The sequence below is a fragment of the Anomaloglossus baeobatrachus genome, chromosome 3, assembly GCF_048569485.1.
Source record: "Anomaloglossus baeobatrachus isolate aAnoBae1 chromosome 3, aAnoBae1.hap1, whole genome shotgun sequence".
Lineage (NCBI taxonomy): Eukaryota > Metazoa > Chordata > Amphibia > Anura > Aromobatidae > Anomaloglossus > Anomaloglossus baeobatrachus.
This window is the reverse complement of record NC_134355.1, coordinates 707,224,905-707,354,028: the sequence shown is the minus strand read 5'-3', so window position 1 is coordinate 707,354,028 and position 129,124 is coordinate 707,224,905. Positions and strand designations below refer to the sequence as shown.

Genomic DNA, 129,124 nt, shown 5'->3' with positions numbered 1-129,124 from the left:
GCACGAAATCCTGTTCACAGCGCCAAAATTGACTCGCCCACCCCAGGGCTATGGGACACCCGGTGCCGGGCCGGACTAGTCCGGGGGTCGTCAGTGGTGGCGGGGCCCGACTCCGTGGCCCTGGTGGGTGTCAGGTAACTATGGCTGCAGTGTTGGGGGTGAATAAAGTTTGTGTTCGTGACGCCACCTGTGGTATGCGGCTATTAAGCCGCCGCTGCTGTGTGAGGCCTCTGGGGTGATGATATGGCAGCAATGGTGGTACTGCTCCCCACAAGTGGAGCGGTGCCCCGGAGACACTGTTGGTGCTCGTGAGAGTCTATGGTGTCATGGAAGGCTAAGCAGATGAAATAAAAGAGACAACACCGGAGGGTGCAATTTCAAGATCTTTACTCACACTTCCTGGTAGGTGCACACTGGGGCCTTCAGACGGCTGGAACCCACTGTCAGGGACCTCCGCCGTTTCTGGGTGATTTCTGGATTGAAAGCCGGTACCCTTCTTTCTAAAGTGTCTCGGTCTTCAGCTGTCTCCTTAAGCCTAGCTCTTTTAGGATGAACCTGGCTCGGCCTCCACAACAGCCTCCAGGCTGGGGGGGTCACCTGTCGGTTACTTGCCCCCTTTCTAGAGGTTCTGCTGTGGGCTGTGGCCCGGGGAGTTTGCAACTTTCCCTGGGCCTCGGTTTTCACTGTTGGAGATGATTTTTCACTCCTTCTGTTTCTAGGGACCGTCCCCTGTTGCAGCTTGATCCCTCCACCGATGTTCCTGTGGAACAGGCCACCACAGCTCACCAGCTATCCGTGGCCCTGGAATCCCTTCTCTTCCTCTGCTTGGTGTCACCTGGACCCTCTGAGTCCCAGGTTCTTCACCAGGAAGCGTCTCTTTCTTCTCTTAGCTCCTGTCTGACTAGAGCTTTCTTTCTGCTTCTCCTTCTCGTCTGCCTCCTGCAGACCTCCTCCTCCTTCCCCTCACTCTCCTCAACTCCTACACTTGACCTTCCTTCCTCTGACTGCACTCTGTTGGCTCCTCCCACCTCCCCAGTTGCTAAGCTGTACCCTATAGGAGCAGGGATGGGTCTTACGGCCCCTCCCAGCATGCAGCATGGGAGGGTTGCTGCCACTATCCCTGGTCCCAGTGTGTACCTAACAATGGGTGTTGTGTAGATTTGCCAGGGGACCGGCATTCACTCCTTTCCTCACCCAGAATGGGGCATCACACTGCTGGATGGGGTGCAATGTCCTGTGGCGACGGAAGCCTCAGGGGCGCCACACACACATACACACAAACACACACACGCACGCACACACATACATACATACACACACACATACATATACATACACACACACACACACACATACATACACACACATACATACACACACACACACACAAACACACACACACACATACATACACACACACACACACAAACACACACACACACAAACACACACACACACAAACACACACACACACACACACAAACACACACACACATACATACACACACACACACAAACACACACACACAAACATACACACACACACACACATACACATACATACACACACATACACATACATACACACGCATACATACACACACAAACACACACACACATACATACACACACACACAGACACATACATACACACACACAAACATACACACACACACACACACATACACATACATATACACACACACACACACATACACATTTATAAAATGTCATAAAAGCATTATAAAATATATAAATGTTTAAAAAACTATATATAAAAAATACATAAAAAATATACACGTATGAACTCACAATTATATGATGTAAATACATGAAAGAGAAAGAATTAGTGTAGCTATTGGATATACTACTGTACCCCGATGGTGGGCACATTCTACAGCGGCATGACCCATGATGAAGTGCAAAAATGCTTGTTTGCTGATTTTTTTTTTTTTGCCCATTTCTGTGATTAATAGCCGGTCCATATTAAATTATTTATTTATTTAATGTCTTCTATGCTGATGTTAAGACCTTCCGGAGCAAGGGTGGTCAGTCTAAAAATCCAATAACTTTCCCTCCGAATGCGATTTCTGGACTGTTCAGGTGTGGAGTCTGGGACCTGCTCCAGAATAGTAACTTTAAGACCTGCGGGAGCAGATACTAGTCTTAAGGGGGCTTTACACGGTACGATATCGTTAATGTGTTATCGTCGGGGTCATGTTGTTTGTGTCGCACATCCGGCGTCATTAACGATATCGCAGTGTGTGACACTTATGTGCGACCTAAAACGATCGCAAAAGCGTCCAAAATCGTTTGCAGCGGAGAGGTCGTCCTAAAACAAAAAAATCGTTTACCTCTCATTAGTGATGTTGTTCCTCGCTCCTGCGGCAGCGCACATCGCTGTGTGTGACACCGGAGGAGCGGGGAACATCTCCTTACCTGCCTCCACCGCCAAAGCGGAAGGAAGGAGGTGGGCGGAATGTTACGTCCCACTCATCTCCGCCCCTCCGCTTCTATTGGACGCCTGCCGTGTGACGTCACTGTGATGCTGCACGAACCGCCCCCTTAGAAAGGAGGCAGATCGCCGGCCACAGCGACGTCACAGGGCAGGTAAGCCGTGTGACGGTGGAGCACGATTTTGTGCGTGACGGGCAGCAATATGCCCGTGTCGCACAAACGATGAAGGTGGGTACGCACGCTAGCAATATCGGTACTGATATCGCTAGCGTGTAAAGCCCCCTTTAGGCCCAGTGCCCACGCTGTGTACTTTTGATGCATATTTTCAGAAATCTGCAGCAAAATCTGCATGTCCATTGTGAAGCCAGCAAAGTCTATGAGAATTAAGAAGTGCTGTGTCCACGTCGCTTATTTTTCCCTTGCGTATTTCGTGCAGTTGTAGCACCCAGGGATATGGGGTACTCGGTTCCGGGCTGTGTACGCCTTGCGGATTTCATGGTGGTGGCCATTACCCGGATCCATGCCCTGGACCCCTATTGTAATGGGGATATTTACAGGGGATTGGTGAATAAAGTTATTTGTGACACCACTTGTGGTGGTGCAGCTAAGTGTAGAGCACTGCCGCAGCAGTGTCTCTACTGGGGCTGATGGTACTGCAGCTAGTATGATAGTCCCTCCGCAAGTAGGGTATTGCCCCAGAGGGTATATGGTGCAGTAGGCTTCAGAAGAAGGAGTCCAGACAGGTATTCAGTGCAACTGGTTACTCACTTGAGATGGTAACTGGTTGCTCGAGGCCGGCTGGTTTCGCCTCCAAGTTCCCTTCGTCCCAGTGCCAGTCTGGTTTCTCTGGTACCTTTTCCCCTGCACCTGTCTCTGGTAAGTGGTGGTATAGAACACTGGTGGTCCTCGGTCTGTGGTTTGTCCACTTCTGTCCGCCTGACGGTAGTGTGAACCCTGTGGGGGTGGAGTCTCTGGTCCTGTTGCCGGTTCTCTCTTTGCTACTGAGTCTTCGGATTCTTTAGGGTCAGCAAGGTCCTTGATGGTCCCCTTTGCTGTGCAGCTGTTAACAGGTTGTCTTGAAACTCTTTCCTGTCCTAGGGTCCTGTATCCCGTCGGTGCGTAGTTCCGGGAGTCCTCCACCATACTCCACTGGCAACTACCTCTCCTGGGTTCTAGGTCACCATTAACCCGAGTCAGGGTGTCACTTAGCTTCCACCTTCACACTCCTACTGTCAACTCTAGACTGACCACTCTCCACAGTCTGCCCCTCCCACCTGGTCAACTAGTGGACTGGATTGGCTCCACCTCTAGGCGGCCATCCATTGGTCCTACCCTAGCTGGGTACCATTGTATGGGGGATTTGTTGGGGAAAACTGGCATTACCTGGGTTATTAGTGCTACCGGCACTGGGGTTCTGGGTCCCTAAGAGGGTAGGCCCTGCATCCTGGTAGGGATGCAAAACCTTGTAGCACCCTGATGGCTTCAGGGGCGCTACACAGATTTGGTGCAGAAAACAAGAAATCTGTACCAAATATGCAAGGGAAAAATAATCAATGTGGGCACAGCACTTCTGAATTCTCATAGACTTTGCTGGCTTCACAATGGACATGCAGATTTAGCTGCAGAGTTCTGAAAATCTGCGTCAAAATCCGCGTCAAACTATGCAGCTTGGGCACAGGGCCTTAAAGTTACTATTCTGGAGCAGATTCCAGACTCCACACCTGAACATTTCAAAAATCTCATTCGGAGGGAAAGTTATTGGATTTTTTTACTGGCTACCCTAAGGCTATGTGCCCACGGGACTATGTACCCATAGATATATCCGCAAGTACGTCCGCGGGTTTCCCGAAGCTGATCCTCGGAATCCGCAGCTATACATAGCTGTGGGATTCTAGCGAAATATCTGCGGTAAACCTGTGGACATTCATGCGATTTACCTGCGGAAGTCCCGGCCTCTATCTCAATAATGGAGGGCCGGGAAATCCGCAGGTATTTCCGCATGAATAACACTGGTCAACGCAATTTTTCTGTCTAAAGGTTTTAAAACATATTTTAAGTCAATTTTGCCTGCTGATAACGAATATGAACTCCGTTTTTGTCTATCACATCAGGATGTTTGATTTTCCATTTTTGACGAAAATTACTCTGTGTTTTATGATAAAAACCCATGATTTTAGGTATTCTCTTCTCTAAGACCAGGAAAAGTTGAACAAATGTAGTTAAAAGTTGAACATATGTAGTTAAAAAGTTGAACATATGTAGTTAAAAAGTTGAACATATATAGTTAAAGCATTCTCCACTGTGATTGAGAGCTGTGAATAACTGCTTCATCAATTGAAGTTTTATGTGCAAGGGAGGAAAGACAATGTTCTTCCTATCCACTAGAGGATCATGAAGACATTCTTATCACCAGATGCCAAACTCTGTCGCTGAGGCCATTCAGTTTTCACCCAATGCTCTGCTGTAGCTATACTGTCCCAGTAGCACAGAAAACAAGGGTGTTTTGTGCACCCTCCTTGCAGACCCAAAAGAAAGTTAACCATTTTCAAATCAACACAAATTAACCACTTATGAACATTATATTGTAACCTCTCTAGAACAATCTTGATATTTTTATATTCTTCTTTAAGGTTTACAGAATGACCTATTGGTCCAGAGCCATACTTCTTTCCATTGTGTTACAGAACACATTTTAAACTTCTTTTGGAACTATCAATAAGAAGCCTCCAATCCCTTGAATCATATGCTGGAAGTCCCATAAAGAGAAGTAGCCCTTCAACATCAGTACAATAGACAAGCTGGCCATCTGAATGGAAGCACTTACGCAGTTCTGCTTCCCTGTTACGATAAAATGAGACACTTGTTCCGGGTTTCAACATTCGATTCTCTTGTAGTCTTGAAGCCAATAGTTCAGCAGACTCTTTTGGTAGATAAAGATCTCTAACCAGATCATTCAAAGCAGACTGAGTAAACAGAATTAATTTGTCACAATCTTCATCACATGGCTGAAAAATATCTGGACTGTCTTCTTCATCAGTATAACAATGTGAGGCGAGATCTGTGTCAACGTTTTCTGGAAGTGCAGTAAATTTTGGAACAGGTATGTCTTCACTATGGCCAACTGGTCGAATAGCTGAAGGGATACTCGGGTATTGCAAATATTGCTTGTTTTCCTTATTGAAACCTTTTACATCGACAAGGCAGAAATAGCAGTCTTCTAAATGATTGCTTGGTTCTCTCCAAACCATAGGAACTCCAAACTGAAGTTTAGCATTCTTTCCTTGAGACCGTGATCTCAAGCTCTCAATACAAATTTTGCACTTTGTGAGGAGTCCAATGCTTGTCTTGGTCTCCGAGTTTTACTTTGAAGTACGCAAAATACAACCTCTTAAAGTCAGTAATGTTGCGCCTCTGAGTCTTCATAGTAAAGTTTCCACAGATGTAACAAAAATATTTGGATCATTTGAGCACTGTCTTCTGCGAGATGTAGAGGCCATTGTTAGATCAGCAAAACATCCTGCAGAGAAATACAAGATAAGAGTTGTTAGCTACCTGAGTTGTTCATTGAATTTTTGCCCCCCCCCCACACCTTAGGTACTGATTCACAAACAAAAAAACAGAAAAAAGCAGGATAAAAACAATACATATCAAAATTAATTGAAAATTTCAATAAATAAAAAACAGTACCTGCACACGTCTGTTGTGTACGTTGAAAACTGTTTGTTTACTTTCTTATCATAACAAATGGGAATTACGCATGTTCAGAGAAAACAAAGAGATTCTCACATTTATTGGGAGACTAAATGAAAACTAAATTTACCTTAGTGAACCGTATAAACTGGCACTTTTGATACACTACTTATATTTTTCATGGAATTCATGAAAATGGGATATATACCTATAGCGCAAAAACGTGATGTGATAGAGAAATTATATCAGATTTGAATTCAGCACCCTCAAATTAGTCTAAAACTGTTCTTAAAGTCCATGCCAGAATTTTTTTTTTGTAGACCAGTGTAATTGACATGCAGTTACATGCGGCTGCAGGACATCCACAGTATATTCCGCAGCCGCACATACCGCAGCAAGGACACAGCACTCCCCATGTCCCATAGGATAACATGTGGAGTGCCTGTACTTGCTAAAACCTGCGGATTTATCTACAAAATCCAGAGAAACACACAGGTATTCTGCGGCAAAATCTGCAGGTAGAGTCCTGTGGGCACATGGCCTTACTCCGGAAGGTCTTAACATCAGCATAGAAGACATTAAATAAATAATTTAATATGGACCGGCTATCAATCACAGAAATTAAAAAGGGGAAAAAAAAAAAAGCAAACAAGCATTTTTGCACTTCATCATGGGTCATGCCGATGTAGAATGTGCCCATCTGGGGTACAGTAGTATATCCAATTTAATAGCAACCCGACAACCCGAGGACGAGCTGTGTTTTAGCAAGGGGGAGTGTGACGCCCTGGCAAAACCAGGTTGTCACAAGAGACTGCACAAATCTTCCTGGTGCAGGACTCCATCCTCCTTGGCATATCAACACAACCCCACACACAGGTACTAACACCAGCCACAAAGCCTAGTCACCCCCAGGACAATAGGGACACACCAGTGGACGGAGCCAGGCAGATGGTGACGCCCACCTAGGGGTCCTGAGGTGTCAGGGGAGGGAACAAGACAGTTACAGTCTAGACAGTGGAAGTGAGAGGAGTGAAGTGGTAGTCGGGGGTTGTAGCTCCCGGACTACCGGACTACCTGAGCTGACTAGGTGGCAGACGGCAGAACAGGGCCACAGGCGACGGAGATCTGGTCACGGGAGACCTTAAGTGGACCGCGGCAGGGTTGTAGCCTGCTGGTGCCGACAGTAGGAATCCAGTCCGGAGGCCGTGCACAGTCGGGGTGCCTGGATCCTAGGGCGAGAACAGCTTCAAAACACTTGTCAATTAGCCAGCAGGGGACAAGATTCCACGTCTTGTCCCACCAGTGAGCCCAGATAGAGCGAGACGGAAGCCCAATGCGGGGGATAGGGTGTCTGCAAGTGCCTGCAAAAATGTCAAGGGTCAGATCTCGCGGGCAACAGCTCCCACAGCAAAGACACCAGGAGCGGACTTTTCCTGTTTCATGCGGACTAGTCAACACACAAGACAAAACACTGAAGTGCAGGAGGAAGGGCCCCTTTCCTATCAACCATTGTACGGGACCCGAGCACACCCCTCCGGAGGCTACCGGTATCCGGTACTTGGTTTACTACTTGGACTTTGTGTGGTTTATTCAACAACAGTGAGTACACCGGTGTCATCCGGTCCAGCCTGCAGACGGCACCCCAGCACTGCACTCCACCTACACCTGGGCCCCGGGACAATACCTCCCCTACCTGTGGAGGTGATACTATCCTCCTGCTGCCCCACTCCATCAGCCCCGGGTGCCCCATACCAAGGTAGCGGCGGTACCACCAACCATCACCGCAACCCACGGGTGGCGTCACTGACAAACTCTCCCCTGTAAATAACCCCTTTATTAAGTTGTGGGCAATGGGCTGCTGCACGAGCCACAGCCACGAATCCGGATCCAAGCGTCTCGAGTAGCCCCCCTGACGTGGTCTGCGCCCTCGGCCACGACGTGTGTGTGTGTGTGTGTGTGTGTGTCTTTTAAAAAACCAAGTTCTTAATCTAAGTAGCCCCCCTTTTCTTAACATGTTAGTGCATCCATGAAATTGTTAATTGTTTAACTCCCCCACATCCATTTTTGTGTATACATGGAGGGGCTTTTCATTCATTGTACAGGCACCTGAGGAAGGGATCAGTTCGTCCCCGTAACGCGTAGTGTCCTTTATTCCCATTATTATTACTAAATGACTAATACAATATTTTCGGCAGCCTCATTGTCACTGCCTATCTTTTTTGATCAGCAGCGCACCACACACCACAAATGTGTATCCATTTCTGCCAACTACCTGCACCCACTACACTGTGGGTGAGCGGTGGTGCTGCAGCCATCAGATTGGCATACATGTGGCAACTTTGAACCCCTGGTACGCAGTGGGGTTCATACATCCAGCGTCTCGCAGCATCTGGTAACCCGTAGGTTAAGTGAAGCGGGGTCACATAGCCCTGACCACTGGACGATCTACAAGCAGCGCCTCATACCCCTCGGGTGACGGCAGCAACCTCCTTCCACGGAAAGGATCCATCATCCGCTAATACAAGCTTTAAACAGTGTTGTGCCTGCTGCGCAAAACATCCAGGTGAGTGCAGCGCATCCCTATACCCTTCTCAGATCTCTCAGGGGTTTACACAGCAGCGCTCCTCTGTTTTCTTTTTCTTTCTTAGGAATCACAATATATCTGTGAAACCCCACAGGTGTTGTGTCGGTGCATTACCTTCAGGGACTCCACTCAGCTGGATCTGGTCACAGGTAGGAGATCTTCTTCTTGTCGTGACGCCACTCTCAGTATTGCGGCCAGTAGGGACCGCCACTGCAGGTTGAGGGTCGCCTGGGGCTGATGGTATGTGCAGTTAGTCGGAATAGCCTCCTGAGAGTGAGGCAAGCCCCAGGGCCCGATGTAGGTGCGTAGTACCACAAGGCGCAGAATAACTCCACACAGGCAGAATGTCTTTCAGGGTTTTTACTCACTTCAGGTGGCAGGGTGAGTAACCCGGGCGTAGCTGGGATGAACCAGGCGGGAACCAGGTGTCCTTCAGGCTGACTTGTGAGGGTGACTACTAACTCGCCTTCCTTAGCCCTTGGTGGTTTGGGGTGACCCCGACTTTGAGTCCCTATGGGGGTCACCCAGGGAAGTTGCTGAAGCCTCACTCCCCTTCATTTGCCGTGTGCTTGTTGCCTGGGCCAGATCACTCCAGCTTCTTGCCTCCTGTGAGCTATGGGCCCTAACTGTGGCTACGTGGCTGCGGCTTTTTGTGGTGTTGTGGCGTGGGCTTTGAGAGCCCCACACCGGCAGGTTTAGCAAAAGAAAGCTGGATCTATCTCCGCTTCGGGATCTGCCGCCCGTTTGGGCCTGGTACTCTCTAGCAGTCTCCTTACTTCCCACTCCGTGCTCTCTCTTTAGCTGAAGATGGATTTCGGGTAGCACTCCTAGTTGACCGTTCTCCCCCGTCAGTAGCCACTGCGCGGGCGCTGTTAGACAGCAACAGCCCCACAGGTCTGCTCCTCACTGAGCCCTATGGAGTTCTGCTCTAACTGACTCACTGCCCCTCCTCTCCTGTTCTTGCCTACGCCACCTAGCAACCAGACTCTCTTACCACACCCCTTGAGAGGAGATGGAGGCTTTTGGCCCCCTCCACTATTCCAGTGAAGGTCAAGGCTTTTCCCCCTCCTGGGATCCCCAGGGGTCCTCTCATGGGTACATGTGTGAGAGCTGATTACTATGCGCCTGTGTACCACACCCCTGTCAGCCTTCTGGATTACCTGTATTGTACTGTCCCCAGCATGGGTGCAGTACTCAGTGGTGCCTGACCAGGTCAGGGGCGCCACATTCCCCCTTAGTTATCACCAGCACGTCCTCGGGCTGCAAGACAACATTTTAAAATGCATAAAACATTAAAACATGTAAAACATTTTTAAAAGCACCAGGTACCATACATCACCACCCTCCACCCACAAGTCCGTTAACCCACCCAAAACCCTTTCACGTTGGCCGCGACTTCAGCCACTTCTGGCAGGATGTAGAGGCGGCTTTCATGGGCTGGTGGTTTCAGGGTATACCTGGCTTGGTGGATCCGCGCCTTCAGCCTCTTCTGGCAGGATGCAGAGGCGGCCTCCACAGTTGGTGCTGACCAGGTACCCTCTTTGTGGTGGAGAGCCAGGCCCCATAAACAGGCATGCTCTCTGGTTGCAGGTGAGCCAAGGCCCTATATACGGACGGGCTCCTCCTGGTTGCAGACGAGCCAAGCCCCTAAACAGGCTGACTCTGGTGGCGGTGGTGCCCTCTGGTGTAACTATTTACACTGCGAGAGTTTGTGGCTATAGCCTGTTCATAGCCTTAAGGTTTATTTCTCACAATAGTTTTTGTGGGCACATGCTTAAACGTAAACGTTGCAAAACAAACTTTTCAAAACTTTAACTTTCTAACTGCTGACTTCTTACTTTCCTTTACTCCTCCATACCAGGGCTTTGGCCTGTTGGGCTGCGGCACCTGCTGCTTTCTTGCTCTTTGTCGTCGTCTGAGGTAGTCTCATCTGTAGGTTCCTTGTCTCTGCTTTCTTGATCTTCATCTGTTTCCTGTAGCATGGGGTGGCTGTAAGGTTTGCTGGTACATAGTGCTACGTCAAGCGCGTACAGTCCTCTTTCGCCTTGATGCATGGTAAACTGTACTGAATCCCCCATCTTTAGGTTTCTGCCAGGGTGTCCTCTAGGCAGATGAGCGCTCACACCTCTTCGGTTGACAAATATCCCTTCCTTCACACCAGGTGCTACAATGAATCCATATCCACTTCTCAAATTGAAATCCTCCACTACTCCTCTGCAAAGGGGTCCTCTGACCTGGGCTTTGGCTCTTCTCAGGAACCTTTTCTCCTGTAGGTCTCTGGCTGTGACTTCTCTCTGCTCTGGAGACTGTGGTGCAGGGGACAGCGTTGTTCTGTTGCGACGCCTTGTCTTGCGGCCTGGGTTCTGCTGGGCTGTTACCTCAATGCCTGCAGGGCCCCAGGTGAGGTTTCTGGGCTGGTCTTCATCAGCAGACGGTGTCAAGTCCTCCTCATCCCAACGGGAATAGGGTAACATCTCCGGCTCTGAGTATTGCTCCACTGCCGGTGGCTCCGGAGTCAGCTCCTCAGCTTCCTGGCCTCCTCTCCCCCTTAGTTCTTCTTGGCACTCCTTTGGTGGCAGTGCTGGGGATGGGCTTTCTTCAGCAGGCCCAGGCGGGGGACTCTTTGGCGTGGTTGCTGCAGGGGTTGCCGGAACCCTCTTGGGGGTGTGCGGAGGGAGCAGATACCGATCCACCATCTCTTGTGGGAACTGGGCCTCTAGGTCAGCCTTCAGCTTCCAGTATTCGGGGTCCTCTCCTATCAGGGACTTCCTAGCAGGGACCTCTTTGGACTGGGGAGCGGTGTCTGCTCTGGCCTTGCAGGCCGGGGTAAATGGTGATGCAATCTCTTTGCGGGCCGCGCCCTGTATGGCGGCGGCCTGGTCTTGGCGGGCCGCGCCCGGCATGGCGGCGGCCTGGTCTTGGCGGGCCGCGCCCGGCATGGCGGCGGCCTGGTCTTGGCGGGCCGCGCCCTGTTTGGCGGCGGCCTGGTCTTGGCGGGCCGCGCCCTGTATGGCGGCGGCCTGGATCGGCGTCGCAGCTGTGATGGGATCTGTGCAGGCTGGGCTGGGCGTCGCTGCAGGGACCGGGTCTTGGTGGGCCGAGCAGGGCATCGCTGCGGCGGCCGGGGCTTGGCGGGCCGCGCCTGGCGTGGCTGCGGCCTGGTTCAGCACCTCACTTGCGGCGCGGACGAGCGTTGCTGCGGCGGTGGGGTCTTGGCGGGCCGGGCCTAGCAGGGCGGCGGCCTGGGTCAGCGTTACGCCTGCGGCGCGGATGAGGGTCGCGGTGGCAGCCGGTTCTTTGCGGGCCGGGCAGGGCATCGCTGCGGCGGCCTGGGCTTGGCGGGCCGCACCTGGCGTGGCTGCGGCCTGGCTCAGCGTCGCCGCGCCGGGCGCCTCTTCAGGGACCGCGGGCGTGGCAGCAGGGGTCAGGGCATCCGGGCCGGCAGGGGTAATACTGGACTCACCCATCGGTGGCAGCATCGGGGTCTGAGTCGTCGCCGTCCGGTCTGGCACTCGTCGTGCGGTTCCCCTCTCATAGGCCTGAACCGCGGCAGCCATCTCCAGAAGTTCCATGCGTTCTTCTCGGATCTGCTCCACGACCCGGGTCTCCAGTCGGTCGCAGAACTGGGCCAGCTCCCGATACCACCAGGCAGCGGAGCCCGGTTCTGGGTTTCTGCGGTCAGACGCCATTTCTTCTGCGCCCTCTTCTGCACGATTTCCCAGCAGTGGACTCGCCGTTGCCTCTAGTAGCAAGCTGTTCAGTTTCCGCTCTGCCTCTTTCAGCAGCTCCTCTCCCAGCAGCAGGCTTCTGGCTCCCTTTCTGTCCCGACGTCTCTGAACGCTTCCGCTCTCTTCACAAGCGAGGTCAGAACTCTGCAGGGGATCTCTGGGTAGCCACACCTCTTCGTGGGCGGTAACTTCTTCCAGCGCGGGCTGCTGTTGTTTTTCAGCGCGCTTTTCATGGTGGCAATATGGCGGCGCTTCCAATTTTTCAAGCGGACCGCCTAGGCACATGGTCACCTGTCTGAACAGGTCTAGTCCTTATCCTGTTCGTGACGCCAGATGTGAAGCCCCACAGGTGTTGTGTCGGTGCATTACCTTCAGGGACTCCACTCGGCTGGATCTGGTCACAGGTAGGAGATCTTCTTCTTGTCGTGACGCCACTCTCAGTATTGCGGCCAGTAGGGACCGCCACTGCAGGTTGAGGGTCGCCTGGGGCTGATGGTATGTGCAGTTAGTTGGAATAGCCTCCTGAGAGTGAGGCAAGCCCCAGGGCCCGATGTAGGTGCGTAGTACCACAAGGCGCAGAATAACTCCACACAGGCAGAATGTCTTTCAGGGTTTTTACTCACTTCAGGTGGCAGGGTGAGTAACCCGGGCGTAGCTGGGATGAACCAGGCGGGAACCAGGTGTCCTTCAGGCTGACTTGTGAGGGTGACTACTAACTCGCCTTCCTTAGCCCTTGGTGGTTTGGGGTGACCCCGACTTTGAGTCCCTATGGGGGTCACCCAGGGAAGTTGCTGAAGCCTCACTCCCCTTCGTTTGCCGTGTGCTTGTTGCCTGGGCCAGATCACTCCAGCTTCTTGCCTCCTGTGAGCTATGGGCCCTAACTGTGGCTACGTGGCTGCGGCTTTTTGTGGTGTTGTGGCGTGGGCTTTGAGAGCCCCACACCGGCAGGTTTAGCAAAAGAAAGCTGGATCTATCTCCGCTTCGGGATCTGCCGCCCGTTTGGGCCTGGTACTCTCTAGCAGTCTCCTTACTTCCCACTCCGTGCTCTCTCTTTAGCTGAAGATGGATTTCGGGTAGCACTCCTAGTTGACCGTTCTCCCCCGTCAGTAGCCACTGCGCGGGCGCTGTTAGACAGCAACAGCCCCACAGGTCTGCTCCTCACTGAGCCCTATGGAGTTCTGCTCTAACTGACTCACTGCCCCTCCTCTCCTGTTCTTGCCTACGCCACCTAGCAACCAGACTCTCTTACCACACCCCTTGAGAGGAGATGGAGGCTTTTGGCCCCCTCCACTATTCCAGTGAAGGTCAAGGCTTTTCCCCCTCCTGGGATCCCCAGGGGTCCTCTCATGGGTACATGTGTGAGAGCTGATTACTATGCGCCTGTGTACCACACCCCTGTCAGCCTTCTGGATTACCTGTATTGTACTGTCCCCAGCATGGGTGCAGTACTCAGTGGTGCCTGACCAGGTCAGGGGCGCCACATATCATCGTGTAGATATAATGCATGATGAGGCAGTATTACCTAACAATGGAGATGCAGAGCAGATTTCATATGAAGGAAACTACAACAAAAGGTAGGCCTGTGTGATAGAAATCATTAGTGGTCACAAGGTGAACTGGTGACGGCGGCAAGTAACAGGCCGCCATAGTGTGACCATTATTATGGAGGTGTTTGACCATATAGTGTAATGGGATGCCCCAGACTTTCTGTAAACAGCGGAAATGAGAGGAAAGAAGAAATTAGCATGTTCCACATTGTCTCTGTGTGCGGTCAGAAAGCCATGGAACCCATAGGGTGTAGGGGCGACATGACAGCCCGGAGGGTAGGGAGTTGATGGGGTTAAACAGTGTTGGTTCGTTTAGGAATGAGGAAAAGAAGGTGATTGGTTAGGGGGTGGAGTGTGGTGGTAGGAAAGGAGGGAGCTTCATGGTGTATATAATAGGAGGTGGGAGTCAATTACCTCCTCTTGCACTTCCTGGATTACAGCTTGGACGGGCTGGGGAACCTCCATCATGACATCCAGCCTGATGGATCCGGACATCGCAGATCTGCAGCTTGGACGGGCTGGGGAACCTCCATCATGATGTCCTGAGGAATCCTCGGATCTGGTCAGCATGGCGGTGCAGGACGCCCAGGCAGTGCAGTCCCACACCCAGGCTGCCTGGGTGTCTCCTCCGCACCTTCCCCTCCCCCCACCCCCCCCTCTTTGCTGTAGTGCTGGCAGTTTCAGGACTCGCCGGGGTCTTTTGGGGAAGGTGGGGGTGAGGAGGACAACATGAGAGCCCCCACTCCTGTGGGGACCCTCCGCAGCTGGGCGGGCGGCGGTAGCTTGCTGCGCCCGCTCTGGCTGTCGGGAGGAATCTCCTGCAGGGCCGCGATGGCCGAAAAGGGGGCGTGTCCAGCCCGGGGGCCTACTTCCGGTGTGAGGCCTCGGGCTAGATTTTGGAGCGATGCGGCTGCTCCCAGCCGGGAGCGCGCCCAGCGGCGGTGGATGGACACCACCCCCCCCCTCCCTCCGTGGGGGGGCCGGAGGACGGCTGCCTGCAGGGTCACCTCACCTGTGTGGCTGGATTATCGGGACCGGAGGACTGGGCGCAGCAGGCGGCGGCGAGGAGGAGACAGGAGGCGCCTGCAGGGTCACCTCACCTGTGTGGCTGGATTATCGGGACCGGAGGACTGGGCGCAGTAGGCGGCGGCGAGGAGGAGACAGGAGGCGCCTGCAGGGTCACCTCACCTGTGTGGCTGGATCATCGGGACTGGAGGACTGGGTGCAGCAGGTGGCGACGAGGAGGAGACATGAGGCCTGCTGTCTATCCTGGAGCAGGCATTGGGACAAGGGTGCAGCTCTCATCAGTAGCGGCTTCCCCCAGGAGGGGAGTGCCCAGCATTGTGGAGGCAACAATCGGCCCAAACAGGGCATGTGGACACGGTGCTCCTGGCGTCAGGGGGGCGAACCCGGCGGGCATTCGGTGGCTGCAGCTTGAGGGACTGTCCCGGGATCAGCGACGGACGACTGGCGAAAAGGACGGTGACGGCTGATCTGAGGGCGTCCTCTGGAGGCAGCCTGGCGCGGTAATCAATTTAAGTTTCAGCCTTTTTGTAGTGGTGGGGGGACAGTCGCTATAGTGGAGTAGTGTCTGGAGATATGGGTAGCAGCTGGGGGGGTTTGGAGCATGTGGTTAGTTCATAGGTTGGTTGGTGCCGTGGTCCCTGGGAGGTGGGGGTTCATGTTCTGGAGGCCAGGGGCAGAGTTACGGACGGGGTGGTCTCATGGCAGAGGGGCCGTGAGGGTGCAGGTGGCGTCAGGTCCGGTGGTTACAGTTTCAGGTGGGGGATGGCGAGGTTTGGCGTTTGCCGCAGTTTAGGTCTTGTGAGACTTGGTTAAGGGGGCTGATGATTGCGGCACATGTGAGCTGGTGAGACGGCGCAGTTATTGAAGGTTTGCTGGGGTGTTTCATTATTAATCTTCTGATGCATGGTGGTTCTTATTGGATGAATTATGGTGGGTAAGGTAAAGGGGCGAGGGGTCCCGCGGTACGGTGTGTGCGGGGAGTTTTCAGGGGTTTTTTGTGAGTGATGTGTAGGTGCGGGGCCCCGGTATGGTGCGAGGGTTGCTGTGGATAAGGGAATAAAGGAGAGCGGAAATGTAGGAGAAGGTGAGGCGTTGGTTGCTGTAATGGGTTTGTAGGTTTGCAACCGCATCAATGGTAACATGGGGTTAATTTGTGGCTAGTCAGCATGTTATCCCATTGTGGAAGTTGGTGCTGGGAGGAATGTTGAGTCCAGTGTGACTGAATTGGTGTTAATGTAGGTGCTGGGCAGCTTTGGGCTGCTGTGGGTGAACTCGGTTAATCAGCAATGGTGGGCTGCGGACGGAAAAATGGAGTTCTTCGGACAGCCGTGATTACGGGTGGGGACTATGCGAGTTTTGGTTTGGACTAGAGGATTGGGTACTTGTGGTGCATAGAGTGTAAGTCGGATAGCTTAGGGCCATCTGGTATTATTGGGTGTTTTGCATGGGTGGACTCCTGGCATCTGTGGGCTGGTGGAGTCTATTTTATATTCATATACAATTTAAAAACAAAAAAAAAGGGAATGCTTGGCCCGGTGGTAGGTATGGGCATCTGGGTAAGGGTTTGCTTAGGGAGTCGTGGTGCTCTGGTCTCACGGCACGAAGGTATTTGGTTTGAAGGTGCAGTTGTGCGTTACGGGAAAATAGTGGTACGCCCCTCGGTGGTCGGCTTTGAGCGGATACTATGGTGTGGCCAAGGTTTTAATTTATCTTGGGGTGTAATATGAGAGCTCAAAGGGGGTTGTGTGTCACAAGCTTTTTTCCTTGAGATCGAAAGGCCCGGACATGGTGTTTGGTAAAGTTGTGTCTCCTGATGCCCATAGTTGCATATGGAGTCAATCGGGCCAGTGGTGTGGGTGCAATTGTGACCCAGTAGCATAAGCAGTGTGAGTGTCATCTTGTTGTTGTATCTCAACCCCAGTGGTGGTTGAATTCAGCTGGAGACAGGAGGAGGAGCAGGGTGACTGTACAGTGGTTGTTTGGTCGATACTGGGGACGACGATGGTACAGTCGGTACTGCATTTAATTCGTTATAATAAGGCCAGTGGGGCATGGTGTGGATTCCGGTATAATTTGGGAGCTTGTGGCATGGTGTGCCGTGGGCCTGAGTGGCCGTCAGAGGGACCCGGTGGCTCCTGCCACCAAGGATCAGGGGAGTGCGGTGCAGTAAGGTGGACTGGGTACGCTGGCTGGTGCATATATTGGATGCTCAGAGTTTAAGTGATGGATGAAAAGGTTTTAATGGTTGGTTTGGCTTGCAAGTTGGGGGAGCAAGTGTTGGGTGTGTGGGGGTCCAGGCCACGCAAGGTGTCACGTGGCCTGTTCTGTGGCGGGGGTAGGTCTGGTCCAGAGGCGGTTTAACGGATAATGTTATTTGATTGGAGAGTCACTTGTAGGATATAGTGGCTCCGGTTACAAGGATCTTGCAGGCATGGGTCCTGCAAGGTGGGGGGTATTGATCCGTAGGTGATTCATACCTCATCTCCGGCCCGGTGTGTGTTGAGGCCAGGGATCATGTTTTGGTGGTGGAAGTTGGTTTCTGGACCGGGCCTACCCAGGGTTACGTATTGTATTACGTACTGTATTATTATTATTATGGTATTACCTATTGTTAAATGTTGGGGACGCCCGTTGGACGGCGCCCCCTTGTGTCAGTGTGTAAACAATAGGCAATAAAGGGCTGCTGTGGCCATTTTTTACCAAGTCGCAAGCAGTGTCCGTGATATTATTGATACCGGGTAAGGGTAATTGGGAATAATATAGGAATCAAGGACCGGAAAATCCCTCCTGGAAATGTCAAGAAAGCCATGGAACCCATAGGGTGTAGGGGCGACATGACAGCCCGGAGGGTAGGGAGTTGATGGGGTTAAACAGTGTTGGTTCGTTTAGGAATGAGGAAAAGAAGGTGATTGGTTAGGGGGTGGAGTGTGGTGGTAGGAAAGGAGAGAGCTTCATGGTGTATATAATAGGAGGTGGGAGTCAATTGCCTCCTCTTGCACTTCCTGGATGACAGCTTCCCACCCACCCTCCCTTCTATTGTGTATTGTTATTATTGGTGTTTATATGGATGTATAATTATTCAATTTTAAGAGCCGTTACAAAAAAAAAAAAAAAATGAGAAAAGAAAGGATTGGAGAAAGTGTCGTGTATAAAATAAAACGAAAAAAAAATAAAAATATTTCTTTGTGGATTGTGATGTATATTGTCATTTGGGATTCTTGTAAGTGGGTGAATAAGATGGGGTTAATGTGGGAATATATGTATATGTATATGATGTGTATGATGTATATGTGTATGGTCAGCATAAGTAATGGGGATTATGTCCTTTATCACAGCAGCAGGTGTAGGTCTGGTCCAGAGGAGCTCTAATTGTTACTGGTGTTTGGATGGAGAGCCACTGGGGAAGGTACAGTGGCTCCGGTTACTGGTGACCTGCAGGTACAAGGTTGTCTGCAGGGAGGAGGTATTGCTCCGTTGGTGATCAATGCCTTATATATGGGTCAGGGTTGTTGCCAAGGATTATATATTAAGGAGTTGATGGTTGCCAGGGAGTCACAGGTGGCTATAGTGCCCCAGGTGATAGGTAATTGAAAGTACGGGAGTTTTTGGTTTGGGTAAGGGTATTACTCCTTTGGTGACTTTTACCTCATTTAAATATGGGACCATTGTTATGGTCAGTGATCCATTTTGGTGAAATGGTAATTGCAGGAGGAGTCACTGGTTGCGGTCATGGTTCTGGATCCAAGTGCAGTGCCAGCACGTGGTTCTGCAAGGCATAGGGGTTTTGATCCGTAGGTGATTAATACCTCTTATCTCTGGGCTGGTTGCAGCCGGGGATGTTGTTGGATTAAAGTCGCTAACGGGCTTTAAGGTTTTTGAGGTCACAGTTACTGTTATGCACATGGGGGATTGATCCGTAGGTGATTGATGCCTCATATCTCTGGGCTGGAGGTTGCAGCCGGGGATAATATTGAGTTGGAGGTAAAGAGGAATGTAAGGTTTTGAGACACGGTTGATACTTGATGCTTCTTGGGGGGGTTTAATCCGTTGGTGATTAATGCCCCCATCACTGGGTCGGTGTGTTGCGGCCAGGGATCGTGTTTCTGACGGTTTGTGTGATTGAAGGGTCACTTGTAGGATATAGTGGCTTTGGTTACAGGGATCTTGCAGGCATGGGGTCCTGCAAGGTTGGGGTATTGATCCGTAGGTGATTAATGCCTCGTATCTCTGGGTCGGTGTGTTGCGGCCAGGGATCGTGTTTTCTGACGGTTTGTGTGATTGAAGAGTCACTTGCGGAATACAGTGGCTTTGGTTACAGGGATCTTGCAGGCATGGGGTCCTGCAAGGTTGGGGTATTGATCCGTAGGTGATTAATGCCTCGTATCTCTGGGTCGGTGTGTTGCGGCCAGGGATTGTGTTCTGGTGGTGGAGTATGGCTTCTGGACCGGACTTATGGCGGGGGTAGGTCTGGTCCAGAGGCGGTTTAACGGATAATGTTATTTGATTGGAGAGTCACTTGTAGGATATAGTGGCTCCGGTTACAAGGATCTTGCAGGCATGGGTCCTGCAAGGTGGGGGGTATTGATCCGTAGGTGATTCATACCTCATCTCCAGCCCGGTGTGTGTTGCGGCCAGGGATCATGTTTTGGTGGTGGAAGGTGGTTTCTGGACCGGGCCTACCCAGGGTTACGTATTGTATTACGTACTGTATTATTATTATTATGGTATTACCTATTGTTAAATGTTGGGGACGCCCGTTGGACGGCGCCCCCTTGTGTTAGTGTGTAAACAATAGGCAATAAAGGGCTGCTGTGGCCATTTTTTACCAAGTCGCAAGCAGTGTCCGTGATATTATTGATACCGGGTAAGGGTAATTGGGAATAATATAGGAATCAACGACCGGAAAATCCCTCCTGGAAATGTCAAGTTTATGCTGTGGGAAAAACAAGCACAGTGGGCAGGAGATTTCTAGAAATCCCATCCACTGTGCTTGTTCTGCACAATGCAATGTTTTGGATGCAGAGAAAATACTCTGTGTACAAAATGCTGTGAACCCTGATCGTGGGCACGCAGCCTTAGTTGACTTGCATAAAACCGTGACCCCGACGATCTATCGCACGATCGATTGTCTGGTGTAAAGCAGCTTTTAGGGGGGATCTAATCACAATGTATAAACATATGAGGGGACAGTACAGAGACCTTTCCAAAGATCTCTTTACACCTAGGCCTGCGACTGGAACACGGGGGCATCCGCTACGTCTTGAGGAAAGGAGGTTTAATCATAATCACAGACGAGGATTCTTTACTGTACGAGCAGTGAGACTATGGAACTCTCTGCCGCATGATGTTGTAATGAGTGATTCACTACTAACATTAAGCAGAGCCTGGATGCCTTTCTTGAAAAATGTAATATTACCAGTTATGTATATTAGATTTTATGACAGGGTATTGATCCAGGAAACTAGTCTGATTGCCGGATGTGGAGTCAGGAAGGAATTTTTTTCTCTATTGGAGCTTGTTTGCCACATTGGGGTTTTTTTTGCCTCCTCTGGATCAACATGTTAGGCTATGGGTTGAACTAGATGGACTTAGAGTCTCCCTTCAACCTTAAAAACTATGAAACTATGAAACAATGAAACCTTGCTGCCATACCACCGCCACCGGGCTCCCCCCAACAGCAGCGGTGGTACTCCATCTTACCACGCACTGTGGGTGGCATCACGAACTTCTAACTCCCCTGTACATACTCCCCTTTTCAAATTCGAGTGTCCGCACGAACTCCCGAGTCCGGAGACCTCTCGAGCAACCGCGGTTCCGTGTCCGAGTGGCTCGGCTGCTGACATGGGGGCGGTACAGCAAAGCCTAGTCATACAAAGGGAAGGCCACCTAGAGGGCGGAGCCTGACCAGGGAACTAGACAGCCTGGTGGGAGGGGACTGCAGTCAGTCAGTCAAGAGAACAGTGGTGCACAGGGAAGTGCACGGACGTGCTTGAGAACTGGGTCGTGTAACGGTGACCCGGGGTCACAGGAGTCAGGTTGCCAGAATAGGGGCTAACGAGTACCTCTGGAACAGAGTGAAGTCACTGAGGACAGTATGAGGGAGCACCAATGGAACCTAGCACGCACGGGGCACAGGGTCCTATGTCAGGTAACAGTTTTAGACGGCCTGGCAACTACCTGCATGGTGAGGATCCTTCATGGGCCTCACTGACCTACAAATCCGGGGGCATCAGCAGTAAAGCAAGGATCGGGGTTCGGACACATACCTCCCCACAGGGTCCACACTGACAGCCGAATGGACAGACCGCTGTATCACAACTGGGGGACCCCCATAGTTCCAGGCTTCGGGGTCCCAATCACACTGAGAGTGCCGGGGACAGAGCAACTGAGTCATCAACTGGTACTGGAAGCACAGGGACCTGAACCAGCTGTCCAAGGGTCCGGAGTGAGTAGAGTCTGTTGTTTACAATCTACTGTGTGGTCTACCTTATTACAATCATCTTTCACCTCCCAGGCTCAGCCCTACCTGCGGAGGGCCTACCACCACAGCTGCCATTGTGGCGCCCTGGACTAGCCAGGTCGTCACAGACAATACACAAACACCCCCACCCCCATTAGACAGTAACATTAGCCAAACACAAAGCCCTTGTGGCCTCCCTCCAGGGTCTGATGTCCACACCAGGTGGGGCGGAGCCAAGCGGTTGGCCCCACCCACCGAGGAGTTCACAGGACTGGAGGCGGGAAAAGTTTAGTTTAGTCCAGGAGGTGGAAGTGTGAGGAGTAAACACTTGGGTGTCTGGGTTTGTGGCCCAGGCACTGACAGCAGGGTTGGCAGACGGTGGTGGCCGTCTGCAGGAGTGGTGAAGCAACGCAGAACCGTAGGACCGGGGTTGGGCGTTGGCCCGCCGGTACCGACCGGGGAGCGAAGTGAAGCCAGCACACACAGGCAGGGCCATCGGACCCCGACCAGGCTTGGAGCCGCCGATAATAGTCAAATCCGAGTGTGACCGGAACCCCAGGGGTTTCCTAACAGCCAAAGACCCGATAGAAGGCAACCGCCCACACTGTGAGGGTATACAGCTACCGCCTATGGCTAGAGACCCAAGGGCCAGCGCCTGCGGGCAAACGGGCTCCTCCGGCATCCATACAAAGGAGAGCGGACTACCGTTGGGGATCCATCGTAGTCAATCAAGTACATCAAGGTGCAGGGAAAGACAGCCGCCATCACCTGTCTGGGGAGAGACACTGCAGCCGGCTGCGGGACCCGTCCATCCAGCCGTTTGGTTTACCGAGGACTTTGTGCATCTCTTGCTGAGTGAGTACACTCGTGCCATCCGGCACCGCACAGCGCTGTCCCTGCGACCCTGCACCTCACCAACCCTGCCTCCCCTTCACACCACCGGGCCCCGGGACCACCAACCCCTACCCACGGAGGGGGAAAACAACATCCCAGCTGCTCCCTACCATCGCTCCCGGAATCCCCGTCACCAGCAGCAGTGGTGCCCATCTTCACCACAACCCGTGGGTGACGTCACGGACTAAATCCCCCAAACCAACCACCCCTTTCACTCACGGGTGAGGAGCACTGCTCGAGTCCCCGGATCCGGCCCACCGCTCGAGCCACCAAGCAGCCGCAGCAGCGCCGGACCCGAGCGTTAGCGAGCGACCAGCAGCGGTGGCGTCCTCCTCGCCGCGACACTATTACCACCAGCCCTGGGAGTGCCCACTTCAGCAGTGGCGGTTCCACAACATTAACCGCAACCCGCAGATGGCGTCAGACAAATTACTTTATTCTCCCCTGTAAATACTTCCCAGGAGTCCCATAATGACCGGAGTAAAGCCATGCATCCCTGGACATCCAACAGGACACTGCTCGGTTTGTTGACTATGTCACACTAGTAAAGGTTTACTCAGTGCAATGACAGTTAAGTGGCTTGACAACTAGAGTCCCGCAGCAGTGGAAGTCACCCAGTACCTTAATGATTAAGGTGGGTTCCCGCTGCATTTTCTATTGCTAAAGCGGGCTTTACACGCTGCGACATCGCTAATGCGGAGTCGTTGGGGTCACGGAATTCGTGACGCACATCCGGCCGCATTAGCGATGCCGTTGCGTGTGACACCGATAAGCGATTTTGCATCGTTGCAAAAACGTGCAAAATCGCTAATCGGCGACACGGGGGTCCATTCTCAAATCTCGTTACTGCAGCAGTAACGAGGTTGTTCCTCGTTCCTGCGGCAGCACACATCGCTGCGTGTGACGCCGCAGGAACGAGGAAGCTCTCCTTACCTGCCTCCCGGCCGCTATGAGGAAGGAAGGAGGTGGGCGGGATGTTACGTCCCGCTCAGCTCCGCCCCTCCGCTGCTATTGGGCGGCGGTTCAGTGACGTCGCTGTGACGCCGCACAGACCGCCCCCTTAGAAAGGAGGCGGTTCGCCCGTCACAGCGACGTCGCCGGACAGGTATGTATGTGTGACGGCTGTTGTGCGACACGGGCAGCGATTTGCCCGTGTCGCGCAACAGATGGGGGCGGGTACCCACACTAGCGATATCGGGACCGATATCGCAGTGTGTAAAGTAGCCTTTAGAGTAACCCAAGTAGCTACTGCTGGCTAACCCTCACTACTTGGTGTTACCTTATCTGGCAATAGAACATCCAGGTAAACCCTTTTTTAAGTTTTTTTTCAAAAAACTAAAAAAAAAAAAAAAAATGACGTGGGCTTCGCCATATTTTTGTATGCTAGCCAGGTACAGCAGGCAGGTACGGGCTGCCCCCAACCCCCAGCTGCCTATTTGTACCCAGCTGGGAACCAAATGTATAGGGAAGCCCTTTTTTTTAATTATTTCATGAATTTCATGAGCGCAACACTGCTCCCTGCAAACCCATCCTGCAGAATCCTTCCTCCTAACGGGCCCCGGGACCAACAGCCCCTACCCACGGAGGGGTCAACACCTAGCTGCTCCCCGTCATCGCTTCCGGGAACCCCGTCAAAAGCAGCGGTGGTGCCCACCATCACCACAACCCGTGGGTGGCGTCATGAACTCTATCTATCAAAAAAACAAATCCGATTCCCCTTTTTACTCGTGGGCGAGGAGCGCTGCTTGAGCCCCGAGTTCGGCCCGCTCGAGCCACCGAGGAGAAGGCACCAGATCCGAGCGCGATCTCCCCGAGCTGCCCCTGCGACGGGGAACTGGCCCCCCGCCCCCGACAATAAGGGATAGCTGACACTTACCCCAGTGCTCCAGAGCAGGAGATGATGACATCACGTACATGGGTCTCCGACCCTGCCACCAAACAGTGACCTCAGCTGTCAGAGTAGAGATGAGCGAACCGGTCGCGGTTCGGCTCGAGCTTGGTTCATCGAACGGAGGTCGCGTTCGAGTTCGGTTCGGCAAACCGGTTCGGCGAACCACTCGAACCCCATAGGAAAAATGGGAGGCAATCACAAACACATAAAAACACCTAGAAAACACCCTCAAAGGTGTCCAAAAGGTGAGAAACAACTCACAACACAACACAAACATATGGGAAAGTGACAAGAACAAATTCTCATGCAAAAACAAAACAGCTTGACGAGGAAAAAGAGGACGAGACACAGATATAGGCATGGCATGCAGACACCACTTCAGTGGCAGCACTTGTGCCCCAGTTGTACACTTCACAGGTAGATTTGCATCAAGCACATTCCAAATTCACAAGCATTTACTGTCCCCAGGATGACACCGGGGTAGTAAATTCCTTGTGGATCCATGACTTGTTCATTTTGATGAACGTTAGTCTGTCCACATTGTCACTGGACAGACGCGTGCGCTTATCTGTCAGCACACACCCAGCAGCACTGAAGACACGTTCAGAGACAACGCTGGCAGCTGGACACGACAAGATCTCCAAGGCGTAAGTGGAGAGCTCAGGCCATTTTTCAAGATTTGAAGCCCAAAATGAGCACGGCTCCAGTTGCAAAGTCATGACATCGATGTTCATTTGGAGATACTCCTGTATCATCCTCTCCAGCCGTTGATTATGTGTCAGACTTGTTGTCTCTGGTGGCCTTGCAAAGGACGGTCTAAAAAAATTATGAAACGATTCAATAAAATTGCTGTTACCAGCACCAGATACGGTGCTGCTGGTACGCGTAGACTGTTGAAGATGACGAGACCGTCCCATGTTTGTCAAGTTACAACTGGGAGATTCACTCCCTGCACCACGGTTGTTTGGTGGAAAAGCCGAGCTAAGATCGAGTAACAGCTTCTGCTGATACTCCTGCATACGTGCGTCCCTTTCTATGGCTGGAATTATTTCACAAAATTTGGATTTGTACCGGGGATCTAATAGTGTGGCAACTCAGTAGTCATCATCACTTCTAATTTTGACAATACGAGGGTCATTTTGGAGGTAGTGCAACAAGAAGGCGCTCATGTGTCTTGCGCAGCCATGCGGACCAAGTCCACGCTGTGTTTGTGGCATAGAGGTGCTAACCGTTCTTTCTTCCTCTGACATCTCCCCCCAACCTCTTTCAACTGAAATTTCACCAAGGTCTCCATCATCCGCTGAGTCTTCCATGTCCATGGACAGTTCGTCCTCCATTTCTTCATGTTCTCCTGCACCTTCCTCAACATTTTGCCTGCTATCATGCTCCCTTGTTGATCCCTGTCCCCCATGGTCCCATGCCTGCCACCTTGGTGATGATGAACATCTGGACCTTGGTGATGTTGTTGTCCCCTGCGCATATGAATCCTCCTGTACTTCCTCCCCTTCCTGTTGTCCCACCCCCTGACTCCGAATAGTGTTTAGCGTGTGCTCCAGCATGTAAATGACTGGAATTGTCATGCTGATAATGGCATTGTCAGCGCTAAACATATTCGTCGCCATGTCGAAACTGTGCAGAAGGGTGCATAGGTCCTTGATCTGAGACCACTCCATGAGGGTGATCTGCCCCACCTCTGCATCTCGTTGGCCCAGGCTATACGTCATGACATGTCGCTCAGCAGCGGTGGTTGAACGGCAGAAGTGAGCAGACAGTTTTCATGCCCTGTGCAGAAGGCCATCTAGGCTGGAATAGTGTGTTGAAAATTTCTGGACAACAAGGTTCAACACATGAGCCATACAAGGCACATGTGTCACCTTGCCCAGGCGAAGGGCCGCACCCAGGTTTGCAGCATTGTCGCACATGGTCTTACCAGGCTGCAGGTTGAGTGGAGACAACCATTTACCAAACTCAGTCTCCAGAGCTGCCCACAACTCAGCTGCTGTGTGACTCTTATTTCCAACACATTTCAAGATAAAGACCGCCTGATGCCATTGCGCTCTGCTGCCAGCATAATAATGAGGTGTGCGTAATTCCTTGTGTGCAGTTACCACGCTGGTAGCCTGACCAGGCAGGCTTGGGGCGGAGGTGGTGGACCCAGACGAGGTTGAGGAGGCAGAAGCAGTGGAGGAACTTGGACAGACAGAGGATTGACACACAAGTCGTGGGGACGGCAAGACTTGTGCAGCAGACCCTTCACCATCTATCACCATAGTTACCCAGTGCCCAGTCAGCAACAAGTAACGTCCCTATCCATGCTTACTGGTCCAAGTATCTGTGGTGAAATGCACCCGTTCACACACAGAGTTTCTCAAGGAAGCGGTGATGTTGTGTGTGACATGCTGGTGTAACGCAGGCACACCTTTCTTAGAGAAGTAGTGGCGACTGGGCATCTGGTACTGGGGCACAGCGACGGACATAAGGTCTCGAAAATCCTGTGTGTCCACCAGGCGGAAAGGCAGCATTTCGGTAGCCAAGAGCTTACAGAGGGATAAAGTCAACCTCTTAGCTTTGTCATGGGTCGCAGGAAGTGGCCTTTTATTTGTCCACATCTGAGGGACAGAGATCTGGCTGCTGTGTGTAGACGGTGGTGAGTAGGGTGTCCCTGGAAAAATGCAGGTTTGTGAGGAAAGTGCAGGCGTAGACATGATGTTGCCTTCATCCAACGTTGGTGCTATCGATGTCTGAGAGAGCTGTACACACGCACTTGTTTCCCCCTTCCAAACCAACTCACGACCTACCAAGCAAACTGCCTGTTGCGGTTACAGTAGTGGAAGGTGTGTGTGGAAAACCAGGTGTGACAGCTGTCCCCACAGTCCTAGAAGATGAAGAGCGCGCGGATGCACTGGAAGGGGCAGGCGTTGGATGGTCCGTTCCGCTAGGCCGCATTGCAGCACGGTGAGCTTCCCACTGGGACATATGATATTTATTCATGTGACGATTCATGGAAGAAGTTGTCAAACTGCTGAGGTTTTTGCCTCTACTTACAGATTCCCGACAAATTTTACAGATCACATGATTTGGGCGATCCTTTGCAAGGTCAAAAAATCACCAGGCTAGGCAAGGCTTAGAGGACATGCGACCTGCTGAGCCACCCCGACTAGTACTCAGAGGCAGAGTGGTGGCAGAGGATGCAGTTGTAGACGTGCTACCAGTACTCCGACTCTGTCCAGGAAGGCGCAAGGTAACTTCGTCGTCAGTTGCATCCTCCTCCACTGCCTCTGTTGACCTCCTCGAGTGCCTGACTGTGGGTTCACAGTAGGTGGGATCTAGAACTTCCTCATCAAGCGTTGTGTTTGCACTCCCCTCACCCTCAGACCTAGCCTCTTTCTGCCCTCACTGAATATTTAAGTTGTCATCCCAATCTGGTATCTGCGTCTCATCGTCATCAGTATGTTCCTCATTGTCTCTACCAACAGGTGTTACAGTTTGTGAATAAGGGTGAACATTATGCTCAGAAACTTGGTCATCACCGACTGAATCTGAGTCACAAAGGTTCTGGGCATCACTGCAGACCATTTCTTGGTCTGTACTCACTGTAGCTTGGGAGCATACCTCTGATTCCCAGGCTATAGTGTGACTGAACAACTCTGCAGACTCAGCCATCTCTGTTCCACCATACTGTGCAGCGCGGATGGAGACTTGAGAGCTGGGAGAAAGCAAGTGTGATTGGGATGACAACTCAGAGGACTGGTTTTTTTTGATGCGGTAGTTGAGGTGAAGGAGAGGGCACTTGTTGGAGCACTTGAGATCAATTCAAGCATGTGCTTTTTTGTGCATCATCTACCTTTGTTACAGTTGTTCAGGTCCGTAAAAAAGGGAGCACATCGGATTGTCCACGGAAAGTAGTAGACATCTTACTTTTGCTGGAAGATGACCTATCTTCAGCAGATGTTAATGGAGCTTTGCCACCTTCCCCACGGACAAAAACTTTTTTCCTTTTCCAACACGCCTGTTCCCCTTTCCACCAGCATCTGTCATTTTGCCACTCATTTTGATAGCGACAAGATTGTCCACTTAAAATGTGGTAGTAAAAATTGAGAGGTGGTGTAGGTTGCAGAGGTGGTCTAGCTTTATTGACAGCTGAAGAAACAACACTGACTATCCCTGACAATGCAACTATGGCCCTTAAACTGGCAGCAGTGTTTGCTATTATAATAGCGTAGTAAAAATGAGCAGGAGGATGGAATGCTGAGGTGCTGGAAATTGCTTGGCACCAGTGGGACACTAATGGAGTACAACAGCCACTTTTTGGATGCCACTAAGTTTCAGCAGTGTTTGCTATTATAATAGCTTAGTAAAAATGTGCAGGAGGGGAGAATGCAGAGGTGGTGGGGCTTGCTTGGCACAAGTGGCACAATAATGGAGTACAGCATCCACTCTTTGGATGGCACTAACTGGCAGCACTCTTTTCAATTAAAATGGCTTTGCAAAAATGTGCAGGAGGGGAGAATGCAGAGGTGGTGGGACTTGCTTGGAAGGAAGCCTCACTTTCTATCCCTCCTAATGGGGAAATGCAGCAAGGAATTCCCTGAACTTAGGTACACAGACGCTGTTATCTGAAGCTATATACAGCGTTTACACGGACCTGACTGTCACCTATGGCTCTGAGCCTGAGGAAATGAGTCCTGAAAAGGGCTGAAATAAACGTCTGTCCCTAATCTGTAGAGCGCTGTGTCTATAGCGTACACAGCAGGACCGGTGACAGGAGCTGCGTGAGCGGTGACTGTCACCCAGACGCAGAAGGCAGATAATGGCGCCCTGAGGGAAAATGGCCGTATTTATAATGCAAGGATATGTGACATGGACAGCCTATGACACATGTCCTTGATTGTCTGGCAAAAAGTCCACTTAGCCATGTGTGTGTCTGAGATTGGCTGACATGCTGGCCCGCCCCACTACATGCGCGCTTGGAAAAAAAAATGGCGAACGGCATTTTCTCAGCACCACAGATCTAAAACCCGTCCCCCCCCGCACACTATACGCTGAAATTTGATAATAGTGTGAATCACAGAGTGACTCACACTATTACAGTGAAAAACCAGCTAGTAATTAGCTAGGCTTCTTGCTGATAGAACCGTTCTCGAACGTAACTTGAGCTGCCGAAGTTTTAGCAAAAAGCTCGAGTTCTAGTTCTATCTAGAACACCCCCCAAAATCACTCGAACCGCGAACCTTGAACCACGAACCGCGCTCAACTCTAGTCAGGAGTGTACATGACCAACATTACTCCTGTGTTGTTGGAGTACCCGGATCTGCAACGCTGGAGCAGTTTTAAAAACTCTGCCAAAAATGGTGTGTGCAGTATGAGTGTATTGTGAGCAGTGTGTGTGGTATGTGTGTTAGACGCCCTGGCAAAACCAGGTAGTCACAGATAGGCCTCTGCACAACACCTTCCCTCACCTAGGAAACACACAGCCAACCTAAAACCCTAGTCACTCCCCCTTAGGGAAAGATAGACACACTAGTGGGGGGGACCAGGCGGTTAGACACATCCACCCATGGGTCTAGACAGCCTGGGGCGGGAAAACAAGCAAAGAAGTTTGTGGTTCAGTTTGGAGAGGAGTGTGGGCTGGAGCTTGGTGTAGCTCAAGCAGAGGAAGTTCAAGTTGAACGGTGCCAGGGTTGGAGCCCTGGTGCCACTGGCTAGGAGGCAGACGTGGTCTCCGTCAGCAGGAGACGGGAAGACGACTCGGCAGAACCGAGGTGGACCGGGACAGGGTTGTAGCCCGCTGGTACTGACACGGCGAACCGACCCGGAAACCGTAGCACAAAGGGGGGTACTCGGACCCTGAAACCAGGACCGGAAACCAGCGGCCTGGTTAATTCACCGACTGAGGCCAGGATCATAGGTCCTGTCGCACCCAAAGTCCCTCATAATAGACTAGGAAGTCCACCTTACACAAAGTCAGTGCAGAGGAAAAGGATAGAGATCACCAGCCCGGGTTGGGGATCCAAATGCAGCCGGCTGCGGCGGCCGGCCACCAGCACCTTGGTTTACCAAAAGACTCCTGTGGTTTATTGACTGTGAGTAATCAAACATTATCCTACTGTCGCTATACCCTGCGTGAAGACACTGGGTCCCGGGGCAACCATCCCTACCCACGGAGGGGTTAACATCTAGCTGCCACAATATCTCCCCCGGGTGCCCCACAACAGCAGCGGTGGTGTCCCACCTCACCACACACCGTGGGTGGCGTCACGAACTTAATACGGCCTAACCCGTACATCTACGTCCCCCTTTTTATTCAGCGTGTTCGCGATACCCCCGGGTCCGGAGACCCTCAAGCCACCACCCCAGAAGGCCCGGATCCGAGAAGCGCCAGCTGCTGGCACGGGGGCGGCATATGTGAATTGTGTGCAGTGTGTGGTATGTGTGTATTGTGAGCAGTGTGTTGTATGTGTGTACTGTGAGCAGTGTGTGTGGTATGTGTGTATTGTGTGTGGTATGTGTGTATTGTGAGCAGTGTGTGTGGTATGTGTGTATTGTGAGCGGTGTGTGTGGTATGTGTGTATTGTGAGCAGTGTGTGTGGTATGTGTGTATTGTGAGCGGTGTGTGTGGTATGTGTGTATTGTGAGCGGTGTGTGTGGTATGTGTGTATTGTGAGCGGTGTGTGTGGTATGTGTGTATTGTGAGCGGTGTGTGTGGTATGTGTGTATTGTGAGCGGTGTGTGTGGTATGTGTGTATTGTGAGCGGTGTGTGTGGTATGTGTGTATTGTGAGCGGTGTGTGTGGTATGTGTGTATTGTGAGCAGTGTGTGTGGTATGTGTGTATTGTGAGCAGTGTGTGTGGTATGTGTGTATTGTGACCGGTGTGTGTGGTATGTGTGTATTGTGAGCGGTGTGTATGGTATGTGTGTATTGTGAGCGGTGTGTGTGGTATATGTGTATTGTGAGTAGTGTGTGTGGTATGTGTGTATTGTGAGCAGTGTGTGTGGTATGTGTGTATTGTGAGCGTTGTGTGTGTTATGTGTGTATTGTGAGCGGTATTAGAACTGCCTAGTACTACTGGGATCTTCCTGGCATTAATGGTATCTGCCTGGTATTACACCAGGTATCTGGGTCTTGAACTCGATCATGGACTTTTAAATAAGTGGGATGAGCCGTGGCTAATGCAAATTTTCTAAAGACAACCAGTGGAACTGAGGAGAGCACCTCCGACCCTCATTGCTCACACTTTAGCTTCCATGAAAACTTTGAATAGCTTTTGATGATGGTGTGAGAAATTTCTGTATACTATAATAGTTGGAAAGACGAGATATACAAGTAGCCAAAATCATAGAATCATGGAGTGATAGAATGTTAGAGCAGGAAGAGTCCTCCAGGGTCCGTTATGAATCCACCTCACCGTAGTCTTGTCAGTCTCGTACTTGGGTCATTTTTTCCGTAAGGATGTACTTTATCAAATGTTTGCTAAAGTCGAGATATATATATATATATATATATATATATATATATATATATATCTACTACTTTTCCCTGACCCACCTAGTCAGTGATTCCAATAGAAGGAAAATAGATAAGTCTGGCATGGCTTGTTTGCTACAAACCCATGCTGGCTCTGGTTATTACTGTATTCTTATCCAAGTATTTACCGGTACATACGTGCAAGAAATTTCAAAGATGATGATAAACCTGATAATAATTTTTTATGTTCTTATCTCCTCCTCATTGATGTCTTTCAGGTAAACCTGGAAATTGCCCAGAGGAAGATCCAGCACCAATTTGTGATCCAATATATACAATGTATGTCTCCAGGTGCAGCAATGACTATGGGTGCTCTGAAAATCTGAAGTGCTGTCTTGTGCGCTGTAAGATGCAGTGCACCAATCCAGTAAGTAACATCATCTGTCGTATTAGAGGGACTATATATAGCAGATTATCTCCCCCTAAAAGAAAGAAATCTGTATATATAAATTACATAAGAAAAAAGACTAGCTGCAGATAAGATAAGAAATTATCAAGCAGAATTGGCAGAATTTCTCCACGTCCTCAGCTTTTATCAGCATGTGACTGAACTTTCAACAAACTTTGTATAAATCAATAGTAAAAAAGAAGATAAGAAACCCTAGAATGCCGGCGTCACAAGGGACAATCTATCTACCCGCCCCGTCGTTTGTGTGTCACGGGCAATTAGTTGCCCGTGGCGCACAAAGTCGTGAACCCCCGCCACACGTACTTACCTCCCGAACATTCTCTTCCTGAAGGGGGAGGGACGTTCGGCGTCACCGCGACGTCACACAGCCGCCGGCCAATAGAAGCGGAGGGGCGGAGATGAGCGGGACGTAACATCTCGCCCACCTCCTTCCTTCCGCATTGCCGGCGGGACACAGGTAGGCTGTGTTCATGGTTCACGTGGTGTCACATGGAGCGACGTGTGCTGCCATGGGAACGATGAACAACTGGAGCACAATAGGAGGACCGACTTTTTGAAAATGAACAACGTGTCAACAAGCAACGATAAGGTGAGTATTTTTGCTCATTCCTAGGTATCACACGGTACGATATGTCTAACGATGCCGGATGTGCGTCACTAATGCCGTGACCCCGACGACATATCGCCCGATTTATCGTACCACGTGACGCTGGCATAAGTCCTCAACAATGAATGTGCAACACCAATAATGACAGGCCATCAGGAGATGCTAATCATAGAATCAACAGTTATCAATCCATCACCCAAAAATGGAAGCAGTACAGCACAACCGAAACGCCACCAAGACATGACACTCACCAAATGTGACATCCCAAGAAGGAGACCACTGATGAGAGAAGCAAAAAGCCAATATACAGGAACACCTCCAACAATTAACATACAGAAAAAAATCATTCTTATTAAGTATATGTATTTAATAAAATCAAACAAAAGGTTACTGCAGAGAAGAAGATTCCAGTGGTTTCTGATTAATAGATTAATGTGTCCCAAATAAATGAACGTTCCCACCGAAAGAAAGTACATGTTCAGCTTGTTAATAAGATGGGACCAAACCTTTACAATAATAAGATAAATCAAAGCATTATCTCCCCGAGTGGGCTAAATAAATATGATATCTGCATAAATAATGATGTATCTGAGCATATGAGGACATGTTAGAGCCAGAGGTTTTTGAGGAAGCCATTGTGCAAAACGTGCATCAGGAGACAGGTGGTAACCAACATGTGCTTATCCCTTCTCCAGGTGCTTGTTCAGTGTTCTCTCTGCTTGTATTTAATACTTATCCTTCTCGCTTTAACATGTCCTCATTGTCAAGAACAGCCGAGGGAGTCACCCGCAGCTGTTCGCTGGTTTGTCACAAACACGACTACTCTTGTCGGCAGGCCACTTTTGGTACTGCAGGATAATTAACAGAATGAGGCTGCTGAGCTAATAATGAAAAAAAAATGGAGGTCTCACAGCAAGGGTAAATGTATATATCACCGATTCCCGCTAATGGAATATGCATATATATACCTCAGTAACCTTAATGATAGCACTCCAATAATTCTATGCAATAATAATTACGCTGCCACCACCGGACGTTTCACAGGCAGTCCGGGTACCCGTTACAGATAGCATAAGGCCCTTCGGGTTTTTGGATTCATATATAAAGCATGAGGAAAGAAACTATTAAATTTTATATATTTAATCCGAAAATAGGCAGTGTTTAAAAAATATACAAGAATTTACAAAAGGGAACAATACAATTGCAGTATAGACAGTTACATGAAAATAAAAGGTATAAACATGAAACTTACTAAACTCGTGCCATAGAGGTGACGTCTGAATGTAGGGAGGGAGGGGCTCCAAGAGAAGAAAAGAAGATGGTAGAATCGGCCAGCATCACCACTTACTGATGCCCTCCAGTACTGACTGACCCCCCCCTCAAGGAGCTAGTCGTTTTTATGCCCTTAGGTAACCCCCCTCTCTGTGACCTCATTTTACAGTCTTTTGTGGGCTGTGCCGAGATTTTCACAAAGTTCTTTAATTCTAGCTTTTCACATATCTTTGCCCCTGGGCCACACAGGTGAAAGATATTAGCGTCATATTTTATATCTCGATTTTACATTTACATAGACACCAAACACAATGCATCTAGCATGATTTTACTGGCCAATACTCAATTGTTGCGCTACCGGCGAGCTCCCAGTCAAGAAAAACGGTGCGCTGGGTTCAGCACTCCACAGGGATTCTGGAAATATGCTTTTAATTTTTCTAGCATGAACGTAGAGTTTTCCCTCCAACAGAACAAAGAGATGTCTTTCTTTGCATCCTTTGGGTGATGGTAGAACTGCAACCAAAGTCATAAATACCTAAACTTTCAGGCCGATCAGATAATCGTCATGACGATCTGTGGCTGATGGCAAAGAGGGGGTGAGGGGTTTTACATGACACTGATATACTCAGATGTTTCATTATTTTTCCTGCAGTAACCATTTTGTATTTGATTTTATTCTGTACATGTATTTAATAACAATGATTGATTTTTTTTTTATCCGTATTACTTATTGGAGAAATTAGTTTGCACTGGTTTACTTTTACGACTCCCATTAATATGTTTGACCCTTTAGGAAATTAAATTAGGAAAGAGCAGAGAAGCCACTGGAGGAGCCACAGAATCACAACTCAAAAGAAGAATCTGGCCACAGGACTAGCAGAGATCACAGCTCAAGGGAGAATATCTCAACAGGATAAGCAGAGATCACAGCTCAATGAGAGAATCTGTCCACAGGACGAGCAGAGATCACAGCTCAGGGGAGAATCTGTCCACAGGACGAGCAGAGATCACAGCTCAGGAGTAGAATCTGTCCACAAGACAAACAGAGATCACAGCTCAGGGGAGAGTCTGCCCACAGAACGAGCAGAGATCACAGCTCAATGAGAGAATCTGTCCACAGGACGAGCAGAGATCACAGCTCAGGGGAGAATTTGTCCACAGGACGAACAGAGATCACAGCTCAGGAGTAGAATCTGTCCACAGGACAAGCAGAGATCACAGCTCAGGGGAGGATCTGTCCACAGGACGAACAGAGATCACAGCTCAGGAGGAGAATCTGTCCACAGGATGAGCAGAGATCACAGCTCAGGGGGAGAATCTGTCCACAGGACGAGCAGAGATCACAGCTCAGGAGAAGAATCTGTCCACAGGATGAGCAGAGATCACAGCTCAGGAGAAGAATCTGTCCACAGGACGAACAGAGATCACAGCTCAAGGGAGAATATCTCAACAGGATAAGCAGAGATCACAGCTCAATGAGAGAATCTGTCCACAGGACGAGCAGAGATCACAGCTCAATGAGAGAATCTGTCCACAGGACGAGCAGAGATCACAGCTCAGGGGAGAATTTGTCCACAGGACGAACAGAGATCACAGCTCAGGAGTAGAATCTGTCCACAGGACAAGCAGAGATCACAGCTCAGGGGAGGATCTGTCCACAGGACGAACAGAGATCACAGCTCAGGAGGAGAATCTGTCCACAGGATGAGCAGAGATCACAGCTCAGGGGGAGAATCTGTCCACAGGACCAGCAGAGATCACAGCTCAATGAGAGAATCTGTCCACAGGACGAGCAGAGATCACAGCTCAGGGGAGAATTTGTCCACAGGATGAGCAGAGATCACAGTTCAGGAGTAGAATCTGTCCACAGGACAAGCAGAGATCACAGCTCAGGGGAAGATCTGTCCACAGGACGAGCAGAGATCACAGCTCAATGAGAGAATCTGTCCACAGGACGAGCAGAGATCACAGCTCAGGGGAGAATTTGTCCACAGGATGAGCAGATATCACAGCTCAGGAGTAGAATCTGTCCACAGGACAAACAGAGATCACAGCTCAATGAGAGAATCTGTCCACCGGATGAGCAGAGATGACAGCTCCTCGGAGAATCTGTCCATAGGTCGAGTAGAGATCACAGCTCAGGGGAGAATCTGTGCACAGGATGAGCAGAGATCACAGCTCAGGGGGAGAATCTGTCCACAGGATGAGCAGAGATCACAGCTCAGGGGGAGAATCTGTCCACAGAGAAGCAGAGATCACAGAACAATGAGAGAATCTGTTCACAGGACAAGCAGAGATGACAGCTCAGGAGAAGAATCTGTCCACAGGATGAGCAGAGATCACAGCTCAGGAGGGAGAATCTGTCCATAGCACGAGCAGAGATCACAGCTTAGGGGAGAATCTGTCCACAGGACGAGCAGAGATCACAGCTCAGGGGGAGAATCTGTCCACAGGATGAGCAGAGATCACAGCTCCTGGAAGAATCTGTCCACAGGACAAATAGAGATCACAGCTCAATGGGGGGAGAATCTGTCCACAGGATGAGCAGAGATCACAGCTCAATGAGAGAATCTGTCCACAGGATGAGCAGAGATCACAGCTCTTGGGAGAATCTGTCCATAGGACAAGTAGAGATCACAGCTCAGGGGGAGAATCTGTCCACAGGATGAGCAGAGATCACAGCTCAGGAGTAGAGTTGATCGATGTTCGAGTCGAACGGTTCGCCAATTTCAAGTTCGAGTGATTTTGGGCGGTATTCGAGTCGTTCGACGAACTTGAACAATTTGCTTAAAGCTCGGCAGTTCGAGTTACCGTTCGAGAACGGTTCAATCACCAAAAGCGTGGCTTTTCACAGTAAGTATGTGTGCACGTTGTGTATCTGCATGCGTCCTGTGTCCCCAGTATACTCCCTCTCTCTTTCCTACTCACCGATCACGGGCACGAGGCTGCAGGGCTGTCACAAAGCTCTGGCGGCTTTTCCTCTTGAAAATGGCTGCCACTTCATTATTCAATCAGGTATACCCTGCTTTCCCTGCCCACCGGCGCCCATGATTGGTTGCAGTCAGACACACCCCCATGATGAGTGACAGCTGTACCACTGCAACCAATCACCGCCGCCGGCGGGTGGGTCTATGTCGTGCAGTAAAATAAAATAAATAATAAAAAAAAAATATAAAAATGCGGTTCCCCCCAATTTTGACACCAGCCAGGATAAAGCCACACGGCTGGAGGCTGGTATTGTCAGGATGGGGAGCTCCATGTTATGGGTAGCCCACCACCCTAACAATATCAGCTAGCAGCGGCCCGGAATTGCCGCATCCATTAGATGTGACAGTCCCGGGACTCTACCCAGCTCATCCCGAATTGCCCTGGTGCAGTGGCAATCGGGGTAATAACGGGGTTAATCATGGCAGGCATCTCCCCGAGATACCTTTCATGATTAACCTGTAAGTGAAATTAAATAAACACACACAACGAAAAATCCTTTATTTGGAATAAAAGACCAAAAAACCCCTCATTTACCTCTTCATTAGTCCCCAAACAACAATCCAGGTCCGAAGTAATCCACACGACATTGTCAGCTATGCTACATGAAGCTCACAGGGAGCGCCATAGAACACGAGTGCTGTGTCCTCTCCACGCAGCACCTGAAGTGAGCCGCGCTGTCACCAGAGACTTCACTCTGCAATGCAGAGGTCAAGATAACCAAATCTTCATATGCTTCTCATTAGAGGCAGTTGCTCAATGGTTAGAGCTACTGCCTAAGGAGAATTAGTTCACAAGTTCAAGTCCCGGCCACCCCGGTAAAGAATTCAATTTAATTTTTTTTTATTTTAAATAATAATTATGATTTATTTATAATTATAATTTCATTTAATTATGCGCTGAGGGGAGGAGTCGGACATCAGCTGTGAGCCGCGGGACACACCTCTAAAACCGGAGCAGTTCACGGAATGAGGCTGCATTGCTCTCTCCTCTCTCTCTTCTCTCTCTCTTCTCTCTTCTCTCCTTTCTCTCTTCTCTCTCTCTCTTTCTTCTCTCTTCTCTCCTCTCTCTTCTCCCTTTCTTCTCTCTCTCTTCTCTCTTTTCTCCTCTCTCTCTCTTTTCTCTCTCTTTTCTCTCTCTTTTCTCTCTCTTTTCTCTCTTTTCTCTCTCTCAGACCTGGCGATGATCAGCTGATGCGGTCACCTGACGGGATCAGCTGACACTAAGTTGAGCGGTGAGGCCGGCTTTTTATTGCCAGGCTTGCTAAACTGTCAACTGCTGCTGTCGAACAGGAGTCTGCACAGAAGTGTGCAGTTTGTTTTGTTTTTTTTGCACTGATGGATCAGCTGATTGTATAAAAGCCGTTTATACAATCAGCTGCTGTGTCATGTGATTCAGGCCCTTGAACCTGACACATCTGATCGCTTTGCGTTCCAGCAAACGGATCATATGATCTTGGATCCGGATGGCGCGGGACCCTTGACCCAGATTACTGCGGAGGGGGGTTCTTTATTTCAATTTTTTTATCTGTACTAGAAATTAATGGTGGCCATGTCTAATATTGGCGTGACAACATGAATTTTGGGCTATGGGTCAGTTGATAATATACAGCTAGCCCTAACACCATTATTACCCAGCGAGCCACCCATCACCAGGGCAGCTGGAAGAGTTGGATACAGTGCCAGAAGATGGCGTTTCTATGAAAGCGCCATTTTCTGGGGCGGCTGCGGACTGCAATTGGTAGCAGGGGTGCCAAGAAAGCTTGGGCACCCTGCGCTGCCTAGTTGTACCAGGCTGAACACAAAAAGTGGGCGAAGCCCACGTCATTTTTTTTTTCATTATTTTATGAAATTCATGAAATAAATAAAAAGGGCTTCCCTATATTTTTGGTTCCCAGCCGGGTAGAAATAGGCAGCTGAGCGTTGGAGCAACCCGTAGCTGCCTGCTATACCTGGCTAGCATACAAAAACATGGCGAAGCCAACGTAATTTTTTTGGGGAGCAAAAAACTCCTGCATACAGTCCTGGATGGAGTATGCTGAGCCTTGTAGCCTTGGAAGACCTTTTTTTAATTATTTCATGAATTTCATGAAATAATTAAAAAAAAAAAAACGACATGGGCTTCGCCCCATTTTTGTGTCCAGCCAGGTATAACTAGGCAGCTGGGGATTGGAATCCTCTGCACAGGTTGGCCCAAGCTTTCTTTGCCCCTCTGCTGCGATTTGCAGTCCGCAGCCGCCCCAGAAAATGGCGCTTTCATAGAAGCGCCATCATCTGGCGCTGTATCCAACTCTTTAAGCTGCCCTGAAGTCGGGTGGCTCACCGGGTAATAATGGGTTAATACCAGCTTTGTTTTACTAGCTAGTATTAAGCCAGAGATTCTTAATGTCAGTCAAGGTTGCCCCGGCCATTAAGAATCTCCAATAAAGGGTTAAAAAAAGACACCACACAGAGAAAAAATACTTTAATAGAAATAAATACACAGACACACTAGAGACTCAATGTTTATTACTCCTTCTCAACCCTCCACGATCCAGGTCTTCTGTCTTTTCTCTCTATCAACCCATGCAGCTCTGCTACATCAGACAGCACTGCATGGGAGGAAGACGCTGCTGCTCCCATGCAGTCTAATCACTCAGTGAGTGAGCAGAGGCTGCGGGCTGTAAGCTGTGATGTCACCGCTGACAGGCGGGTTACTATAGCAATGGGGATCTCCGTTATTCACCGGCTGTGGCATCCAGTCCTTGCATGTGGGCTGACTCTGTAAAGAGCGCCGACATGCATGGACGGGGAGTCGACCATGTGCCAGAGCATCTCGCTGGTATACGGAGCTGCTCAAACGAGCACCGCGTACCGGAGAGATGCACTGACAGGACCTAGCATGACGTCTAGCCATGTGACCAGTCTGTAGCCAATGAGAAAATAGACACGTGACTGGTCACATGCTATTTTGACATCACGGAAGGTCCTATCATCAGTGCTGGTTACCGGGAGGGCGCAGCGATGATCGGAAGGAAAATCAACGGGAGACAGAGTGCAGGACGCATCGCTGGGACCTGTAAGTGTAATGGCAATGTTTGTTAACTGTGTGTACATGTATGTGTTTGTATGCGTTTTTGTTTGCCTGCCAATGTTTTCAATGGGGTTCGAAGGAGTTCGTCAAACGTTCGTCGAACGGAGCCCCCATTCGACTAACCGAACTCAAACACTAGGGGGATGGCTCATCACTACTCAGGAATAGAGATGAGCGAGCCTCTAATGGCTCGAGTTCGGTTATTTTCGTCGAACGGAGGCTGCGTTCGAGTTCGGCTCGACGAACCGTTCAACGAACCTCTCGAATCCCATTGAAAACAATGGGAGGCAAACACATAAAAACACATTATAAATGTAAACATACAGTTAATAAACAATGCCATAACACATACAGGTCCCCGCGATGCGTCCTGCACTCTGTCTCCCGCCGCTTTTCCTTCCGATCATCGCTGCGTCCTCCCGGTAACCAGCACTGATGATAGGACCTATCGTGACATCAAAATAGCATGTGACCAGTCACGTGTCTATTATCTCATTGGCTACAGACTGGTCACATGGCTAGACGTCATGCTAGGTCCTGTCAGTGCATCTCTCCGGTATGCGGTGATCGTTTGTGTATCTCCGTGTACCGGCGAGATGGTCTCGCACATGGTCGGCTTCCCCGTTCTGCTTCCCCGTTCCGTTATTCACCGGCTGCCACAGCCGGTCAATAACGGAGATCACCGTTGCTATAACAACCCACCTGTCAGTGGTGACATCACCACTTAGTCTGCAGCCTCTGCTACTCATTGAGTGATATAGACTGCACGGGAATCAACAGCGCTGTCTGATGTAGCAGAGCTGCATGGGTTGAAGGAGAAAGAAGACAGAAGACCATGGATCGTGGAGGGATGCGAGGGAGTAATGAACATGGAGTCTCTAAGTGTGTCTGTGTATTTATTTCTATTAAAGTATTTTTTCTCTGTCTGATGTCTTTTTTTAACAGTTTATTGGAGATTCTTAATGGCTGGGTCAAACTTGCCTGACATTAAGAATCTCTGACATAATACTAGCTAGTAAAACAAAGCTAGTATTAACTCATTATTACTCAGCAAGCCACCCGTCACCAGGGCAGCTGGAAGAGTTGGATACAGTGCCAGATGATGGCGCTTCTATGAAAGCAGAATTTTCTGGGTCGGCTGCGGACTGCAATTCGCAGCAGAGGGGCCCAGAAAGCTCGGGCCAACCTGTGCTGCGGATTTCAATACCCAGCTGCCTAGTTGAACCTGGCTGGACACAAAAATGGGGCGAAGCTCATGTCGATTTTTTTTTTAATTATTTCATGAAATTCATTAAATAATTAAAAAAAGGGCTTCCCTATTTTTTCAGTTCCCAGCCGGGTACAAATAGGCAGCTGAGGGTTGAGGGCAGCCGTACCTGCCTGCTGTAACTGGCTAGCATCCAAAAATATGACGAAGCCCACATCATTTTTTGGTGGGCAAAAAACTGCATACAGTCCTGGATGGAGTATGCTGAGCCTTGTAGTTCTGCAGCTGCTGTCTGCTTTCCTGCATACACTAGTGAATGGAGCATGCTGAGCCTTGTCGTTCTGCAGCTGCTGTCTGCTCTCCTCCATACAAACAGACAGCAGCTGCAGAACTACAAGGCTCGGCATACTTCATCCAGGACTGTATGCAGGAGTTTTTTGCCCCCCAAAAAAATTATGTGGGCTTCGCCATGTTTTTGTATGCTAGCCAGTTACAGCAGGCAGCTACGGGCTGCCCCCGACCCCCAGCTGCCTATTTGTACCCGGCTGGGAACTAAAAATATAGGGAAGCCCCTTTTTTTTTTAATTATTTCATGAATTTCAGGAAATAATTAAAAAAAAATAATGACATCGGCTTCGCCCAAATTTTGTGTCCAGCCAGGTACAACTAGGCAGCTGGGGATTGGAATCTGCAGCTCAGGGTACCCAAGCTTTCTGGGCATCCATGCTGCGAATTGCAGTCCACAGCCGCCCCAGAAAATGGTGCTTTCATGGAAGCGCCATCTTCTGGCGCTGTATCCAATTCTGCCAGCTGCCCTGGTGACTGGTGGCTTGCTGGGTAATAATGGGGTTAGGGCTAGCTTTATATTATCAACTGGCCCTAAGCCCTAAATTCATGGTGTCACGACAATATTAGACATGGCCACTATGAATTTCTAGTACAGATAAAAAAAAACACAACAAACAGAAAAATATTTTTATTAGAGAAAAAACAAAACACAATTAGTGACTCCATCTTTATTGAAATAAAGAACCCCCTCCGCAATAATCCTGGGTCAAGGGTCCCGCGCTGTCCAATCCGGATCCAATATCATCTGATTGGTTTGCTGGAAGGCAAAGCGATCAGATGATGTGTCAGGTTCAAGGGCCTGAATCACATGACACGGCAGCTGCTTGTATATACAATCAGTGCAAAAAAAAAAACTACACACTTCAGTGCAGACTCCTGTCCAACAGCATCAGCTGATAGTTTAGTCGGCCGAGCGGTAAAAAGCCGGCCACACCGCTCGACTTATAGTGTTAGCTGATTCCTTCAGGTGACCGCATCAGCTGATCATCTCCAGGTCTGAGAAAGAGAGAGGAGAGAGAGGAGAGAGAGGAAAGAGAGGAGAGAGAGGAGAGAGAAAGAGAGAGAGAGCAAAACAGCCTCGTTCTATGAACTGCTCCGATTTTAGAGGTGTGTCCCGCGGCTCACAGCTGATGTCCGGCTCCTCCTCTCAGTGCATAAATAAATGAAATTATTTTATATTTTATCTTTACCGGGACTAGAACTTGTGAAGTTATGCTTCTTAGCTGAGTGCTCTATCCACTGAACTACTGCCTCTAATAATAAAGATAGGCAGATTTGGTAATCTTGAAGTCTGCATTGCTGAAGTCTCTGCTGACCGCGCGATTCACTTCATTGCTACCTGGAGCTGATACAAAGCACTCGTGTTCTGTAGCAGAGCTGACAGTGTCGTCTGGATTACGTCAGACCTGGAGGGGTATTTGGGGAATTTAATAAAATGGTGAAACAGGGTGTTTTTTTGTCTTTCAATCCAAATAAAGGATTTTCCGCTGTGTGTGTTTCTTTACTTTCACTTTCAGTTTAATCATGGAAGCTGTCTTGGGGAGACGCCTGCCATGATTAACTCATTATTACCCCGCCAATTGCCACCGCACCAGGGCAATTCGGGATGAGCTGGGTGGAGTCTCGGGACTGTCGTATCTAATGGATGCGGCAATTCTGGGCGGCTGCTGGGTGATATTGTTAGGGTGGTGGGCTCCCCATAATGTGGCGCTCCCCATCCTGACAATACCAGCCTGCAGCCGTGTGGCTTTATCCTGGCTGGTATCAAATATGGGGGGAACCGCATTTTTTTATTATTATTATTATTATTATTATTTATTTATTTAACTGCACGATATCATTTTAACTCCTTGGTGACGGAGCTAATTTTCACCTTAATGACCAGACCAAATTTTGCAATTCTGACCAGTGTCACTTCATGAGGTTATAACTCTGGAACGCTTCAACGGATCCTGGTGATTCTGAGATTGTTTTTTCGTCACATATTGGACTTCATGTTAGTACCAAATTTAGGACAATATTTTTTGCGTTTATTTATGAAAAAAAAATGAATTTTGGCAAACATTTTGAAAATTTAGCAATTTTCAACTTTTGAATTTTTATACCGTTAAACCAGAGATTTCTGTGACACAAAATAGTTAATAAATAACATTTCCCACATGTCTACTTTAGCACAATTTTGGTAACACATTTTTTTTTGTTAGGAAGTTAGAAGAGCTCAAAGTTTATCAGCGATTTCTCATTTTTACATCAAAATTTACAAAACCATTTTTTAGGGACCACATCACATTTGAAGTGACTTCGATAGGCCTAGATGACAGAAAATACCCAAAAGTGACACCATTCTAAAAACTGCACCCCCCAAAGTACTTAAAACCACATTCAAGAAGTTTATTAACCCTTCAAGTGCTTCACATGAACAAAAGCAATGTGAAATGAAAAAAAGCAAAAATTACATTTTACCTAAAAATGTTGCTCTAACCCAAATTTATTCACTTTTAGAAGAAATAACACAACACAATGGACCCCAAAACTTGTTCCCCACTTTCTTATGAATGCACGGATACCCCACATGTGGTCAGAAACCTCTGTTTGGACAAATGGGAGGGCTCGGAACAGAAGGAGCAATATTTGAATTTTGGAAAGCAAATTTGGCTGAAATAGATTTCGGGCACCATGTTGCATTTACAGGTCTGCTAAGGTACCTAAACAGAAGAAACCCCTCACAAGTGATGCCATTTTGGAAACTAGACCCCTCAAGGCTTCTATCTAGGGGTATAGTGAGCATTTTGGATCCACAGGTACTTCACAGATTTTGTTAACGTTACGTTGTCATATTGAAAATTTTAATAATTTTCTCAAAAATGTTGCTTTAGCATCAATTTTCTCACTTTTTCAAGAGGTAATTCCAAAAATTTGACCTCAAGGTTTGTTACCCACTGTTTTATAAGCACGGTGATACCTCATATGTGGTCTGAAACCTTTGTTTGGACAAATGAGAGGGCTTGGAACGGAAGGAACAATATTTGAATTTTGGAAAGGAAATTTGGCTGAAAAAGATTGCGGGCACCATGTCGCATTTGGAGGTCCCCTAAGGTACCTAAATAGCAGGAATCCCGCACAAGTGACCCCATTTTGGAAACTAGGCCCCTCAAGGAATTTATCTATCTGTTTGGTGAGTACCCTGAACCCCCAGGTGCTTCACAGAATTTTATAACGTTGAAAATAAAAAAATAAAATTTTACCACAAAATTGTTATTTCAACCAGGTAGCTTTTTTTTTTACAAGGGTAACAGGAAAAAAATCACCATGAAATTTATTGTGCAATTTCTCCTGAGTTTGGAGATACCTTATATGTGGTGGAAATCAACTGTTTTGGTATACGGCGGGGCTCGGAAGGGAAGGAGCACCATTTGACTGCACAATTGGCTGGAATCATTAGCGGACGCTATGTTGCATTTGGAAAGCCCCTAAGGTGCCTAAACAGTAGAAGTCCCCCACAAGTGACCCCATTCTGTAAACAAGACACCTCAAGGCTTTTATCTAGGTGTATAGTGAACAGTTTGAATCCAAGAGTAATTCACAGAATTTGATAAGCTGAGGTTGCATATTGAAAATTTTCATTTTTTCACAAAAATGTTGCTTTAGCATCATATTTCTTACTTTTTCAAGAGGCAACAACAAACCGTGGACCCAACAGGTTGTTATCCAATGTCTTATGAGCACAGGGATACCCTACATGTAGCCAAAAACCTCTGTTTGGATAAATGGGAGGGCTTGGAATGGGAGGAGCACCATTTGAATTCTGGAAAAGTTGAAATTAATTGCGGGCACCATGTCACATTTGCAGGGCCCCTTGGGTACCTATACAGCAGAAACCCCCCACAAGTGACCCCATTTTGGAAACTGGATTTTATTCAGGAGTACAGTAAGCATTTTGAATCCACAGGTACTTCACAAAAATGTTGCTGTAGCAACAAATTTCTCACTTTTAGGCTATGTGGCTATGATCCAGTGACACGGCGTCTAGTACACAGTGTCAGCCTTCCTGCAGAGATGTGAGTGTTGTCCACGGGAGAACGCAACTGCCCATGCCCACGATTTGGGTTCAGGCTGCTGTGGAGCTCTATGCTACCTGCAGAGAAAACTCTTGTCTCCGCAACATATATTTACATGCTGAGGCTCGGGAAGCTGCGTCACAGGTCAGTGTATGCTGCGGAGAAGAGAAGCACAGTGGGCACGGGATTTCTAAAAATCCTTCCACTGTGCCTCTACTGCACAACGCAGCGTTATGGACGCAGGGAAAACACTGCGCCCAAAACTCTGCAAACCATGATCGTGGGCGCACAGCCTAAAATGCTACAATGAATGAATGGATAGATGTCAAACAAATATAACGTCCCACCCTCTGCATATTCTAAGCTGGCGCCCTTTAGTGCCTTTCATGTGGCACTAAAGGATGCCTAGCCTTGTATTTAGCCCCCCCAAAAAATTAATAATTAAAATAAACGACGTGGGGTCCCCCCTATTTTTGATAGCCAGCTAGGGTAAAGCAGACAGCTGTAGTCTGCAAACCACAGCTGACAGCTTCACCTTGGCTGGTGATCAAATTGGAGGGTTCCCCAGGCGTTTTTTTAAAAAAAAAAAAAAAAAACGTGGGGTTCCCCCCAAATTAGATCACCAGCCAAGGTGAAGTGGACAGCTGGGGTCTGTTATTCTCAGGGTGGGAAGAGCCATGGTTATTGGACTCTTCCCAGCCTAAAAATAGCAGGCCACAGCTGCCCCAGAAGTGGCGCATTCATTAGATGCGCCAATCCTGGCGCTTCGCCCCAGCTCAGGCAAACGGGGTAATATACGGGGTTGATACCAGCTGTAATGTCACCTGGCATCAAGCCCTGGGTTTAGTGATGTCACGGCATCTAAACAGATACCCGACATCACTAACCCAGTCAGTAATAAAAAAAAATAAAGACAAAAAAAAAATTATTTGAAAAAACTCCCCGAAACAATCCCTTTTTCACCAATTTATTGAAAATAAACAAATTCCGGTCGCTGTAATCCATTTTGGAGGTCCCTCGACGACTCTGGACCTTCTAGAATATGGGAAGCACGTTCAGGGAACGTATCCCCCATTTTCTGGAAGAGCAAGCTCTCCATGAGCAGTGTGGATGCAGTAATCTGAAAATACTGCACTCACACTGGCCCGGTCCAACCTAGGGCAAAGTGACCTGCAGTAACCTCATTCCAGAATATGAGGGGCATGCTCACAGAACGTACCCCCCATTTTCTAGAACAGCAGGCTCTCCATGTGAGTGTGGCTGCAGATTACTGCACTCACTCTCCCTTGGTCCACAGTGCAGCAGCATGTGCAGCAGCGAGGTCAGCGTCCCTGCTTGCAAGGATCCAGCTGACAGACGCTGTCTGCGCATGCGCCGCCAGCTTTCCAGAAGGAAGAGGAGTGATCGCGGGGACGGAGCAGCAGCCAGGTAACGGGGAAGACCGGAGGCTGACGGCGGGAGACCTGGCGGGACCTGGGGACAACTTTTCTGTCGCATGTGACGTGTCACATGCGGCAGAAAGAGCAGGATGAATGTGGCCGCACACTACTGTAGCCTACTGTTAGGCTACGGGTTGAACTAGATGGACTTAGAGTCTCCCTTCAACCTTAAAAACTATGATACTGTGCGCTGCGCGCCGCCATCTTGCATTCTCCGGAGGGGGAAGGGGGGCGGCTCTGGAGAAGCGGAGGGGGCTCTGGGGGACCAGAGGGCTCCGTTGTCCCGGAGGAGGGGTCAGGGGGAGGACATTTCCCTGCGATCTGAAATGTTTGATCATTTCAGATCGGAGAGAAATGAATGCAGAGCCAGCGGCGGCTGCAGTTTTCGGCGCGCGTCGACGCCATTTTGGATGTTCTGGGGGGGGTGATTTCTCCGGTACCGGGGGCTTTGGGGGCACTAGGAGCTTATATTTCTTTATCATCTGACATGTTTGATCATGTCAGATGAGAAAGAAATTAGTATTATTTGCCATTTTTTTTTTTATGTGATTAGCGGTGTATACCGGCGATCACATTATGGGGGTCCAAAAAAAACACCCTGATTCATAATCTTGGTGGTCTCAGCTACATCAGGTAGAATCTGTCCACAGAACGAGCAGAGATCAGAGCTCAGAGGGGAGAATCTGTCCATAGGACAAGCAGAGATCACTGCTCAAGAGGGAGAATCTGTGCACAGGATGAGCAGACATCACAGCTCAGGGGAGACTCTGTCCACAGGATGACCAGAGATCACAGCTCAGGGGGAGAATCTGTCCACAGGACGAGCAGAGATCACAGCACAGGGGGAGAATCTGTCCATAGGAAGAGCAGAGATCACAGCTCAGGAGGAGAATCTGTCCACAGGACGAGCAGAGATCACAGCTCAGGGAAAGAATGTGTCCACAGGATGAGCAGAAATCACAGCTCAGAGGGAGGATGTGTTCACAGGACGAGCAGAGATCACAGCTCAGGGGGAGAATCTGTCCACAGGACGAGCAGTATTCACAGCTCAGGAGGAGAATCTGTCCACAGGACGAGCAGAGATCACAGCTCAGGGGAGAATCTGTCCACAGGACGAGCAGTATTCACAGCTCAGGGAAAGAATGTGTCCACAGGACGAGCAGAAATCACAGCTCAGAGGGAGGATGTGTTCACAGGATGAGCAGAGATCACAGCTCAGGGGAGAATCCGTCCACAGGACAAGCAGAGATCACAGCTCAGGAGGAGAATCTGTCCACAGGACGAGCAGAGATCACAGCTCAGGGGGAGAATCTGTCCACAGGATGAGCAGTATTCACAGCTCAGGGAAAGAATCTGTCCACAGGACGAGCAGAAATCACAGCTCAGAGGGAGGATGTGTTCACAGGATGAGCAGAGATCACAGCTCAGGGGAGAATCTGTCCACAGGACGAGCAGAGATCACAGCTCATGGTAGAGGATATGTCCACAGGATGAGCAGAGATCACAGCTCAGGAGGAGAATCTGTCCACAGGATGAGCAGAGATCACAGCTCATGGTAGAGGATATGTCCACAGGATGAGCAGAGATCATAGCTGAGGGGGAGAACCTGTCCACAGGACGAGCAGAGATCACAGCTCAGGAGGAGAATCTGTCCACAGGACGAGCAGAGATCACAGCTCATGGTAGAGGATATGTCCACAGGATGAGCAGAGATCATAGCTGAGGGGGAGAATCTGTCCACAGGACGAGCAGAGATCACATATCAGGAGAAGAATCTGTCCTCAAAAGACATCACAAGAAGGGGACACAGCGAGCAGTGGAATAAGAAATGGCTCCGGTCAGAAGAGACCACAGGAGAACTGTTTGGCCTAAGTGCAAAATGCTATGTCTAGTGGAAAACTAACACAGCACATCACTCTGAAAACGCCATTTCCACAGTCACATATGGTGGTGGCAGCTTCCTGCTGTGTGGAGGGTTTTCTTCAGCAGTGGCAGGAAAGAGTTAAAGGGAACCTGTCACCAGTTTTTTCCCTATTCAACTAAAAGTATCACCTTCTGCAGCTCCTGGGCTGCATTCTATGAAGGTGTACTTGCAGATCTCAAAAATAACTTTATAAAACATGACCGTTACATATGCTAATCACCTGTGTGGCTCAGATGGGCGGGCTCTTCTTCGGCTCCTGTCCCCCCTCCAGCCGCAGTTCGCCGTCCTCCTTTCTTGATTGACGTGATGACGCCTCCATCATCATCCACGTTGCTCTTTCAAATCTCGCGCCTGTGCAGTCATGTCCGCTCACGCAGGCGCAGTTTGCTCTGCCATATCGCGGGTAGAACAGAAAACAAAGCTTCCCTCGCTCGCGCCGGCAAACTAAATTTTCAGGCACGAGAATTAGGTCGGGTGCGAGGATGACGCAGTGACTTCATGCACAGTGCCAACCATAATCTTGCGCCTGCGCAAATAGCTCACCGGTATGGGCAAGGGCAGCTATGTTTTCTGTTCTGCCCGCGATATGCCAGAGCAAACTGCGCCTGCGCGAGCATGAGCGGACATGACTTTATTATAAAGTTATTTTTGAGGTCTGCAAGGGGAGTTAGGAAACAAGGTGCACCTTCATAGAATGCAGCCCAGGAGCTGCAGAAGGGGATACGTTTAGTTTAATAGTGAAAAATCTGGTGACAGGTTCTCTTTAATGGTATGAAAGATGGAGCTAAATACAAGGCAATCCTGTAGGAAAACCTTTAAGAGACGACAACAGATGTGGGACCGGAGCATAGGTTCTAGCAAGACCCTAAAAATCCTGCAGAACCACAATGGAGGGTTCAGATCAGAGCATATTCCTGTGTGTGAGCGGCCGAGTCTCAGTCCAGACCCAAATCTACTGAGAATATGTGACAAGTCGAGAAAACATCTGAACATCGATGTCTCCATCCAATCTCACTGAGCGAGAGAAGAGGAAGAAAATATCACCTGTAGATGTGCAAAGCTGGAGAGACCCTCAAAAATAGAGGAAGGTGGTCCTGCAAAGTGCTGACTCCAGAGGGATGAATACTAATGCAAGACAGAGGGAAGTGGTCCTACAAAGTACTATCTCTTGGGTCTGAATACTAATGCAAGACAGAGAAAAGTGGTCCCACAAAGTATTGACTCCGGGGACTGAATACTAATCCAAGACTAAGAAAAGTGGTCCTACAAAGTACTTACTCCGGGGACTGAATACTAATCCAAGACTGAGAAAAGTGGTCCTACAAAGTACTTACTCCGGGGACTGAATACTAATACAAGACAGAGAAAACTGTTCCTCAAAAAGTAGTTACTACGGGGGCTTAATACTAGAGATGAGCCACCCCCCTAGAGTTGCCCCATTCAACGAACCGTTTGACGAACCTCTCGAACCACATTGAAAACAATGGGAGACAATCACAAACACATAAAAACACATTATAAATGTACACATACAGTTAATAAACATTGCCATAACACTTACCTGTCCCCGCGATGCGTCCTGCACTCTGTTTCCCGCCGCTTTTCCATCGGATAATCACTGCATCCTCCCGGTAACCAGCAGTGATGACAAGACCTATTGTGACGTCAAAATAGCACGAGATCAGTCACGTGTCTATTATCTCATTGGCTACAGACTGGTCACATGGCTTTGACGTCATGCTAGGTCCTGTCATTGCATCTCTCCGGTACACGGTGGACGTTTGTGCATCCCCGTGTACCGGCGACATGCTCTGGCACACGGTCGACTCCCCGTTCTGCTTCCCCGTTCCGTTATTGACTGGCTGACACAGCCGGTCAATAACGGAGATCACCGTTGTCATTGCAATGCGCCTGTTAATGGTGACGTCACCGCTAACAGCACGCTGCGGCATCAGGAATCATGTGATCGGAGCACCATTGCTATGGTAACCCATCTGTCAGCGGTGACGTTACCGCTAACAGCCAGCAGCACTGATCACTTACGGAGTGAAAAGCCTGCACGGGGAGCAGCGTTCTTCCTCCCATTTAGTGCTGCTGATGGAGCAGAGCTGCATGGGCTGAAGGAGAAAGAAGACAGAAGACCAAGGATCATGGAGGGATAAGAGGGAGTAATAAACATGGAGTCTCTAACTGTGTCTGTGTATTTATTTCTATTAAAGTATTTTTTCTCTGTGTGGTGTCTTTTTTTTAACCCTTTATTGGAGATTCTTAATGGCTGGGTCAAACTTGCCTGACATTAAGAATCTCTGACTTAATACTGGCTAGTAAAACAAAGCTAGTATTAACTCATCATTACCCAGCGAGCCACCCGGCTTCAGGGCAGCTGGAAGAGTTGGATACAGCGCCAAATGATGGCGCTTCTATGAGAGCGGCATTTTCTGGGGTGGCTGTGGACTGCAATTCGCAGCAGAGGGGCCCAGAAAGCTCGGACCAACCTGTGCTGCGGATCCAATCCCCAGCTGCCTAGTTGTACCTGGCTGGACACAAAAATGGGGTGAAGCCCACGTCGTTTTTTGTTTTTTTTTCAATTATTCCATGAAATTCATGAAATAATTTAAAAAAGGGCTTCCCAATATTTTTAGTTCCCAGCCGGGTACAAATAGGCAGCTGGCGGTTGGGGGCAGCCGTACCTGCCTGCCGTACCTGGCTAGCATACAAAAATATAGCGAAGCCCACGTCATTTTTTTTGTAGTTTTTTAGCAAAAAAAATAAAAAATGCTTCCCTGGATTTTCCATTGCCAGTGAAGGTAACACCAAGCAGTGGGGGTTAGCAACAAGTAGCAGCTTGGATTACCCTCAGCTAGCAATACAAAAAATGCAGCGGGAGCACATATATATTTTTTTTAATTATTTAAATAACTAAATTAATTAAATAATTTAATAATTTAATTATTTAAATAACTAAGAACAAAAATGGGCTTCCCTGTATTTTGATTGCTGGACATCACAGTGCTGTAAAAATAAAATCTTAAAAAAGAAAAAGATGACGTAGCGCTCAGCGGTATTTTTGATTCTCAGCGCAGATAAAGCAGACAGATACGGGTTGCCACCCCTATCTGCCTGGTGTTACCTTGGCTGGCAATCAAAATACAGGGAAGCCTTTAATTTTTTTTTTTTTAAAAAATAATTTAAAAAAAAAATGACGTGGGGTCTATCAGATACCTGACATCGCAAACTGTCAGTACTAACAAAAAAAATAGACAAAAAAAATGTATTTGAAAAAACACTCCCCAAAACATTCCCTCTTTCACCAATTTATTGTAAGGAAAAAAAATAAGGGGGTCCCACGACGACTCTGGACCGTCTAGAATATGGGGGGACACGCTCAGGGAACGTATCCCCCATTTTCTAGGAGTGCAGACCCTCCATGTGAGGAGTGTGGATGCAATGAATCTGCACCCACTCTCCCCGGGTCCACAGCAGCAGAGTCCATGTCATAACTAGAGATGAGCGAACCGGTCCCGGTTCGGCTCGAGGTCGGTTCGCCAAACGGAGCTCCCGTTCGAGTTCGGTTCGTCGAACGTTCGACGAACCGAACTCGAACTGCATAGGAAACAATGGCAGGCAATCACAAACACATAAAAACACCTAGAAAACACCCTCAAAGGTGTTCAAAAGGTGACAAACAACTCACAACACAACACAAACACATGGGAAAGTGACAAGGACATATACTCATGCGAAAACAAAAGAGCAGGACAAGGAAAAAGAGGAGACACAGATATAGGCATGGCACGCCCTTCTAAAATCATGTAAAACACCGCAAGGTGTCTCCCTTTTTTCCAAAAATTGACACTCACCCCTTCAGTGGCAGCAGTTGTGCCCCAGTTGTACACTTCACAGCTAGATTTGCATCAAGCACATTCAAAAATACGCCATACTTAACCGTCCCCAGGATGACACCGGGGTAGGTAGCAAAGTCTTTCCTGATCCCAGCGCTGTGCATCTTGGATCATTTTTAAAAACAATGTAAGTAAGGGTTACTCCAAGCGGAGTCTCCCTTTTTTTCCAAAAATTGTGCCCCACACACACCCACCCCTTCAGTGGCAGCAGTTGTGCCTCAGTTGTACACTTCACAGCTAGATTTGCATCAAGCACATTCAAAAATACGCCATACTTAACTGTTCCCAGGATGACCCCGGGGTAGGTAGCAAAGTCTTTCCTGATCCCAGCTCTGTTCATCTTGGCTCCTTTTAAAAAACACAGCAAGCAAGGGTTACTCCAAGCGGAGTCTCCCTTTTTTTCCAAAAATTGGGCCCCACACACACCCACCCATTCAGTGGCAGCACTTGTGCCCTAGTTTTACACTTCACAGCTAGATTTGCATCAAGCACATTCAAAAATACGCCATACTTAACCGTCCCCAGGATGACACCGGGGTAGGTAGCAAAGTCTTTCCTGATCCCAGCTCTGTTCATCTTGGATCATTTTTAAAAAACACAGCAAGCAAGGGTTACTCCAAGCGGAGTCTCCCTTTTTTTCCAAAAATTGTGCCCCACACACACCCACCCCTTCAGTGGCAGCAGTTGTGCCCTAGTTGCAAACAGGATGTTTTGATTTGCATCAAGCACATTCCAAATCCACAAGCATTTACTCTCCCCAGGATGACACAGGGGTAGTAAATTCCTTGTGGATCCATGACTTGTTCATTTTGATGAACGTTAGTCTGTCCACATTGTCACTGGACAGACGCGTGCGCTTATCTGTCAGCACACACCCAGCAGCACTGAAGACACGTTCAGAGACAACGCTGGCAGCTGGACACGACAAAATCTCCAAGGCGTAACTGGATAGCTCTGGCCATTTTTCTAGATTTGAAGCCCAAAATGAGCAAGGCTCCATTTGCAAAGTCATGGCATCGATGTTCATTTGGAGATACTCCTGAATCATCCTCTCCAGCCGTTGACTATGTGTCAGACTTGTTGTCTCTGGTGGCCTTGCAAAGGATGGTTTAAAAAAATTATGAAAAGATTCCATAAAATTGCTGTTACCAGCACCAGATACGGTGCTACTGGTGTGGGTAGACTGTTGAAGATGACGAGACCGTCCCATGTTTGGCAAGTTACAACTGGGAGATTCACTCCCTGCACCTGCACGGTTGTTTGGTGGAAAAGCCGAGCTAAGATCGAGTAACAGCTTCTGCTGATACTCCTGCATACGTGCGTCCCTTTCTATGGCTGGAATTATGTCACAAAATTTGGACTTGTACCGGGGATCTAATAGTGTGGCAATCCAGTAGTCATCATCACTTCTAATTTTGACAATACGAGGGTCATGTTGGAGGTAGTGCAACAAGAAGGCACTCATGTGTCTTGCGCAGCCATGCGGACCAAGTCCACGCTGTGTTTGTGGCATAGAGGTGCTAACCGTTCTTTCTTCCTCTGACATCTCCCCCCAACCTCTTTCAACAGAAATTTGACCAAGGTCTCCCTCATCCGCTGAGTCTTCCATGTCCATGGACAGTTCGTCCTCCATTTCTTCATGTTCTCTTGCACCTTCCTCAACATTTAGCCTGCTACCATGCGCCCTTGTTGATCCCTGTCCCCCATGGTCCCATGCCTGCCGCGTTGGTGATGATGAACGTCTGGACCTTGGTGATGTTGTTGTCCCTTGCGCATATGAATCCTCCTGTAGTTCCTCCCCTTCCTGTTGTCCCACCCCCTGACTCCGAATAGTGTTTAGCGTGTACTCCAGCATGTAAATGACTGGAATTGTCATGCTGATAATGGCATTGTCAGCGCTAAACATATTCGTCGCCATGTCAAAACTGTGCAGAAGGGTGCATAGGTCCTTGATCTGAGACCACTCCATCAGGGTGATCTGCCCCACCTCTGCATCTCGTTGGCCCAGGCTATACGTCATGACGTATTGCACTAGGGCTCGGCGGTGCTGCCACAGTCGCTGTAACATGTGGAGAGTTGAATTCCAGCATGTCGCCATATTGCATTTCAGGCGATGAACCGGCAGGCCGAAAGACTTCTGGAGCGATGCAAGTCGCTCAGCTGCGGCGCTTGAACGGCGGAAGTGAGCAGACAGTTTTCGTGCCCTGTTCAGAAGGCCATCTAGGCCGGGATAGTGGGTTAAAAATTGCTGGACAACAAGGTTCAACACGTGAGCCATACAAGGCACGTGTGTCACCTTGCCCAGGCGAAGGGCCGCACCCAGGTTTTCAGCATTGTCGCACACGGCCTTACCAGGCTGCAGGTTGAGCGGAGACAACCATTTATTAAACTCGGACCGCAGAGCTGACCACAACTCCTCAGCTGTGTGACTCTTATTCCCAAGACATGTCAAGCTAAAGACCACCTGATGCCGTTGCGCTCTGCTGCCAGCATAGTAATGAGGCGTGCGTGATTCCTTCTGCGCAGTTAGAACGCTGGTGGCCTGACCAGGCAGGCTTGGGGTGGAGGTGGAGGACCCAGATGAGGTGGAGGAGGCAGAAGCAGTGGCGGAACTTGGACAGACAGAGGATTGACACACAAATCGTGGGGACGGCAAGACTTGTGCAGCAGAGCCTTCAACATCTATCACCATAGTTACCCAGTGCCCAGTCAGCGACATGTAATGTCCCTGTCCATGCTTACTGGTCCAAGTATCGGTGGTGAAATGCACCCGTTCACACACAGTTTCTCAAGGAAGCGGTGATGTTGTGTGCGACATGCTGGTGTAGCGCGGGCACACCTTTCTTAGAGAAGTAGTGGCGACTAGGCATCTGGTACTGGGGCACAGCAACAGACATAAGGTCTCTAAAATCCTGTGTGTCCACCAGGCGGAAAGGCAGCATTTCGGTAGCCAACAGCTTACAGAGGGATAGAGTCAACCTCTTAGCTTTGTCATGGGTCGCAGGAAGTGGCCTTTTATTTGACCACATCTGAGGGACAGAGATCTGGCTGCTGTGTGTAGACGGTGTTGAGTAGGGTGTCCCTGGAAAAATGCAGGTTTGTGAGGAAAGTGCAGTCGGAGACATGATGTTGCCTTCATCCAACGTTGGTGCTATCGATGTCTGAGAGAGCTGTACACACTCACTTGTTTCCCCTTCCAAATCAACTGACGACCTACCAAGCAAAGTGCCTGTTGCGGTTACAGTGGTGGAAGTTGTGCGTGGAAAACCAGGTGTGACAGCTGTCCCCACAGTCCTAGAAGATGAAGAGCGCGCGGATGCACTAGAAGGGGCAGGCGGTGGATGGTTCGCTCCGCTAGGCCGCATTGCAGCAAGGTGAGCTTCCCACCGGGGGATATGATATTTATTCATGTGACGATTCATGGAAGAAGTTGTCAAACTGCTGAGGTTTTGACCTCTACTAATAGAACCATGACAAATTGTACAGATCATCACATAATTTAGGCGATCTTTTGCTAAGTCAAAAAAGGACCAGGCTAGGCAAGGCTTAGAGGGCATGCGACCTGTGGCTGAGGATGCAGTTGTAGACGTGCTACCAGTACTCCGACTCTGTCCAGGAAGGCGCAAGGTAACTTCGTCATCAGTTGCATCCTCCTCCACCACCTCTGTTGACCTCCTCGAGTGCCTGACTGTGGGTTGACAGTAGGTGGGATCTAGAACTTCATCATCAATTGTTGTGTTTGCACTCCCCTCCCCCTCAGACCGAGCCTCTTCTTGCCCTGACCGAATATTTAAGTTGTCATCCCAATCGGGTATCTGCGTCTCATCTTCATCAGTATGTTCCTCATTGTCTATAACCACAGGTGTTACAGTTTGTGACAAAGGGTCAACATTATGCTCAGAAACTTGGTCCTCACGGCCTGAATCAGAGTCACAAAGGTTCTGGGCATCAATGCAGACCATTTCCTGTTCTGTACTCACTGTAGCTTGGGAGCAGACCTCTGATTCCCAGGCTATAGTGTGACTGAACAGCTCTGCAGACTCAGCCATCTCAGTTCCACCATACTGTGCAGGGCTGATGGAGACTTCAGAGCTGGGAGAAAGCAAGTTTGATTGGGATGACAACTCAGAGGACTGCTGTTTTTTGGATGCGGTACTTGAAGTGGCTGAGAGGGCACTTGTTGGACCACTTGAGATCCATTCAAGCATTTTCCTTTTTTGGCCATCATCTACCTTTGTAAAAAAGGGAGCACATCGGATTGTCCACGGTAAGTAGTAGACATCTTTCTTTTGCTGGTAGATGGTCTATCTTCAGCAGATGATAATGGAGCTTTGCCACCTTCCCCACGGACAAACCCTTTTTTTCCTTTTCCAGCACGCCTCTTCCCCTTTCCACCAGCATCTGTCATTTTGCCACTCATGTTGATTGCGACAAGATTGTGCACTGAAAATGTGGTAGTAAAAATTGAGAGGTGGTGTAGATTGCAGCGGTGGTCTAGCTTTATTAACAGCAGAATAATAAAGAATAAATATCCCTGACAATGCAACTACGGCCCTTAAACTGGCAGCATAAATTGCTAGTATAATGGCTTAGTTATGAGTTGGAGTGTGCAATGCAGGCAGACGTGCTGCAAATGTCTTTGCACTAGTGTGACTAGACAAAAGTCCAATAGCCACGTTTAGGATGCCACTAGGTACACTGAGTGTTTGCTAGTATAATGGCTTAGTTATAATGAGTTGGAGTGTGCAATGCAGGCAGACGTGCTGCAAATGTCTTTGCACTAGTGTGACTAGACAACAGTCCAATAGCCATGTTTAGGATGCCACTAGGTACACTGAGTGTTTGCTAGTATAATGGCTTAGTTATGAGTTTGAGTGTGCAATGCAGGCAGACGTGCTGCAAATATCTTTGCACTAGTGGGACTAGACAAAAGTCCAATAGCCACGTTTAGGATGCCACTAGGTACACTGAGTGTTTGCTAGTATAATGGCTTAGTTATAATGAGTTGGAGTGTGCAATGCAGGCAGACGTGCTGCAAATATCTTTGCACTAGTGGGACTAGACAAAAGTCCAATAGCCATGTTTAGGATGCCACTAGGTACACTGAGTGTTTGCTAGTATAATGGCTTAGTTATGAGTTTGAGTGTGCAATGCAGGCAGACGTGCTGCAAATATCTTTGCACTAGTGTGACTAGACAAAAGTCCAATAGCCACGTTTAGGATGCCACTAGGTACACTGAGTGTTTGCTAGCATAATGGCTTAGTTATAATGAGTTGGAGTGTGCAATGCAGGCAGACGTGCTGCAAATGTCTTTGCACTAGTGTGACTAGACAAAAGTCCAATAGCCACGTTTAGGATGCCACTAGGTACACTGAGTGTTTGCTAGTATAATGGCTTAGTTAAAATGAGTTGGAGTGTGCAATGCAGGCAGACGCGCTCTGCAAATGTCTTTGCACTAGTGTGACTATAGCAAAGTCCAATAGCCACGTATAGGATGCCACTAGGTACACTAAGTGTTTGCTAGTATAATGGCTTAGTTATAATGAGTTGGAGTGTGCAGAGGACAGGAGGGTACAGTGCCAGGATTGTGGGGCTCTGGGTAGAGGAATGGAAGCCTGCCTTTCTATTCCCTCCTAATGGTGAAATGCAGGGAGGAAATCCCTGACCTTGGCTACACAGACGCTGTCATCTTGTGTAGCTGTTAAACTCTGTTATCAGGACCTGTCACCTATGGCTCTGACCCTGCCGGTACGAGCCCTTAAAAGGACTTATAGAAAGTGCTATCCCTAAGCTGTCCAGAGCTGTGTATGGAGCGCATACAGCAGTATCGGCGATAGGACAAAGGACGGAGCTGCGCCAGTGATGTCTGACACCAAGGACGCAGAAGGCAGATAATGGCGTCCTGGAGGAAAATGTCTGGTTTTATAATGCAGGGACATGTGACATGGACATCCTATCACACATGCCGTTGCTTCTCTGGCTAAAAGTCCACTTAGCTGTGTGTGTGTCTGGGATTGGCTGAAATGCTGGCCCGCCCCACTACACGCCCGCGCTTAGGGAAGGAAGACAAGAAAAAAAAAAAAAATGGCGATCGCCATTATCCAAACAGCAGTGATCTGAAGGCGCTGTTCACGCACACTATACACTGAAATTTCATAATAGTGTGAGTCACAGAGTGACTTACACTATTACAGCGGAAAGCCAGCTAGGAATTAGCTGTTTTTTTGCTGCTAGAACCGTTCTCGAACGTTTCTAGAACTATCGAGCTTTTGCAAAAAGCTCGAGTTCTAGTTCGATCTAGAACAGGCCCCAAAATCACTCGAGCCTAGAATTGGAGTACCTCGAACCGCGCTCAACTCTAGTCATAACGGTTGCTACCAAAGCTGCAATGCCCTGCTCATGAGGTAGGGGCATGCCTAATCAGGAGAACTATTCTACATTTCCAAATATTGGTATTTCCTGATATTATTGCTTTCCACCTACTATATATTGGGGATAGGATCTTGGAGATGGAGTACCCCTTTAAGTCTGAATGAAAACTAAACAACAGAGCTCGCTATTTAGATGTGTTTTCTTGTGGCGTACAACGGACTCTCATGTTTGGTAGTCGTTCAGCAGGGCAACTATAAAATCAAATACCTCCATTTGGAAATGTAGTATAGCTCTCCTGATCAGCTATGTTCCTTACCTCATGAGCAGGGCATTGCAGTAGCTTACAGATGCATGGTTACCATCACTCACTGTGTCTGAACACAGGAAGCTGAGCTGACAGCCGCTCTGTGCATGCGGCAGTGTCTATTGTGAAGGAGGGGGCCGCGAGGGATCAACGCTGCACAGGTACCGTGGGACACCGGGGAACACCGGTGGGGTTATAGGGGGTGACCTGGCAGGGCCTGGGGAGGAGTTTTCTGTCGCATGTGTCATGGCACATGCGACAGAAATCAGAGGAGTAGGGTGAATGCGGCCGGCGCGCTGCTGTGCGGGCGGCCATCTTGGATTTCCGGGAGAGGGTCGGGGGGGCACTTTGACAACATCGGGGGACCGGATGGGATCGGGGAATAGATTTATCTCACATCTGACATGTTTGTTCATGCCAGATGGGAGATAAATAATTTTTTAACGGCGCTGTCATTTACTGTAACGTGATCATCGGTATACGGTGTATACCGGTGATTATGTCAGCGGGGACCGGAAAAACCGGCCTTTATCATGATCTACAGGGTCTCAGCTACCCCCTGAAACCCCGGAGATTTTCTGACACTGGGGGGCGCTATTCACTTATTTCTGCCTGCTGTTTATAAACGGCAGATCAGAATAAGGCTACATTCACACGACCGATCCGTTTTTGCAGTCCGCAAAAAACGGTCCGTTTTTTTTATGGGTTCATCCGTGTGGCATCCGTTTCCATTCAGTATACGGTCTGTATGTCATCTGTTTGTCATCCGTGTGCCTTCCGGGTTTTTTTGCGTACTGTAAAAAAACTAAAGGAGGGAAAATGCATAAATTTACCCAGGATCCATAGCTTCAACCTACATGAGGCGGTCATATGTTCACTCCAGTACCATTTTCTACTGCTTTTCACAGCGTAGAGCGCTCTGGTGATTTTCTTGTGCTTGTACATTTCATAATCAGTCTTTTCTGTCATTATAATGGCAGAAAGACACATAATGTCCCATTCTTCTGCATTTTATAATTTTGCACCCTTTGGTGCCTTTCATGTGGCACTAAGGGGTGCTTAGCCTTATATTTAGCCAAAAAAATAAATACATTTAAAAAAAAAAATACAAAAAAAAAAATGACGTAGGGTTCCCCCTATTTTTGATAGCCAGCTAGGGTAAAGCAGACGGCTGCAGCCTGCAGACCACAGCTGGCAGCTTCACCTTGGCTGGTAATCCAAAACTGAGGGCACCCTACGCTGTTATTTTAAATTAAATAAATAATTTAAAAAAAACACACGTGGGAGTCCCGCCAAAATTGGATCACCAGCCAAAGTAAAGCGGACAGCTGGGGTCTGATATTCTCAGACTAGGGAGGTCCATTGTTATTGGACTCTCCCCAGCCTAAAAATAGCAGGCCGCAGCCGCCCCAGAAGTGGCGCATCCATTAGCTCATCCCGTTGCCCTGGTGCGGTGGCAAACGGGGTAATATATGGGGTTAATACCAGATGTGTAATGTCACCTGGCATCAAGCCCTGGGGTTCATGAGGTCAGGCGTCTATCAGACACCCGACATCACCAACCCAGTCAGTAATAAAAATGTGTTTGTCGTCTATTTTTTTTTTTATGTGAAAAAACACTCCCCAACACATTCCCTCTTTCACCAATTTATTAGAAAGAAAAACAAATCCAGGTCTGGTGTAATCCAAGGGGTTCCCATGACGATCCATACCATAGTCAATGTCCCAGTCAATGAAGAACAGAATGTTCCCCATTGGCTGAGAGAGCAATGCAGTGACCTAAGCTAACATCAATAGGTCAGCCCAGGTCACTGCAGGGCATGACAAGTGCTGCTGTCAGGAGCGAGGTACATTACCTGCAGTGACGATCTCCTGCACTGCTGACAGCAGAGCTGTCACTGACTTCAATGACCGCTGCCTTCACAGCCAAGTATTGCAAGAGCCTGTGACGTCACCGCTAGTCACAGTCTCGGGTCGGCAGCGAGAGGAGCAGATGTGACAAGAGGCAGCCATGGAGGACAGTGACAGCGCTGAGGTCGGGAGGGCGGGACTTCATCACCGCAGGTAAGCCGAGCAGGGTAATGTGTGCGGCGTGCGAGGTGGATGGAGCCGAGCAGGGTAATGTGTGCAGAGTGTGAGGTGGGTGGAGCCAAGCGGGGTAATGTGTGCGGAGTGCGAGGTGGGTGGAGCCAAGCGGGGTAATGTGTGCGGAGTGCAAGGTGGGTGGAGCCAAGCAGGGTAATGTGTGCGGAGTGCGAGGTGGGTGGAGGTAAGCAGGGTAATGTGTGCGTAGTGCGATGTGGGTGGAGCCAAGCAGGGTAATATGTGCGGAGTGCGAGGTGGGTGGAGGTAAGCAGGGTAATGTGTGCGGAGTGCGAGGTGGGTGGAGCCTAGCGGGGTAATGTATGTGGAGTGTGAGGTGGGTGAAGCCAAGCAGGGTAATGTGTGTGGAGTGCGAGGTGGGTGGAGCTGAGTGGAGCCATGTGTGCGGAGTGCGAGGTGGGTGTAGCCTAGCGGGGCCATGTGTGCAGGCGGCGGATTGCGAAGTGGGTGGAGCCTAGTGGGGCCATGTGTGCAGGCAGCGGATTGCGAAGTGGGTGGAGCCTAGCGGGGCCATGTTTGCAGGCGGCGGACTGCGAGGTGAGTGGAGCCTAGCGGGGCCATGTGGCGCTGAGGATGTCAGTGCCGGGGATTGCATGGCTGGGAACAGGTGAGTGTGTGTGTGTGTGTACATGCCGAGTGCAGGAGGGGGCGGAGCCGAGCGGGTAAGTGTCGGCTCCCTGCACACGTAACCAGGGTACAGTGCTGGCCAAAAGTATTGGCACCCCTGCAATTCTGTCAGATAATACTCAGTTTCTTCTTGAAAATGATTGCAATCACAAATTCTTTGGTATTATTATCTTCATTTAATTTGTCTTCAATGAAAAAAAATTAAAAAATTGTCCTAAAGCCAAATTGGATATAATTCCACACCAAACATAAAAAGGGGGTGGATAAAAGTATTGGCACTGTGTGAATAATCCTGTGATGCTTCTCTAATTTGTGTAATAACAGCGCCTGTAACTTACCTGTGGCACCTAACAGGTGTTGGCAATAACTAAATCACACTTGCAGCAGTTGACATGGATTAAAGTTGCCTCCGCCTCTGTCCTGTGTCCTTGTGTGCACCACATTGAGCCCGGAGAAAAGAAAGAAGACCAAAGAACTGTCTGAGGACTTGAGAATCCAAATTGTGAGGAAGCATGAGCAATCTCAAGGCTACAAGTCCATCTCCAAAGACCTGAAAGTTCCTGTGTCTACGGTGCGCAGTATCATCAAGAAGTGTAAAGCCCATGGCACTGTGGTAACCTCCCCAGATGTGGAAGGAGAAGAAAAACTGACGAGAGATTTCAACGCAAGATTGTGCGGATGGTGGATAAAGAACCTTGACTAACATCCAAACAAGTTCAAGCTGCCCTGCAGTCCGAGGGTACAACAGTGTCACCCCGTACTATCCGTCAGCGTCTGAATGAAAAGGGACTGTATGGTAGGATACCCAGGAAGACCCCACTTCTTACCCCGAGACATAAAAAGCCAGGCTGGAGTTTGCCAAAACTTACCTGAGAAAGCCTAAAACATTTTGGAAGAATGTTCTCTGGTCAGATGAGACAAAAGTAGAGCTTTTTGGGAAAATCCATCAACATAGAGTTTACAGGAAAAAAAAAGAAGCATTCAAAGAAATGAACACGGTCCCTAGAGTCAAACATGGCGGAGGTTCCCTGATGTTTTGGGGTTGCTTTGCTGCCTCTGGCACTGGACTGCTTGACCGTGTGCATGGCATTATCAAGAGTTTGGAGAAGGCCTCCTTCAAATCTCAGGGACCTGGAGCAGTTTGCCAAAGAAGAATGGTCTAAAATTCCAGGAGACCATTGAGAAACTCATTGATGGTTACTGGAAGCGGTTGTTCACAGTTATTTTGGCTAAAGGTTGTGCAACCAAGTATTAGGCTAAGGGTGCCAATACTTTTGTCTGGCCCATTTTTGGATTATTGTGTGAAATGATCAATGATTTGATTTTTGTTTCATTCTCTTTTGTGTTTTTTCATTGCAAGCAAAATAAATGAAGTTAATAATAACAAAGAATTTGTGATTGCAATCATTTTCAGGAAGATACTGAGTATTCTCTGACAGAATTGCAGGGGTGCTAATAGTTTTATCCAGCACTGTGAATATCGGGTTACTAACGAAAGCGCTTTGCTTGGATACTTGATATTTACATTGGTTACCAGCTTACCGCAGTCTGCCAGCGATGGCTCCCTGCACACTGTAGCTGGAAAAAGCCACGCTTTTGGTGATCGAACCGTTCTCGAACGTAACTTGAACTGTCGAGCAAAAAGCTCGAGTTCGATCTCAAGCACCCCCCAAAATCACTCGAACATGAAATTGGCGAACCTCGAACCTCGCTTATCTCTACTTAATACTAATGAACATCACAATTCTCAGATTTACAGATATATACAGTAAAGTATTCAGACCCCCAGGTATTGTTTCCTTTACACGTCAGGTATACTTCGCCTTTGTGATGATATATTACATATAATCCCAATAATATACATTTAGGTTTCTGTGAGTAATGTGAAAATGTTATACTAAAACTATTTTTTCAAGGCCGTGTATGTATTTCTGTACAAATCATATCAGATACATTTCTATAGATGTACACAGGACTTCATATATTTTACCGGATTACTGTTTGGGGAGGTGAGGGGATCTATTTTGTCATTTTTTATTTATGCCATTATCCGTGCATTGAAAATAATGTGATGTTTTATAGTTTCTTACATTAATAAATGTGGAATTACCAAATAGGTTTTGTGGCAAGGCTTAGAAGGAATAGTAACACGGCAGATACAAAAACTTTCCTTGGAAGGATGGAGGACATCTGTGATCGGCTTATTGTTAGAGGTCCCTTCTAATAAGAAGGGATTGTCAAGAGAGATCTATACATTTTATATTTTTTGAGATTTGCAATGAAAAAACCTAAATATGTACAGTTGTAGAACTGAATTCACATCATCCGTTGTGTTGTCTTCCATCAGATCTTCTACTAGAGATGAGTGAAGACGGCAGGAGACGGCAGAAAACAGAATGAGGAGACAAATGGATGTGGACCAGATCTATAGATCCTACAACGTCTGGTGGATCGTCTACTGTCGACTTGTTCTCTGTGGACTCATCCTCAATGGATCATTCTTTGTGGATCGTCCTCTGTGGACCCGTCATGTCGTCGTTCTTGGACTATAGTAGATCATCTGTGATATTCCCATCATTGTGATGTCTCTTGTTTATCTGTAGAAGTGAATAAACATGAGTACACCAGGACTATTGTGTCTAGTCGCGGTGTATTCAGGGCATTAGCGGGTCTGGTCAAAGGTTTTTAGATTTGATCACAATAAATCATGAAATTACCCAATAGTCACATCACATGATGGAGGGCACAACCGTCTGTCCTGGATATTTCCTGACTACGTAGTCTTTGGTCGCTGGCACCCAATTAAGAGGAGGACACCGTAGCCAGCTATCTCCAGAGACAAGAGGGGTCACACCTCTATACATGAGGAAGTCACGTGTCAGGAGCGCTGATCATATATAAATATTCTTATATCAATGTTACAAACTCTCGATCTGTGATCATTGGTGTCAGAGCTGCATTTTCTGGTAATGAGCTCCCAATCCCCTAATCCCCTGCAGAGAATTAGGCTTTCATCGAGTGCTGTAACGTTGCACTCCGCAACCTGGGGGTTCCACCCACTTGCAGCGGTGTGAGGTAGCTTCAGCAACATATGTACAGTCTCTTTATAAAAATTCCGGCAGTTTATTTAAAAACACTCTCAACATAAACTGCTCTTAACATAAATGATCCACGTACCGTGGGCATCCAGTCCATTATAAGTCCAAAGTGGAAGTTTTAGCAACTTCCCCACTCTCTGGCTCCTGCCAGCGTACAGCTCTAGCCGAGGTTCCTTCCAGCACCCAGGGCCCTCTGCAGACCCCTATCTGTCTCTCCTCCAGGAGAGGTTCGGCCCTACAGCCCTGGCCTGGCTGCAGTCACCTCAGTCTCAACTCAGACTCAATTTCAGAGCCCTGTGTTCAGCCTCCGCACAGGCTGATACACCCAGAGCTCCCTGCTCTGCTCTCACTTGTCTCCAGCACACACACTGGAAGTCTAGAGTCAGTCTCTCTCTAGACTGCCTTAGACACACTCCCCCCAGGTTCAGAGACAGGATTGCTTTAACCCCTGGAGCCACACCCACAGGTGGTCAATAGTGTGTAATCAGCATCACACACCCTTCCATGGCTTTGCATGTAATGCAATCCTGTGGAACCACAGGTCCCAGCAAACTTCACATTGCAGAGCACCCACGCTTCTGCAAAACATACCGGCCCTTTGTAATACAGCCGGTTGATACTTCACAGTGCTTACACTGAGGGTGCTCAGTAGCTTACTGAATATCCGATTATCACTGAGGTCCATGTACAGGTCGTATGCAGCCAGCTCCTCGGCTCCCTCTAGTTGTGGTCACAGGCACCAGAACTTCATTATACACTGGATAGCAGATTATCACTGAAGTCCATGTACAGGTCACATGCAGCCAGCTTCTTGGCTCCCTCGATTGGTGGTCACAGGCACCAGAACTTCATCATACATTGCATAGCAGATTATCACGAAGGTCCATGTTCAGGTCGTATACAGCCAGCTCCTCGGGTCCCTCTAGTAGTGGTTGCAGGCACCAGAACATCATCATGCACTGGATAGCAGATTATTAGGGATGATCGAATACCCTATTATTCTCTTTGATGGATATCCGGCGAATACCTCGCCACTATTCGAGTATTCGCGAATATTCGGCCTCCAATGTAAGTCTATGGGAAACCAGAATAATTTTACATTGGAGCCAACAGTGACCTGTGGTGACTGAGGGAAAGGCTGAAATGGATGGGAAAAGGCTGAAACAGTATGGGCACAGCCTGTAGAAGGTGCCTGACTGCATTTCTGGTGTCTTTGAATAAAGTGGTCAGAGCAGCACGTGGCGTTTACGTAGTCGCCAGAACAGCCCTCAAACCAAAGTAAAAGAGGGGAAATTGCTAAGAAACAGTTTCTAGTGCCTAATCACTGTAATAAAACATCAAATCAAGCCCCGACCTCCAAAAAAAACACTTTAGCATATGTTCACACGTTTCGTTTTTTACATTTTTCCTTTTTTGATTAGAAAGGGCTGTAACTTATACATTATATTGGTGTCTGTCTCACACCTCCTTTTTTGGGACATATTTGACAGCACTTTAACACTAGAAGTCCCAGAGAGGGGTCATTTAACATTTCTAACTTTGGAACCCAGAGACGGGTCAAATGACCTGAAGGATTTTAGCTAACATCCTATAATCACCATCTTTTGTTCTGTAATTAAGGCCATTACTGTTACACCTCGTGGCTCTCCTGTGGCAAGGAATGAGACAGTCTCCTTGCCTGCCACGAGCGCTCCTGCTCCGCAGCGCCGAAGGTCTGCCAGACTGCGCAGAGTGCAGGAGAAACCTCCTCAGAGAGGCAGCACAAGGGTGACACCTAGTGGTACTCCTGTTGCAAGAAATGAGGCGGTCTCCCATTCCTTGCCTGCCACAGCTCCTCCTGCTCAGCAGCCTCGAAGGTCTGTGAGGTTGCGCAATGTGCAGAGATTTGCTGCTCAGGGAGGCAGTGAGACTCCCGTTATCTCTACACATTGTGAGACCGAGGATCCCGCCTCTATTTCCCAGAGGCAGGAGGGTGAGCATGTGCTATGCTTGGTGGATCCTGATTCGCCCACTGACGTCACACGGCTTGATGACAAGGCTGGTGACGTGGTGAATCCTGACTGGCCAGGCTGGGATGTCGTGGATCCTGATTGGGTCAAGTCCGTCATCTCCGCCTCGCGCCCGCCCTTGGCTGGAGCTACACCTCCTTAAAAGCTCCTCCTGCCATCATGGCGGCGCGCGACCGTCCTTCTATGTTTGGATGTCTGGCAGCGTGCTGCCACGCCACTGCTCAGGCATTATCTTCTTCTGTGGGCTTGGCCCTTGCTGCTTAGGCAGCACCTGGTTTGCAGGCCGTGTCCCTGCCTTGCTGCTCCGGCAGTAGCTCCTTCTACAGGCCGTGTTCCTGTCCCAGGTGAGCTCCTCGAGTCTCCACTGGACTCACCTGGTTATTGAAAGCACACGTGCGTGGGCACCTCTGTGCTACCCTCGTGCCATATTCTCGTGACTTCCACTGGCACACGTGCGTGGGCACCTCTGTGCTTCCCCGTGCAACAGGTACACCGAGCCGTGTGATCCCTGCCATACAACCCACACGGGTTAGGGCAGACCGGTGTACATAGATCGTCTGTGACATTCCAGACGATCGCTAGCAGCAACCCGCTCACTCTTCACCCACCATAGCAGCGGTCCCTTACACCGCACAGTGGACCTTGACCGGCGGAAGCTGTCCATTCCCCATCTTGGCACGCTTCCCCGGGTCCCCCTCGTAACACATTACTGTTGCACCACAGGAGGTTGTTGTTTTCCATTGAGTTTAGCCATTTAGTTTATAGTTAGTTCTATTCATAGTATCATAGTATCATAGTATCATAGTTTTTAAGGTTGAAGGGAGACTCTAAGTCCATCTAGTTCAACCCGTAGCCTAACATGTTGATCCAGAGGAAGGCAAAAAAAAACCCAATGTGGCAAACAAGTTCCAATGGGGAAAAAATGTCCTTCCTTCGTCCACATCCGGCAATCAGACTAGTTCCCTGGATCAATACCCTGTCATAAAATCTAATATACATAACTGGTAATATTACATTTTTCAAGAAAGGCATCCAGGCTCTGCTTAAATGTTAGTAGTGAATCACTCATTACAACATCATGCGGCAGAGAGTTCCATAGTCTCACTGCTCGTACAGTAAAGAATCCTCGTCTGTGATTATGATTAAACCTTCTTTCCTCAAGACGTAGCGGATGCCCCCGTGTTCCAGTCGCAGGCCTAGGTGTAAAAAGATCTTTGGAAAGGTCTCTGTACTGTCCCCTCATATATTTATACATTGTGATTAGATCCCCCCTAAGCCTTCGTTTTTCCTGTCTTGGTATTGCAGCCCACCCATTCCTCTAATAATCTTGGTCGCTCTTCTCTGCACCCTCTCCAGTTCAGCTATGTCCTTCTTATATATCGGTGACCAGAATTGTACACAGTATATAAGTGCGGTCGCACTAGTGACTTGTACAGAGGTAGAACTATATTTTTTTCATGAACACTTCTGCCTCTTTTAATACATCCCATTATTTTATTAGCCCTGGCAGCAGCTGCCTGACACTGGCCACTAAAGTGAAGTTTACCATCCACCCATACACCCAAGTCTTTTTCTGTGTCTGTTTTACCCAGTGTTCTACAATTAAGTACATAATCATAAATGTTATTTCCTCTACCCAAGTGCATGACCTTACATTTATCTACATTAAACTTCAATTGCCACTTCTCAGCCCAATCCTCCAATTTACATAAATCTCCCTGTAATATAAACTTATCCTCCTCTGTATTGATTACCCTGCAGAGTTTAGTATCATCTGCAAATATTGAAATTCTACTCCGCATGCCCCCAACAAGGTCATTTATAAATGTGTTGAAAAGAAGCGGGCCCAATACTGACCCCTGTGGTACCCCACTATGAACTGAGACCCAGTCCGAGTACGTACCATTAATAACCACCCTTTGTTTCCTATCACTGAGCCAGTTTTTAACCCAGTTACACATATTTTCCCCTATCCCCATTATTCTCATTTTATGTACCAACCTTTTGTGTGGCACCGTATCAAAAGCTTTTGAAAAGTCCATATACACAACATCCACTGCATTTCCCTGGTCCAGGCTTGAACTTACCTCGTCATAGAAGCTGATCAAATTAGTTTGACAGGATCGATCCCTCATAAACCCATGTTGATACTCTGTCATAAGGTTATTTTTCTTGAGATACTCCAGTATAGCATCTCTCAAGAAACCCTCAAGGATTTTACCAACCGTAGAGGTTAAACTTACCGGCCTATAATTTCCCGGCTCAGTTTTTGTCCCCTTTTTGAATATTGGCACCACATTTGCTATGCGCCAGTCCTGCGGTACCGACCCTGTTATTAAGGAATCTGTGAAGATTAAAAATAATGGTCTATCTATCACAGAACTCAATTCCTGTAGTACTCTGGGGTGTATGCCATCCGGGCCCGGAGATTTGTCAACCTTAGTGATTTCGAGGCGGCGGCGTACTTCCTGCTGGGTTAGGCAGGTAATATTCAAGGGTGAATTTATGGTATCACTGGTCATGTCATCTGCCATGGCATTTTCTTGTATAAAAACCGTAGAAAAAAAGTCATTCAGCAGGTTGGCTTTACCCTCATTCCCTTCCACCATTTCACCAAGACTATTTTTAAGGGGGCCAACACTATCGCTTTTCAGTTTTTTACTGTTTATGTAGTTAAAGAATATTTTAGGATTATTTTTACTTTCTCTCGCAATGAGTCTCTCTGTCTCAAACTTAGCTAACTTAATTTGCTTTTTACATATTTTATTTAATTTTCTATAATTATATAATGCCTCATCACTACCTAGCCTCTTTAATTCTTTTAAGGCTTTCTGTTTTTCTTTTATTGCTTCCCTTACAGCTCTATTTAGCCATAGGGGTTTCCTCCTATTTCTAGCATGTTTGTTCCCATAGGGTATATTTTCTGCACAAGCCCTATTCAGGATGCTCATAAAAGTCTCCCATTTGCTTTGTGTACTTTTATTACTTAGTACATCATCCCAGTTTATTGCACTAAGATCATCTCTCAACCGTTTAAAATTTGCTTTCCTGAAGTTTAGTGTCCTTGTAGCCCCTCTACTAGACATCTTACTAAAGAATACATGAAAACTTATTATTTTGTGATCACTATTCCCCAAGTAACCCCCAACTTGTATATTTGATATGCGGTCTGGCCTATAGGTTAGTACAAGGTCTAGTAGTGCTCCCCCTCTTGTGGGGTCCTGTACCATTTGTGAAAGGTAATTATCTTTCATTGTTATCAAAAATCTATTTCCTTTGCTGGAACTGCAAGTTTCTGTTCCGAAATTTATATCAGGATAGTTAAAGTCCCCCATAATAATTACCTCTCCGAGACTCGCTGCTTTATCAATTTGCTTTATGAGGAGATTCTCTACCTCTTCCATAATATTTGCCGTCTTATAACACACCCCTATCAGTATTTTATTATTCATTCCCCCCCCCCCTTATCTCCACCAATAGGGACTCTACATTCTCAGTACCCTCACATATGTTGTCACGCAGGATGGGTTTTAAGGATGATTTTACATATAGACACACACCTCCCCCTCGCTTATTTGTACGGTCATTCCTGAAAAGGCTATAACCCTGTAAATTAACAGCCCAGTCATAGCTCTCATCCAGCCATGTCTCTGATATCCCCACTATATCATCATTTTCTTCCAACAATATTAATTCTAATTCCTCCACCTTATTTGTGAGGCTTCGGGCATTAGTGTACATGCACGTTACGTATGACTCTGTACCTGTATTCCTGCTTACTGTATTAACTGTCCTAACCCTTCCCCCCGTACCACCCCCAATTTCATTACTTGTGCCCTGGTCACTATCTGCACTACATTCCCCTTCTATAAAGTGAATACCCTCGCCCCCCATTCCTAGTTTAAACACTCCTCCAACCTTCTAGCCATTTTCTGCCCCAGCAGAGCTGCACCTTCCCCATTAAGATGCAGCCCATCCCTAGCATAGAATCTGTAGCCAACTGAAAAGTCGGCCCAATACTCCAGGAACCCAAAACCCTCTTTCCTACACCAATTCCTGAGCCACCTGTTAACCTCCCTGATCTCTCTTTGCCTCTCTGGTGTGGCTCGTGGCACAGGTAGTATTTCCGAAAATACCACCTTTGAGGTCCATGCTTTAAGCTTACAACCTAATTCCCTGAAATCATCTTTAAGGACCTTCCACCTCCTCTAACTTTGTCATTTGTGCCAATGTGTACAATGACCGCTGGGTCCTCCCCAGCCCCTCCCAGTAATCTGTCAACCCGATCAGCGATGTGCCGAACTTGAGCGCCAGGAAGACAACACACTGTTCGGCGATCCCTGTCTTTGTGACAGATTGCCCTATCTGTCCCCCTAATAATTGAGTCCCCCACTACCAGTACCTGTCTTGCCTGCCCTGCACTCCTATTCCCCCCCCTTACTGGAGCAGACACTCCTCTGGCGTTCAGAGGTCATGCCTTGCTGCAGCAATGCTACCCCTGTAATGACATCCCCCTCATCTGCCAAGTTTGCAAACCTATTGGGGTGTGTCAGTTCAGGACTAGCCTTCCTAGAACTTTTCCCTTTACCCCCCTTTCTAACTGTCACCCAGCTACCTAACTCACCGTCCTGACGCTCCCTACTACGATCCTCCCCCACATCTGACCCAGCAAGCTGCTGCTCAGTGAGCACAGACTCCTTTCCATATTGCTAATGCATCTCAGAGTTGCCAGCTGCTCATTTAGATCCAGTATCTGGGCTTCCAAACGTGCAACTTGCGCACATCTCGAACAACAGTATGCACCCTCGAACGGCTTTTCAAGGACTGCATACATGAGACAAGATGTACACTGGATCGTATTAGCAATAGTGGAGCACATTTTCTAATGGGGATAGCACTAAACAAATGTTAAGTAATTAAACAATTAAATACAAACAATTCTACTCACACTTACTTTTGCTCACACTTTGCTCACTCACGCTCACAATGAAGAAGACAGGCTAAAATTCGCGCACCGCTATTCATTTGTCCCTCTTTCGGGACTTCAGGGGGGAGCTCGAAATTTCTTGGACTTCTAGTGTTAAAAGGTCAGCTACAATGTGCCCATTGGGATGTTGACCTTGCCCTCCTCCTCCTCCACCAGCACCACCGGCTCCAGTGGCCCTCTACTCAAATGTAGGAAGGGCCACTGGCTGTCCTCAAATCTCAGACTTTTTAGGGCTCTCAGGTGGGCCCTGTAACATACATTGGGGAGGGACAGCAGTCATTTATAGTTCTCTGCGTCCTCTATATCATTAGTGTGAAAGTTGGAATACGTACTTCCTAACACTTTACAGTGCTATTACCAATGTGGCCATTTGGGTGTTGGCCTTGCCCTCCTCCTCCAGCAACACAACCGGCTCCGGTGGCCCTCTATTCAAATTCTATTCAAATTATTCAGTAATGTATGTTTTATGGAAAAATTAACGCCACGCTGGGACACCGAAGCTGATGTCATTGATGATGATTGCATCTGACCAAAAGCAGGTTAGGAGCAGGAGACATCATCACCTGCTTCCTAGACCGCAGTTTGTGAAGCATGCAGTACCGTGGAAGTGGCAGTTGTTTCATTCTGGCTTTATTCCACTAGTTAACACCGAGGATTTCCATAAATTCAGTTTTCCCAGGGGGGCGAATAGTTCAAACACCATGTAGTGCAGCATCACAAGGTACTCCCAACAGCTCCCAACAGCTTATTTTAAAAAAAGTGGTAGCATAAGCAACAGGGCATAACATGCCAAGGAGTTTAATACATTCATTTTCTCACACCGCCAAAAGGTCGCAGAAAGCCTCTGTTCCCACAAACCGATACGGCATAATCTCAAGGGCTATCAATCGTGCAATGTGTGCAGTTATGGTTTCTGCCCTTCGGTGCGTAACAGGGAATTTTCGCTTCTTTTTGAAGGTCTGTGGTATGGTCAACTGAACGGAACGCTGGGACACCAAAGTGGATGTGGTCGTTGATTGAGTTTGGCCAACATCAGGTTGGGAGAAGGAGGCATCAGCGCCACCTTCTTGCACACCAGTTTGGGAAGCAGGCCGTCTAGGGGAAGTGGCAGAGTTTGGAGTCTGGAACTTAGGCTTTATTCCACTAGTTAACACCTGAGGATTTAAAAAAAAAAAAAAAAATCAGTTTCCCCAGGAAATAATGGTTTAGACACTATGGAACACTTCATCAGAAGGTAATCCCAACAGCTTTTTATTAAAAAATGGTAGCATAAGAAACAGGGCATAACATGCCAAGGAGCTTAATACATTCAGTGTCCCCAGGGGATAATGGTTCAGACACCATGGAGCACTTCATCAGTAGGTACTCCCAACAGCTCCCAAGAGCTTATTTAAAAAAAAAATGGTAGGATAAGCAACAGGGCATAACATGCCAAGAAGCTAAAAAAAAATTCTGGTTTTCCAGGGGACCATGTGTAACACACCGTGGAGCACAGCATCAATAAAGAACACAAATAGAGACTGCCTGACCAATTGTTCCAGACAGTATATCCTCGACAGTGCTTGTGCCAGTGCATAATGTACAAAGGCTTGAAAAATATTGCCCTGGGTGATTGGGCCAAACAATTACATCGCAGCAGCATAACAAGTTATATTAGTCATGCAGTGTCATTACATGATAGAAGACAAAATAGTCTTGAATGAGAAAGAATGGAATTTATTTGAACTTAAGAAATATAAAGAAATCCAAATTTTGGGGCTACACTTATTATTGGGTCTTGTTAACAGGCGGCCTGAGATACTCTGGGGCAATCCATCTATGGTTTATTTTGATCATCGTCAAACTGTCGGCACTTTCCGTGGATAGTCGTGTGCGACTGTTATTATGTACCCCGTTGAGCTGAAAACACGCTCAGACAACACACTTGCAGCAGGGCAAGCTAGCGTTCCAAAGCGTATAAGGCGAGGTCTGGCCAAGTGTTGAGCTTGGAAACCCAATAGTTAAAGGGAACAGTAGACTCGGAAAGCACACTGATATAATCACCTACATAGTCCCTCACCATCTTACTTAACCTCATAACGCAGCCGTAGTACTTAAAGCGTCAGAAAAACAGAGTACTTATTCTGTTCCGACGCTTTAAGACGTCGCACCAAAAAAAACACTGTAGTGCTCCCCAGCGACGGAAAATCTCGAGGGTTTCGGCTACCGGGGGTAGCTGAGACCCCCCAGATTATGAATTGGGGTGTTTTTTTTGGACCCTGATAATGTAATCACCAGTATACACCGTATACCACCGATCACATTGAAAAAAAAAGAAATGGAAAGTAAAACTGATTTAATTTTCACTTGACGTGATCAAACATGTCAGATGAGAAAGAAATTTAAGCCCCTAGTAACCCCTAGGCCCCCGGTACCGGAGAAATCCCCCCACCACCCCCACACGCCATCCGGAACATTCAAAATGGCGCTGCAGCACACCGAAAACAGCCGCCGCCGGCTCTGCATTCATTTCCCTCCGATCTGAAATGATCAAATATTTCAGATCGGAGAGAAATGTCCTCCCCCTGATCCCTCTTCCGGTACACCGGAGCTCTCTGGTCGCCCAGAGCCCCCTCCGGTTCTCCAGAGCCCCCACCCCTTCCCCAGAGCATGCAAGATGACATGTCACATGCGACAGAAAAGTTGTCCCTAGGCCCTGCCAAGTCACCCTCCGTCACCACCCCCTCCCCCCTGGTCTCCCCGGTACCTGCTGTTGCTCCGGTCCCCACGATCCCTCCTCCTCCTTCAGAAAAGCTGGCTGTGCATGCGCAGACAGCGGCTATCAGCTGGCTCCTTGCAAGCAGGGACGCTGAGCTCACTGCCTCTAAAACTGCTGTACTGTGGACCGGGGGAGTGTGAGTGCAGTAATCTGCAGCCACACTCCTCACATGGAGGGCCTGCTTTTCCAGAAAATGGGGGATACGTTCCCTGAGCGTACCCCCCATATTCTAGAAGGTTCAGAGGCATTGTGGGCCCTCCAAAATAGATTACGGTGGCCCGGAATTTTTTTATTTTCAATAAATTGGTGAAAGAAGGAATGCGTTGGGGAGTGTTTTTTCAAACAAAGTTTTTTTGTCATCTTATTTTTTTCTATTACTGACTGGGTTGGTGATGTCGGGTTTCTGATAGACGCCGTGACATCTCTAAAATCTGGTCTTGATGCCAGGTTACATTACACATCTGGTATCATCCCCATTTATTACCCCGTTTGCCACCGCTCCAGGGCAGCGGGATGAGCTGGGGTGAAGCGCCAGGATTGGCGCATCTAATGGATGCACCACTTCTGGGGCGGCTGTGGCCTGCTATTTTTAGGCTGGGAAAGGCCCTTCCCACCCTGATAATACCAGACCACAGCTGTCTGCTTTGCCTTGGCTGGTGATCCAATTTGAGGGGGGACCCCACATTTTTTTTTTAATTATTTTTAAATAATTATAAAAAAAACAGCTTGGAGTGACCTCCAAATTGGATCACCAGCCAAGGTGAAGCTGCCAGCTGTGGTCTAAATTCTGCAACCATCTGCTTTACCCCAGCTGGCTATCAAAAATGGTAGGGACCCCACGTCGTGGGTTTTTTTTATGCAGGGGGTAGGACATTACATGTGTGTTAGACGTTTATACATCCATCCATCCATCCTAGCTTTTTAGGCTGTGTGCCCACAATCAAGATTTACAACATTTTAGATGCGGAGTGTTTTTGCTGCGTCCATAATGCTGAGTTGTGCAGCACAAGCACAGTGGAAGGATTTTTAGAAATCTCCTGCCCGCGTCAATTTTTTCTCTGCAGCATAAACTGACCTGCGGCGCGGCTTCCTGAGCAGAAGTATGTCAATTTATGCTGCAGAGAATAAAGTGTTTTTTCGGAGGGAGAATAAAGTCTGCAGCGGCCCGAACCAGGATTGTATAAACAGGTAGCTGCGTTCTCCTGTGGACAAAACTCACATCTTGGCAGGAGGGCTGGCACTGCATCCTAGACACAGTGTCGCCAGATTGTGGGCACATAGCCTAAAAGGGAGAAATTTGGTGCTACAGCAACATTTTAGTGAAGTACCTGTAGATTCAAAATTCTCACTATACCCCTGAATAAAGTGCTTGAAGTGTCTAGTTTCCAAAATGGGGTCACTTGTGGGGGTTCTGCTGTATAGGTGACGTAGGGGCCCTGCAATTGCGACATGGTGCCCACAATTTATTTCAACTTTTACAAAATTCAAATCATGCTCCTTCCGTTCCGAGCCCTACTGTTTGTTCAAACAAAGCTTTTTTGGCCACATATGGGGTATCACTGCGCTCATAAGAAATTGAATAACAAACTGCGTGCTCCATTTTTTGGTACTTCCTCTTGAAAAATTGAGGAATTTGGTGCTAAAGCAACATTTTTCTGAAAAAAATTTAAATTTTCAATTTGACTACCTAAGGTTATCAAATTCTATGAAGTATCTGTATGTTCAAATGCACACTATACCCCTAGATTAAATCCTTGAAGGGTCTAGTTTCCAGAATGAGGTCACTTGTGGGGGAGCTCCACTGTTTAGGCACCTCAGGGGGTCTCCAAAAGCAACATGGTGTTCGCTAATGATTCCTGCCAATTTTGCAGTCAAATGGCGCTCCTTTCCTTCCGAGCCCTGCCGTGCACCCAAACAGTTGATTTGCACCACATATGATGTATCAGCAAACTCAGGAGAAATTGCACAATAAATTTTATGGTGCCTTTTTCCTGTTACCTTTTGTAAAAAAAAAACTACCTGGTTGAAGTAACAACTTTGGACTGGGTCTCAGTTCATAGTGGGGTACCACAGGGGTCAGTATTGGGCCCGCTTCTTTTCAACATATTTATTAATGACCTTGTTGGGGGCATGCGGAGTAGAATTTCAATATTTGCAGATGATACTAAACTCTGCAGGGTAATCAATACAGAGGAGGATAATTTTATATTACAGGGAGATTTATGTAAATTGGAGGATTGGGCTGAGAAGTGGCAATTGAAGTTTAATGTAGATAAATGTAAGGTCATGCACTTGGGTAAAGGAAATAAAATGTATAATTATGTACTTAATTGTAGAACACTGGGTAAAACAGACACAGAAAAAGACTTGGGTGTATGGGTGGATGGTAAACTTCACTTTAGTGGCCAGTGTCAGGCAGCTGCTGCCAGGGCTAATAAAATAATGGGATGTATTAAAAGAGGTATAAGTGTTCATGAAAAAAATATAGTTCTACCTCTGTACAAGTCACTAGTGCGACCGCACTTATATACTGTGTACAATTCTGGTCACCGATATATAAGAAGGACATAGCTGAACTGGAGAGGGTGCAGAGAAGAGTGACCAAGATTATTAGAGGATGGGTGGGCTGCAATACCAAGACAGGAAAAATGAAGGCTTAGGGGGGATCTAATCACAATGTATAAATATATGAGGGGACAGTACAGAGACCTTTCCAAAGATCTTTTTACACCTAGGCCTGCGACTGGAACACGGGGGCATCCGCTACGTCTTGAGGAAAGAAGGTTTAATCATAATCACAGACGAGGATTCTTTACTGTACAAGCAGTGAGACTATGGAACTCTCTGCCGCATGATGTTGTAATGAGTGATTCACTACTAACATTTAAGCAGAGCCTGGACGCCTTTCTTGAAAAATGTAATATTACCAGTTATGTATATTAGATTTTATGACAGGGTATTGATCCAGGGAACTAGTCTGATTGCCGAATGTGGAGTCAGGAAGAATTTTTTTTCCCCATTGGAGCTTGTTTGCCACATTGGTTTTTTGGGGGTTTTTCTTTTGCCTTCCTCTGGATCAACATATTAGGCTACGGGTTGAACTAGATAGACTAAAGCGGGCTTTACGCATTACCACATCGCTAATGCGTTGTCGTTGGGGTCACGGAATTTGTGACGCACATCCGGCCGCATTAGCGATGTTGCTGTGTGTGACACCTATGAGCGATTTTGCATCGTCGCAAAAATGTGCAAAATCGCTCATCGGTGACATGGGGGTCCATTCTCTACTGCAGCAGTAATGAAGTTGTTCCTCGTTGCTGCGGCAGAAAACATCGCTCCGTGTGACGCCACAGGAACGAGGAAGCTCTCCTTACCTGCCTCCCGGCCGCTATGCAGAAGGAAGGAGGTGGGCGGGATGTTACGTCCCGCTCATCTCCGCCCCTCCGCTGCTATTGGGCGGCGGTTCAGTGACGCTGCTGTGACACTGAACGAACCGCCCCCTTAGAAAGGACGTGGTTTGCCGGTCACAGCGACGTTACTAGGCAGGTAAGTATGTGTGACAGCTCTGGGCGATGTTGTGCGCCACGGGCAGCGTTTAGCCCGTGTCGCACAACAGATGGGGGCGGGTACCCACACTAGCAATATCGGTACCGATATCGCAGTGTGTAAAGCGGCCTTTAGAGTCTCCCTTCAACCTTAAAAAAACTATGATACTATGATAACTTTGTGGTAAAACATTTTTTTTTTTATTTTGACGGCTTAACTTTATAAAATTCTGTGAAGCACCTGGGGGTTAAGGGTACCCACCAAAAATCTAGATAAATTCCTTGAGGGGTCTATTTTCCAAAATGTGGCCACATGTTGGGGAGCTTCACTGTATAGGCACCTCAGGGGCTCTCCAAACGCAACATTGTGTCCGCTATTGATTCCAGCCAATTTTGCAATCAAATCATAGTATCATAGTATCTTAGTTTTTAAGGTTGAAGGGAGACTCTAAGTCCATCTAGTTCAACCCGTAGCCTAACATGTTGATCCAGAGGAAGGCAAAAAAACCCCAATGTGGCAAACAAGTTCGAATGGGGAAAAAATGTCCTTCCTTCGTCCACATCCGGCAATCAGACTAGTTCCCTGGATCAATACCCTGTCATAAAATCTAATATACATAACTGGTAATATTAAATTTTTCAAGAAAGGCATCCAGGCTCTGCTTAAATCTTAGTAGTGAATCACTGATTACAACATCATGCGGCAGAGAGTTCCATAGTCTCACTGCTCGTACAGTAAAGAATCCTCGTCTGTGATTATGATTAAACCTTCTTTCCTCAAGACGTAGCGGATGCCCCCGTGTTCCAGTCGCAGGCCTAGGTGTAAAGAGATCTTTGGAAAGGTCTCTGTACTGTCCCCTCATATATTTATACATTGTGATTAGACCCCCCTAAGCCTTCGTTTTTCCTGTCTTGGTATTGCAGCCACCCATTCCTCTAATAATCTTGGTGGCTCTTCTCTGCACCCTCTCCAGTTCAGCTATGTCCTTCTTATATATCGGTGACCAGAATTGTACACAGTATATAAGTGCGGTCGCACTAGTGACTTGTACAGAGGTAGAACTATATTTTTTTCATGAACACTTATACCTCTTTTAATACATCCCATTATTTTATTAGCCCTGGCAGCAGCTGCCTGACACTGTCCACTAAAGTGAAGTTTACCATCCACCCATACATCCAAGTCTTTTTCTGTGCCTGTTTTACCCAGTGTTCTACAATTAAGTACATAATCATAAATGTTATTTCCTCTACCCAAGTGCATGACCTTACATTTATCTACATTAAACTTCAATTGCCACTTCTCAGCCCAATCCTCCAATTTACATAAATCTCCCTGTAATATAAAATTATCCTCCTCTGTATTGATTACCCTGCAGAGTTTAGTATCATCTGCAAATATTGAAATTCTACTCCGCATGCCCCCAACAAGGTCATTTATAAATATGTTGAAAAGAAGCGGGCCCAATACTGACCCCTGTGGTACCCCACTATGAACTGAGACCCAGTCCGAGTACGTACCATTAATAACCACCCTTTGTTTCCTATCACTGAGCCAGTTTTTAACCCAGTTACACATATTTTCCCCTATCCCCATTATTCTCATTTTATGTACCAACCTTTTGTGTGGCACCGTATCAAAAGCTTTTGAAAAGTCCATATATACAACATCCACTGCATTTCCCTGGTCCAGGCTTGAACTTACCTCTTCATAGAAGCTGATCAAATTAGTGTGACAGGATTGATCCCTCATAAACCCATGTTGATCTCTGTCATAAGGTTATTTTTCTTGAGATACTCCAGTATAGCATCTCTCAAGAAACCCTCAAGGATTTTACCAACCGTAGAGGTTAAACTTACCGGCCTATAATTTCCCGGCTCAGTTTTTGTCCCCTTTTTGAATATTGGCACCACATTTGCTATGCGCCAGTCCTGCGGTACCGACCCTGTTATTAAGGAATCTGAGAAGATTAAAAATAATGGTCTATCTATCACAGAACTCAATTCCTGTAGTACTCTGGGGTGTATGCCATCCGGGCCCGGAGATTTGTCAACCTTAGTGATTTCAAGGCGGCGGTGTACTTCCTGCTGGGTTAAGCAGGTAATATTCAAGGGTGAATTTATGGTATCACTGGTCATGTCATCTGCCATGGCATTTTCTTGTATAAAAACCGTAGAAAAAAAGTCATTCAGCAGGTTGGCTTTACCCTCATCCCCTTCCACCATTTCACCAAGACTATTTTTAAGGGGGCCAACACTATCGCTTTTCAGTTTTTTACTGTTTATGTAGTTAAAGAATATTTTAGGATTATTTTTACTTTCTCTCGCAATGAGTCTCTCTGTCTCAAACTTAGCTAACTTAATTTGCTTTTTACATATTTTATTTAATTTTCTATAATTATATAATGCCTCATCACTACCTACCCTCTTTAATTCTTTTAAGGCTTTATGTTTTTCTTTTATTGCTTCCCTTACAGCTCTATTTAGCCATAGGGGTTTCCTCCTATTTCTAGCATGTTTGTTCCCATAGGGTATATTTTCTGCACAAGCCCTATTCAGGATGCTCATAAAAGTCTCCCATTTGCTTTGTGTACTTTTATTACTTAGTACATCATCCCAGTTTATTGCATTAAGATCATCTCTCAACCGTTTAAAATTTGCTTTCCTGAAGTTTAGTGTCCTTGTAGCCCCTCTACTAGACATCTTACTAAAGAATACATGAAAACTTATTATTTTGTGATCACTATTCCCCAAGTAACCCCCAACTTGTATATTTGATATGCGGTCTGGCCTATTGGTTAGTACAAGGTCTAGTAGTGCTCCCCCTCTTGTGGGGTCCTGTACCATTTGTGAAAGGTAATTATCTTTCATTGTTATCAAAAATCTATTTCCTTTGCTGGAACTGCAAGTTTCTGTTCCGCAATTTATATCAGGATAGTTAAAGTCCCCCATAATAATTACCTCTCCGAGACTCGCTGCTTTATCAATTTGCTTTATGAGGAGATTCTCTACCTCTTCCATAATATTCGGCGTCTTATAACACACCCCTATCAGTATTTTATTATTCATTCTCTCCCCCTTATCTCCACGCATAGGGACTCTACATTCTCAGTACCCTCACATTTGTGGTCACGCAGGATGGGTTTTAAGGATGATTTTACATATAGACACACACCTCCCCCTCGCTTATTTGTACGGTCATTCCTGAATAGGCTATAACCCTGTAAATTAACAGCCCAGTCATAGCTCTCATCCAGCCATGTCTCTGATATCCCCACTATATCATAATTTTCCTCCAACAATATTAATTCTAATTCCTCCACCTTATTTGTGAGGCTTCGGGCATTAGTGTACATGCACGTTACGTATGACTCTGTACCTGTATTCCTGCTTACTGTATTAACTGTCCTAACCCTTCCCCCCGTACCACCCCCAATTTCATTACTTGTGCCCTGGTCACTATCTGCACTACATTCCCCTTCTATAAAGTGAATACCCTCGCCCCCCATTCCTAGTTTAAACACTCCTCCAACCTTCTAGCCATTTTCTGCCCCAGCAGAGCTGCACCTTCCCCATTAAGATGCAGCCCATCCCTAGCATAGAATCTGTAGCCAACTGAAAAGTCGGCCCAATTCTCCAGGAACCCAAAACCCTCTTTCCTACATTAATTCCTGAGCCACCTGTTAACCTCCCTGATCTCCCTTTGCCTCTCTAGTGTGGCTCGTGGCACAGGTAGTATTTCCGAAAATACCACCTTTGAGGTCCACGCTTTAAGCTTACAACCTAATTCCCTGAAATCATCTTTAAGGACCTTCCACCTCCTCTAACTTTGTCATTTGTGCCAATGTGTACAATGACTGCTGGGTCTTCCCCAGCCCCTCCCAGTAATCTGTCAACCCGATCAGCGATGTGCCGAACTCGAGCGCCAGGAAGACAACACACTGTTCGGCGATCCCTGTCTTTGTGACAGATTGCCCTATCTGTCCCCCTAATAATTGAGTCCCCCACTACCAGTACCTGTCTTGCCTGCCCTGCACTCCTATTCCCCCCCTTACTGGAGCAGACACTCCTCTGGCATTCAGAGGTCATGCCTTGCTGCAGCAATGCTACCCCTGTAATGACATCCCTCTCATCTGCCAAGTTTGCAAACCTATTGGGGTGTGTCAGTTCAGGACTAGTCTTCCTAGCACTTTTCCCTTTACCCCCCCTTCTAACTGTCACCCAGCTACCTACCTCACCGTCCTGCCGCTCCCTACTACGATCCTCCCCCACATCTGACCCAGCAAGCTGCTGCTCAGTGAGCAGTACACTCCTTTCCATGTTGCTAATGCATCTCAGAGTTGCCAGCTGCTCATTTACATCAAGTATCTGGGCTTCCAAATGTGCAACTTGCTCACATCTCGAACAACAGTATGCACCCTCCAACAACAGTATGCACCCTCCAACAACAGCATGCACCCTCCAACAACAGTATGCACCCTCCAACAACAGTATGCACCCTCCAACAACAGTATGCACCCTCCAACAGCAGTATGCACCCTCCAACAACAGTATGCACCCTCCAACAGTATGCACCCTCCAACAGCAGTATGCACCCTCCAACAACAGTATGCACCCTCCAACAACAGTATGCACCCTCCAACAACAGCATGCACCCTCCAACAACAGTATGCACCCTCCAACAACAGTATGCACCCTCCAACAACAGTATGCACCCTCCAACAGCAGTATGCACCCTCCAACAACAGTATGCACCCTCCAACAGTATGCACCCTCCAACAACAGTATGCACCCTCTAACAACAGTATGCACCCTCCAACAGCAGTATGCACCCTCCAACAGCAGTATGCACCCTCCAACGGCTTTTCAACGACTGCATACATGAGACAAGATGTACACTGGATCGCATTAGCAATAGTGGAGCACATTTTCTAATGGGGATAGCACTAAACAAATGTTAAGTAATTAAACAACTAAATACAAACAATTCTACTCACACTTACTTTTGCTCACACTTTGCTCACTCACGCTCACAATGAAGAAGACAGGCTAAAATCAATACAAAAAATACAGCTGCTAGTCTCTTCAAATCTTTTTTTAATTCTTTGTAGTTGACGCTGAGACACATTAAAGGTGCAGCCACCTCTGCAGTGGATCTGGTCTTCAGTCTTTTGAAAATCAAGGCTTTGGTCGCAGGGTGGATTTTTGGCATGTTGTCAGAGGTTAAGTTGCAGTTCAAGTGAAGGTCTGGGGTGCTGGGTTTCTTTTTATACACACCCACTAATTAACCGATCATTTAGTGAGCACAGGTGAGGATGTAAACTAGGATTGGGTGTATTATATGACAAGGCGACAAAACTCTTGTCTTGCCAAAATCTGACCTTTCTGTGTTCATTAAATGATCAATATCCTGATATAAATTGGGGAACAGAAACTTGCAGTTCCAGCAAAGGAAATAGATTTTTGATAACAATGAAAGATAATTACCTTTCACAAATGATACAGGACCCCACAAGAGGGGGAGCACTACTAGACCTTGTACTAACCAATAGGCCAGACTGCATATTAAATATACAAGTTGGGGGTTACTTGGGGAATAGTGATCACAAAATAATAAGTTTTCATGTATTCTTTAGTAAGATGTCTAGTAGAGGGGCTACAAGGACACTAAACTTCAGGAAAGCAAATTTTAAACGGTTGAGAGATGATCTTAGTGCAATAAACTGGGATGATGTACTAAGTAATAAAAGTACACAAAGCAAATGGGAGACTTTTATGAGCATCCTGAATAGGGCTTGTGCAGAAAATATACCCTATGGGAACAAACATGCTAGAAATAGGAGGAAACCCCTATGGCTAAATAGAGCTGTAAGGGAAGCAATAAAAGAAAAACAGAAAGCCTTAAAAGAATTAAAGAGGGTAGGTAGTGATGAGGCATTATATAATTATAGAAAATTAAATAAAATATGTAAAAAGCAAATTAAGTTAGCTAAGTTTGAGACAGAGAGACTCATTGCGAGAGAAAGTAAAAATAATCCTAAAATATTCTTTAACTACATAAACAGTAAAAAACTGAAAAGCGATAGTGTTGGCCCCCTTAAAAATAGTCTTGGTGAAATGGTGGAAGGGGATGAGGGTAAAGCCAACCTGCTGAATGAATTTTTTTCTACGGTTTTTATACAAGAAAATGCCATGGCAGATGACATGACCAGTGATACCATAAATTCACCCTTGAATTCCTGCTTAACCCAGCAGGAAGTACGCCGCCGCCTCGAAATCACTAAGGTTGACAAATCTCCGGGCCCGGATGGCTACACCCCAGAGTACTACAGGAATTGAGTTCTGTGATAGATAGACCATTATTTTTAATCTTCTCAGATTCCTTAATAACAGGGTCGGTACCGCAGGACTGGCGCATAGCAAATGTGGTGCCAATATTCAAAAAGGGGACAAAAACTGAGCCGGGAAATTATAGGCCGGTAAGTTTAACCTCTACGGTTGGTAAAATCCTTGAGGGGTTCTTGAGAGATGCTATACTGGAGTATCTCAAGAAAAATAACCTTATGACAGAGTATCAACATGGGTTTATGAGGGATCGATCCTGTCAAACTAATTTGATCAGCTTCTATGAAGAGGTAAGTTCAAGCCTGGACCAGGGAAATGCAGTGGATGTTGTGTATATGGACTTTTCAAAAGCTTTTGATACGGTGCCACACAAAAGGTTGGTACATAAAATGAGAATAATGGGGATAGGGGAAAATATGTGTAACTGGGTTAAAAACTGGCTCAGTGATAAGAAAAAAAGGGTGGTTATTAATGGTACGTACTCGGACTGGGTCTCAGTTCATAGTGGGGTACCACAGGGGTCAGTATTGGGCCCGCTTCTTTTCAACATATTTATAAATGACCTTGTTGGGGGCATGCGGAGTAGAATTTCAATATTTGCAGATGATACTAAACTCTGCAGGGTAATCAATACAGAGGAGGATAATTTTATATTACAGGGAGATTTATGTAAATTGGAGGATTGGGCTGAGAAGTGGCAATTGAAGTTTAATGTAGATAAATGTAAGGTCATGCACTTGGGTAGAGGAAATAACATTTATGATTATGTACTTAATTGTAGAACACTGGGTAAAACAGACACAGAAAAAGACGGGTGTATGGGTGGATGGTAAACTTCACTTTAGTGGACAGTGTCAGGCAGCTGCTGCCAGGGCTAATAAAATAATGGGATGTATTAAAAGAGGTATAAGTGTTCATGAAAAAAATATAGTTCTACCTCTGTACAAGTCACTAGTGCGACCGCACTTATATACTGTGTACAATTCTGGTCACCGATATATAAGAAGGACATAGCTGAACTGGAGAGGGTGCAGAGAAGAGCCACCAAGATTATTAGAGGAATGGGGGGGCTGCAATACCAAGACAGGAAAAACGAAGGCTTAGGGGGGGATCTAATCACAATGTATAAATATATGAGGGGACAGTACAGAGACCTTTCCAAAGATCTTTTTACACCTAGGCCTGCGACTGGAACACGGGGGCATCTGCTACGTCTTGAGGAAAGAAGGTTTAATCATAATCACAGACGAGGATTCTTTACTGTACGAGCAGTGAGACTATGGAACTCTCTGCCGCATGATGTTGTAATGAGTGATTCACTACTAACATTTAAGCAGAGCCTGGATGACTTTCTTGAAAAATTTAATATTACCAGTTATGTATATTAGATTTTATGACAGGGTATTGATCCAGGGAACTAGTCTGATTCCCGGATGTGGAGTCAGGAAGGAAATTTTTTCCCCATTGGAACTTGTTTGCCACATTGGGATTTTTTTGCCTTCCTCTGGATCAACATGTTAGGCTACGGGTTGAACTAGATGGACTTAGAGTCTCCCTTCAACCTTAAAAACTATGATACTATGATACTATGAATATTTCAGCTTTGCAGCAACGTTATTTTCATAACCTAAACCAAATTTGGGAGGGTTTCAGCTTTCAAAAGAGTAATTTATAAAACCAATGGATGAATTTTAAGTCAGGTTACAAGCTTTTATTTAAGTAGAGGTGTCGCGGCGGGGAGGGGGCCGTCGCTGCTGCGCTCTCGCTGGCGCTCGGGTCCGGCGCTGCTGCAGCCTGCTGCTTGCTGCTCGGTGGCTCGAGCGGTGGGCTGGATCCGGGGACTCGAGCGACGCTCCTCGCCCGTGAGTGAAAGGGGGTAGTTTTTGGGATTGGGGGAGTCGGTTCGTGACACCACCCACGGTTTGTAGTGAGGTTGGGACACCACCGCTGCTCTGGACGGGGATCCCGGGAGCGATGACAGGGAGCAGCTGAGATGTTTCTCTCCCCTCCTTGGGTAGGAGGGTTTTTGGTGGTCCCGGGGCCCGGTGAGGGTAACTGTATAGTGGATGGCCGGGTTTGGTGAGGTGCAGGGTCACGGGGGCAGCGCGGTGCCAAACGGCACTGTGGTACTCACTCAGCCAGTAACGTACACGGAGTCTCTGGTAAAACAAACGGCTGGATGGACGGGTTCCGCAGACGGCTGCGGTGATCACTCCCGGTAGGTCAGCGGTGACTGCCTTTCCCTGCACCTGTAGTGTGTTTTCGGCCCCGATGGCTTCCCACCGGTAACCCGCTCCCCAGCGTGGATAGATGCCGAGGGAGCCCCTTTTGCCCGCAGGCTCTGGCCCTGGGAACTGTAGCCTTGGCGGTGACTGTATTTCCCTTCACGGTTAAGCGGTTGCCTTCAATCGGGTCTTTGCTGCTGGGAAACCCGGGAGGTTCCCGTCGCTAATGGATTTGACCGGTTTTACGGCGACTCCAAGCCTGGTCGGGGTCCGTAGGCCCTGCCGAATGGTGCTGGCTTCTCTTCGCTCCCCGGTTTGGTACCGGTGGGCCACCGCCCGTCCCCGGTCCTACTGTTCCGCGTCGACCGGCCCCCTCCTGCAGACGGTCACCACCGTCTGCCAACCTTGCTGTATGTGCCCGGGTCACGTACCCGAACACGGTCAGGCTGCTCCTCCACTACTATTTTCTTACTCCTTCACTTTCACTCTCCTTAAATACACTGCCGTCCTTTCCCGTCTCCAGGACTGTGAACTCCTCGGAGGGTGGGGCCAACCGCCTGGCTACACCCCACCTGGTGTGGACATCAGCCCCTGGAGGGAGGCAACAAGGATTTGTGTGTGACTGATGTGCCTAACCGGGGTGTGGGGTGTGTTGTTGCAGTACCTGTGATGTCCTGGCTTGTCCAGGGCGCCACAGAGGCGGTTTCTGCACCAAACCGTGCAATACCATAAAACCGGGTTTATGGGTAAGCTTCAGTCCTCCTTGTGGAAACAGTGGTCATGGGTGCACGTAGACAAGGAGAAGAAAATCCAAACCAATGTCCAGGAAGCAGAAATCTACGGCAAACACCATCCAATTTTCCAAAGTGCTTTATTCCATCCTCATGTGCGGTAAAAGTAGCGGGGAGAGAGCCGAGTTCAGGCCCCCTAATGGACAACGGCTGTTTCGCACGTCCTTGTGCTTCTATGGGTCCATTAGGGGATCCGCACTCGGCTCTCTCCCTGCTACTTTTACCGCACGTGATGATGGAATAAAGCACTTTGGAAAATTGGATGGTGTTTGCTGTAGATTTCTGCTTCCTGGACATAAGCTTTTATTTACATAACATGGATAAGCGACATAACTTCTGTCATGGACTGTAGAGGGCTTGGACTTTTCAGAGTCTTTGCTATGGCCCAATGTATAGAGGGGTCTTCTATGACCTTGGCTCCTTTCACTATAGGACCTGCTTCCCCTGCCATCTGAGGCAACATATTTATTAGGTATACCCGATTTCTTTACTGGGCCATGGCACAAAAACGGTTGCCACCTCATACCAACTCACCGAAGTTGTTCTGCAATCCTCTGTCCTTCCAGGTTCAACTGCTTCAGTTCTTCCAGGTATCCCAAGCGATAATCTAAGAGAACTCATACATTTTAAACACACTCCTTTGGACCCCAAATGACAAATAGAATCATACCAACTTCACAGAATATCTTGGCTTCATTACAAACATCAATTCTTAGGGGTACTTTGCACGCTGCGACATCGCTAGCCAATGCCCTGCGACATCGCTCTGGTCGCCGACACGGGGGGCGGGTCGTGGGGCATCAAAGCGACATCACACGGCAGGCGGCCAATAGAAGTGGAGGGGCGGAGATGAGCGGGACGTAAACATCCCGCCCACCTCCTTTCTTCCGCATAGCCGGTGGAGGCAGGTAAGGAGATGTTCCTCGCTCCTGCGGGTTCACACACAGCGATGTGTGCTGCCGCAGGAACGAGGAACAATATCGTATCTCCTATTGGTGCGACATTATGAAAATGTCCGACGCTACACAGATCACCGATTTACGACGCTTTTGCGATCGTTTATCGGCGCATCTAGACTTTACACGTTGCAACATCGTTACTGGTGCCGGATGTGCGTCACTTTTGATTTGACCCCGACGATATCACAGTAGCGATGTCGCAGCGTACAAAGTATCCCTGACTCTCGTCACACCGGACTTATCCACAATCTCCTGCATGACTCCATTTTTCCCAATAACTTTCATGACAAGTATTCTGGGCACCTGTATGAAATCTTCCACGAAATCCAATAAATTGAGAGCTGTCTTCACTGTCTCTGCAGTCTCTCCGTAAAGCCACATTTTCTTTTCCACTTTCTTTTTCCAATTAGATCTGTAACACCCAGAATCTTCCTTGCTCGCTGAATGTTACTTCTCAGTGCTTGTGTTGCAAGGTCAGTTAACCGTTAGTGATGAGCGAGCATGCTTGTTACTACTCGGTACTCGCACGAGTATCACTGTACTCGGGCTACTCGGCGGGGACCAAGTAATCTCGCGATACTCGTGCTGTACTCGTGGTCTTCATCCCTGCATGTTGGCGCTCTTTTGAGAGCCAGCCCTCATGCAGGGATTGGCTGGCAGACCACTGCAATGCCACAGCCCTGTTAGTTGTGGAATTGCAGTGATTGGCCGGCCCGCACAGCGTGACCGAGCCTTTATACCGGCGGGCGCGCTGTGCTCTGCTCACAGCCATCCAGACAGTCAGTGCAGGGAGAGTGTTGCTGCTTCAGGGAAAGGTTTGCGGCCCTTTATAGCTATTTCCGTAGCAGGGCTGCAAACAGTGTGACCAAAAGTCCTTCTCAGGACTATTCTAGTTGTATACAGGCAGGCAGGGTATAGCCAGGTCGGAGTACAGTAGCAGAGTCCTTCTCAGGACTATTGTAGTTGTATACAGGCAGGCAGGGAATAGCCAGGTCGGAGTACAGTAGCAGAGTCCTTCTCAGGACTATTGTTGCTGTATACAGGCAGGGTATAGCCAGGTCGGAATACAGGCTAGTGACCAGAAGAGTCCTTGTCAGGACTATTGTAGCAGTATACAGGCAGGCAGGCAGGCAGGGTATATAGCCATTCCTAGTGGTGACCGTATACCAGCCTTCATCATAGCTGGTGTACACAGTCTAAAGCAGTGGCTGATAGTGTCAGACTTCTCATTAATTTTTGCTCCTAAAAACCTGTTAGGTTCTTAGTGCGTCCGTGCTTGCATTTAAAAACCGCACGTGTGTGCCTGTCGGTGGCAGCGTACAGGTGCACGATTTGCACAAACTTGGATATAACGCACAAGTCTAGTGAATACACGTCAGCACAGCATTGCAAAATGCGCAAGGGCGTTGGCAAGGAACAAGGAAGTGGACGTGATGGTGGTGCAGGCAGAGGCCGAGGTCGTGGGCAAGCTCTAATTTCGCCACAACAAAGGGCCACATCTAGTCGCTCGCACGTCCTGTCCCAAATTCTTGGTGACCGCAGCAGTACACCGCTCTTGAACCAAGACCAGTGTCAACAGGTTGTTAGTTGGATAGCGGATAATGCTTCCAGTCAGATTGGCACCACCACAAACACTCTGTCTTCCACACGGTCAAGTGTCAGTAGCCGTGATACTGCACCGCACATTTCAGAACCTGATCCTCCTTCCTACCACAAGGCTGAGTACACGTCCTCGGACATTAATGATCCCACACTTGGACACTCGGAAGAGCTGTTCACGTTTCAATTTGCACATTCTGGCCTCTCGCCAGCTCATGTTGAAGTGGGTCATGAGGAGATCGTATGTACAGATGCCCAAATATTTGAGCAGCCACGTTCTCACGAAGTTGGCAACGTGTCTCAACAAGGGGTGGACGATGATGAGACACAATTGTCAGGAAGTCAGGAGGAGGAGCAGGGTGCGGAAGAGGAAGACGACGTGGTGGATGATCCAGTAACTGACCCAACCTGGCAGGAGGATATGCAGAGCGAGGACAGCAGTGCACAGGGGGAGGGAGGCGTAGCATCACAACAGGCAGTAAGAAGCAGGGTGGTGGCTCCAGGCAGAAGTCAGGCAACCGTTCCCCGGAACAACAACACGACACAAGGTGCCTGTACAAATGTTAGGTCTTCCCGAGTCTGGCAGTTTTTTAAGTTGGCTCCAGATGATTCTAAAAAGGCCATTTGCAACACCTGCCGTGCCTGCATCAGCAGGGGTACCAAAACTAGCAGCCTGACCACCACCAGCATGATCAGGCACATGTCAGCCAAGCACCCGACTTTGTGGGAAGTACAACAGAGTCGAGGAGCAGTGCTTGCTGATGTCACTGCTACGTCTTCGCTGGTTGTGCATGCGAGCCAATCCCCTGTCCATGCTGCCTGCAAACAAGCCTCCTCCAGTCCTGCACCTACAATTGCCTACGCAGAAATAACACCATCATCAAGCACGTCCTTGTCCCAGCGCAGCGTTCAGTTATCCATTCAGCAAACCTTTGAACGCAGGCGCAAATACACTGCCAACGCCGCACATGCCACAGTTCTAAATGCTAACATTTCGCGACTGCTTGCGCTGGAAATGTTGCCTTTTAGGCTGGTGGAGACAGAAGCATTCCGCGACCTGATGGCGGCAGCTGTCCCACGTTACTCGGTCCCCAGCCGCCACTATTTCTCCCGGTGTGCCGTCCCCGCGTTGCATAACCACGTGTCACAAAACATCACACGTGCCCTGAACAACGCTGTTTCACCCAAAGTCCACCTAACCACAGACACGTGGACAAGTGCTTGTGGGCAAGGCCGCTACATCTCGTTGACGGCACACTGGGTTAATATTGTGGAAGCTGGGACCCAGTCTGAGCGAGGGACGGAACACGTCCTTCCCACACCAAGGTTTGCAGGCCCTACCTCAGTCAGTGTTTCACCCACACTCTACAGCTCCGGAATGTCATGCTCCTCAGCCTCCTCCTCCTCCTGCGCATCCTCATCCACTTTACCCTCCACACCAGTCCCAAGCTGGAAGCACTGCAGCACTGCCTCGGCGAAGCGGCAACAGGCTGTGCTGAAGCTAATCTGCATAGGTGACAAACCCCACAATGCAGAAGAGGTGTGGACAGCTCTGAAACAGCAGGCAGATCACTGGCTCACACCTCTGAACCTAAAGCCAGGAAAGGTCGTGTGTGACAATGGCCGGAACCTGGTGGCGGCTTTGAGGCGAGGCCAGCTGACACATGTTCCATGCGTGGCCCATGTGCTCAACCTCGTGGTTCAGCGGTTTATAAAGTCATACCCAGAGCTGTCTGATCTGCTGGTAAAAGTTCGCCGCCTGCCTGCACATTTTCGAAAGTCACCTACTGCTTCAGCCGGCCTTGCCGGCTTTCAGCGCCGTTTGCATCTTCCGGCTCACAGACTGGTGTGTGATGTCCCCACGCATTGGAATTCAACTCTGCACATGTTGGTCAGGATATGTGAGCAGAAGAGGGCAGTTGTTGAGTACCTGCATCACCTAAGCCATCGGGAAATGGGTCAAACTCCACACATAACACCTGAGGAGTGGAGATGGATGTCAGACCTATGTACCATCCTCCAAAACTTTGAGGACTCCACCAAGATGGTGAGTGGTGATGACGCCATTATTAGCGTCACCATACCGCTACTCTGCCTTCTAAAACGGTCTCTGCTGAAAAACAAACATGATGCATTGCAGGCGGAGCGCGATGAGTTGCAGCAAGAAACAGTAGTGGGTGTGGGTGATAACGCACAGCCCAGCCTCGTCTCATCACAACGTGCAGTGGAGGACTATGACGAGGAGGAGGATGAAGACATGGAGCAACTCTCCGGCCAAATTGAGGATATGACATGCACACCAGTCATATCCTCGGTTCAGTGTGGCTGGCCAGAAGACAGGGTAGATGAGGAGGAGGAGGAGGAGGAGGACAGCATGTTCAGTCATCGTGTTGGTTAGGCTACTGAAGTCCTGGCTGTTAAGAGTCTGGCGCACATGGCTGACTTTATGGTAAGCTGCCTGTCTCGTGACCCTCGCGTTAAGAACATCTTGGCCGACAATCATTACTGGTTGGTAACACTGTTAGACCCACGCTACAAGGAGAACTTTATGTCTCTTATTCCCGAGGCGGAGAGGTCAACCAAAATGCAGCAGTTCCGGAAGGCCATAGTCACGGAAGTAGGCAAAGCATTCCCCTCACAAAACGCTAGCGGCATAGGTCAGGAATCAGTGGACAACCAAGGCGTACAGCCGAGAGAGGCACAAGTCCAATCCGCCAGAGGTAGGGGAACAGTCTTTAAGATGTGGGACAGTTTTCTCAGCCCCTCACGTACCACAGCCCCTGAGGTGCGGGGTAGTGCCACAAGAAATCCTAAGTTTGCCCAGATGCTCAAGGAGTACCTTGCAGATCGAACAACTGTACTCCGACATTCCTCTGTGCCTTACAATTATTGGGTATCCAAGGTGGACACGTGGCATGAATTGGCTCTCTACGCCTTGGAAGTCCTGGCCTGCCCTGCCGCTAGCGTTTTGTCAGAGCGTGTTTTTAGTGCCGCAGGTGGAATCATTACAGATAAACGCACTCGCCTGTCAACTGAAAATGCTGACAGGTTGACTCTGATCAAGATGAACAAGGGTTGGATTGGGCCAGACTTCACCACACCACCAGCAAATGAGAGCGAAATTTAAAGTTTGTAACGGGAATTTGCCATGTACCTCCACTCACCCATGGGTACACACTTCTGGACTTTGGATAATCGCTGGACTGCTCCTGCTTCTCCTCATGCGCCACCATGATGACCGTTACAATAGTTAGGCCTTTGTTTCAGGTATACCCCCAGTGGTAAATTTTTTCGCCCATTCTTTGCAGAATGGACATTACAACGACAGGAGACCCGCTCCTTTGCAATGGGAACAATATTTTGAGGCCCTCATGCACGTCTCTATCCAGGGACAACGTGGAGCCTCCCAATTTTTGGCTGCCCTGCCTAAGGGCTATACTATAATACACCCACTTCCTGACAATGGACACTTAATGTTTTGAGGCCCTCATGCACGTCTCTATCCAGGGACAACGTGGAGCCTCCCAATTTTTGGCTGCCCTGCCTAAGGGCTATACTATAATACACCCACTTCCTGACAATGGACACTTAATGTTTTGAGGCCCTCATGCACGTCTCTATCCAGGGACAACGTGGAGCCTCCCAATTTTTGGCTGCCCTGCCTAAGGGCTATACTACAATAGACCCACTTCCTTACAATGGGCACTTCAGGTTTACAGGCCCTCATGCACATCTCTATCCAGGGACAATGTGGAGCCTCCCAATTTTTGGCTGCCCTGCCAAAGGGCTATACTACAATAGACCCACTTCCTTACAATGGGCACTTCAGGTTTACAGGCCCTCATGCACGTCTGTATGCAGGGGCATTGGTGAACCTCACAATTTTGGACTGCCCTGGCAAAGGAAAAAATACTACAAAGACTCACTTCCTCAAAATGGGCACATTAGACTCAGAGGCCTTCATGTACGTCTCTTCTCAGGGACATCGGAGTGCCACACAATGTTTTACGTAAAATCTTTCATGTATTAATCTCAAAAAGTAACATACATTAGCTCTATCTCACTATTGGGTATGTGCCCTTAACATTTCCGCCATGAAAATTCATTTTGGTGTCATTTTGGAAGGTTTTCTGGTGAGTCCGTAAAAATGGCGTAAAACGCGGACAAAATTGTTCACAGCTGTGACTTTTGAGTGATAAATGCTTCAAGGGGTCTTCCCCATGCTGTTGCCATGTCATTTGAGCACTCTTCTGAGACTTTTGTGCCATTTTTAGGGTTTCTACATGCTGCCGGGGGGTCATTTCACAAAAATACTCGGGTCTCCCATAGGATAACATTGGGCTCGGTGCTCGGGCCGAGTATCTTGGGATGCTCGGCCCGAGCCTCGAGCACCCGAGCTTTTTAGTACTCGCTCATCATTATTAACCGTTTCTTCACTACCACTATTTCCTGAAATGCTGCGATCAGCTGCTTCATACGCTCCAAGCGTCTTGTGAATTTTTCCTTCATTACAGTGATGATCCACTTTGTGGATTGTCAGTGTGACGCCCTGGACCCCAGGGGTCACAGGTAACAACACCTACCACATTACACACACACCCCCATCCCCTCTGAGGACACACCCGTCGATGCCTCCCTAAGGGCCAGTAGGGCACACCAGGTGGGCGGAGTCAGGCAGAAAGGCACGCCCACCGAGGAGACTACTGTCCTGAGGCAGGAAGTTAAAGCAGATTAAGTTTGGAGTTGACAGTGATTGGTAGTGGAGCAGCCGTCAGGGACCCGGGTAGGAGCCTGGGACCCTTGAAACAGGCAGGCAGACGGTGGTAGCCATCTGCAGGAGTACCGGTACAGCAACCGGCGGAACTGTAGGGACCGGGCCTGGGTTGGAGCCCGCCTGTCCTGATCCGGGGAGTCAACCGTGTAGTGGAGCACCAGAAACCGGGTACTCAGACCCCGTCCTAGCTTAGAAGCCACTTAGTTTAGGCAAATTGACTGATTGCTGGCTGGACCTCACGGGTTCATCCACACCCAAAGTCCCGAAAGAAGGCAAAAGCCCACCGATTCCGGGTGAGTGCCACCGCCAAGGGCCAAACACCCGACGGGCCAGCGCCTGTGGGAAACAGAGGGCTCCTCCGGCAGCTCACCGCCAGGGAGCAGGCTACCACTGTCCAGGCAGGGGAGCTGAAAAACCACAACAAGAGGTGCAAGGGAAAGGGGCCACCATCAACCTCACAGGGGACATCAGCAGCCAGCTGCGGGACCCGACCATACCCGAACTTTGGTTTACCAGTGACTCTGAGTGTGAATTAATCGTGAGTACAGCAGTGCCATCCAGGCACGACACTGTACCGCAGCACAGCACCCTGCACCCCGACAACAACATCAGCGTTCCAGTCCCCCACCGGGCCCCGGGACACACCGCCCCTACCTAGGGGCTAACATCTAGGCTGTGGCCGCAACACCGATCCCAGACGAGCCTGCCTTCACTCCAGCCACAGCGGTGGTGCATCCTGTCACCACGACCCGTGGGTGGCGTCACGACCCGTTAGACGACCGCGCAGCCCTCCCTGGCTGCGCGCCTCATGCCACCTCACCACCACCCCACTGCCTCCCCTTTAACAGAGCGACGTGGCCCCCGGTCCGGAAGCGCTCGTGCCACCAACAACCCGAGCCTGGACCTTGAGCGGCTCGGCCCGAGCTGCGGAGAAGCGGCCGGGCCCCTCTCAGGGCGGTACATCAGTGTCTGCTTTCCTCTTGAGTACCTGATCAGCCCCTACTACCAGTGAGCCTGTGCTCCCCCTGCAATCCATCCCACCATCCAGAGTCCCGGGGCCTTCCCCTACCCGTGGAAGGTAACATCATCTGGCTGCCCCCACTCCATCAAACCCGGGTACTCCCAACGGCAGTGGTGGAACTCCCTATTACCGCACACCACGGGTGGCATCTCAAACTATCTAATTCCCCTGTAAATAACCCCACATCACATTTTAGAGTGACCCTGAGCCCCCGGGTCCGGAGACCTTCGAGCCACGAGTAGCGAAACCCGGATCCGAGCAGTTTGACCGCTGCTGGGGCGGTACACATCTGAAACACACCAACCTGCATCAGGTACTTTGCCAACATTTCATCCACACATACTGCACCAGTCATGGCCTCCTCTCCGCTCTGGAGTATTCGTGGACCCACCGATCCACAGCTACACCAATCTGCAGCCGCTACACATGCTTCCTAGATTGCTGCCCACAGTCTAGCACCATATGTGAGAGGTCACTTACTCATGTGATGGGGTCACTCACTTTGCTGCTGTGACGCCCTGGGCAAGCCAGGGGTCACAGGTCATTGCACCACCACACCCTACACCCCAGTTAGGAACACCAAGGCTACCAAAATCCTTGTTGCCTTCCTCCAGGGGCTGATGTTCACACCAGGGGGTGGGCCAGGCGGTTGGCTCCGCCCACCGAGGAGTACACAGCCCTGGAGGCAGGAGGAACCAGGCAGTCAGCTCAGGGAAGAGCTAGAGAGAACAGTGAGGGAAGTGAAAGTAGAAGGAAGTGGTAGAGGAGCTAAGTGAAAGTGAAGTAGTAGTGGAGCAAAGAAGAAAAGAGTAAAAGTGAGCATAGAAAGACCTGAAGTTGGTCCGGCTAAGTGCAGGACAGTGTCAGCAAGGTCAGCAACAGCGGTGATCGTCTGGAGGGGGACTGCTCGGAGGTTGCTGGAAGGACCGCGGATGGGTAGTGGCCCGGCGGTCTGGAGCAGTATACGAAGGACAGTCAGCACCAGGGCAGGGGCCTCTCGGACCCCGGCAAGGCTAGGAGTCGCCATAATTTGCCAAATCCGTCAGTGAAGGGGACGTCGATCCCCCAACAACCAAGTCCCGACTGAAGGCAAAAGTCCAACCATTAAGGAGGAACACCGCCACCGCCAGGGCACCAGTTCCTCGGGGCCAGCGTCTGCGGGCAAAGCAGGGCTCCTCCGGCCCATATCCAAGCCGGGGAGCGGGTTACCGGTGGGAACCCATCGCTACCAACACAGAAACACTAGGTGCAGGTCAAAGGGACATCACCGTCACCTACTGGGAGAGCAAGTGCAGCCGTCCGTGGGAACCGTCTTTCCAGCCGTGTGGTTTACCGAAAAACTGTGTCAACGTCTCAGGCTGATTGAGTACCACAGTGCCGCAAGGCACCGCGCTGCCCCCGCGTCCCTGCGCCCACCAAGCCCTGCATCTTCCATCCCATCACTGGGCCCCGGGATCACCAACCCCTACCCACGGAGGGGCGACACAACAACTGGCTGCTCCATACCATCCTTCCCGGGGTCCCCATACAGAGCAGCGGTGGTGTCAACCAAATCACCACAACCGTGGGTGGCGTCACGGACAATAAACAATCCCCACACCCAACAACCCCCTTTCACTCACGGGCGAGGAGCGCCGCTAGAGTCCCCGGGATCCGGCTCATCGCTCGAGCCACCGAGCAGCAGCAGGCCGCAGCAGCCGCGGCAGCCGGACCCGAGCAGCAGTGGGAGAGCGCGGCGTCCCCTCCTCCGCCCGCGACACTGCGATGCAAAGTAGCATAAAAACACAAACCATTTAAAAATTCAAGCACCTCAAAAAAACACCTCATAAACTGCAGTACTAGTACATCCCACACACGGCTTTCAGGCCATTACACAGCACAGGTCTGGAAACCTTTCTTACCAGTATTATCCCACTGACCCCGATTAGCTGAAGTGAACCTTCTCTCTCAGGGGGTTCCTCTGGAGAGGCTTCATCACCTCTATCCTGAGTCCAGCAGCCTCTTTACCCTCTCAGAGGCTGCTCCTCAAATATCCGCATTTCTGGCACGTAAAGTCCGCGGTACGCCTGCAGCAGAGTTATGGCGGCCTCCAGACATTGACTCCTGCCAGTGTCTACACAGGACCTCTTTCAGAGGGAGCAGGCGAGGTCAGGCCTAGAGTATCCAAGAGTTGGAGACGACAGAACTGATAGAATCAATCTGTTCATTCACTTTGCATTTTGTTAATTAGTAAAAATGAACTTTTTCCACTTCTATTTTTCAAAGCCTCCTTACTTTGCAGATTTTTTTAGCAGCTGTCTATAAATTTGGACAACTTTGTATTTCTCTATTACTTTTAGAAATAAATGAGATAGGAGCTAATTACTGCTCTCTGGAAATGTCTTTTATTTTAAGAAAAGGAGGAACAGCTGATGCTCGACCTAAATCCAGACACGCTGAGCTGCCGGGCACTGTGATGTATAAAGAGCAGGGTCTGTTCTGTCTTGTGCACCGTCCTCCATCCTCCACCATGCTGCCTGACCCCGGTCTCTCCAGCCAGCTGCTCCTGCTCTGTGTTATATTGGGGTACACCACCTTATCTGGGGGCGTCATGCATAGACCTCCACTCTCAGCCTGGACACTGGTACTTGTACTGATTCTGTGTGTCACGCACTCCACATCCCGGAGACCTCCACCAGCCTGTCATCTGGACCTGGTCAATACTATTGAGGACTATAAATATTTCCAGGATGGAGACATCATCATCGGAGGAGTTTTCACCGTCAATAATTACATGAGTGGATTTGACGAACATCATATGATTCGTAATTATATCTGTCTGAGGTAAGCGAGATGTGTCGGGGTGTGGAGGAGCTCTCGGGACCACGTCTTCTGTATACTGTCCTCAGTGTACAGTCAGATGTTGCATCCCTACTTATCCGCTGCTTCTTCATGGAGTTCACCGGCCACGTCATCAGAAATAGCAGATGCCGTCTACTGTCTATGGTTTCTGGGCTCATCATATTCTTCAGAGGGAATAGTGTCTGGACTAGAGATGATTGAATCGGTCGCGGTTCGGCTCGAGCTTGGTTCGCCAAACGGAGGTCTGGTTCAAGTTCGGTTCGGCGAACCGGTTCGGCGAACCACTCGAACCCATAGGAAATAATGGGAGACAATCACATAAAAACACATTATAAATGTACACATACAGTTAATAAACATTGCCATAACACTTACCTGTCCCCGGGATGCGTCCTGCACTCTGTTTCCCGCCGCTTTTCCATCGGTAATCGCTGCGTCTTCCCGGTAACCAGCAGTGATGCAGGACCTATCGTGACGTCAAAATAGCCATGTGACCAGTCACGTATCTATTATCTCATTGGCTACAGACTGGTCACATGACTATGACGCGTCATGCTAGGACCTGTCATTGCATCTCTCTGGTACACGGTGCACGTTTGTGTATCGCCGTGTACCGGCGACATGCTCTAGCACACGGTCGACTCCCCGTTCTGCTTCCACATTCCCTTATTGACCGGCTGACACAGCCGGTCAATAACGGAGATCACCGTTGCCATAGCAACGCGCTTAGTAGCGGTGACGGTGACGTCACCGCTACCACACGCAGCGGCACCGGAATCACGTGATCGGAGCACCGTTGCTATGGCAACTCGTGCCACCACTTACAGCTGGGAGCCTGTGGTCACTCTCACAGAGTGATTTCTGCACGGAGCACAGCGTCCCTTCTCCCATGCACTGCTGTCTGATGTAGCAGAGTTGCATGTGTTGAAAAAGAAGACAGAAGAGCAGGATCGTGGAGGGCTGAGAGGGGGTAATAAAGATGGAGTCTCTAAGTGTGTCTGTGTATTTATTTCTATTAAAGTATTTTTTTTCTGTGTGGTGTTTTTTTTTTAACCCTTTATTGGAGATTCTTAATGGCCGGGTCAAACTTGCCTGACATTAAGAATCTCTGGCTTAATTCTAGCTAGTAAAACAAAGCCAGTATTAACCCTTATTACCCAGCAAGCCACCCGGCTTCAGGGCTGCTGGAAGAGTTGGCTACAGCGCCAGATGATGGCGCTTCTATGAAAGCGCCATTTTCTGGGGTGGCTGCGGACTGCAATTCACAGCAGAGGCGCCCAGAAACCTCGGGGTAACCTGTGCTGTGGATTCCAATCCCCAGCTGCCTAGTTGTACCTGGCTGGACACAAAAATAGGGCAAAGCCCACGTCGTTTTGTTTTTTTTTTAATTTCATAAAATTCATGAATTAATTAAAAAAAGGGCTTCCCTATATTTTTGGTTCCCAGCCGGGTACAAATAGGCAGCTGGGGCTTGGGGGCAGCCGTACCTGCCTGTTGTACCTGGCTAGCATACAAAAATATGGCGAAGCGCACGTCTATTATTTTGTAGTTTTTTTGCAAAAAAAATAAAAAATGCTTCCCTGGATTTTCCATTGCCAGTGAAGGTAACACCAAGCAGTGGGGGTTACCAGCCAGTAGCTGCTTGGATTACCCTTAGCTAGCAATACAAAAAATGCAGTGGGAGCCCATATATATTTTTTTTAATTATTTATTTAAATAACTAAAAACAAAAAAGGCTTCCGTGTATTTTGATTGCCTGACATCACAGTGCTGTAAAAATAAATCTTTAAAAAAAATGATGTAGCGCTCCATGGTATTTTTAATTCTCAGCGCAGTTAAAGCAGACAGCTATGGGTTGCCACCCCCATCTGCCTGATGTTACCTTGGCTGGCAATCAAAATACAGGGAAGCCCATTAATTTTTTTTTATTTAAAAAAAATAGTTAAAAAACAAATGACGTTGGGTCCCCCCATTTTTGATAGCCAGCTAGGGTAAAGCAGAAGGCTGTAGCCTGAAAACCACAGCGGGCAGCTTTACCGTGGTTGGGGATCCAATGTGGAGGTCCCCCCAGGCTCTTTTTTATAATTATTCTATAAATAATAATAATTACAAAAAAAAAGTAGTGTTCCCCCCCCCCCAAATTGGATCACCAGCCAAGGTATAGCGGACAGCTGTGGTCTGGTATTCTCAGGGTGGGAAGGTCCATAGTTATTGGCCCTTCACAGCCTAAAAATAGCAGGCCGCAGGCGCCCCAGAAGTGGCGCATCCACTAGATGCGCCAATCCTGGTGCTTCACCCAGCTCATCCCGTGCCCTGGTGCAGTGGCAAACGGGGTAATAAATGGGGTTGATACTAGCTGTAAGGTCACCTGACATCAAGACCAGCAGTTTGTGATGTCATGGCGTCTGTCAGATACCCGACATCACAAACTGTCAGTACTAACAAAAAAAAATAGACAAAAAAAATGTATTTCAAAAAACACTCCCCAAAACACTCCCTCTTTCACCAATTTAATGTAAGAAAAAAAATAAGGGGGTCCCACGACGACTCTGGACCATCTATAATATGATGGGGACATGCTCAGGGAACGTATCCCCCATTTTCTAGGAGTGCAGACCCTCCATGTGAGGAGTGTGGGTGCAACGAATCTGCACCCACTCTCCCCGGGTCCACAGCAGCAGAGTCCATGTCGTAACTGTTGCTACCAAAGCTGCAATGCCCTGCTCATGAGGTAAGGGCATGCCTAATCAGGAGAACTATTCTACATTTCCAAATATTGGTATTTGCTGATATTATTGCTATTCCACCTACTATATACAGTCATATGAAAAAGTTTGGGCACCCCTATTAATGTTAACCTTTTTTCTTTTTAACAATTTGGGTTTTTGCAACAGCTATTTCAGTTTCAGATATCTAATAACTGATGGACTGAGTAATATTTCTGAATTGAAATGAGGTTTATTGTACTAACAGAAAATGTGCAATCCGCATTTAAACAAAATTTGATAGGTGAATAAGTATGGGCACCTCAACATAAAAGTGACATTAATATTTTGTAGATCCTCCTTTTGCAAAAATAACAGTCTCTAGTCGCTTCCTGTAGCTTTTAATGAGTTCCTGGATCCTGGATGAAGGTATATTTGTCCATTCCTGTTTACAAAACAATTCCAGTTCAGTTAGGTTTGATGGTCGCCGAGCATGGACCGCCGCTTCACATCATCCCACAGATGTTCAATGATTTCCAGGTCTGGGGACTGGGATGGCCATTCCAGAACAGTGTAATTGTTCCTCTGCATGAATGCCTGAGTAGATTTGGAGCGGTGTTTTGGATCATTGTCTTGCTGAATTATCCATCCCCTGTGTAACCTCAACTTCGTTACTGATTCTTGTGTCGCAGGCGGGGAGGACGCCATCGCTGCTGCGCTCTCGCTAACGATTGGGTCCGGCGCTGCTGTGATGGCTGCTCGGGGACTCGAGCGGCGGTCCTCGCCTGTGAGTGAAAAGGGTGGTTGGTTTGGGGGATTTAGTCCGTGACGCCACCCACGTGTTGTTAGGGCCAGGTGGACGGGCAGACCCAGGAGGTGGATCCACTGGACCGAACTCCTTGATGATGGTAAGGGGTCCGGTAGCTGGAGCACTATAGGCAGCAGAACAGTCCGTGCACAAGAGTATAACGGAGAAGTCCCTGGGACCACGGAGTCACTGATGGTAGTCCGGGTGACGGAGCTCAGGTTCGGAAGCCGAGAAGATGTCAGGCGGGGTCCGGAACCTTTGGAGCGAGATGACGGGTCACCGCAGGTATCCGAGATGGTACGGACTGTCAGGATGGCAGATAGGCAGCGTTCGGGGTTCGGGATTCGGCAGGACCGGATGGCGAGGCAGGCTCGGCTCTAGAAGAGAGAGAGGTGAGTATCTCACAGGAACACAAGGAGACCTGACTCCTAGCTTGAGAAACACGAAGATCAGGCCCCGCCCACTTGGACATTAAACCCCTTTATACCCTGTACCTGTGTGCTTCATTTCCTGTTAATGGACGCTGGCCCTTTAAGAAAGGGTCAATGACCGCGCGCGCGCCCTAATGCGCATGCGCGCTGCCCGAGTGCCAGAAGCCAGAGCAGGAAGCTGGGAGGAGGAAGCAGCAGAGCCGGGCTGGGGCTGAGAAGCCGACGGGCGCCGGGAGCGGGGACCAGGACGCCGGGGACGCGCCGGCAATGGATGCAGGAGAGCGGGGAGCAGCGGTGACCGGACCGAGGAACCGGGGAGCGTGACAGGTGAGCCGGGGAGCAGCGCAGGAGACCCGGGGAGCGTAACACGTGTCGTGGTGAAGATGGGCACCACTGCTGCTGGTGACGGGGATCCCGAGAGCGATGGTAGGAAGCAGCTGGGATGTTGTTTTCCCCCTTCGTGGGTGGGGGTCGGTGGTCCCGGGGCCCGGTGATGTGACGGGGAGGCACGGTCGGTGAGGTGCAGCGTTGCAGGGACACCGCGGCGCGGTGCCGGATGGCACGGGTGTACTCACTCAGCCAGAAAGGTACAAAGTCCTCGGTAAACCAAACGGCTGGATGGACGGGTCCCGCAGCCGGCTGCAGTGTCTCTCCTCGGACAGGTGATGGCGGCTGTCTTTCCCTGCACCTTGATGTTCTTCTTCTGACTACTATGGATTCCCAACGGTAGTCCGCTCCCCGGTGTATGGGTACCGGAGGAGCCCGTTTGCCCGCAGGCGCTGGCCCTCGGGTCTCTAGCCTTAGGCGGTAGCTGTATACCTTCACGGTGTGGGCGGTTGCCTTCAATCGGGACTTTTGCTGTTGTGAAACCCCTGGGGTTCCAGTCACATTCGGATCTGACTATTGTCGGCGGCTCCAAGCCTGGTCGGGGTCCGATGGCCCTGCCTGTGTGTGCTGGCTTCACTTCGCTCCCCGGTTGGTACCAGCGGGCCGTCGCCCTACCCCGGTCCTACGGTTCCGCGTCGCTCCACCACGCCTGCAAACGGCCACCACCGTCTGCAAACCTTGCTGTCAGTGCCTGGGCCACAAACCCAGACACCCAAGTGTTTACTCCTCACTCTTCACTCTCCACAACTCAACTGTCACTTTTCCCGCCTCCAGGCCTGTGAACTCCTCGGTGGGTGGAGCCAACCGCTTAGCCCCGCCCCACCTGGTGTGGACATCAGACACTGGAGGGATGCAATAAGGGTTTTGTGTTTGGCTGGTGTCCCTGTCTAATGGGGGGTGGGGTGTTTGTATGTTATCTGTGACGACCTGGCTAGGCCAGGGCGCCACACTTGCACATTATTGTCAAGAATCTGCTGATACTGAGTTGAATCAATGCGACCCTCAACTTTTACAAGATTCCCGGTGCCGGCATTGGCCACACAGCCCCAAAGCATGATGGAACCTCTTTTTTTGGAATGCTGTGTTTTTTTGCCTCCATGCATAATTCCTTTTTATATGACCAAACAACTCCATCTTTGTTTCATCAGTCCACAGGACCTTCTTCCAAAATGTAACTGGCTTGCCCAAATGTGCTTTTGCATACCTCAGGTGACTCTGTTTGTGGCGTTCTTGCAGAAACGGTGTTACGGTTGCTGCGAGCACTGGAGACTATGTCCAGATTTCTTGCTACTGCACATGTGCGAGCGCTGGAGACTAAGTCCAGATTTCTTGCTACTGCACATGTGCGAGCGCTGGAGACTAAGTCCAGATTTCTTGCTACTGCACATGTGCGAGCACCGGAGACTAAGTCCTATATTGGAGCCATTGCACATGTGCGGGTGACATCATCGCTGACACGAGGTCACATGTCTCTGACACCTTCTATGCCAATTGGTCGCTGGTCATGTGCTTGTGATGCCTTGCTCGGTGATAGGCCAGCATGACGTCACTCCTGTCGTTCTGGCAGCGGATTGGCTCTGGTGTCCTCCATCTTGGATGAGGCACAGAGTCTATATAAGACCCTGACACATGCCGCATGGGGCTCAGTCCTCTTGGTTCATGCATAAGAGTAGACGCTCTGTGCGCGTTCCTCTAGGCATTCCTCTGTCTATGCTAGGTGAGCGCTACCGGCAGGGTAGCGTTCTTATACCTTACAGCTTCGGCTGCTGTCCGTATCCTTACCTCTTAGGGGAGCGGACATAGGCAGGTGCCTGAGGCACATGGTCTGGCTGGGCCTTGTGGTTCGACTCGTAGGTGGACGTTGCCGCTAGGGTAACGTTCCTTATACTGCGTCTGGCAGTTGTTCGTATCCTCGCACACTAGGGGAGCGAACAGAGGTAGGAGCTTTGTACGGCTTACGCTGCTGTTCGTCTCTTTTGCACCACTAGAAGAGCGGACCTAGGCAGGTGCCATATCTAGTGGTTCGTGTCCTCGCACACTAGTGGAGCGAACGCAGGTAGGAGCTTTGTGCGGCTTACGCTGCTGTTCGTCTCTTTTGCACCACTAGAAGAGCGGACCTAGGTAGGTGCCATTTCGCACACATTGCCTTTGTCTCTGTGATTATTAACAGAGATCATTCCACACACCCTCCAAGTAAGGGAGGAATTGCTTTACTTTCTTATTATATCCTTCTGTGAGTTAACAGAGGTATTGCACTCTGCCATAGTCTGCAGCAGAGTCTTTGCACGGTGGACCCTGACTGTCTGATACTCATTTAGGTTATTATCAGACAGCCCCCCGTAACAAACGGCTTCTTTCGCATCACTCTCCCATACAGCTTCTCCTTGTGCAAAGTGCGCTGTATTGTTGACCGATGCACAGTGACACCATCTGCAGCAAGATGATGCTGCAGGTCTTTGGAGGTGGTCTGTGGATTGTCCTTGACTGTTCTCACCATTCTTCTTCTCTGCCTTTCTGATATTTTTCTTGGCCTGCCACTTCTGGCCTTAACAAGAACTGTACCTGTGTTCTTCCATTTCCTTACTATGTTCCTCACAGTGGAAACTGACAGTTTAAATCTCTGAGACAACATTTTGTGTCCTTCCCCTGAACAACTATGCTGAATAATCTTTGTTTTCAGATCATTTGAGAGTTGTTTGAGGAGCCCATGATGCCACTGTTCATAGGAGATTCAAATAGGAGAACAACTTGCAAGTGGCCACCTTAAATACCTTTTTAACCCCTTCAGCCCCGGGGCACTTTCCGTTTTTGCGTTTTTGTTTTTTGCTCCCCTTCTTCCGAGAGCCGTAACTTTTTTATTTTCCCGTCAATCTTTCCATATGAGGGCTTGTTTTTTGCGGGATAAGTTGTACTTTTAAATGAAACCATAAGTTTTACCATATGGTGTACTGGAAAGCAGCAAAAAAATTCCAAGTGTGGAAAAATTGCAAAAAAAGTGTGATGGCACAATAGTTTTTGGGATGTTTTATTCACGGTGTTCACTATATGGTAAAACCGATGTGTGGGTATGATACCTGAGGTCGGTGCGAGTTTGTAGACACCAAACATGTATAGGTTTACTTGTAACTAAGGGGTTAAAAAAAATTCACAAGTTTGTCCAATAAAAGTGGCGCACGTTTTGCGCCATTTTCCGAAACACGTAGCGTTCTTATTTTTTGGGATCTATGGCTCACTGATGGCTTATTTTTTGCGTCTCGAGCTGATGTTTCTAATGGTAGCATTTTTGCGCAGATGCTACGTTTTGATCGCCTGTTATTACATTTTGCGTAAAACTTGCGGCGACCAAAAAACGTAATTTTGGCGTTTGGAATTTTTTTGCCACTACGCCGTTTACCAATCGGATTAATTGATTTTATATTTTGATAGATCGGGCATTTCTGAACGCGGCGATATCAAATATGTGTATATTTATTTATTTTTTAACCCTTTAATTTTCAATGGGGGGAAAGGGGGGTGATTTGAACTTTTAGGTTTTTTGTTTTTTTTTTTAATTTTTTAAAACTTTTTTTTTACTTTTTTTATTTTATTTTACTAGTCCCCCTAGGGGGCTATAGCGATCAGCAATCCGATTGCTGATCGCTATCTGCTGATTACAGCTATACCGCTGTAAACAGCAGAAATAGTCACTTTCTTTCTTCCTCTGCTCCGTGCCGAGGAAGAATGAAAGTGAAACTTCGTAGCACCAGGCGTCATCACATGACCCTGTGCTACGATGGCAACCACCGAACGTCACGTGATCACTCACGTGACGTCCGGAGGGGGCGGCGGTAAGAAAAAAAGATGGCCGCGCGCATATAGATCTCGCTGCCAGACTTTGGCAGCGAGATCTAAGGGGTTAATGTTCCGGGTGGAATGCGATTCCACTCGGAACATGTAGGCACACATGTCAGCTGTTGAAAACAGCTGATATGTGTGCCGATCCACGCCGCCTGCCCGCGGCAGGGGGCGGGGCTTACCGGGACACGATCCATGACGGATATATCCGTCCATGGTCGTGAAGGGGTTAATAACCAACTTAGTGCTTTAGTAAGTCAGTAAAAAGTAGTTAGGAGTGTTCAAATCAAGAAATTGATAAGGCTGCCCATACTTTTGCAACGGTCAAATTGTGTTTAAATGCGGATTGCACATTTTCTGTTAGTACAATAAACCTCATTCCAATCCAGAAATATTACTCAGTCCATCAGTTATTAGATAGATGAAACTGAAATAGCAAAAACCGAAATTGTTATAAAGAAAAAAGGGTAACATTAATAGGGGTGCCCAAGCTTTTTCATATGACTGTATTGGGGATAGGATCTTGGAGAAGGAATACCCCTTTAAGTCCAGTTATCCAGCTGAATGAATACTTAACAACAGAGCTCGCTATTTAGACGTGTTTTCTTGTGGCATATAACGGACTCTCATGTTTGGTAGTCGTTCAGCAGGGCAACTATAAAATCAAATCCCTCCATTTGGAAATGTAGTATATAGCTCTCCTGATCAACTATGTTCCTTACCTCATGAGCAGGGCATTGCAGTAATAATAATAATAATAATAATAATAATTTATTCATTTATATAGTGCTAATAATTCCATATCGCTTTACATACATTGGGAACACTGTCCCCCTTGGGGCTCACAATCTAAATTCCCTATCTGCATGTCTTTGGAGTGTGGGAGGAAACCGGAGTACCCAGCGGAAATCCATGCAAACACAGGGAGAACATACAAACTCCTTACAGATGGTGTCCTTGGAGGGAATTGAACCCAGGACCTCAGCACTGCAAGACTGCAGTGCTAACCACTGAGCCACCATGCCGCACATTTAGCTTACAGATGCATGGTTACCATCACTCACTGTGTCTGAACACAGGAAGCTGAGCTGACAGCCGCTTTGTGCATGCGGAAGCGTCTATTGTGAAGGAGGGGGCCGCGGGGGATCAACGCTGCACAGGTACTGTGGGACACCGGGGAACACCGGTGGGGTTATAGGGGGTGACCTGGCAGGGCCTGGGGAGGAGTTTTCTGTCGCATGTGTCATGGCAAATGTGACAGAAATCAGAGGAGTAGGGTGAATGCGGCCGGCGAGCTGCTGTGCGCGTGGCCATCTTGGATTTCCGGGAGGGGGTCAGGGGGCCACTTTGGCGACACCGGGGGACAGAAGGGCACCGGGGAGGAGATTTATCTCCCATCTGAGATGTTTGTTCATGCCAGATGGGAGATAAATAATTTTTTACCGGCGCTGTAATTTACTGTATAGTGATCATCGGTATACGGTGTATACCGGTGATCACGTGAGCAGGGACCGGAAAAACCGGCCTAAATCATGATCTCCAGAGTCTCAGCTACCCCCTGAAACCCCGAGATTTTCTGACGCTGGGGGGCGCTATTCACTTATTTCTGCCTGCTGTTTATAAACGGCAGATCAGAATAAGGCTACATTAACACGGCCGATCCGTTTTTGCGGTCCGCAAAAAAACGGTTTGTTTTTTTTACGGGTGCATCCGTGTGACATCCATTTATGTTCCATATATGGTCCGTATGTCATCCGTGTGCCTTCCGTTTGTTTGCGTACTGCAAAAAAATAGGAGGGAAAATGCATAAATTTATCCAGGATCTGTGATACCCTGGACCCCCCAGGGGTCACAGGTAACAACACACAACACCGCACACACCCCCACCCCAGTGAGGAACCAGCAGCCAACAAGTCCTGACCGCCTCCCTCAGGTCTAGCCAGGCACACCAGGTGGGCGGAGCCAGGCGGATAGGCACGCCCTCCGAGGAGTCTGCTGGCCTGAGGCAGGGAAAGGACAAGTGAGTCGAGTGGGGAGAGGAGTAGTGAGAGGAGTAAAAGTGGCGAGCTGAAAGTCAGGGGCCTAGGACAGAGCCTAGGACCCCTTGGAACGGTCAGGCAGGCAGACGGTGGTGGCCGTTTACAGGAGTCCGGTCAGGGACTGAACTGCGGAACCGTAGGGATCGAGAAGATGGTGGTGACCCTTCGGACCTGAACCGGGGAGCAAACAAGTCAACCGGAGCACCAGGCAGGGTACTCAGTCCCTGTTCTAGCCCAGAAGCAACCGGGCTCAGACAAATCTACTGATTGCGGTCTGGACCTCAGGGGTTCATTCCCACCCAAAGTCCCGATAGACGGCAACAGCCCACCGATTCCGGATAAGAGCCACCGCCAAGGGCCAGAGATCCAAAGGGCCAGCACCTGCGGGCAAAAGGGCTCCTCCGGTACCCAAAAGCCGGGGAGCGGACTACCGTTGCTGAAGCATAGGAGTCACTATAGCAAATTTAAAGGTGAAGGAGAAAGGCGACATCACCAATCTCACTGGGGACACACGCAGCCGGCTGCGGGCACCGATCTACACCGAACTTGGTTTACCATTGACTCTGTGTGGTTTAATCGTGATTACACCAGTGCCATCAGGCACCGCGCCGCAAGCGAGCCCCTGCGTCCTGCAACCCCCCGCTCCTGCCACCTGGCCCCGGGACCAACAAACCCCCTACCCACGGAGGGGTCAACACCTAGCTGCGACCCACCACCGATCCCGGACGAGCCCCCGCACCCTCACCGCAGCGGTGGTGCCCATCACCTCACCACGACCCGTGGGTGGCGTCACGAACTGTTACCGGTCACCACGGCTCCGGCCGTGAAACCGGTCCACCCCAAACCAAACCAAACCCCCCCACCCCTTTCCATAGCGACGTGGCCCCCGGTCCGGAGGCGCTCGAGCCACCAACAACCCGAGCCCAGATCCGAGCGGCTCGGCGGAGAGCAGCCGAGCCCCCAGGGCGGTACAGATCCATAGCTTCAACCTACAGGAGGCACTCACATGTTCACTCCAGTGCCATTTTCTACTGCTTTTCACAGCGTAGAGTGCTCTGGTGATTTTTCCTGTGCTTGTACACTTCATATCAGTCTTTTCTGTCATTATAATGGCAGAAAGACACATAATGTCTCACTCCCCTGCATTTTGTAATTTTGCACCTTTTGGTGCCTTTCATGTGGCACTAAGGGGTGCTTAGCCTTGTATTTAGACAAAAAAATGAAAAAAAAAATGACGTGGGGTTCCCCCTATTTTTTTAGCCAGCTAGGGTAAAGCAGACGGCTGCAGCCTGCAGACCACAGCTGGCAGCTTCACCTTGGCTGGTAATCCAAAACTGAGGGCACCCCACGCTGTTATTTTAAATTAAATAAATAATTAAAAAAAACCACGTGGGGGTCCCCCCAAAATTGGATCACCAGCCAAGGTAAAGCAGACAGCTGGGGTCTGATATTCTCAGACTAGGGAGGTCCATGGTTATTGGACTCTCCCCAGCCTAAAAATAGCAGGCCGCAGCCGCCCCAGAAGTGGCGCATCCATTAGATGCGCCAATCCTGGTGCTTCGCCCCAGCTCATCCCGTGCCCTGGTGCGGTGGCAAACGGGGTAATATATGGGGTTAATACCAGATGTGTAATGTCACCTGGCATCAAGCCCTGGGGTTAGTGAGGTCAAGTGTCTATCAGATACCCGACATCACCAACCCAGTCAGTAATAAAAAAAAAAATAGACGACAAACACATTTTTATTTGAAAAAACACTCCCCAAAACATTCCCTCTTTCACCAATTTATTAGAAAGAAAAACAAATCCAGGTCTGCTGTAATCCAAGTGGTTCCCATGACGATCCACACTGTCCCAGTCAATGAAGAGCAGGATGTTCCCCATTGCCTGGGAGAGCAATGCAGTTACCTGAGCTAACATCAATAGGTCAGCCCAGGTCACTGCAGGGCATGACAAGTGCTGCTGTCAGGAGCGAGGTACATTAACTGCGGTGACGATCTCCTGTACTGCTAACAGCAGACCTGTCACTGACTTCAATGACCGCTGTCTTCACAGCCAAGTATCGCGGGAGGCTGTGACGTCACTGCTAGTGACAGTCTCTGGTCGGCAGCGAGAGGAGGAGATGCGACAAGCGGCGTCCATGGAGGACAGTGACAGCGCTGAGGTTGGGAGGGCGGGACTTCATCATCGCAGGTAAGCCGAGCGGGGCCATGTGTGCGGAGTGTGAGGTGGGCGGAGCCAAGCGGGGTAATGTGTGCAGAGTCCCAGGTGGGTGGAGCCAAGTGGGGTAATGTGTCGAGAGTGCCAGGTGGGCGGAGCCAAGCAGGGTAATGTGTGCAGAGACCCAGGTGGGTGGAGCCAAGTGGAGTAATGTGTGCAGAGTGCCAGGTGGGCGGAGCCAAGCGGGGCCATGTGTGCGGAGTGCGAGGTGGGCAGAGCCAAGCGGGATAATGTGTGCATAGTCCCAGGTGGGTGGAGCCTAGCGGGGTAATGAGTGCAAAGTTGCAGGCGGGTTGAGCCAAGCGGGGTAATGTGTGCAGAGTACCAGGTGGGTGGAGCCAAGCGGGGTAATGTGTGGAGAGTGCCAGGTGGGTGGAGCCCAGCGGGCCATGTGAGCTGAGGACGCCAGTGCCGGGGACTGCATGGCTGGGGACAGGTGAGTGTGTGTGAGTGTGTGTACATGTTAGGGCCAGATGGATGGGCAGACCCGGGAGGTGGATCCACTGGGCCGAACTCCCCGATGAGGGAAAGGAGTCCGGTAGCCGGAGCACTTTAGGTAGTAGGACAGTCCGTGCAGTAGAACACAATGGAGAAGTCCCTGGGACCACGGGGTCACTGATGGTGGTCCGGGTGACGGAGCTCAGGTTCGGAAGCCGGGATGATGTCAGGCGGGGTCCGGAACCGTTGGAGCGAGATGACGGGTCACCGCAGGGAACAGAGATGGTACGGACTGTCAGGATGGCAGACAGGCAGCGTTCGGGGTTCGAGATACAGCAGGACCGGATGGCAATGCAGGATCGGCTCTAGAAGAGACAGAGGTAAGTATCTCACAGAAACACAAGGGGACCTGACTCCTAGCTTGGGAAACACGAAGAACAGGCCCCGCCCCCTTGGACATTAAACCCCTTTATACCCTGTACCTTAGTGCATCATTTCCTGTTAGTGGACACTGGCCCTTTAAGAAAGGGTCAGTGACCGCGCGCGCGCCCTAATGCGCATGCGCGCGGCCCGGGTGCCAGAAGCCAGGGCAGGAAGCTGAAAGGAGGAAGCAGCAGAGCCGGGCAGAGGCTGGGAAGCCGACGGGTGCCGGGAGCGGGGACCAGGAGGCCTGGGAAGCGCGGGCAATGGAGGCTGGGGAGCGGGAAGCGTGGCAGGTGAGCCAGGGAGCGGAGCAGAGGACCCGGGGAGCGTGACAGTACCCCCCCCCCCCACGCCCCCCTCCCCGCAACCGGGACAGGAAGGCACGGATCAGGGGAGTACCCACATTCTCCCGGGGCTCCCAGGACCTATCCTCCGGACCATACCCTGCCCAGTCCACCAGAAAGAACTGTCGACCTCGTACGGTCTTCATGGCCACGATATCCCTTACCGCATAGATGTCGTCCTCAGCAATAGGAGGAGGAGCCGGACTGGCAGCAGCGGAAAAGGGACCAAGGACAACCGGCTTGAGCAGAGAGACGTGGAAGGAGTTGGGTATCCTCATCGTGGCCGGGAGCTGCAGTTTGTAGGAGACCTCATTGATCTTGCCGAGGACTTTAAACGGTCCGATGTAGCGGGGTCCCAGCTTGTAGGATGGTAACTTCAATCGGACGTACTTAGAGGCAAGCCAGACGAGATCTCCTGGAGAGAAACATGGAGGATCCAGACGTCTCTTGTCCGCGTGTCTCTTCATCCGCAGAGATGCACGTGCAAGGGATGCCTTAACTGAGTCCCAAATGGTTGTAAAGTCACGGAGTACTGCATCAGCAGCAGGGATATCCGAGGAAGAGGATACAGGCAATGGAACAGACGGCTGTAGTCCGTAGACGACATGGAAGGGAGAACTGGAGGAGGACTCACTGACGTGGTGATTATGGGAGAATTCAGCCCAAGGAAGAAGCGTGGACCAATCGTCATGATGGGCGTTGACGTAGTGACGTAAGAAGGAGGTCAATATCTGATTGACCCATTCCACTTGGCCGTTCGACTGAGGATGGTAGGCCGAAGAAAAGTCCAAAGTTACTCCCAGATGTTTACAGAGAGCCCTCCAGAAGCGGGAGGTGAACTGAGTTCCTCTGTCGGACACAATATGTGATGGAAAGCCATGCAAGCGGAAGATGTGATGTATATAGGCGTCCGCGAGTTCCTGGGCAGAGGGCAGTCCTGCCATTGGGACGAAATGGGCCATTTTAGAGAACCGATCCACCACGACCCATATGACTGTGTGTCCGGAGGACAATGGCAAGTCCGTAATAAAGTCCATAGCAATGTGTTGCCAGGGAACTGAGGGTATAGGCAGAGGCAGAAGACGGCCATATGGCAGGTGTTTGGGCGTCTTGTTCCTGGCACAAGAGGAGCAGGCAGAGACAAAAGAGGCGACGTCCATGCGAAGGGATGGCCACCAGTAATGACGTACAATCGCACTCCATGTTTTCTTCTGACCAGCATGACCGGCTGTTTTCGAGGCATGGCCCCAGTGTAACACTTTTTGCCTGTCAGTCTCAGAGACATAGGTCTTCCCAGGCGGTATCTGGGCCAGGGTGACAGGAGCCACCGGAATAATCTTACTAGGACAGATGATGGGTTGGGATGTCTCCTCCTCTTGCTCCATGGGCATGAAAGACCTAGACAAGGCATCAGCGCGTACATTCTTGTCCGCAGGTCGGAAATGGAGCTGGAAGTCGAACCTGGCAAAGAACAAGGACCACCTGGCTTGCCGTGGGTTTAGTCGCTGAGCAGACCGCAGGTATTCCAGGTTTTTGTGGTCCGTGTAAATAATGACGGGGTACACTGCTCCTTCCAGAAGATAGCGCCATTCCTCCAAAGCCAGTTTGACTGCCAATAGCTCTCGATCACCGATGGTGTAATTGCGTTCAGGCGCGGAGAAGCTCTTGGAGAAGAAACCACAAGTCACCATCTTCCCGGAGGAGGACTTCTGCATGAGCACTGCTCCGGCTCCCGAGGAGGAGGCATCCACCTCCAAGGTGAACTGGCGGTTTAACTCTGGACGGTGGAATACAGGAGAGGAGGCAAAGGCTCGCTTTAGAGAGCCAAACGTGGCGTCGGCCGCAGGTGACCAGTCCTTTGGATTAGCCCCCTTCTTGGTCAAGGCGGAGAGAGGAGCAGTCAGAGCAGAGAAGTGAGGAATGAACTGGCGGTAATAGTTGGCGAATCCCAGAAAGCGTTGGATTGCCTTCAGTCCAGAAGGAGGAGGCCAGTTGAGAATAGAAGAGACCTTCTTTGGATCCATCTGCAGTCCGGTATCGGTGATGAGGTAACCCAGGAAGGGGAGAGAAGACTGTTCGAAGACACACTTCTCGTATTTGGCGTACAGACGATTCTCTCGCAGTCTTTGTAGAACCAGTTGCACGTTCTCTCGGTGGGTCTGGAGGTCCGGAGAGAAGACAAGGATGTCATCCAGATATACCACCACACAGACGTAGAGAAGGTCCCGGAACACGTCGTTCACTAATTCTTGGAAGACTGCTGGTGTGTTACACAGGCCGAAGGGCATCACGCAATATTCATAGTGCCCATCACGAGTGTTAAACGCGGTCTTCCATTCGTCCCCCGAGCGGATACGGACCAGGTTGTAGGCACCCCGAAGATCCAACTTGGTGAACACACGAGCTCCTCTGAGCCGATCAAACAATTCGGGGATGAGCGGCAGGGGGTACTTGTTTTTTACGGTGATTTGGTTCAATCCCCGGTAGTCTATGCATGGGCGTAGGTCGCCCTCTTTCTTCTTTATGAAGAAGAAGCCTGCTCCAGCAGGAGAGGAGGATCTCCGAATGAATCCCCTAGCCAGGCTCTCTGTGATGTACGTAGACATGGCCCTTGTTTCGGCTGGAGACAGTGGATATATCCGTCCTCGAGGTGGTGTAGTTCCTGGGAGCAGGTCAATGGCACAATCGTAAGGACGATGTGGCGGAAGTACCTCTGACTCCTTCTTATCAAAGACGTCCGCGAAGGACCAATAGGCTGAGGGCTGTCCCGGTAGGGACTCTGGAACCGGAGGTCGCCGGATGGGTTGTATGGTCTTCAGACAGTTCTCATGACAAGAAGGCCCCCATCGAGTGATATCACCAGTGCCCCAGCTGACTGAGGGTTCGTGTGTCCGCAACCAAGGAAGGCCCAGCAGGATTTGATGTGACATGTGTGGGAGGACGTAGAGAGCGATGTTCTCGGTGTGCAGAGCACCGATACGCAGTTCAAGCGGCTTGGTGATCCAGGAGATGGTGTCAGAGAGGGGTCTCCCATCCACAGAGGCAATCACAAGAGGTTTGGCGAGTGGAGTTACAGGCACCTGGTACTTGTCCACCGTGGCCTGCTGGATGAAATTGCCTGCTGCCCCAGAATCGAGGTACGCCTCAGCCGTGAACCGCGTCTCTCCCGTTGTCACTTGCACAGTCCATGTAACCGGGTCTGAGAGAGCCCCAGCACCTAGGGTGGCCTGTCCTACCAACCCTAGGCTTTGGAGTTTCCCGGCCTCTCTGGACAGGAGCGTAGCAGGTGTGTGCCTTCTCCGCAGTAGAAGCAGAGGCCCTTGGCGAGCCGCTCTGCTCGACGTTGTTCAGACTGTCGCACACGGTCAATCTGCATGGGCTCATGGACGGAGACTCCAGAGGCCGTTGACTTGAGAGGAATGCCTTACTGGACGTCTCTCACGGGACACCTCTTTGGAGCGCTCCTGAAAGCGAATGTCCACTCGAGTCGCTAGGGTAATCAGAGCGTCCAAGGTGGACGGTACGTCACGATCAGCCAGCTCATCTTTGATTCGACCCGAGAGTCCTTCCCAGAAGGCGGCGGTTAGAGCTTCGTTATTCCACCCGAGTTCTGAAGCCAAGGTGCGGAAACGGATGGCGTATTGACCCACCGTCAGAGTTCCCTGACGTAACCGGAGAAGAGATGAAGCAGACGCGGAGGCGCGTCCAGGCTCGTCAAAGGTGCCGCGAAAGGCCTGCAGGAACTCCTGGAGGTTCTTGGTCATAGGGTCCTCCTTCTCCCACAAGGGGTTCATCCACGCCAGTGCCTCGCCCTCTAGATGTGACATTATGAAGGCGACCTTGGCTTGGTCGGAGGTAAACAAATGCGGCAGCTGCGTGAAATGGAGGGAGCATTGGTTTATAAACCCCCTGCAGGTCTTAGGATCACCGGCGTACCGGGGTGGTGAGGCCAAACGAAGCCTGGAAGCATCCGGGGAGGCTGCCACGGGAGCGGAAGCCGTGGATTGACTAGTGGAGGCCCGGGGCGCTGAAGATGTGACCGAGGCTTGTAGCGTGTTCAAGCGGGCGTCCACGGAAGTCATAAAGTTCAGCATGCGGGTCTGGACTTCACGCTGGCGTTGGAGTTCCTCATGCAAGGCCGCTAGTGCTTCGGCGGGATCCATGGCCTGTTCTTACTGTTAGGGCCAGATGGATGGGCAGACCCGGGAGGTGGATCCACTGGGCCGAACTCCCCGATGAGGGAAAGGAGTCCGGTAGCCGGAGCACTTTAGGTAGTAGGACAGTCCGTGCAGTAGAACACAATGGAGAAGTCCCTGGGACCACGGGGTCACTGATGGTGGTCCGGGTGACGGAGCTCAGGTTCGGAAGCCGGGATGATGTCAGGCGGGGTCCGGAACCGTTGGAGCGAGATGACGGGTCACCGCAGGGAACAGAGATGGTACGGACTGTCAGGATGGCAGACAGGCAGCGTTCGGGGTTCGAGATACAGCAGGACCGGATGGCAATGCAGGATCGGCTCTAGAAGAGACAGAGGTAAGTATCTCACAGAAACACAAGGGGACCTGACTCCTAGCTTGGGAAACACGAAGAACAGGCCCCGCCCCCTTGGACATTAAACCCCTTTATACCCTGTACCTTAGTGCATCATTTCCTGTTAGTGGACACTGGCCCTTTAAGAAAGGGTCAGTGACCGCGCGCGCGCCCTAATGCGCATGCGCGCGGCCCGGGTGCCAGAAGCCAGGGCAGGAAGCTGAAAGGAGGAAGCAGCAGAGCCGGGCAGAGGCTGGGAAGCCGACGGGCGCCGGGAGCGGGGACCAGGAGGCCTGGGAAGCGCGGGCAATGGAGGCTGGGGAGCGGGAAGCGTGGCAGGTGAGCCGGGGAGCGGAGCAGAGGACCCGGGGAGCGTGACAGTACATGCCGAGTGCAGGAGGGGGCGGAGCCCAGCGGGGAAGTGTCGGCTCCCAGCACACTTAACTAGGATAAATATCGGGGTACTAAACAAAGCACTTTGCTTGGATACCCGATGTTTATCTTGGTTACCAGCTTCTGGCAGGCTGCCAGCGATGGCTCCCTGCACACTGTAGCTGTAAAAAGCCACGCTTTTGTTGATAGAACCATTCTCGAACGTAACTCGAACTGCCGAACTTTTACCAAAAAGCTTGAATTCTAGTTCTAACTAGAACACCCCTCAAAATCACTCGAACCGCGAACCGGAGAACCACGAACCGCAGTCAACTCTAGTCTGGACACAGGGAATGTAATCATTACTAATTCTGTCTTTTTACTGTGATTATTGGAATGTTGGCCCCTGGTTTATTTAAGTTAATAGTTCACATTGTATTGTCCAGTGCATTGTGATCAGTGGATCTAGGCCCAAATGTCTCCATTATGGATGGACATTACAACATGAATGCATAAGCATTTATCCACCAGCTACAGTGGGGGAAAAGTCATTATTCAGCCCCCAATTGTGAAGTTCTCCCCCTTATAAAGATGAGGTCGGCTGTAATCATAGGAGACCACAACTATGAGAGACAACATGAGAAAATCCAGAAAATCCCCGCCTCTGATTTGGAAGATTTTTTTTTTGCAAATTCTGGTGGTAAATAAGTATTTGGTCAATAACAAAAGTTCTTCTCAATATTTTGTTCTATATCCTTTGTTGCAGGTCTGTGAGAGCCAGAAATCCTGCAAGTTTTTAGGTGACCTAATACTTATTTCCCAACGTAATTTGCAAAAAGATCTTCCCAATCAGACGCGGTGATTTTCTGTATTTTGTCATTGTGTCTCTCCTAGTTGTGGTCACCTATGACGTCAATTACGGCAAATCTCATCTTTATAAGGGGGAGAACCTGCACAATTGGGGGCTGACTAGTGACTTTTTCCCACTGTATCTGTGGCAACATTCACATTGTATGCAGGATTTGCTGCAGAATTCACCCCGAGTGAAATCTGCGATAAATTCTGCACAAAGATGTCAAAATCTGCACCACAAAATGTGAGCGGTGGCCACATACGATCAGCCACAGACTGTGGCTCCGGAGTCTCGGGCTGGGAGCTAAAGGGTTCTTCCACTTACAAAATATTTTTTTTAATTACTGGATCTTCAAGGAGAAATCAAACAGAAAAGAGAGAAGTGCAGATCGGATAATTCAGAGAGGTGAGGGAACGGGGTGATGGTTGTGGCCGGCACAGCTCCAATAAAAGCCGCCTTGTAATTAGTAGTGATGAGCGAGCATGCTTGTCACTACTCGGTACTCGCACGAGTATCGCTGTACTCGGGCTGCTCGGCGGGGACCGAGTAATCTCGCGATACTCGTGCTGTACTCGTGGTCTTCATTTCTGCATGTTGGCGCTCTTTTGAGAGCCAGCCCTCATGCAGGGATTGGCTGGCAGACCACTGCAATGCCACAGCCCTGTTAGTTGTGGAATTGCAGTGATTGGCCGGCCTGCACAGCGTGACCGAGCCTTTATATCGGCCGGCGCGCTGTGCTCTGCTCACAGCTATCCAGACTGTCAGTGCAGGGAGAGTGTCGCTGATTCAGGGAAAGCTTTGCGGCCCTTTATAGCTTTTTCAGTTGCAGGGCTGCAAACAGTGTGACCAAAAGTCCTTCTCAGGACTATTCTAGTTGTATACAGGCAGGCAGGGTATAGCCAGGTCGGAGTACAGTAGCAGAGTCCTTCTCAGGACTATTGTTGCTATATACAGGCAGGGTATAGCCAGGTCTGAATACAGGCTAGTGACCAAAAGAGTCCTTGTCAGGACTATTGTACCAGTATACAGGCAGGCAGGCAGGCAGGGTAGTGGTGACCGTATACCAGCCTTCATCATATCTGGGGCTGGTGTACACAGTGTAAAACAGTCCAGATAGTGTCTGACTTGTCTGTAATTGTCGCTCCCCCAAAAAACCTGTTAGGTTCTTATTGCGTCCGTGCTTGGTTTTTAAAACCGCACGTGTGTGCCTGTTGGTGGCAGCGTACAGGTGCACTTGTGTGCAATTTCCACAAACTTTGATATAACGCACAAGTAGTGAATATACACGTCAGCAGTGCACAGCATTGCAAAATGCGCAAGGGCATTGGCAAGGAACAAGGAAGTGGACGTGATGGTGGTGCAGGCAGAGGCCGAGGTCGTGGGCAAGCTCTAATTTCGCCACAACAAAGGGCCACATCTAGTCGCTCGCACGTCCTGTCCCAAATTCTTGGGGACCGCAGCAGTACACCGCTCTTGAACCAAGACCAGTGTCAACAGGTTGTTAGTTGGATAGCAGATAATGCTTCCAGTCAGATTGGCACCACCACAAACACTCTGTCTTCCACACGGTCAAGTGTCAGTAGCCGTGATACTGCACCGCACATTTCTGAACCTGATCCTCCTTCCTACCACCAGGCTGAGTACACGTCCTCCTCGGACATTAATGATCCCACACTTGGACACTCGGAAGAGCTGTTCACGTTTCCATTCACACATTCTGGCCTCTCGCCAGCTCATATTGAAGTGGGTCATGAGGAGATCGTCTGTACAGATAGCCAAATATTTGAGCAGCCACGTTCTCACGAAGTTGGCAACGTGTCCCAACAAGTGGTGGACGATGATGAGACACAATTGTCAGCAAGTCAGGAGGAGGAGCAGGGTGCGGAAGAGGAAGACGACGTGGTGGATGATCCAGTAACTGACCCAACCTGGCAGGAGGATATGCAGAGCGAGGACAGCAGTGCACAGGGGGAGGGAGGCGTAGCATCACAACAGGCAGTAAGAAGCAGGGTGGTGGCCCCAGGCAGAAGTCAGGCAACCGTTCCCCGGAACAACACGACGACACAAGGTGCCTGTACAAATGTTAGGTCTTCCCGAGTCTGGCAGTTTTTTAAGTTGGATCCAGATGATTCAAAAAAGGCCATTTGCAACACCTGCCGTGCCAGCATCAGCAGGGGTACCAAAACTAGCAGCCTGACCACCACCAGCATGATCAGGCACATGTCAGCCAAGCACCCGACTTTGTGGGAAGTACAACAGAGTCGAGGAGCAGTGCTTGCTGATGTCACTGCTACGTCTTCGCTGGTTGTGCATGCGAGCCAATCCTCTGTCCATGCTGCCTGCGAACAAGCCTCCTCCACTCCTGCACCTGCAGTTGCCTACGCAGAAAGAACACCATCATCAAGCACGTCCTTGTCCCAGCGCAGCGTTCAGTTATCCATTCAGCAAACCTTTGAACGCAGGCGCAAATACACTGCCAACACCCCACATGCCACAGTTCTAAATGCTAACATTTCGCGACTGCTTGCGCTGGAAATGTTGCCTTTTAGGCTGGTGGAGACAGAAGCATTCCGCGACCTGATGGCGGCAGCTGTCCCACGTTACTCGGTCCCCAGCCGCCACTATTTCTCCCGGTGTGCCGTCCCCGCGTTGCATAACCACGTGTCACAAAACATCACACGTGCCCTGAACAACGCTGTTTCACCCAAGGTCCACCTAACCACAGACACGTGGACAAGTGCTTGTGGGCAAGGCCGCTACATCTCGTTGACGGCACACTGGGTTAATATTGTGGAAGCTGGGACCCAGTCTGAGCGAGGGACGGAACACGTCCTTCCCACACCAAGGTTTGCAGGCCCTACCTCAGTCAGTGTTTCACCCACACTCTACAGCTCCGGAATGTCATGCTCTTCAGCCTCCTCCTCCTCCTGCGCATCCTCATCCACTGTACCCTCCACACCAGTCACAAGCTGGAAGCACTGCAGCACTGCCTCGGCGAAGCGGCAACAGGCTGTGCTGAAGCTAATCTGCATAGGTGACAAACCCCACAATGCAGAAGAGCTGTGGACAGCTCTGAAACAGCAGGCAGATCACTGGCTCACACCTCTGAACCTAAAGCCAGGAAAGGTCGTGTGTGACAATGGCCGGAACCTGGTGGCGGCTTTGAGGCGAGGCCAGCTGACACATGTTCCATGCGTGGCCCATGTGCTCAACCTCGTGGTTCAGCGGTTTATAAAGTCATACCCAGAGCTGTCTGATCTGCTGGTAAAAGTTCGCCGCCTGTCTGCACATTTTCGAAAGTCACCTACTGCTTCAGCCGGCCTTGCCGGCTTTCAGCGCTGTTTGCATCTTCCGGCTCACAGACTGGTGTGTGATGTCCCCACGCATTGGAATTCAACTCTGCATATGTTGGTCAGGATATGTGAGCAGAAGAGGGCAGTTGTTGAGTACCTGCATCACCTAAGCCGTCGGGAAATGGGTCAAACTCCACACATAACACCTGAGGAGTGGAGATGGATGTCAGACCTATGTACCATCCTCCAAAACTTTGAGGACTCCACCAAGATGGTGAGTGGTGATGACGCCATTATTAGCGTCACCATACCGCTACTCTGCCTTCTAAAACGGTCTCTGCTGAAAAACAAACATGATGCATTGCAGGCGGAGCGCGATGAGTTGCAGCAAGAAACAGTAGTGGGTGTGGGTGATAACGCACAGCCCAGCCTCGTCTCATCACAACGTGCAGTGGAGGACTATGACGAGGAGGAGGATGAAGACATGGAGCAACTCTCCGGCCAAATTGAGGATATGACATGCACACCAGTCATATCCTCGGTTCAGCGTGGCTGGCCAGAGGACAGGGTAGATGAGGAGGAGGAGGAGGAGGAGGAGGAGGAGGAGGACAGCATGTTCAGTCATCTTGTTGGTCAGGCTACTGAAGTTCTGGCTGTTAAGAGTCTGGCGCACATGGCTGACTTTATGGTAAGCTGCCTGTCTCGTGACCCTCGCGTTAAGAACATCTTGGCCGACAATCATTATTGGTTGGTAACACTGTTAGACCCACGCTACAAGGAGAACTTTTTGTCTCTTATTCCCGTGGAGGAGAGGTCAACCAAAATGCAGCAGTTCCGGAAGGCCATACTCACGGAAGTAGGCAAAGCATTCCCCTCACAAAACGCTAGCGGCATAGGTCAGGAATCAGTGGACAACCGAGGCGTTCAGCCGAGAGAGGCACAAGTCCAATCCGCCAGAGGTAGGGGAACAGTCTTTAAGATGTGGGACAGTTTTCTCAGCCCCTCACGTACCACAGCCCCTGAGGTGCGGGGTAGTGCCACAAGAAATCCTAAGTTTGCCCAGATGCTGAAGGAGTACCTTGCAGATCGAACAACTGTACTCCGACATTCCTCTGTGCCTTACAATTATTGGGTATCCAAGCTGGACATGTGGCATGAATTGGCTCTCTACGCCTTGGAAGTCCTGGCCTGCCCTGCTGCTAGCGTTTTGTCAGAGCGTGTTTTTAGTGCCGCAGGTGGAATCATTACAGATAAACGCACCCGCCTGTCAACTGAAAATGCTGACAGGCTGACTCTGATCAAGATGAACAAGGGTTGGATTGGGCCAGACTTCACCACACCACCAGCAAATGAGAGCGGAATTTAAAGTTTGCCATGTACCTACACTCACCCATGGGTACACACTTCTGGACTTTGGATAATTGCTGGACTGCTCCTCCTTCTCCTCATGCGCCACCATGATGATGACCGTTACAAATTGCAATACTTAGGCCTTTGTTTCAGGTATACCCCCAGTGGTAAATTTTTTCGCCCATTCTTTGCAGAATGGACATTACAACGACAGGAGACCCGCTCCTTTGCAATGGGAACAATGTTTTGAGGCCCTCATGCACGTCTCTACCCAGGGACAACATGGAGCCTCCCAATTTTTGGCTGCCCTGCCTAAGGGCTATACTATAATACACCCACTTCCTTAAAATGGACACTTAATGTTTTGAGGCCCTCATGCACGTCTCTACCCAGGGACAACGTGGAGCCTCCCAATTTTTGGCTGCCCTGGCAAAGGGCTATACTGAAATAGACCCACTTCCTTACAATGGGCACTTCAGGTTTACAGGCCATCATGCACGTCTCTATCCAGGGACAATGTGGAGCCTCCCAATTTTTGGCTGCCCTGGCAAAGGGCTATACTGAAATAGACCCACTTCCTTACAATGGGCACTTCAGGTTTACAGGCCATCATGCACGTCTCTATCCAGGGACAATGTGGAGCCTCCCAATTTTTGGCTGCCCTGGCAAAGGGCTATACTGAAATAGACCCACTTCCTTACAATGGGCACTTCAGGTTTACAGGCCCTCATGCACGTCTCTATCCAGGGACAATGTGGAGCCTCCCAATTTTTGGCTGCCCTGGCAAAGGGCTATACTGAAATAGACCCACTTCCTTACAATGGGCACTTCAGGTTTACAGGCCCTCATGCACGTCTCTATCCAGGGACAATGTGGAGCCTCCCAATTTTTGGCTGCCCTGGCAAAGGGCTATACTGAAATAGACCCACTTCCTTACAATGGGCACTTCAGGTTTACAGGCCATCATGCACGTCTCTATCCAGGGACAATGTGGAGCCTCCCAATTTTTGGCTGCCCTGGCAAAGGGCTATACTGAAATAGACCCACTTCCTTACAATGGGCACTTCAGGTTTACAGGCCCTCATGCACGTCTCTATCCAGGGACAATGTGGAGCCTCCCAATTTTTGGCTGCCCTGGCAAAGGGCTATACTGAAATAGACCCACTTCCTTACAATGGGCACTTCAGGTTTACAGGCCCTCATGCACGTCTCTATCCAGGGACAATGTGGAGCCTCCCAATTTTTGGCTGCCCTGGCAAAGGGCTATACTGAAATAGACCCACTTCCTTACAATGGGCACTTCAGGTTTACAGGCCATCATGCACGTCTCTATCCAGGGACAATGTGGAGCCTCCCAATTTTTGGCTGCCCTGGCAAAGGGCTATACTGAAATAGACCCACTTCCTTACAATGGGCACTTCAGGTTTACAGGCCCTCATGCACGTCTCTATCCAGGGAGAATGTGGAGCCTCCCAATTTTTGGCTGCCCTGGCAAAGGGCTATATTGAAATAGACCCACTTCCTTACAATGGGCACTTCAGGTTTACAGGCCCTCATGCACGTCTCTATCCAGGGACAATGTGGAGCCTCCCAATTTTTGGCTGCCCTGGCAAAGGGCTATACTGAAATAGACCCACTTCCTTACAATGGGCACTTCAGGTTTACAGGCCCTCATGCACGTCTCTATCCAGGGACAATGTGGAGCCTCCCAATTTTTGGCTGCCCTGGCAAAGGGCTATACTGAAATAGACCCACTTCCTTACAATGGGCACTTCAGGTTTACAGGCCCTCATGCACGTCTCTATCCAGGGACAATGTGGAGCCTCCCAATTTTTGGCTGCCCTGGCAAAGGGCTATACTGAAATAGACCCACTTCCTTACAATGGGCACTTCAGGTTTACAGGCCCTCATGCACGTCTGTATGCAGGGGCATTGGTGAACCTCACAATTTTGGACTGCCCTGGCAAAGGAAAATACTACAAAGACTCACTTCCTCAAAATGGGCACATTAGACTCAGAGGCCTTCATGTACGTCTCTTCTCAGGGACATCGGAGTGCCACACAATGTTTTCACGTAAAATCTTTCATGTATTAATCTCAAAAAGTAACATACACCAGCTCTATCTCACTATTGGGTATGTGCCCTTAACATTTCCGCCATGAAAAATCATTTTGGGGTCATTTTGGAAGGTTTTCTGGTGAGTCCGTAAAAATGGCGTAAAACGCGGACAAAATTGTTCACAGCTGTGACTTTTCAGTGATAAATGCTTCAAGGGGTCTTCCCCATGCTGTTGCCATGTCATTTGAGCACTCTTCTGAGACTTTTGTGCCATTTTTAGGGTTTCTCCATGCTGCCGGGGGGTCATTTCACAAAAATACTCGGGTCTCCCATAGGATAACATTGGGCTCGTTGCTCGGCCCGAGTACACGAGTATCTTGGGAGGCTCGGCCCGAGCTTCGAGCACCCGAGCTTTTTAGTACTCGCTCATCACTAGTAATTAGGAAGGACGAGCTTTATCTTCTGTATGTAAGATGATAAATGATGGCGGTATAGCTATACAATAGTGACCTCGCTGCTGCGGGAGAACAATAGTGCCACACTTATGGAAACGGTCACGTAATTTTTTCTTGACGCGTTTCAGGTTCAGACCGAACCCTTTTTAACAGCAAACTACAGATGTCAGGAGTGTAAGGCAGTGGCCATAGCCGCATTATTTCCACACATTATTGGTATTGGGAGTAATGTGAAAATTCCAGCGAGAAAATCTTCTAAAAAACAAAACTTTAATTAATTCATAAAAAAATATATTTTCATTACATTACGTGCATGAAACCAAAAAGGGGGAATATTCCGACGCCGCATCATAGAGGTGCAGACACAGCCACGTTTCGGATCAATGTGTGTGGTATGTCCAGCATTATATGTCCTATCCTGTGCACTAATGGGTGGGCTGCACACAATGTTAACCATTCCTTAACCGCTACAAAAAAACACCAAGAAAGAGAAAAAAAAATAACCCCATGTTAAATATTCCATTAACTGTTGATTCTTGCTATTATACAGACTAAAATGTAACACCAATTATTTGTACAATTTTTGAACATAAGTTTACTATAACCTTTATCTAAATAAACTATTATGACTATTTTTTCAAAACATTAATTATTTTCTAAACATAATGATTGTCACATCTTGTCTCATGTTCATCCCTGCTGGAGCCGAGTATTGAGTACAAAAACCCACCACTCGATTAAGAAGCTTGCGCTTACAATCACCACCTCTAGGGGTGTACTCACTTTTTCTATACCCGTAATATTGCCGCTGGATATGTCACCTCCATGGCATATTGCGAAATGATGTGAAGCAGCGAACATTTTACTGACATTTCATTCCTAGCATCCAAAAGATGTCTTCTAATTCTAGTTTTTAATGAATTACTTGTAATTGAAAATGTGCACAGTTTTATACAGAGATACAGTATTCACCTGATTTATGTAATTTTCTATGCATGGGTACTGAGTTTTTGTTAAAACATAACTTTTTTATTTATGATGGTAAGTTCTATCGCCAAAGAGGAGGAGCCCCTGTGGGTGGTTGTTTCTCCCCAGCTATTGCTTATGTATAGTCGGGAAGAAAAATATACTTTAACCCATTTTCCTCCCAGATTAACTGGTACGGACGTTACCTGGATGAGTACTGATGGTTTGGAAAGGACATTGAGATGAAGTGTCAGATTTTCTCAAATATATTAATAATAACCACGGGAACATAACATTTACAAGTGAGATTCAGGAATATGATATGCATTTTTTAGATGTCACGATTTCTAAAATCCAAGGTATATTGCAGATTTCCCCATTTCACAAACCAATAGCTTGCAATACCGCACTGTGACACACTGTTACACACTGTTACATACTGTTACATACTGTTACACACTGTTAGCCGATTCATGTCACCAAAACATGTGGTTATAAATATTCCAGTTGGTGAATCTACTAGAATCCAGAGAAATACCAGCTCAAATAACCAATTGAATGCAGAATTTTTGAGAGTCCCCGTGTACTGGCAACATGCTCTGGCACACGGTCGACTCCCCGTTCTGGTTCCCCGTTCCGTTATTCACCGGCTGCCACAGCCGGTCAATAACGGAGATCACTGTTACTATAGCAACGCGCCTGTCAGCGGTGACGTCACCGCTAACAGCGAGCAGCTTCTGGTCACTCACGGAGTGAAAAGCCTGCACGGGGAGCAGCGTTCTTCCTCCCATGTAGCGCTGCTGATGTAGCAGAGCTGCATGGGTTGAAGGAGAAAGAAGACAGAAGACCATGGATCGTGGAGGGATGAGGGGGAGTAATAAACATGGAGTCTCTAAGTGTGTTTGTGTATTTATTTCCACTAAAGTATTTTTTCTCTGTGTGGTTTTGTTTTTTTTTGTTTGTTTTTTTTAAACCGTTTATTGGAGATTCTTAAAGGCTGGGTCAAACTTGACTGACATTAAGAATCTCTGACTTAATACTAGCTTTGTTTTAATAGCTAGTATTAACTCATTATTACCCAGCGAGCCACCGGCATCAGGGCGCTGGAAGAGTTGGATACAGCGCCATTTTCTGGGGCGGCTGCAGACTGCAATTCGCAGCAGAGGGGCCCAGAAAGCTCGGGCTAACCTCTGCTGCGGATTCCAATCCCCAGCTGCCTAGTTGTACCTGGCTGGACACAAAAATGGGGCGAAGTCCACGTCATTTGTTTTTTAATTATTTCATGAAATTCGTGAAATAATTAAAAAAATGGGCTTCTCTATATTTTTGATTCCCAGCCGGGTACAGATAGGCAGCTGGGGGTTGGGGGCAGCCCGTAGGTGCCTGCTGTACCTGGCTAGCATACAAAAATATGGCAAAGCCCACGTCATTTTTTTGGTGGGCAAAAAAATCCTGCATACAGTCCTGGATGGAGTATGCTGAGCCTTGTACTTCTGCAGCTGCTGTCTGCTCTCCTGCATACACTAGTGAATAGAGCATGCTGAGCCTTCTCGTTCTGCAGCTGCTGTCTGCTCTCCTCCATACAGACAGACAGCAGCTGCAGAACTACAAGGCTCAGCATACTCCATCCAGGACTGTATGCAGGAGTTTTTTGCCCCCCAAAAAAATTATATGGGCTTCACCATGTTTTTGTATGCTAGCCAGGTAGAGCAGGCAGCTACGGGCTGCCCCCAGCTGCCTATTTGTACCCGGCTGGGAACCAAAAATATAGGGAAGCCCATTTTTTATTAATTATTTCATGAATTTCATGAAATAATTAAAAAAAAAAATGACGTGGGCTCCGCACAATTTTTGTGTCCATCCAGGTCCAACTAGGCAGCTAGGGATTGGAATCCGCAGCTCAGGGTGCCCAAGCTTTCTGGGCACCCATGCTGTGAATTGCAGTCCGCAGCCACCCCAGAAAATGGCGCTTTCATAGAAGCGCCATCTTCTGGCACTGTATCCAACTCCTCCAGCTGCCCTGAAGCCGGGTGGCTCACTGGGTAATAATGGGGTTAGGGCTAGCTGTATATTATCAACTGGCCCTAAGCCCGAAATTCATGGTGTCACACCAATATTAGACATGGCCACCATGAATTTCTAGTACCGATAAAAAGAACCACAACACACAGAAAAAATATTTTTATTATAAATAAAACACAACACAATTAGTGCCTCCATCTTTATTGAAATAAA

The 129,124-nt window shown here is 49.0% G+C and overlaps 1 protein-coding gene and 1 long non-coding RNA gene across 2 annotated transcripts; both read left to right on the top strand.

Moving 5' to 3' along the window:
• Positions 1-8,623: 8,623 nt before the first annotated feature.
• On the top strand, positions 8,624-65,062 carry LOC142297475 (WAP four-disulfide core domain protein 15B-like; the record flags this gene model as incomplete). The annotated part of the gene is made up of 4 exons (XM_075341700.1): positions 8,624-8,710; positions 8,796-8,880; positions 32,021-32,169; positions 64,780-65,062. Coding segments are annotated over 4 exons (333 nt in total), but the record flags the coding sequence as incomplete, so codon positions are not given.
• LOC142295802 (uncharacterized) lies at positions 34,890-44,871 on the top strand. The gene is made up of 3 exons (XR_012751550.1): positions 34,890-36,943; positions 44,205-44,503; positions 44,603-44,871. It is a non-coding gene; the product is annotated as an uncharacterized LOC142295802 (long non-coding RNA).
• Positions 65,063-129,124: the final 64,062 nt, after the last annotated feature.